Source organism: Parus major, chromosome 6 (genome assembly GCF_001522545.3).
Source record: "Parus major isolate Abel chromosome 6, Parus_major1.1, whole genome shotgun sequence".
In the NCBI taxonomy this organism is placed as follows: Eukaryota; Metazoa; Chordata; class Aves; order Passeriformes; family Paridae; genus Parus; species Parus major.
The window spans coordinates 24,919,514-25,063,692 of record NC_031775.1 but is presented as its reverse complement, the minus strand read 5'-3'; the positions used below and the strand labels follow the sequence as shown (position 1 = coordinate 25,063,692).

General features: G+C 39.7%; 1 long non-coding RNA gene across 1 annotated transcript in view; it reads left to right on the top strand.

Annotated features, from left to right (window-relative positions):
• LOC117244673 overlaps positions 1-5,250 on the top strand; it is a 10,517-nt gene extending 5,267 nt beyond the window's left edge. Inside the window, exons 2-3 of the long non-coding RNA XR_004498180.1 lie at positions 2,553-2,639; positions 4,727-5,250. This is a non-coding gene — a long non-coding RNA (uncharacterized LOC117244673). The remainder of the gene's footprint in view (positions 1-2,552; positions 2,640-4,726) is intronic.
• The last annotated feature ends 138,929 nt before the right edge of the window (positions 5,251-144,179 follow it).

Below are 144,179 nucleotides of genomic sequence, written 5' to 3'. Positions count from 1 at the left end.
CTTCTGTACTTTGACATTTAGCTTTAATCTCTGTGTAACCATAAACATCTCTTTCATGCTTAGATAGGGGTCTGCCCCAGAGCTCTTGAATGAGCTTACAGAGGTGAAGTGTATCACAGGAACATGGCAACCATGTCATAAGAACAGATGATGAAAACCAAACACCATCACAAGTATTTTATTTTATTTTTTTTTAGATATTAAGATCTAACACAAAATCCCCTGAATATGAATCCAAGAGAGATTTAAATGAGAAAGAAATTTAATTTATACAAATATCTTTTCATTGCAATTAGGCAGGGAGAGGCCTACATAAATGTCAAGAGTCTTTTCATTTCTGGGGGGTTTGTGACAAATTATTTTAATTTCATACTGATGAGCTAACTTACATCCTGATCTTTTCTACCAGACAAAATCTGGAAAAGTAGAACTAGAATAGATCTAAAAAGCTCAGCTATTACAAGTTCCCTTGCTGTCAAACAGGAACAGATGTGTCTGTGCAGGACATGGTGTTGGGGTTAAGGGAGTGGGGGTTTTGAGAGGAAAAGGCCATATTCCCATGGAGAGACACTGTGTTCACGTGCAGTGTCAAAAAAACATTTTCCCTCAAAATATCATGTACTTTGTCCCAAGTAATGGGATGTTTCAGAGAGATGTGGCCATTGTGGGGTTTTTAATGCAGCCTTCAGAACATTGTCAACCCCCTTGCAGTCTGTCTGAAAAAACAGCAGGCAAGCCTTTTGCACAGCTGTACTCATCTTTCTCATAATCAAAACTGCTGATGCCTGGGTGATTTTCTGGAGTGTTCCCTCCTGCAGAGATCAGCTATGTACTGCCCAAGGAAAGAGAGAAAAGATGTACTGTTAGGCTGATAAATGTTTTTGTCATATTTAATTGGGATTATCCATTTAGCCCCTCCATTTTCCCTGTGGAGGTTAATCACTAACACACACAAAAAAGGCCTAAGCCTGGACCTGAACAGGAAATGCAAAATATTTCAGAATTACAGCAGCTAATGAGCAGCCTGATTTATCATCCACATTCCCTCCACAGTGCTTAAAGGACTTTGCCTTAAAATTATGTTAAACAAAAGCAGCCAGGGAGCATCTTATTCAACATGTATAATTAAGGCTCTATTCAGGGTTTGTTTTAGTTTTTGTTGTTGGCTTTTTCTTCTTCATTCCTTGGTCTTTTGAATCTATTTTTTCCTTGAAGAATATTTCCTGCTCTGTAAGGCAACTTCTGCTGCACCACAATGTACATGATTAAGAAAACATTTATTTCCCTCCAAAATGGGAAGAACTAGAAATATCCTTTTGATGCCTTTTTATTTCCAAGCTATGCAATGCCCCTACTGTTTTTCCTCCTACTGTCATCTAATACATCATTTGCATCCAGAGATTTTTCTGTTGTTCAGATCTCCATGATGGTATCTAGGTCTTTAATATTTTGCTGGTTTGGGTTTGGTTTTTATTTCTAGGACAAAAGACATAGATAACAGGATTTCTTCAGAGTATGATTGAGTGTTGGCCTATGGTAAGTTTTGGGCAACACAATATGTGAAAGAAACAAAGCTATTAGAAAGCATCCAAAGGAGAGCTGTGAAGGTGATGAAGGATATAGAGAAGAAACCTACAAGGAACCACTGAGGTCACTTGGCTTGTTCAGCCTAAACTTAAGGCTGGGGTGAGACCTCATAACACCCTACAGCTCCTTCATGATGGGGAGTGTCCAACACTGATCACTTGGTGTCTAGTGACAGGACATGAAGCCATGTCAGGGAGGGTATAAGTTGAAAAACAAAGAAAGGGTTTTTCCCCCAGAGGGTGGTTGGGCACAGGAACAGTCTGACAAAGCTCAACAAGTGTTTGGACAATGCTGTCAGGCACATGGTGTGACTCTGGGGGATGTCCTGTGCAGAGCTGGCAGTTGAGCTCTGTGACCCTTGTGGGTCCCTTCCAACTCAGAATATTCTGTGATTTTTAGAATCTTTAAGCACTTTCCCCAGCTAGATCAGATTCAGACTCAATGGTCCTGCATAGTAATTTTTATTCTAATCACATCAGAAGTAACTGTTCAGTCTGCAAATTTTTTTTAAGCCCAGGTAACAAAATATGCTTCTCCACAAGCAAGACCATGTGGTCAACATGTCCTCCTCTCTGCATGTCCCCAGAGACACTCACCTGCCTCTGTTAGCTTTTTTAGCTTAGGGTGAAACAGGGTTTCCCTGTGTTGGAATCCTGTAATTCCTAAGCCTGTGCAAATCTTCCAAGTTGTGCCTGGCCCTGTTTTTAAGCCAGCAGTGGAATGTTTCCACGACATTTTTATGGCAAATGTTGACATGTCTTCATATATAACTGTCTAAAGAGATATGTTTGGATAGCTGTATCTGTGTTTCTGTAGTGGGATGCTTGGGTTAGAACCACTGAAGTCCCTGGTTTTAAGTGTTGTTGTAGCTCAGAATCAATAATTGAAAGAGTCGTGGTCCAGAACCTGTAGCGAGGCTCAGTGCATTGCTTTGGCAGCCATATTCTCTGTGCTTTTGCTTCTAGGAAACCTCAGAGCCTGGTGTCCCTTCCACAACCTCCTCTCCAAACCTTACAGCCCTTTTTGAAATAGTTCTTCTGTCCATGATCAGCGTAAGTTGATAAGCATTGATGCCTTTTATCATTCACTTCCTGTTGCTCCAGAACTTCTCCTGGGGAGATGGCATCTGGATGTCCCTTTGCAGCACAGATGACATCTTCCCTCAACAATTCTGTTATCCTGACTGCTGCTGTGATTTATCACTTATTGCTCTTGCTTCTGATGTAGTCAGATGCTGTTTGTTTGTTGAATAGTAAACAGAAATTTCATAACAAACCAGTGTTTTCAAAGCAGCATGAAAGATATATAACATTCCTGACATGCAGTAAGTTTACTACCAGTGTGCTTTCTGAGTGAAATTCTGGAAATTTCCCCCAAGGCCCAGTGTTGAGCACTGGTGACCTCATGGATCTTTGTACACAGAGCTTGATCTGGACACCTGCCACATCAGGACTGCATTCATTGATCACTTCCATAATTCATTTGCTTTTACGGGTAAGAGATCCCTGCTTTGCTGCCAAAGGAACTGAGTGATGTACCTGGAACTGATGTTTAATACTTTTAAGACCTGAAGTCTTCCTATCCAGCAGATAACTTATTTTCTTTGTTAGCCCTCGCAGCTTTCTAGTAGTAAAATATTGTGTTTCTTCATTTTGATATTAAACAGATTTCTTAAGTTTTATTGTGTTATCAGCTTCATTATGTTATCAGAGCGCTTGTAGTGAATTATCTGAAATGCAGGAGTATTCTCTGCAAAATAAATACTTTCAAAAATGAAGATGAAGCAAATTAGCTAAAGGAAGCTATTGATTATGCACAGATCAGTGTTTGGTAATGCAGTGTGAAGTCAAGAATACAGTGATAAAACTTGTCTGGTTTTTTTTTTTTTTGTAGTAGGTTTTGAGGTTTTTTTAATTGGCAGGGCAGCTTCTATTATAGATGGCAGTTTTTTTTCAGAAAGTTTGTCATCTACTTACTTTGGAGAAAATGAAGCATAATATTGAGTACAAGTACTGATGAATTCAACCTCAAGAGTACAAGTAATTTTCATTTCATGTGGGGAAACTGATCTTTCCCATCTGTTCCACAGTTCAATCATGTTTCAGTTTTCCAGAAGGGCTTGGTGGTTGGTAGTGAGGAGTGCTCTCTAGGCTGGGCTTTCTGTGGACCTGCAGGGTCTGATCTCATACACAGCTGCAACAAATGCTCAACCCTATAACTGATAAAATCCCTTGGAATAATACATCCCATCTGAGTCAACTGCTTCAGCACCAACCTTTGGATCATATCTGTTGCTGAGGACTGGTGTGTCTTCAATTAGTAACTGAAGGAAAATGAGTGTTTCTTCCCAGTCCTCTAGTGAGGTGCTCCCATAATTTAATTTATATTTTTCTTTTTTTCCTTGGCTGTGTTTGCCAATCACTTCATATCTCAATGCACACAGTACTGGGGCTTGCTAAACAAGTAGGAATTCTGTATTGACTTGTGAAGTTTCAGAAATAATACCGCTATCCAGAATTCAAGCTTTAGGATATTTACCATTGTGCTTGAAGTCATAAGTTACTTATCTCCAGGGGACAGAAAATAACATTTTCTTCTGAGCCATTACACTTAATAATTGAAGATCTACATGCTAAGTAAAACTTCTTTCCCTGGAAGCAAAAGCAATTCCTGCAAGCAATATATAAGGATAAATAGGCAATGTGTCTCATTCCCACTTACTCTAATGGTTCTCTGACTGAATTTTCTTAGATTTTGCCATATGCTGAGTGGATTATGAATGTGGTTAAAACAATGGAGTAGAAAATGTTGACCAAAACCAGCAAGTTGATTTTGAAAAAAGAACTTAAAAATAAATCATTGTTGGGAAATGAAGTATGTTTTTCATACAAAATATTTTTTAAAATTTGCACTATACAATTTTGAATATCAAGTAAGAAAAAAGGAGAAATTCCATCTCAGTGTATAGAGGCTGGTTACAATGGGGAATGTGTTTAGTTGGTTATGCTTATTTATATGAGAAGGAAAATATCTTTAGTTTTAACTACAGTTCCTCATGAATGATATCAAAACATGAAATTGTCCTGTATTAGCCCATGTAAGATTAGGACTGATTTTTTAATTTTTTTTTCTGGTTTAGGAAGCTTCTTGCAAGACTTACTATAAAAACTTACAAGATACAAGAAAAGAGGAGAGCTCTTTGTAGACTATGAAGCTTCCTATCCCTTTTTTTCCAAGGCAGAGTCTTCAAGTGAAACAAACTCAAGCCAAAACCAGAATTCAGTAAGATTTTGATTCAATACTCGGTGTTTAAAGATCTAACTTCCCATTAGGGAATAATTCTAAAACAGAAACTAATGAACTGGAGCAAGGGGGTTATGGAAAGAGTTATATAATTCCCAGGACAGTCCAGATAAGTGTGAATGCACCTGTGTGCCATGGAATCAATGTCCACTGAAGCAGGAGATTTTTGCTTAGGAAAAGAAATCATAGCCATCAATAACTATGTGTCAGCCTGGACAGAGTTCCTGACCATATTCTTGTGTCTAAATTGTGATTAAGCCTTTGCAAACTTAGGTCTGTGCCTGTCCTAAGAATGAGCAGCAATGTACATTTGTGAGCAAACCCTCTGCTCTACAGGTGGGGGTTTTTTCCTGTCTTCATAAAAACTGTATTTTCAGAGTCTGAATATTTTTCTTTTTCCCTGAGTGATAGATTCAGACTGTATTCATTCTGGTCTTTCCTTGTGCAGTGCAAATCAAGGTCTGGACGTTCTTGAACAGACTTCAGACCTCAAAGGGGAGGTGGAACAAAAGCAGGCTGCTTTTGCTGGAAGTGTTACTCCTTTATCTAACACCAAGATGTGCCCAAGCACGCAGCAATGAAAAAGTGCAGTTATTCGAACTACAACTCTCCAAACCTGGCTGGTTTACAGCCACAGGACTTGATTTTATTTTCAATGCCACTCCAAGCTGAGTAAGATGCCCCAAGATACAGAATGATAATGTCTAGGACTGGATTACATATCTTGTGCTGAACTCTTGCTTTATCTGAGTGCTGTCATCACCCATGTACCTTCATGTGGCTGGGATAGAAATGGCAGTGCTTGCTCTCCTCAGCAACCCCTGTGAGGTCAGTTTGAGGAATGTGTAATCCAAGCACAAGGCACTGGTCAGTCACTGACCCCTCTCCATGGATTAGCTGAGGTTTGAGTACAGGCTGGCAGAGCTGAACAAGTGTGACTGGTCACACTGGGTCGTGGGAGGGCTGTCTGGGCAGCAGGGATCAGCTTGGTTCCCCTTGGCAGATAAATAAAATGAGAGGATCTCCCAGCCCAGCATTAGCAGGCACTGTTAATATGGTCAGTGCTGCTCTGGAGCAGAGGTTTCCTGCACCATCTGCCAGCTCCTTCCCAAAGCAAAATTATCTCTTTTCTGGCCTGAGTCCTTCTGCCATGCTATTAATCAGTACAGCAAGAGATTCCCTTATGCAAAAGAAACTCTGTTCTTGAAGTTTTTGGAGCTCCCACAATGAGTGGGTGACTGTCCCTCTGCTCTATGCATCATTTTTCCTGTGACAGGGAAATATGGGATGAAGTGCAGCAGCTGGGCCCAACCAGGCAGCTGTTGTGACAACAATCCACCCTTGGGGAAGAGGGATCCCTGGCACTGATGCCTTTCAGCATGTCAGTGTGCAAGAGCATGGGCTGTAGATAAGAAAACATCACGGGAACAGAAAATTCAGCAGAGCTTTAACTGGGAGGAAAAAAAAATCTTTTCTGAGAGGAAGAAATATAAAAGGAAACCAGCCTTCAGGGTGTTTTTCTATTGATAAAAGCACACACAAAAACATTCCAAATCTGGATTTAGGGTGAAATGTCCATTTTACTATAGACTCACAGTAAATCCCTGTGCATGTGATGCTCAGAAGTTGCCTCATTTCCATCTTGCTTTTGATCCATTCATTTCTCTTCCCTGTGTCCTGCAAACAACTCTCCAACAAGCCAGCAGCCAAATACTTGCTTACATAAACTGTGTGGGTTTGAGGCCAGCACCTACCAAAGTCACTTGAGAAAGTCCCCTCCACTTCCATGGTCATTGGATCAGATATTGACAGTGGCATTTAAAAAACAACAAAGGAATTAAGAGCCTCTCAGCTAATTAGACATGCTGGCACATGCACTGTTTCCTCCATCTGCCATCCCTCAGACAGCTATGTGGCTGAGAACAATATTTCTTGACATTCTCATGGCAGATTCCATATGGTTTCAGAAAAATTCTCTGGCCATGACTCCACTGGGCTAAGAGTTTAAACTTGTTCTAATCTTGTTGCTACATCTGACTTCACAGTTTGTCTTACCTGTGATTGCGGTTTCTTTCCAAATTCAGCAGTAGGCTGATTTTCATCAGCTTGTGCATTTCAGAGTAGCCAGACAAAATCTGCAAGTCCAATGTCTGAATGAAATCCCCAGGGAAGGAAGAAAAAGTGGAGAATATGATGGCAAAATAAGTAATGTAACTTATGGCCTGAGCTACTTCAGCTTCTTACCTTCCTTCCTCTTTAAATAACTAGTCCAGTTAAAAAAACACTGGATTTGTTTACTTGGTTTCAGTTTGCATAATTAGAATCAGCTGTATCATAGAATAGTTCATATTAATTATTAATTATGCCCATTTGGAAAACAAGAGTAGCAGGGTCTAAACATGGAAATTTGTTTATTTGGTCAGGGGGTTGCTTTTAAGACTTCTCTTATCAACCTTTTTCTGTAAGCAAGATTTGTAACAGACACAATGCAGGCAATTAACAGAAGAAAAATGCTATACTACAGTATCAAAACTCTTAGCTAAATCACACTGATTAAGTTTATTCATCAGTGCTAAAGAAACAAAATCAGACAGTAGTCTGATTAAATGGGATTCTTACAGTGATGAAAAGCTTTTTAAACTCATTTTTTGGCTCTGATTGACAAAAAAAAAATAAGTAAAATACCTACTTGGAGGAAATCCAACTTTAGTGCAAGTTGACTCAAGGGAGGTTTCTTCTGATAGCTCTGCATGAGCCACCTGCAATTACTACAAATTATCTGACTTGTTCTAAGTTGTGCATCTTTGCTGAGACACTTTGTCAGGTCTCAGTTTCCATACTGAGCTGTGTCTGAGAGGAATGATGCTGGGTTCAAGGCTGTTGTTCTAGAAAAATCTAGAAATATAATTGACCTTGATTTTTCAGTACTGCTCAGGCAGCCCAAAGGGTCTTTCACTGCTTGGGTTGTTTTTTTTTGTCAGTGATTAGCCAGATTGCAGTTCTATAAAATCATTTATCTTCAGATGAGTTATGTCAGGAAATAACGAGGCTTACGGGCATCTTCAAGGGAATCTGCAGCTTCCTAGAAATGCAACTGCAGCCCTGCCATGGAGAGCGGTATTTGAGAAGGAGTTTCATTAGGGTTTTGGGGTGGTTGTTTCTGGCATGCTAGTGGAGGTGTGAAGAGATGCTGGAGGAAGACCAGATGCTTGGGATGGGGAGGGGAAGCCCTCAGCTGTTGTTCCCCCCATGAAGAGGCCAGAAGGAGGGGATGCAGTGATGGGGAATGAGAGGCTTTGTGTGAGCATGTGAAGAGGTGTGGTGAGAGGAGACACAGGCAGGCACCTCAAGGCATGAAATTATGGTTCCTTGCCCTCAGGATGAGATCTTGTTCTCTCAGCACTGCTGTGTCCAAGTGTGACAGATGAGGGAAAAGTGTTTAGCAGCTCTGTGCTGCTCTCACTTGGGAGCAGCAATGTGAGCCTGCTGTTGGCAGCTCCCTCTGTGGGAGGCTGCTGATGGACACAACTTGAGCAACAGCCCCTGCAACCTTCCCAGGCTTCAGGAGCTCTTCTGCTCAAGCTTTATCAGCACTAGGAGCTCAAAAGGAACACAAAATCAAACTTTATTCTGCTGAATTGCAAAGGCAAGGAAGCTGTCCAGGGGCTTAACCTCTCCTGAATATCATTTAAACATCTTCTGCTGTCAGTGGAGAATTCTTCATTGAGACCATGTGTCCCTCACTATGGGATCTATGTCACACCAATTAAATGATTGCTGCTCTCTGTGGAGGTGTTGGAGATGCTGGCTGTGGCTGTTATGGAGGACCATTTTCCAGACAGGAGGAAAAGTCAATCCTTTTTTTCTTGTGCAGGGAGCAGAATGTCATGCAAGCAAGTGCACATGCTGGTCTAGCCCATGCTGGAAGCTTGATCCAGGCAGGGACTGAGTTTTATTTTAATGGGTTATGTTAGCTTGAAAGAGCTAGTAAAAGTTAGAGGCAAACTAGCATGGTGATGATCACCAGCATTCCATGGGGTCCTGCAATGCCTCTCATGACAAAGAGCTTTCATAAAGTAAATTGTGCTGTCAGGGAAAGTTGCATGGGCATGGCCCCACAAAAATAAGAGGTTGTAGTGTGGTGTATCTCAGGTTAAATCTTAATCATGCACTTCTTGACACACATGCTGCTTGAACTAAAGGAGTCAATGCTCTGATTTTATCTCTGCCTCAGCTCTGGATCTCTTTTTATTTTATTCCTTCCCCATTACCCCCCACTCCCACCTCCAATTTTATGAGCAGGGCATTCTAGACAGTAATGTATTTAGCAAGCTGCCTCTCAAAGAGGTAAACAGAAGGAAAAAATTGCCCTTAGGCCAGCTAGCAGAGCTTTTTCTCTCTAAGTCAGAAGGCTTTAGAAGACTATTCCTACTGAGATGATAGGCTTTTAAATGGAAACCAAGGGTCATTTATGGATAGATTTCTCTGGCGATTGCACAGGGAGAAGGGTCTGTCATGTAGAGAGCCTCATTCACCTCACTGTCAGTTTATTGGCTGAAATTTGATCAGAGGAATAACTTCCACCCTCTCCACATCATCCAAAAATAGAAGAAAAATAGCAGAAATGAAGGCAAAATTAAATGCTTCCTCTTGAGTCATGGATGCTATCAGGGATTGTTAATAGATGCAGAGGCTTTTCCCTTAAAAATTATGTTTCTTTTAATCAGGGATTGAAATCTTTCAGTTTTGTTTTACTTGTCAGTAAATCAAGCTTTCTGAAATTCTGTCTCTGAACACTGAAGGTGCCATGTAATATTTATTTCCTATGACTGGTAATTCACATCTTGGAGGCCAGATAATGAATCATAGGAAACTCACTTAAGGAGAGTTTTCTGTTGCTTTGGGATTCTTGGTTTGTTTTGTTTGGTAGCTTGTTTTGGTTTTCTACTCAGGTTTGTTGTTTGTTTTTTTTTACCAAGTGCTTGTTGAAAATACACAATGTATTTTCTATTTGTAAAGTGGACAAGCAAAGGCAAACGTATATGGTAATAATTTGTCCAAAAGGAGTGCAATGAAGACTGGCAAGGTATGGAAATGGAGTCCAGTGGACTGCTAACCTAAACAGCAAAAATGAATTGTATCTCCTTGTGAATAGCCATGGATATTGAAACTTTTGCCACCTTGCTTGCTAAGCTTCCAGTAAAGGCAGAGTGGCCAATGTCTGCTGCAGAAGGATAGATTTAGAAAAGTGACAAAAGAAACAGGGGACTGAGTGAAAGGGTTGCTTTCAAGCAGCTCTGCCTGTGAAGAATCTATGAAGATAACTCCAGAAATCAAATACCTGCTCATGGACCCTAATGAAATCCTTACTAATACCTTTGCAGCTTGTAATCTCTTTCTGCTATAAAGGGAAAAATAAACCCCAAAATCTCTCTTCAGGTTTGTTACCTGAACCAGAGGTAACAGCATAAATCAAAGGACAGAAAGAACCTGCAGAACATGGAGTTTTTGATGCCTAAAAAACAAGGTCCATCAATTATTGTCCTGTTTCTCTTTTATTGAGACAAAGAGATTTAAATTTTGTTTTAATAAAAAACTTGTCATCTTAATCGATATGTAGTCCTCAGAGGAGGATTTCAGAAATAAACAATCAAGACACAGCAGATTTTCTTTATCAGTGTGTTAATCTGATTTTAAGAACATATGTTTCAGATTTTATATTAAGTTTTGTGGAGAATATTCTAGCAGACCAAGGACACGATATTTTATTCAAGGCCAGTTTGCACAACCCAGCCTGCAGCCCCAGAGGCAGTGTCCTTGAAGTCTTCTCAAATAACAAGAATGAGGGAGAACAGTGAAGTTGTAAAGAAGGAAGAGGATGAAAAGCCAGATGCATTAACCACAGAATGGGGAGGAGAGATTGATGTAGGGGAGTGTGCAGATTTGCATGTAACCATTCATGTAAAAGTAGATGTGTGTGGTCAAGTTCGTTTAGCCAACAGTAGTTTTGCTTAACTTGAACCCTGTAAAACCCTGTAAAAAGGTACTGAAAAAGGCAATAAATGAAGATCACTCTTACCTCTATGAGAACGCTGTGAATATTCGGAGTGGTTTTTCTTTAAAGTTTATATTTCAAATTCAAGTATTTCTGATAACTTCTTCTGCATTTCAACTACCGTGTTCAAAATGCTATTGTTTCAGCCAATGTTATATTCAAGTTTCATATCAAAATGTCTAAGGACATCTGAACCTCTGTTTTGTTTTGTTTTTGCAGTTAGTCTTGCAATTATTTTAATTTAATCTCACTAGAAGCGATGCTGAGATTTTTCTCTTCCAGGTGTGGTTTTCACACCTGGTTACATCTTGAATAACAAAACAACACAACCTTTCTGTCAAGGTCTGTATAAAATGATCATGGATCAGGCTAAAATTTTTCTTAAAAGTTCCCCTATGACTATAGCAAAAGATGAATTTTTAATATCTATCTGCCCATCTGAACGTATTATTTTCTTAATTTCTTTTATTGATTTTCTTTTTATTACCAACAAAAAAAAATCACCAACTTTTGCCTTTGGCTTTCAGGAGAATAAATGTTTGCTCTGTACTTCAGGAACAGAAATAATGAACAGAAAAACAAAACAAAGCAAATGTAAATGCTCCTGGCTGGAATTGTCAGGAGAACCAGGTAATGTATATATCCCTTAAGCATGGTTTTATATTAATTTGAGCTCAGAGATACTATAAGCCTTTACTGCATGACGGCTGTTTGGATGTTATGTTTTAAAATACAGCACTGATCTCATTCCATTGTTTGCTATATTGTATGTTACTGGTCTAGGGCAAAAATCACCCTTAATTGACACATATTACATTGTGAACTTAATATTTAGAGGACAGTGCAGAGAGTATTGTTGCTGCTGTCTTGGCTGTATTTGTTCTATTTGAGCCAGATCTTTTTTAAAAAGCCTGTAAGGTTAGTACCACACTTTCTCTGGAGGGTCTCTCAGATAAGACCTATAAAATGAAAAATAGTTGCACAGCCTCAAGGAGAAGTCAAAAATACTTTTAGCCAATTATGTGTTCTAAGGGGAGACTGATCAGGATGCACAAGGGTTTGGTACACTGTCCATTCAATCTGTTTTTTTCCTGAAACTGATTAGTACTTATGTTATCTGGCAACATCTGCAACAACAGTGAAGCATCAATCAGTAGAAACAACCTTGAAAGCCTGATCTACTGAAGCTGATGAATTTTGACACTCATGTAACTGAGACTAGCCTTAGATCAGACTCTCAATCATTTTTCTTCATCAATCCTCTCTTTCCAGGATTGTGATAGAAATTTGATAATTTTTATTGGTTGTTCTTCCATGGTGGGAAATAGAAGACAGGTACTTCTGTTCTCTGTGTCCTGGGCCGAGTCTCAGTCTCTAGCTCTGGATGGTCAGCCTGCCACAAACCCAGACATTAATTTTCTGACTGTTCAGCACAGATAATCCACATCAGTTTCTTTAATGTTACCTTATTTTATCCTATTTTCTCAGAATAAGGATTTCTGTCTGTCCTCTAGGCAATGTACTCCTATTCTGTGCTCTTCCAGTGTACACTTATTTTTAATAGCCTTCTAAAAATCAAATTATTATAAATATTTTAAAGAAATTATTAAATGGTTCCAAACCTTCATCGGTGCTTTAGATAGACAAGATTATATGTAATTTCAGCAGTTGTGTTCTAGCTCAAATTAAATGTGAATGTAAACAACAAAAACTGTTGTGTGAGGAGCTATAAGTCAGGAAATGCAAGAACCAGGAATTTATCTTAAGCCAGACACAATTTCCATCTAATATGTGGGTAAATATGTGTGTGTATATATATTTCTATATATATTTGGCAAAATTCTGTATTTCACTACAGATAGAAAAGTTCTTCCTGAAAAGGCAGACTGGTTCTTGTCTGTCCCCAGCAGAAGTTGATTGTGTTGGAACCCTTACAGGAGCCTTGGCAAAGTGCAGAGGGCAGCTGGAGTTGAGAGCCAAGTTAGGAGTGTTTAACTCCATGAGCTCACACTGGTCAAATGATGATAAAAACACTGCTTAGTGCTGGGAGTTGTGCAGCTTAGCAGGAAGCTGTGAGGTGTCAGAGTTGGGATTGTGCAGAATGAAGGGCAATTTTTCTTAAATTTGAAAGTGTTGCTAAAACATGCCAGGGACAAGAAAAGTGTCTGTGTGTGCATCTCTACCTGTGTTGTTTTGCCTGTGTGTGTGCCACTTCAGAGCCCAGGGGAGGTGCTGATTTGACAGCCACAGTGCCTGAACACACTGATTCACTGATTACCTGCTGAACATGCCCAGAGCTGGCAGAAACAGGACAAGTTTCAATGTGCCTGGAAGGGCCATTCTCCAGCCCAGTCTCTCTACCCAACAGGAGCCAGACTTTCCCAGGCTCTTTGCTCCCTTTCAGGCACTCAACAGCTTTGCATCCAATGTGCCAAATGTTTGAGAATCTGGCTACTGATTTTTGGAAAACTGAAACCTGCCCATGAATCTGGGAGTCCTGTTACTGGATATCTTACTGACATGGTCAGCTAATGCCAGTCTTCATTGTGGTTTCACTGGTGTGAGCATATTCTCACTAAAAGTAAAACTGTGAGGTGTGTTTAATTACAGTGCAGCCAAAATAGCCTCATGAGTGTGGTTGTGTTAAGGCAGAGATGGCTGAAAACTGGACCTCAGTAGCTCTTATCAGAAGATTATCAATTTCAGTTTCCTTATCATGATCCAGTTTCAACTGCAGGGCAAAAAGCTGCTGCTCTTTCATAGAAAGTGTGCACTGGACACCTTGTCACAGACAATATCAACTCCAGCACACACTTCCCCTACCCTCAAGTGATTTCTAGGCTCTATTTCCATATCTTGTTAGTAGAAAAGGACTAAACCAGTGAAAACCAAGCACATCGTGGAAAACATTTCTGGAATTTTTGCTTTTTGTAGATTGTCAGTAACTGGTAGAATGTCCATAAAACTTGTATATAAGAGAAAGCAAGATTTCTTCACAGAGGAACTATGAAGGGCAGTGAAATCTGATAAATGCATGGTTTTCCTCTTTGTGGGTGTGAAAAGAAAAGCTTATTGCACCAATGCAGATTCATTCTCTGAAGTCAGTGGAACATTTTCTTTCATGAGATCAGTTTTAGGTTTGTTTTTTTACAAACCCTAATCACAGACTGAAAACTCTATCTCATAAGAAAATACTAATAGTTTTATTTAAACAACTTGAAAAATGTCTGATCCTGAAGAAAGACACCTTCCCAAAGCTGCACAGAGGAGACTGTAAGAGGGCTGACATTAAACCTTTAATCATCTAACTTGCCTCAGTGCTTATGAGCATTCAACAGAAGGCCCTGCTATCAGCAATATATTTGGATTTAAAAGATTAATTCTTACTTCCTGGGTATTATGTTACCTTCCTAGCCTGCATTTGTTAGGGGACAGACAGAACCTTGTTATCTTGGTGATACAATCACTGCCAAGGTTGTGGCATTACAGTGAGCAATGGATGTGAAGTATATGAAGAAGGGTTGGATTTGGGACAAATCCAGACAGATTGCAATCTAACCCATTTTGCAGAATAGGATCTCATGAAAGTAAAAATTAAGATGAAAGTGAAGCATAAGTGACTGAGCTTGTGCATTATAAATAAGTTCTTCCTTTAAAAAAAAGGCAGTTAATAATATAATTACTTTTATACGTAGTCCATGAAAACACAAATTTTAAAAATAATGCAATTAAAATATCTTAAATGAGAATCAAAAATAACAAACATAAATATTCATAGGCTAGATTCTTAGTTAGAGGGCTGCAGGTTTTTGACACCCCACAGTTTTGTGATACTCTGCTGAGGGCTCCTCAGGGTGGTGGAAAGAACTGCACTGTCCTGACAGAAGCATTCTGTGGCATGAAGGCTGGACCAGGAAAGTCACAGGAAAACTTGTTTTGGTACAGAAATGTGCAAAACAAGCCTTTTGCAGAACATGAAGCTGGATTTTACTGGCCATCTTCACTTTGATGGAATATTTCCCAATACAATTCCACAAATACAATATACTTGTGGCTGGAAATGGTTGGTCCAGAGATTTATTGGTTGTTATTTTCCTGCTTGGAGAGGAGTGACTTTGATTTATTATTTGACATCTCTGGCAGCTACTTGTGGATATTTAAGGAGCTTTTCAGAGGCAGAGATATGTCAACAATATTTACATTTCTCCTCTATAGTTAAATGTCACTAGTTTCAGCAGGAGAAACAAATATTATTTTTGGGGTGGCTTAGGTGACTGTTAATACCTTGCAAATGACTCATGAGAAGTTACAATGTGCTGGGGGCAAGGAAAGCCACTCGCCCTGCAGCCACTCCAGCTGGTTCATCCTTACCATGCTCCACTGTCTGCCCAGGCTTCTGGCACTCAGAATTAAGCACAGATTTTCCATGGAAAGGTTGTCCCAGCAGACAGTTCCTTGTCAAGACTAACCCTCTGAGACACCCTCTGATCTTGCAGGAGTGCTATGCAGGTAATTCCATTAGGATAGCCAGATATGCAAAGGAAAGGGAATTTTTCTGCCTTGAAGTTCAACCCAAGCTGATGGCTGCAATACCCATTCCCTCCCACACTAAATCTTGTTGCTGTGTCTCCAGTAGTGTCAGCAGTTCAAAAATGGCTCAGCTAGGGCTTCCCAAGCTGCAGCCATGCCAGCATAGCCTTTCCTCATCCATTTACCTTTATTTCTGAGGTTCAGGGCAATACAAGGAGCCCACTGAGTTTGCATGGAAATCCAGCTCCTAATCCTCTCGTTCTGAATATCTTCCTTTGAAACAAACAAACAGGAGGGACATATCACTTGTTGGCATACACAGGCTACAAATTTAATTCTTGGAGCTGCACGTTAAAAGAGTCTCATGGAATTCCAGCCATGATGCAAAAACTTCTGAATGTCATTTAGCTCTTCTAAGAGTACTGGTACATAAATGATTCAAGCCATAGTTCAGGCTGAAATTTCAGATATGAAAATTCCCAATCATAATGACAGATATTTTGGGAAGTACTTGGTCTAAGTTTTTCAGCATTTTCATATTGCATTTGTTCAGAAAAGCCTCCAAGAAATACTTCCACTATTAAAGGAGTGGGAAATAAATGGGAGCACCTATAAAGATGATCACAACCTCTTTGGATCCCTCATATCATGACATCACCTGACCAGAAAACCTGCAGTTTAATAGGATTTATCAGTTGCCTAACCACAACTGTATACAGAGAAGTTTATACTCTGCTGATCACAGAAATTTGGGGGGTTTTATAGGTGAAGATAAGGAATTCCCTTATTTATTTTTCCTTTAAACACAAAGCTGACTGAGGAGCCTGGTGAATCTCAAGTCTTTTCCCAAGAACCCATGAATATATTAAGATATTCAGATGTGCTGTGTGAGAACAAATATCAATGTAGATCATCTCCAGCAGTGCCCAAACCTAGCTGCCAAAGGAATAAGGCTAGGGGGAGAACAAAGATTACAGAAGAGACTGTGAAAATATGCTAGGGACTGGAAGAATATTTGAGGGAAACTTGAACTCTGAGCCTTCCTGAGTCACATGTGGTTTTGTTGTTTTCAGTAATCCTCCATGGGTTTCTTTTCCTGTGAACTTGTCCAATCCCCTCCAATCCAACTTTTTATTTTGGAATAAGTTTGAAAAAAATTGGTTGGAGCACCCTAGGCCTTGTGTGCTTTATATGAGGACTGAGCTTATCTGAAGAAACACGCACAAGAAAAAGATAAGTCTGACTGATGGGAAGCTCTGTTGATTCCCAGCAAACCAATTCAATGTTTGTAAGCACTGGTGATATGTAAATCTGCAGAATAACAACATCTGATAGATTTGAGGGGAGCAACCTGTGATCCCTCAAACTCTTGCACACCAAGGGGAGGTCAGAGTCTGTCAGTACTTTACTGCATGGCACCTGCCTGGTTGTGAAGTCTCAGCTGCTTTTGGCCTTCCTCTGCCATCTGTAAGATAAATACAAAATTTTCACTTGACAGAGAATTTTAATGATACATTACAACAGAGAATTACAATAATACATTATATGTCTTTAATATTAATTTATTCAGCTGCCATAAGAGTGCATGGACAAACAGCAAATGTTGACTTTGTTCCAAAGGAAATGGCCATAAAGTTTTCAGCAGTCACACAGAAGTCCAGCTTTATCTACCTGGGAGACAAAAGAGCAGAGAGACAGAAAAAATGTTACCTGTTTTTTGAACTTTTTCTGCCTCTAATGACAGCTGTGACTCTTAATTAATAAAATATTCCTAAGAAATTCCTGCAAAGGCTTGTCTGGGAGGAATCATGCTTGTGGAATTTACATGTTTACAGGCTTGTCCCATAAACATTGGCAGCTCAGCAGGTTCTTTCAACTCTGAGAAATCCTTTTGACTGTGCTGTGAATTACTGGCTAGAAATTATGGTTGCTGGGTTAGTAGTAATAGTAGTATTACTATTGCTATTGTTGTTATTTTTATAATTAATATAATTCCACAGAACTATGAACAGTTTCTCTGCCTTGCTTATTCACTTTATGCCACTCTAATTTCTTTTCTGAAAGAAACCTTGTCTACACAACTGAGAAATATAGAAGAAAGGTTGATTATCTCCTATACAATTAATGACAGTATTTTACAGTAACAATCTTGAAGACATCTCAGTAAAATGATTTTTTTTTGTTAGAGAAGGGTGCAAATTCTGTCCTCTCTAAGATGAGTATTGATCTGACCCATAAATGTGATGTGTGCCCAAACCACAAACACACCATGTACTCAGAAATTACCATCTTCCCATGGAGGGAATTTCTGGGTGTTTCTCAAAATTGCACTTCCATCTTGGAGATAGGCTCCAGAGTATATCAAATATACAATATCAGCCTTTTTATGGCTTTTATGATGATTTCCAAGAGTAATTGGTGCTCATTAACATTAAATTTGCTATAAAAATGTACTTAGAGTGCATCATGAGCTAGGTAGGAGAGTTTGCTGAGTTTTTATTCTTTTATGGTTCTTACATGGCACAAAAAGATAGTGGAAATGAAAATAAAAAAAGGGTCAAGAGGCCTGGGAGTTGTTTTATTTCACAGGCTTGCAGAGCACATCTAAAGAGGAGCTATTGATGGCAGCAGTATGGAATTAAAAAGACAGAAAGCAAAAACTTTTTATGACTCCTTGCACTGTCTCAGGCAAGAAGCCATAAATCAGTAGCAAGGTCATAGCAGTAGATCACAGAACAGGTCACTCCAACACAGCCTGGATTGAATTCTGCTGCCACCAAGGGCAGCGTTTGATTCCGCTGCTCTTCCTCAGTGTGAAGTACTCGGGGTGTCAGTGGCAGAGATGGTAAAGACACAGCAGCAGCAGCAGCAGCCCTGTACCCCTTGAAGGTACAGTTTCTTTCTCTTTTCTTTCCATTCTTGTTTCCTTTCTTCTGGCTGCTTCGTGATCATCCACTATTTACAGGAAAAAAAAAAGGAAGGAATGCATAGGTCTGGCTAGAATGAATCTCATGTTTTACTTATTTCTCTTTTCTCTTTCTTACTTCCCATATATATATATTGTTCTTCCTGTCTTTCTTTTCTTCCCTTCCTTATTTATTTTTCGAACTGAAGGCTAAAATTGCAATAATTGCAACTGCATTTAGCCTAACTGGACCTAACTTCTACATAACAGCCCACCACTTCTCTGCTGAACTTCAGCTGAGTCCCCCAGTACCACCTGACACCTCTGATCTATATTTAAGGTCTCTTTATAGCCTCTGGACTACATAGTGTCTTAAATCTCACCAGACAAAAATGCCACCTCCTCCTTTCCCTTATGAAGTAAGTTAACATGACCTGTATTATCCTATCTCCTTCCTAATGCAGTTTTTATGGGGTACTACTATTATTTTGCTTTCATAATGTCATGTATTTTGACAAGAGTTCTAAGTCTACTTGACCTGTCTAGCCAGCTGTGTGCAACTTACTATGGATTCAAACCCTTTGCTCGACCTTGAGAAAACACTAAACAGTTTAAAAGGGAATGTGCCCTTTTTAAAAGCCATTTTCTTCAAAGGCCTTATAGGGTCTTACTTGCTCTTCTGCATTTCTTAATCTGTATGCCAAGGAGAGAAAAAAAAAAAGTGTATTAAAAATATATATTCCCATTTTTACCACTGAGAAGAAATGTAGTGTTGTCTTAGGACAAAAAAAAAAGAGGTAGAGCTGTGCACAGGCTACCCAGCAGTCTGTGGGAGAGGCATTAGGAGTTCTGATTGCAACCATTACTGCCCCAAACTCCTCAGGGTGTGTCATGCAGAGTCATAAAGGAGAGCTGTCCTTGGCTCCACACCAGTGAGAGGCACAAAGCTCACACTCATCTCTCTAGGCTTGGTTGTTATGTCTAGGGCTTTGTCTGTATCTTACAGGTACTCCATGGTGAGGTTTGTTTGAACCAATTCCTCTATTGAATTACTGAGTGCCATATTCCCTAAGGACTGGAATACAACATGGATTCAACCTGCAGTTCTCTGTAAAAATGACAAAATACTTCTACTAAATTATGTTGGTATCACCCTGAACCCATAAAAGTGTAATTTCCTGATGTGGCCATGTCTGAAATATTTTCATACCTATAACAAATTTCTAGATGTAGAACAGGCAGAACTTCATACCATCCTTCCATAATGCCCAACAAATGTCCTTTTGCATCTTGGCAGGCTGCAGAGAGCAGAGTGTGAGGACAAAATACAGTTGATTTAAACCCTAGTAAAATACATTTCTTTTAACTTGTTTTACTGTTCTCCAAGCCATAATAGAAGTGTTCACCTACTCAGTAAGACCCACAGGTCCCTGGAAAATAATGAACAAATAAATTTTAAAAAAACCCGCAAAAACCAGTGGACCAAAACTAGCCACTCATCTGCTAATTGGCATTCCAGACCAAACATTGATTAATTCAGTCTCAGATCTTTCTGCCTTATGCTAGGGTACTCAGCCTGGGCTAAAACATCCTTAGCATTAAATGAAATTATTTTGTTTGACTTTTCAGTGGAAGCATTTGTGCAGTCAGCCAAATCTGAGAAAGTGCTGAGGAAGTGCCTGCAAGTTGTTCAGGATGAGCTTCTACCCAAATCCTCAGGAACATCTGTGCATCCATCACCATGCTCAGAGCTCAACAATGCCTTGGTGAAAAGGGTTTTAACTCATACATTTGACTTTGTAGTGGAGGGGTCAAGACCTTCACAAACTGTAGGTTGAGGTGTGAGGGGGTTTGAGCTGCCAAGTTTTACCTGCCCTAAACCAAAACTCTGCCTTGAGAGCAAACATAGACTTCACACGTGCTGATGTCTCCACTGAGGCTGCAAATCTGGGGTGATGTCAGGGGTGTCATGAAGAGCACACTCAACCTGGAGTGCCTTAGCAGTGACATGGGCAGGGTGGAACTGGTTCCCAGCCCAGGAGAGACGAACAGAGGGACACTGGGCTGTGCCAGGAGGCATTGCTTGCTGGCTGGGAAGGCACTCAGATACCAGAGAGCTGAAGGGTAAGATGAGAGAATCTGCATGAAAGAGACTACAATATGAGAGAAAAATGAGGCTGTCACATTAAATTGCTATCACTGGGTATCTGAATTAACACATCATTGAAACAAATGATACAGTTCCCTCAAGAGTTCTTGCCCAGCCCTTTGTAGACATACAAAAAACATTACAACTTTTATCTTCAGCTCACACTGAGAGGTTCATCTTCACCATGGTTACCCTCTAGCCAATTTTGTTGTTTTTTTTAATAAAAGAGTGAGTAAAAAATGGAGTTTCAAAAAAGAGTTGTATCAACACTGCCCACCATTGTATGTTCCTCACCCACCCTGCCTTCCTTACACGTGTCAGTGGACAGCAGCAAGCAGAGTTTTTCCTGATAGATGAGAAATCAGGTAAATGCCTGCTCTCGATGTCAGAGTACAATTCCTCATGGCTGCCTAGAACTTCAATAAAAATTTTCACATCCATCCTCAGGGATACAGAGCAATACAATCATGAATGATTGATATTCAGCCTGCTACAATACTCTGGCTCAGTATCAGCCTTTTAAACAGGTTACATAAAATAACCACATTTCAAGAGCAGTCAGGCCAGGGATTTTTTTATTTTTTTATTTTTTTTGCTTGTTGTGGTGTTGTCATTGGTTTTTGATAAAGCAGGTGAGGCACATGGGGAAAGCCAATGCATGTCAGGCACACACCTGAAACTCTGTGTGCTTCAAATTTTAATTTGTCTTGATGATGGTGGAGTGTAATAAATTAGTGTTCTTAAGAAATGGATTCGTATGATCCTATACACAAACATGCTTAATTTCATTACATGGCATCAACAATGCCCTTGCCACTTTCCTGTGCTGTGTCAAAAAGGAAAAAAACCACACATTTGTGGTGATTGTTGAATTGTGATGGGAGGTTTGTTTGACTATCAATTTATTTATATAAATGATCTGGTCTTTTTTGCTGAGAAAGACAGAGGTGGTGTAAGTTATGTTTCCTGTGGCATAAATTCCCCCAAGGAGGATGAAGAGAGACTGATCTATGGGTTTCCAGGTCCCTTGCAAACCACCTTCAAATGCAAGGCAGCATGAGACACAGTCACTGGGGTTCAGAAAGATGAATCCAGGGTAGAAGAGGCAGAGAGAAAATTATTCCTGAAAATAGGAAAACCGAGACTCTGCCTTGGGGATCTGGAAAAGTTTGGCTTGTTTGGTTGAGCAAATGGAGATGGGAGACAATTATGTGGTTTCTGCCAGTAAGTGCATTAGAGATTGAAGAGAATACCAAGGATGTGAGCTATTGAGGTTTAGAAAAACTACCATGCAAGATGAGTGTGTGGGAAGTGATGAGTGGGAGGGAATGTTGTCCATGAATGTACACTGGAAGTTACTCAACTCTGTCCCACTGACCAAAGACCTGATTTTCTGGTGAACCTTCCAACTAGGTCAAACAACTGTACTTCATTCATGAATTTTGGACTGAGCCCCTATGGAACGTTTTCTTGGCATTAGAAGTAGACTGGATTCTTGACAATTCTAGGTAGATGAAAAAAATAGTCATAAATTATCATCAGTCTAGATATTAAGCTCTTTTAATGAACCAAACATTGTACTGCAGTCATTTCAGAATTTGTGATCCAAACCCAGCGTGTTTTGAGCTTTGTACCAAGGCACTGTGTAAATTGCATGTAAAGCTGGGTGTAGACACTTCTGTGTGTTGCAGGGACACTGGGCTTGTATCAGACAAGTATGAAGGAAAGCAGTGGTGTCTGCAACTTTTTGGCTAGATTCTTAGATGTGCTGGAAACTTTGATTGTAGTCAGTGGTATTTTGATTTCAGATGATCTAGTGATTTGTAAAACAGGTTGAAAAATGACTTTTTCTTCTGAAAACATTCTATAATCATAGTTTCTCTGGTAGCTTTTTTGTATTTCTTTCTTTTGCATATTTCCCCTCTAACTTCTCATAAAAAAAACAAGAACAAAGTAGGTAGCATTTGAAATTTTAAACAAAACCAATTCACATTCCATCAAGCAGAGATTTTGTTTATTTTTATGAAAATGTCTATAGTATTTTAAGTCAAATTTCAATGAAAGGGCAGGTTCAAAGGACATTTTTTATCCTTTCCAATCAAGTCATATTTGAGAGAAAGTTGTTGCCAGAGCTTAGCTGTCTGTATCCTGTGAGTTTTCATTATTTAATGTGTAGTGTAGGAGGGACATCTGACCAGTTCAAAACACACAGATGCATTGTGTCTGTGCTGAGAGGTATGAAAAGAAAAACTGAACATATAGATTACACTCAGGCAGCATCTGCTCCATCTATTCACTATTTAACTTGTAAGATACAGCACCTCGACTTGCTTTTAATAAAATGCTGTGCTTACTCGTTTCCTTAAATCAATTGATTACAAAAGCTTCCTCGGTTTTCCTGTTCTTTTTTTCCTCTTCTGCCTGACTCCATCCAAATATTTTCTTCTTGAAATTAACAGTCTAACACATTTCTTACCTCATAAGAGTCAGATATGCCAGACAATGGATTTCTGAGAGGGCACCTAATACAGGAGAGAGTATTCTGACAGCACCCCTCATTTGCAGAGTGCAAACCCTTTTGGGATTGTTTGGTACAGTGTTGTTTTAACAGTAGTTTAAGATTCAAGCAATAATTATATATGAAACCATTCTGAATTCCCTGAATGCATCAAAGGACAAGGTTCAGGGAAATCTGAGATAGTACAGGGAAACAAAGATGAACAATTGGAAGGACAGAGGAATTATCTTTCCTGTTCAGTGCTTCACTAAGCAACTCCTTTTAAACCTCTTTTCAATGAATGAAACCAGGGGGTCACTTGGGTTGTGATTATAAGGATGGTTTATGAAGAGTGTGTGGGAGATGGGTGTTTGGTGTGAATCACTGCAATCTTTTCAGGAAAAGAAGTAGGTCACAGAAAAGGATATTGCTAAAATACTGTTTGTTTTCCTTTTCTTTATATAGAACCAGGAAGGGTCTCAGACACAGCTGGACCTTCATTCTACTGTAGAAAATTGGAAAATATATTATCTATCTATTGGGTTTTTAATTCATTCCTGTCTCTGCTTCAGCCATCACTGAGAATTCAATCAATAGCTAAAAGGCAGAAGTTTTCAGCTGACTTTCAGGAGTGAACTTTAAACAACTAATAATTTTTTTTTTCCTCCCTAGTTGCTCTATGACACTGGTGCATACCTACTTACATGGAAAATCTTTGGGTGTCTATAAAAGGAGGTCTAGAAGCTTACATCTAGGAATAATTTAATCTAATGTACTAGGGTAATGTTTTGGAAACAGTGTCAAATATTATGGGATATTTACTTATGGAAAGAAAGCCAGGAAAGAGGTCAGATGGTTCTTTGTCAGGGCAGTCAGACTGTTCCAGAAATAGGTGAGCAAGTATCCTGTATTATAAATGCATAACTGTGCTCTTTGGAAAAAAAAAATAAAAAATCCAAGAAAGGTTATTTAATCATACCTCCAATTTTTGATAAAATTCCTGCACTGTCTGGCTCTAATACACAAATTCTTTATCATCAAATCCCTTGGGGTGATCAGGTTTTCTGTGGTGAATGTAAAGTAATAGTTTCAGGAGTAAATTAATAAAAGGAAAAGCTTCTTTACTGGTACAGGCTGCTCAGAGAGGCTGTGGAGTCTCCTTCTCTGGAGATATTCAAAATCCCTCCTGGACTTGATCCTGTGCAACCTTCCCTGGGTGAGTCTGCTTTAGCAGTGGGGTTGGACTAAATCATCTCCAGATGTTCAGGCATTCTATAATTGAGTAAATTCTGACTTAGCTTTCCATTTTTTTCCCCAAATCATACAGCAGAAGCTTGACAAGAAACTGAAGGTTCTGTAATACACTTTTTTATTCAGTTGTTTTAAAGGAGTGAGAGTGATATCACATCTTTTTACAGGTGTATTAATATGTCATTAGTTTAATTATTGCTATGATACTAGAACACACCCAGATATGAAGAATAGGTAAATGTGTGTTGTAAGCAAACTACAAAGGAGCTTGAAATGTATCAATGAAGGGGTTCTAGTTCAAACAGAAATAAATTCAGCCTTTTTACACTGTCCTGCTTTAAAGGCAGACTGGATGATCACATCATAGCTGACTTCTTAATGAAAGAATTTGCTATTTAACTCTACTTCATGTAATTATGAATATATCAAATGTTTTAAATTAATTTCAAAATTAGTACAACAGTAATGGCAAGTGATCTGGTCTTTTTTTTTTTTTCCATTTTTCACACAATAAATATGTATTTGTTACAGGTAAGGTTTAAGGGAGAGAGTATGCATAGAAAGCCACATCTTTCCCACCAGTAGTGGGAAATTTCACCATATCTGCATAGGGATCTCCCTCAGCCCTGCTGCCTGTACTGAATAATCATCTTTAGGAGGTGATGTTTTGTTCCCTCACTCATTAAGACCTCCACATCTTTGTCAGGATAACTTGGATGTTGAGAAAACCAGCTGTGGAGACAGTTTTATGTAGGGTTTTCCAAATGTCCTTTGAGAGCTGGGGTGTTTGAAGCACCAGTTGTTGTGAAGCACAGCTACCAGATGTGATTTCATGTCATTGCTGGTCTGGTTCCATCCTCCAGCAGAGCCTTGGTGGTGGAAGTCTGGCTGCTCCCTCAGCTGCTCCGTGCCCTCCCACCTCCCATCTTCCTGTCACAGTTTTCTCTCCAACTGATGGGACTCCTTCCTATTCTCCACATCTAGGCAGTTTACATAACCCTTCCTGTTTTGATCTACCCCTGATGAGTGCTGATTGCCCACAGAAGTGACATCTGATGTCAGCTGCTGATGGGTGGGGGAGGAACTGTGACAATTTGCGTGATTCTCATTTTGGATTATTTGCACAGTGTGCAATCTGAAATATTCAGAATTGAAGGCCAATCTTGCAGTAAGTGCAGCATGTGAGTAGGGTCTTTTTCTCCCATGACAAAGTGCATGACAGGAACAGGAGAAAAAAGTGGCAAAAGAGGGAAAGAGATACAGAATTTTCCTCACAGCAAAGTGAGGATTATTTTTAACGCCTGTGTTAAAATGTTGTTGCATTTGACACTGTTATTTTTGAGAACCTCCTTGTATTTCCAGGAGTTTGCTTGACTCAGAACAGCTGAAAAACTGCTGGCAACACGTAGGTTTTGATCCACTCCTCTCACTGCTGAGGCTGTCCTCTCCCCATGAAATCCTGAATGAATATGCTCTTGCTCATGGTGAATGACTAGCAAGTTGAGTCAAAAAAGAGTGCCTTTACTCCTTTCACTTCCCTTTTATGAAATATTGGCTAAAAAAAATAACTAAAACTATCCATTTTAAAAAATCTTTTTCTTATCAACACTCAGTGTGTGGAGTTTTAAACTGCTGGCTTCCACAGGCCGAGATTGAGCAATGTGAACAGAGTTTAAGGAAAAATATACTGCAGCAAATGCAGATTTCTGTGTTTTCCAATTAACAGAGATAGTATTTACCTTATTTTTGATTTGGAGACAATAACTACAACATTAAAAATCAAGTAATGACTTTCTGCAGGATAGGGGTTGTAAGAGGAAATGTCTGATTTTAGCCACTGCCTTTGTCCTCACCACAAAGCTGCTGATTCTCCCATCCCAGTGCACAAGTTCTGCCAGAAAAATTGCCATCAGCAGAAGCATGCATCTATCAGCAGCAGCAAACCTACCTCACTGTTACTGCAGTCAAGTTCAAAATCAAGCTGATCACCTGTCTTGGTGCCATTTGTTATCTTTTGCCAGTTCACTGCAGTGTATTGACCTGATCACAATTCATACAAATCACATGTGTGAGCAAAGCATCCTGTAGATCACTTTGCAAAAGTGATGAGCTACCAAAATTAGCTCGAGGCAGAAGACAAATCAGGCAACAGTTCTGCCTGTGCTGGCAGATCCAGCTTCTTCAGGAAAAGGAGAGAGACAGAAAGGCAGTGATCTGGCCCAGGACAGAGACAGCTCTCTGGCTTCCCTGCCCCTCCCACACCTGACCTCCACCGAAACCCTTATGGCTCCTCTCAGTTTTTCTCAAGTCTCTGAAATGCCTAGAGCTTGCTCTGAGGGCTCATTTGACAGATAATTATATAAGAACCAAGTGGGCACTTAAGGTACAGTAGACTTGTAAATGCATCTTTGCCCTTGCCAAGTGTTTCATACTGGAATTAATACTACTATTGATTGCATTAATGAATTATTTCTACTTCCTTTTAGGTAACACTTTAGCAAGAATTTGATGTCTCTTTCTTGCATCAGTGTAACAGTCATTAAATAGGACAGTACCTTTTGGTTGCTAAATATTCTGCTTTCAGCTCAGTCATATTTTAGGACATCTGCCAGGACCATTCACAAAGTTAAGCAGGTACTTCAGTGCTTTTCTTGGGTGAGAACCAGTGATTAGACTTTCCTAGGACTGATGCATTAGGATCCTAACACATCATGGGAAAGACTAAATAGAACAATTGCTTTCTAGATAAAATGCCTTGCCATTCATAGTTATTTTTCTCATATTTTAAATATCTTAAATAAGCTTTGTTAGCTCTTTGTTTTCTCTATTTCTGCCTCCCTCACCATCAGGGTAAGTGAAGAAATAGGAATTAGGGGTTGAATCTGAAGATATTAGGTCTAGTCTAAACAACTCTGAATTTGATGGAAAATGTCTTGACTTCAAGGATGATTATATTGGTCTGTACTATATAAATTATTTGTGCTGGATCTGGGTAGTTAACCAACTTCCACATGAAACTCTGTTCCATTTCTTTAGTACTACTGAAAGATTAAGTATTAATTTCTTATAAGTAAAATTAAAACAGTACCACTATTACATGTCTTCATTAAAATGATTGAGAAGAACAACTATTATGGTCATAATTCTCAACAGAGTAAAAGATTTCCTGTCTAAAAATAAAATTCCTTATAAGACAGTTCCTGGATGCTTGCAGTTTTGACTTCCTTGCCTTCAGTCCTTAGGCACTTATTAGCCAAGATCCTCTTTTTCTATGAAGTTTCTTAACTCAGTGTCAGTTTTGTGTAAACAGAACATGCCTTTCATTAGTCCTGCAGTAACAGCTACTGTGCTACCCTGGGTTCTTCAGCAGCACACAAACATTTGACAACAGACTGACTGTGGCAATTAAAACAGCATCCTTCACTGAAAGTGAAATGGCTGCAAAAAGCTGTTTCACTTTAGTGCAGATATCAATCAGGCACAGCTGAATGTGAGCTAATAAACATCTCCCTTTCTTTATGCTGCCTGTGTGGAGGAACAATAGCAGCTGAGAAGGCAGGAATGGAACACCTGGAGCAGATGATTGCATGCTGCTTTCTGGTCTCTCTGGCTCTACTTTGAAGCTTGATACAATAATAAGGAATAATGCAGCAAATGTACAGTCTAGGGGAAAGGAGAATTAGCAGGACAGGTTGTTTTCCCTTCTTCCAAGTCCATCTGTTAAATCTTCATGTTTTGGACTGCACTGTAACATCCCAAGAACCAGAGAAGCAGCAGAAAGCTACAATCAGAATTGTCTTGTCTTACCCTTCATGTCTTAGGATCTGAGATTTTTGTTGGACAAGAACTCCTAGGTCAAGTCTAGCCCTTAAGCCAGCACTGCTGTTTTCACCACTAAACTACAACCCCAAATGTGCCACATCCACACATTTTCTGAAAAATTCCAGGGAAGATTTTCTTTCAATTCCACCACTTTCCTGGGCAGCCTGTTACAATGCCTTGGGAGAGACCTTGAGAGAAGGAAGGATAGTGCAAGGCTGAGATACCAGGGCACACCTGCAATGACTGACACCATACAGAGCCAGCATAGGGACTAGCACACAATCAGCAGTAGCTCAAAATGCAAAAGTGTGAAGGAATAGGGAGCAGAAGACTGCTGGAGTTTGCAGAAAGCTCCATTCAGGGTGGTACATATGGCAATACCCCCACACACAGGGCAAGGGCACAAAACCTTGATGGCTTCCCATCACTCAAGCTTTATCTCCCATTCCTCTGTCCAGCTTTAATGCACCTTTGAGTCCAGACAGAGGTTTAGTTCTTTTCCAGTTCTCTCAATGCAGATTCAATTGTACCCTTCTGACTTGTTCCTGGTGAGGAGGCAGGATCCCAAATATTCCACACCCCCATCATACTCATGCTTCTTCCTTCTTCCCTGACTAAAATTGCCCAAAGACTTTTCAGTCAATTAATGTGTTTATTTGCTATCTATCTCTAGCTTTTCTCTGATGCCTATCAGTGCTGTGATATATAATATACATCTTGGTGTGTCAGGCTGAAACCTGTACCACTCTAAAAAGCCTGGAAATCTTAAAATAAGCTAGTAGAAACACTGCCTTCATTGCAGTAATTGAGATGAAAATGAGATTGTTACAAATTGATCAGCTCTCCAGTAAGTGAGGCAATCATAGAGGAGAAAACTGAAAAAAAGGAAAACAAAAAAAAACAAAAAGCAAAAAAAAAAGCAGATTCACCAGTCTTTCATGAGAGCAAATAGCAAGGTGTTTGGAATGCTGATTGACTCTCTATCAATCTGTTTTCTGTGTGCCTTCCAAATCATTACAAATATTTGCCTCCTGCTAACAGGCAAACAGCAGGTCAATGCTGAAAAACAGATTATGTTTGTTTTGAAGTCAAAATTGAATATCCTTTTTTTTCTGGATGCAAAAACTAGCAAAAGGGTAACAGAGGTCAAACAGCAATTATCACAGTACTTTTGGCAACTGAGATTGGAGGGAAGGTGTGGGGGAGGTAGCTGATACTGGTGCAAGGCCAGGTTGGTTCTGAATGCTAACACCATAAACAAGCACACCTTGATATTGGGGAAATTTGAGTTATGCCAGACTGGCAGTTTCTGTTTCTGGCTCAAGAGCAGCTCAAGACATCTCACTTATTAGCATATCTCACTTATTAGCTAAGTGGGAGGGAGAAGCAGAGGTACAGTGGTTTGTTGAAAAATAAAAATGAGAAGACCTTCACTCACACGGGGAGGAAGCTTGCCAGCTCTTCCCCTCTCTCCCTCCTTCCTTGAGCATATTCATACTTCATCATTTCACTTTTACTGGGTGACCTGGCTCATATGTTTTTGACACATGAGAAATGAGACTTTCCTCTGTGCAAGGGGAGCAGTTTTAGGAGTCTTCTAAGGCCAGGAAAAGAGCTTTACTCTGTGATGGGGGAGGGATGACAGGGGTGAACAAAAACGGTGTGAATAATTCATGCAGCACATTCACATGCCACGTGGATCCTGAACCAGCCTGAACACACTATTTGCTTTGCATTCATAATGTTTCATTAGCTGCTGTAGAGATGAACAAGGCAAAGTTATTAAATTTAGTGTAATGTTGTTGTAATACCACTTGTTGGTTGTATTACTATGCAAAGACAGTGACTGTGAAGGACTTCGGTTTCTTCCCTGAAAGTTTTGTTTCAAAATTATTGAGAGACCCCCGAGCAATTCACCATTCTTCACAGAAGTAATCGTGAACGCCGTCTATCTTTATTTTTAGCACACCTTTTATAGGGTTTTACAGGGTCTGCGGGCAGAGCAAGCTACTATTGCCGAACACACACAGTTTCCATTTTTTCTCCTACACACAAGGATATTGTTTTGCTTTACTCTCTCTTCTGCAGGCAAGTTTCAAGGATTTTAGCCCTTAATATCATGACTTATTTCAAAGGCTGGTTTGTGCATATGGGCCTTTATTAATATATAAAATATATCAACACAAAATCACTCCTGACCTCGAGGAATGGAGCTCTACTGGAGAGCGACTTCAGCCTCCCATCCCTCAGCTCATAAAATGTGATAAAGCCAACTGAGATTTCAGTGCAGGTGAGGATGTGAGTCCCTGCAGAAGAGAGCTCAAGAAAAAGAAATCTTTTTGGTAAATGCTAAACAATTCTCTCTCAATGCATGCCACAATAGTTACATTCTCTAATCAAGTTAGAAAGTTCTGCTCACCGTAAATGATGCCTGAAAAAGGAGTTTTTACTGAACAATGCAATTCAGCCAAGTCCAAGCAGCCAGGCCCCGCTGTACAAGTGTACTGAGCCTGGCCATGAAGAGTTGAGCCTTCTCAGGTCCTAGTGGCTCCTGCTACTCAAAATGAAAACTTGGAAGGCAGATTTTGGCTAAAAAATTTCAGTTGAATTTTGGACAAAAATCTCTCCTCACAGTGTTGATTCACTCATCCTAATTGAGACTACTTGTAATGGTGAACAATTTAATCTGGAATGTTTTGTGACCTCTGCAAGGAATATATTTGTAAATAACTGGGGTTTAAGCATTTCTGCAGAGCTTACCCCATGTCTGTTTAGCTGTTAGCAGATCACTCAGGGTTTATGTGACTGTTTTAATATTCAACTGACACAACACCCTTATCACAGGATCCCTTAGGTCTCCTTCACTGTGAAATGAAAAACATTGGTTTGCCTTGATTTGAAGAGATAAATCGAGCTTACATGAGCTGTAGACTGGGGTGAAGGAAGCTTCTAGAAATCAGGTGCACTTGTTGAAAATGTTCTCTGATTTTTTTGATGCTGACTGTACAGTAAAATGGAAGTTAGGCTTACACATTTGGCAAAACATCCAGGGCTTTTTCTGCCCTGGGTTACACTTGGTCTTTTCTTCTTTCCCATTGGCTGGAATCAGAGGAGATTGATAAGGTTCTTTCTGTCTCTGAGGCAATGAACCTGGTAGTTTAGCTTCAGTCATAGAAAATTATAACTGCAGCTGCAGAGTTCAGGCTCTGTGGATGATTCAGCCCAGAGCAAGTTGTCATGCGAGCCAGCCTTGTAACCTGAGTGGGCTGTAAAAGGGACAGGAACAGGGCCTGGTTATTTACTCTGTGCACAATATGCCATTAAATAGGAAAGTTTCCTGAAATGCCATGCCAGTTGCTGTGACTATTTTAGATTAACTGTATAAAATTCATGGCAATTGTACTCAAAAAATCCAAACATGAAAATCCATGTTTTTCAAGAGGAGAAGTAGACAATTTGTCCAGATCCATGCTCAACTCTGCTTCAACACTAAATAGCACAGCTCAAAGGTAGACCAAGGGTTTAGAGGTCTCTGACCTAATTCAGATTTGATTTTTAAGAGAGGAACTCACTTCACTGAGCACACAAAGGGCAAACAGCTCTGTAGAGAGAAGGTAAGAATGTACAAGACACACAAAGGAAAGGTCCTGGCTTTTACAGAGGTATAGAATGGTTTGGGTTGGAAGGGATCTCAGAGATGACCTTGTTCCAACCCCCCTGCCATGGGCAGGGACACTTCCCACTAGACCAGGATGCCCAAAGCCTCATCCAACCCGGCCTTGAACACTTCCAGGGATGGGACATCCCCAATTTTTCTTTTATGTCATATATTTCATCCCCAGAAATCTCAAATAGCTTAATAAATAATACCATTTGCCACGTTTTACAAGGAGATAAACTGGAGCTATAGTTTCATCCAAGGAAGTACTCCTGGCTGACAGGGGCAGTGCCAGGGTGGTTGCATATTTAGGGTTTACATGCATGATGGAGGAAGGTATATGGCAATGGCACCACCTCAGGGACACGGGAACAGAAATCCAGGTGGTCTGTGAGTCATGACAGGGACAGAGACATGACTTCTGAAGGGAAAGTGTGGCAGAAATGGGGTACTGAATTGACCAAAATTAATTCAGTTCCATATAAACCCATTTCATTTTTCGAATGAGCTTTTGGATGTCTTCTCACTGAACCCTTAGAGTTAAGGGAATAGTTTTGTTGCAAAGGCAGTGTCCAGGCTGTCAGGGGTACTGACAACACCTACACACAAGTTCTGTGGCCCCTACCAACATTTACATCTGCTGACAATCTGCCTCAGAAAACTGTCACTGATTCTACCCCTGAATTTCATTGCATTGATGTTATATTTCAAGGAATTGTTTAGTCAGGAGTCCAGTCTGTCCCACTAACTTCAGGCCCGGCCATGTCCCATCTAAAGTCAATAACAAATTTCTATAAATTTCAAATAGACACCAGAACAATGCTCTATAAATATCAAAATCAGAACTATGCTCAGGTAACAGATATCTGCTTTGGGATTGCAAAAACAGTGTGTTCAGTTCTGTTAGACCTGGTAGAGAAAAAGGAAAATTAAACCAATGTAGGAGGAGGGAGTCATGTTGAATCTGAAGCACTTGATCTGTGTTTCCATGTGCTTGAGTGGCTCATGTGCTGAAGCAAGAGGCAGTGAGATGTTTTGGAAACAGTAGGTTTGTTTTCCCAGTTTTGCATTTGCAATCAGAATAGGAATTTTAATGGAAGCCATGCACCAGGAGTAACCATACTTTATTTACATTTAGAAATTAAGAACAGTGGTGCGTGTCAAGTGTCCCTTCAAACGATCATGCCGGCCAAAATGTGGAATTTATTTTATGTATGGTAGAAGTTCACAGGAAGGATTTATGTGGCATGTGAGAAAATAGAGCAGTGGGCGAATGGAAAAAATGCAAAACATGAACAGTGTAGAAATTTTATGGACAAAGTCTGTTGCCTGCTCTTTGCTATCTGGGGCTTTTTCCAAGAAGATTATTTGACTGTTGGAACATTCTTAATTGTCTGAATTTCTATTCACTCTTATTATCATGAGCACTGCTGAAGGAATAATTCCATTTCATCCCAGATAGCTTAGCTGATATTGGGTTTGTAGGTTTAAAATTTGATCAGGGACTGTGAACTCCATGAAAATTGCAGGAGGGGTCAAATAAAATCATATATATATATAGAGAGAGAGAGAGATAGAAATGTATGTATGTATACATATGTTTATACCGTTCTCAATGTCCTGTAATTCAGTATTTACCTTCCTTCTAGCATATTTACCCATGTGGGTAAAATAAATAACACTAGTTTCCAAATCTGGTCTCTGAAAAGACCTGTGATTGTCCATACAGAAACTTAAATCTCTTGACCATGGACAAATTGTTCATCATGCTCCTGAGAGATGTCTTCCTGCCTCATAGATCTTCCCTATTATTCAACATCTCTTGGAAAACTCTTTATTTCTGGCTGTTTCTGGGATTGCTGCATCAGAGACTAAAAGCCACACCAGTCTCTTTTCCCTTCCCAAAGTGGCAGATTCTGCTTCCTTAACACAGGTGAGCACTGTCTACAGCAATAACTACAGAGAAAATCTGAAAAACAAAAACTGAACTGGCACTAAACTATAGGGATGCACTAACACTGAAGATCCAACAAAATCAGAAAATCTGAGATTGTGTTTCCCATAATTGAGCAATTCAGGGAAGTCTTCAAGTAACAGGAGTGGTGTAATAGAAAACCCCATTTTAATAAGAAGATAGGCAAACCAGTTGTGTGTGAATGAGCTGAATACTAGAATAATTCTAATCACTAATGCTGATAGTTGACAAGTTTATTTAGAACTTTTACTTCAGTAATTATACTTTGCCCTTGTGAAAGTTGGGAGAGAAGCCTTTTCCCAGCAGTGTGCTCAGTAAATGTCTCATCAGCTTCACTGAGTGAAATCAGTAGTTCTGATTTCCATGATGCATCCACCTAGTGCAGCCCGTCCTGCCAAGCAGTGGCCAATAGCAGATGCTTCCTGGAAAACAAAAAACAATATGTATGATGATGCTTTTCCCAAAATGCTCTCATAACCCTCAGGAAATTGTGGTTGAGAGATTTCCTGTGCCAGAGGTATATTTCTGCATTTAATAGCTCTCCATGGGCTTGTCAGCACTGCCAGAGTTTACTCACTGACTCCCAAGAAGACTTAGAATATATTCTCACATGGGTATTTTGAGACATAACCACTCAGTACACTCAATTGACTGTAATAATAAGTTAGTGCCCTCCAGGGACTGTACTTTCTGCTACCAACAAAACAAGAAAAGGAAGGAAATATTGCCTGAGTTTGATAACATCCATCATCCATGGGTACTCTGTGTTGTTCTCAGCAGCAGGGATGGCAGTCAGGTTGTTATCTGGCTGGTTTCCCAGCCTGTCTGCTTGTGCTGTGGTGTCACCTGTCCCTGTCAGGGCTGTGACAAATCACACTTGGTTGTGCTGTGGTGTCACCTGTCCCTGTCAGGGCTGTGACAAATCACACTGCACGAGCACCACGGTGCTTGGCCAAGCAAGGTGTTTCTTAGATGGGGCTGTGGGACAGGTACATGGTCAACCTCACCCAGAGGAAAGCAGTGCAAATGTCCTGGCTTTGTCCTGGGGCCAGTAAGGGCTGGAATGAGGTGAGAGTAACTAGACATTCTGGGAAGGAGCTCTAATCTCTCTGAATCAGAAGTTAACTAATTTAGTAACGAAGTAGGGGCTGAAGTTTAAACAAATCATGCATAAAGTTATTTTTTAAAGTCAGCTACAAGGTCTGGAAGAATGTTGTGTGTTTATGAGGCAACACAAAGTCAGGATTAGCAAACAAGTAATGACAATTAGGAAATGTAGGGGGTAAGTCATGCAAAAGTGAGTCCAAGAGAAATAAGGTAGTGACTATTCTCTGTTGACATTTCCAGCACTTCAGTTTTTCTCTAACATCTGTGTCAGAGTGAGACATCATTTCAAAGCCATTCATTCAGAGTAGATGAAATATTTAGCTACTATAGGACTTGTTTTTCTTGCCCTTCAGTGATAGCTTTCATCCACTGAGATCAGCCTATCTATACTCTTTTTATTCATTAGTGATAGTTGAATTACTGCAAGGATATTCACTGAAGATATAACAAGATAATTTATTTGTGCTACATATTGACTTGACAGTTATTCAAAGAGTCAGACAAGCTCTCTCAGGGATAAGAGCAGCAGACTTTGTCCAGTCTTTCTGTGTCTGCCTTACAACACTCCTTTCAGAAATTTCCACTTATGCCACCAAAGATGCAGATCCTTAGATAATCCTGGTCTTGCAGATAAAGAGATGAAAGAGAGAAGATTCTTGAACTAAGACCAATACAGCCAGGGGGAACCCCATAATTCACCCAGAGCAGCTTTCCTCTTCTTTGATTCCAAGTTAGTTCTGTTATTTTAGGAAGCTGGGGGTGTAAGTCTTTTTTTCTCTGGTATTTTAATATAATTCTGTGATACTTCTTCAACAAAATTATGCCATATACATCTGCTACAGGATTTTCATCCACTTAACTTTCTGTAATTCACATATTTTTTCTCATATTTGAATGATATGTAATATAGAGTTGTATTCATAACTTCCATAAAAATAATGAGCATGTTTTGAATGAAAGAGGGATTGCAAGCATTTTTAAAACACAGATGTAGTCACATGCTTTAGGAAAAACTTGGTTTCTTTAGTCCAACTCAAAATTAGAAACAAAAAAACAGAATATTGTAATTTTTTTAATTTTTTTTTGAGGTTTTGGAGTTTCAGTGAAACAGAAAATTTAGAGTGAAGCACAAAAAATAGGATGAACAGTTCAATAGCAATCTTCAATTTTAATTTTACTTGTGTCTAAATAAATATAAAACAATTTTAATTAGTTTTGATTGAAACGTGCCTCTACAAGAACAATTTTTGCCTTGCAGAGAGATCTATGATCCCATGATTCCTATTTTATATAGCAAATATATCTTCCTTTTTACGCCTGTACTTTAGAGTATGCAAAAAAACTCGAGGGCTGAGGGCTAGCTGTAGACACAACTGAGATATGCACATTTCCAAGTCAGCAGTTTATCAGAATGGTGTTATGGTCACAGCCTCTGTTTTGTGGTTTGCAGTGTGGTGGCAGAGCTACCTGCAGCTCAGGGAGGGATTTGGGTACACAGCGAGCACTGCTCCCTTTTCTGGCTGGCACAGGGACATCAAATCCAGCTTTACTCCTTGCAGCCAGCCCCAAGTGCCCTCCATCTCTTCTGCTTTCTCTGCTTGGCAGCCCTGTCCCAGCCAGGATTTGGATCACCATCCTCAGGGTAGCAAATATCAGCTCTAGAGCCTGAGCAGCCTTGAGCTGATGGTGTTGAACCCTGCCCACTGCAGATCCTGTGCATGAACAGTAGCTTTGACAAACATTTAGATGCTGTTATCTATTTTCATCAGGCTACCAGATGAAATATTTTTCTCTTCCATTTAGCAACCTAAACAAGTGCATTTACCATGAATATCCACATATGCAGCTGCAATTCACCTGCCTGTTAATTGTGAAATGCACACAGCAGGAGCTGCACTGCTGCACACCCAGCTCCCTGGGCAAAGCTTCAAGCTCCTTGTTCTGTGACACAAAGAGAGTGTCATGCTCTTCCACTGAACCCCAGCTAAGAAAATACCAATTTCCCAGGTAGGAAAAACTGCAATTACTAAGCCTACACTCTTCCCAGCCAGCTGAAAAAGCTCTGTTAGAAAAATTATATTGATTTCTTCACAGCCTAAAGTTTAAGGAGCTATGGATGCTACAAGTTATAAACTTGTAGCATTTTTGGCAATTGCCCTTTTCCCTTCATCCCCTCTCCCCTGTATGTTGTCTTCTGCTAACTAATCATACCAAACCAAGCTTAAACAGATTAATTTTCAAATAACAAAGAAAAACATGAAACAAAAATCAAGAGTATAAAAGGAGCTACCAAGAAATCACCCCGTCAAAAAAACATGTTTTTTTTTTCCTTCGAAGATGCTTATTTTGCTTGCTGCTTTTCTATGGCATGTGACACATTGATCTTCAAATCCCCATATGAAAGATAAAAATGGGCAATAATACTTTAGATTTTAGTCACTTTAGGGGCTTGGAGACTAATTTTCTTTTTAACTGCTCGGAAAAAGCTTATCTGATCAAATAGATGAATTTTGGGAGGAAACAAATACACAAAAACATTAGTAAAGGTCTCTAGTTTGCAATATGACATGTTTACAACACAACAAATAATACTGGGGGGTATTTGGCCTTTCCCACAAAGATGTTTTCAGAAAGTTTATTCTGAAGCAATACAAGAAGAGTTTGGAGACTGTCCAGTGCCCTTAGGGTATGTATATCTAAGAAACAAAATTTGCACCATGAAAACAAGATCTGAGGCATACAGTTGTCTCTTAGATCCTTTTTATCTGATGCTTTTTAGTCTGAGGCTTTGGTCTTCTCACCAACAAACTTTTGCTTTCTGCTCTTATCTCTCCCTACAGCAGCCAAGGGTGTTTTGTAGGCTGCTACTGTAAGAGGGAATCTAATTCTCCAACTTTATCTTGGCATTTGAATATGAAAAGACAACTGTTGCCAGCTTTTCCAGGTTTTATTTTGTCTCAATATAATGCAATTTACCCATTTGGAACTTCTCTTCAGGTTTAGCAGCTGACAATTGTTACAACATTTTTAAAATATTGTAGAACTGGTTATTAAATAATTGCAAGTATTCCTCCGGCTTTAATAATCTTTGAATCAAGTTGTAATTGTGGCTAAAGATTAAAAGTCTGATCATATCTAGTTGGTAGTAGATGAAATTTCTTGTAGTGCAGAGTGAAAGTTCTTCATTTTTACTTTTGAAAAGATATTCAAACACAAGTACTTCAAATGAGAAGATATTTTTAAAATGTAATGGCTAAGAAAGAAAAATATGTGCTGTCAATCAACATTGTTCTGTGGACAAGAGGTCTTAAAACACAAAACCTAATTTGTTCTTTGACAAGAATTCACAACTGGATGATAAAGGTGCCTCTCAAGATGTAATATTCTTAGAATGAGGTACTGGTACAGCTGATCTTGTCTGGGGGTGTGGGAAAGAATTGATCATCCCTTTACTTTCCCCCCATTGTACTGTCTGTTAATCCATTGTCTCCATTTGATTAAAAATCAGAAGAAGAATAAAATGTGTGGTCAAAAAGTGACTGAAAAATCCTGAAAGGGATCTATCAAGTGGAAATCAATAGCAAAAAGGGGAGGTTCCTTGACAGTTTGATTCTGCCTGAGGGTTATGCTGTTGTATATGCTTCATCAAAGAGCATCAGGAAGGTAAAAAGTCTTTTTTAAGTATGGACAAAACCTGGTCTTCTCTTAAGTAAACATAATGGTGAGACTATGATGCTCAGGGATATAACATCATTCAGTTATCATCTGGTCTGTTCAAGTTACATCAAAAACTCTTCTGAAAAATGGTATGTTTTGATAACTTGGAAAACATGGATCCCAAAGGATTTAGGAGTTAAAGTAAAGAAAAAAAAATAGTGTAACTGCTCAAGGATATGGGAAGTCTCTTTAAGAATTTTACAAATGCCTTTTGAAAAATGTAGGTTATAGCTGAGAGTGATATAAAGAGAAGAAGAAAATCTTCACTTCTTGAAACCCAGTTCTTACTTTCTATCATTCTTGGTTTACCTAGACAGCACAATAAACAGAGAAGGCAGTGAATTAATTTAGGACATAAAAGCTTAATTTTTGCAGTATGGTGAGTTAAATCCTACAATACAGTTTACACAAAAAGCAGATCTATGCTGTGCAAAGGACAGCCAAATTAAAGTTATCCAGATCACATAGAAAACCACTTTACAGAGATAAAACCTTGATTCTCAGAAGCAACAGAAAGTTCTGCCTAGGGGGGACTGTCTCAGAGCAGTATTTTCTGTAGTCACAGTGTAGAAAACAGTGTGCAGTGCAAGCCTGCTTAATCTGAAAATTATCAAACCAGGGATAGTCTAGTGGTAAATAAGTAAAAATATTTGCTTAAGTGGTGGAGGTCACTAATCACCTAATTAACTGTGTAGAGCCATGGTGTCCTCTTTATCTCTTGAGGACTCCAGGTCAAACTGTGAGCCTGATAGTAATTTCTTGGGGCATGTTAAAACCTCTGACATACCTCTGAGTATGAGGACTTGGCTAGAACACCCTTATCTCTGTAAAAATATGGGATTCAGAATTCTTCTGAGCATCAGTTCCCAGCATGGACACGCTCATATTTCACGATGTGACCCACTCAGGTCAGGAAGGTCAGGGCACGCTGAGCTCAGAGCTCACCATCACCGTGGGTGATAATGGTTTCTAGTCATCAGCTCATGAAGAATTTGATCTCCCTATAAATTTCTGAGAGCAATGCAAAGCACTTAGACACATGTGCAACTGTAGACATGGATGAAAATATGTTGAGGTTTTTTTTAGCTATCAACAAAATTTTTTAAAAATTTTGCAAAGCGAAGAAAATCGAAGTTTGGATTTAAGTAAGGGAGGAGTGAATACCTTTTTCTCCCTCCTGTATAAGAAAAGTAACTGAATTTAAGATAAAGAAACCAAACACCCCCCACAAAAATTGCCAAACAACCTGTTTATCAGTTCTGGACTTGTTTTTAAAGTAAAGTAAGTAATAACTTTCTCATAAAATTAGAGGAACTATGAACAGAATTTTTCAACCATCAGAAGAAAATAGCAATAAAGGCAAACAAATATAAGAGTAGGGTGGTTCTTTTTCTCTCCATCTGTGCTTATGTATGCCCAAAGGCAAGCATACATAGTTTTTTTGCAAGCAATGGGTTCATATTCAAGACAGCTCCTCTCAGGGCCTGAATTTTCCTGTGAAGTTCCAGAGGCTTTAGGATGTGCTCAGGAGGAACTATTCTTCACACATAAAAATTCAGGTGCTATCACTCCTGTGCTTGAGAGCAGTTCAGCCTTTTAGTAGCAGTGTTAAACACAATGCAGAGAGGTACATTGCTGCTGCTATGAAAGAGTTTTATTTAATCTGGAAGCTTTTGGCTGATGGCTACACTCACTGACACTGAATCATCCTTTCACCTCTGAGAGATGTTTACAGCAGGCAGAAGACTTCAGATGGAAGGTATCTCAAGCAAAGGTTGCATGTATTTGGCATCATCTGATGGCCTTAAATATCTGTAAGGCTTTCTCATTCCATCTGCAAATGGCATGGCAAGATAAATCCAGCTATGTTCCTTCCTTTAATGGGAATGGTATTTCACCATGCTGGTGTACCTCCTCTCATGTTGCCTCACATGTGCTGAGAAATCCAACAGATTCCACAGCAGTTTTGTAATTTGTCTCCTGTAAATGTCATCTAGATAGAAATGGTGGGATCAGTCGTGCTTAAAATGAAAAGCACGCTCAACAGCATGGAAAGAGCTAGAAGCTAAAATTTCTTGTTTATGGCTTGACCCTATGAAATCCAAACCTCCTTCGTCTGGCCATTTTTTACTGAAAAATAAGTAGCTAGCTGGGATAAAGCCCAAAGATCTTAATGAACAAATAAGTGTATTGGCAGGAAAATACATGGAAACTACTTTATTTAAGAAAGTATTAAAAAAAAAAGATAAATAAACAATTGTCAGGAGGTAATCTTAAATATATTGTCCTCATAATCTGGATTTTATTCAATCAAATAATGAGTAGATACATACTGTATAACTTAGTACCAGTCAGAGCAATGAAAGTTTTTCCACAGTACTCTAACTGTTGTTTTAAAGGGATATATTGAGCAGAAATTATTTACATGGATAAATCTGAGAAATCAGCAAACATCCTAATGAGGTAAAAAAAAAAAGCTATGAAAAGCACAGATATTTTAGTCATTATTAGAGGTTATTAAGCCCCCAAACAAGTATTTGTTCTTATTGCTCTGGATGATTGCACAAATATTACTTCTGGCAAATTAATTTGTTTCTTAGTCTTCATTTGATAGACTCTGGTAGTACCTGGGACCTTGCAGGTCTGCAAGGAGCTTTTATTGTCACAGTCACAAAATTTGATTTCCTTTGGGTAGGAGAATTAATTCCTGAATTTAGAGAATGCACAGTGAGGGAGGGCTCAAACATAACTGTTGTGGCTATAACATGGACAGATTTGTTATTAGCAGTAGTCTCAAATATGCATTGAAAAATGTCCCCTGTTTTGGTTTAGCAAATGAATGGAACTTGAGGTATAACAAACAAGCTCCTTAACATGTTTGCCACAGTTTCCCATCAGTAATTCTCATATGGCTGAACAGAAGGCAGGAAAATTGCCTCAACCAGGACAAAGACACAACGGGCTGATTTATGCATTGAAAGTGAGGGGAAAACCCAGTTCTGTTGCAGAGCTCTCATGGGTATCAGCACTGCCATACACAGCAGCAGGCTGTGCAGGAGGAATTTTTTTCAAACCTACACTCCAAGTCCCATATATTTTAGGGCTCTGTCAGGAGAGTCTTGCTGTGAACAGCTCCGATTTTTTATCCAGGTGGAGAAAGATGGCTGTTTAGCCTGGGTGGGATGCTCCCACTTTTGACAAACCTGCTATGTCTGCTGGTCAGAGAAGGGAGCCCTGACAAAACCTCATAGCTGCAAAATGGGTCTGGCAGTGATTTGTGATGAATTTGGGCACAATTGAGAACATCACTTGGTCTCCTGTGTGAGCAGCCCACTGATTCTTCAGCTAACTGTGCCTTGGCATCTGGGCTGCTCATCCTCAAGATGTTACTGTAACTCTGAGCATTGTCCCCAGTGAAGGCCTGAGACCAAATGAACTTCAGCTGCAAAATTAAAAGGTGCAGAAACAGTTCCTTGTGCCTCACAGACCTTTTGTTCCTTGTTCTTTCTTTATTCCCACTGGCTCTGATGCTGTTTTTCCTTCCTGTGATGGAAGGAAAGAATTGGCAGCTTTTACCTCCAGCTCTTCTCTTCTGCATGAAAGCCATGCTAGGGCTGTCTAAAAGCCCTGACTTCATCTTGTTAATTTTCCCAGCCTTTTCACATATTGTCTGTAGATTCTTGCATGCACGTGGCATCCCCTGCAAGGGATTCTGCACCACATCACTGAATTGTTCCACACCTGCCAGCTTTCCTCCAGTTTTCACCTTCTCTTCCCACATGTCCTCAGTGGGCCATAACCAACAAATGGTGCTGCTTACCTTGCTGTGACTGCAGCCATCCTTCAGGCTGTGCCTGGTGGTGGAGTACAGCAAAGTCTGCTCTAATTAACAAAGACAAACAAGGAGTGTGTTGCAGTGTGAAGATGTGCAAGACCAAGCTAGATCCAAGAAAACAACCAATTTTTTTTTGCCAAAAACCTTATGGGAAATGCCAAGAACTGTGGAGCGTTGCAACTTTACTGTCTTTCTCCCTTTGAGGAATACTGGAATACTGGCTTTGACCTGCTTTTTTCAATATAAACATGATTCTATGTGTGTATAACTAAAATGCACAACAAAAAGAATTGCTTCACAGCCCGTTGTCCCTTGCTGTGGAGGAACAAATTGAACAATCCAGTGGCATATGTTAGTCACACTGCTTCACACACTGCTGGAATGTTTCCAGACACTCTGGTGCCTTCAATTAGGGTCCCTGTAGAAATTATTTTTTTGGACAGAACTGTGACATCTAAAATTAAGTATGAATTACATCAAGCCAAGCAGATGTGACAGCCATTAGAATAAGCATGTACCAACCTTCCACAAATGTATGTGTTTTGTAGAATGCTTTCATCTAGCTAAGCTGCAGATGACTGGCTAAGGTATGCTTTGATTTTTGATAGGAGTGACATTCATATTGAGTGCCATAATTTTGAAATGGCTTTTTTAAAGATAATGCACCCTTTCCTCTCACACAAATGGCCCATGTAATATTCTTAAGTGGTCTTGCTGAAATTGGGCTGAGTGCTGACAACTGACAAGATTGAATAGAAGTGTCTGAGACTGGTCAAAATCTGCAAGCAGCTTTGTGAGAAAAAAAAAATTTCCAATTTAAAAGTTCTTTCCCTTTTGAAGGATTTGTACCTCTTTCACTTGAAAAATTAACTGTCCATTCTTCTTGCTTTCATGAATGCTTTGCATAATGGTTAAAGGGCATTCTACAACAATGCCAATAGTATCAAATTAATTACTTAATTCAAAAGATTTCTTTTAGTTCTTTCTTGTCAGATGCCATTTCTATATTCTGACAAAAAAAAAAAAAAGAAAAAGAAGAAAATCCATCTTTTCACTTCAAAACTCTCAAATGAGCATTATGACATCTTGAAGATCTCTCATCCATTTCAGGGGAATTAGGACCAGGACCAGCATTTTTACACTTGATTTCCTCAATATGCCACAGTTAAACACTTGTTATCCTTATCAAAACCGGAAGGTGGCAAGCACTCTTAAAGTATGAGCTGGATCGAAACAAGACAGGCTCCCTTCCCAGAAAATCTCAGCCACCATTGTCTTCAACTCAGCCATGAGTTTCCCAGCCAGAAATATGTGTTTTACAGCATTCAGTAAATCACAGCAGGACAAGATTAAAAAGGAAAGTGTAGAAGAGATTTAAACATGTCTTCTATTTTAATTTAAGCAAAGAACTCTGAGAATAAATAGAAAATAATTGCCTAGGAAATAAAGCTGACTGGAAAAAATTATATTTCCACCCCATAGCAGCTCTGGCCAAGTAAGGGCTTCAGAGAGGTTGGGCTGGCTGCCAAGTGTGGCCAAAAAGGAGCCATGGAGCACCTGGAGCTAAACCTGCCCTGCAGCCTGTACACAAATGTAAATTAACATTACAAAATAATAAATAATGCTTTGTGTGGATTGTCCCAGAGAGAAACTAACCCCAAACCTTATTTAATGTTTTTCACTGTTTTTCAGCAAAAGCTTCATGCTTTGTCTGCTAATCTGTCAGACTTAGAAAATGGAGCAATTTGTGTGTGGAAACAATAGTGGTAAGCTAATGTGTTCTGGGGTGCTGAGTTGGAGGCGTTGGTAGGAAATTGCCTCCTCTGCATGTTCTTTTCAAGCATTTTAGTTAAATTTCAGTCTGTAGCTTAGCTGGGGGAAGAGGTCATCCAGGGCATTCTAGAGAGGAGTGACTGGTGAATTAATACACCTAGATAAGTCTGTTATACAAGGAAACCAATATACTCTCCTTTTCAATATTGCTTACGTCATTACTTAATTTTAGCACTTGGCCTGAAGACTTCATGTCAGTTGGATTATTTTCCTGACAGCCTTTTTTTAAAAAACATCATGGTTAATGAATTTGTGGATAAGAAAGCTTTTTAATAAAGGACGTAATTTCTGACTTCTTCCTCAAATCCTGAAGGCCTCAAAGCATGAGGAAGCAGCAAAGCCTCAAGATGCCCATGAGAGCTGACAGGGGCTTGATGACTTGAAAGCAGTGAGGATGCAATCCTCTCTGACATTAATCCTGAGCTGGGAACAAGAGACAGCTCCTGACAATGTTCCTGTCTTTAATTATACATTGCCACAGCACAGGTGGCTGCAGTGCCCAGGAGTAAAATCCATCTATACCAACCTATGACAAGTACTTGGTCTAAAGGTGATGTCTGCCTCTGCCACTTCCCCATGAAAGCATGAGCTAAAAAAGGTGCCAGAGAGCAGGAAGGACACCACCACTATCCTCTATCCACTATCCTAGAGGTAGCCCCTCTGTCCTAAGCTTTCCTTCTCTCCTGACCACATGAAATGCTGGGAGAAAGGTGTTTGGGCTTTTTCAAAGGTAGTACAATAAAGACACAAATTCCATCAGAGCAGATTAAATGGATTCAAGGAAGGACAGTGATTCCTTATGCAGTTCAGTTCATACTCAGAACTCACACAGAATCCCATGTGCTATTTGCCATGTCTAGGGAAGGCCCATCTTGTACCTCTAACCACCAAACATGTCCAGAAATAAATGCTGCCCCATCTCACCTGCACGTTTCTCATGAGGTGCCCCACTCTGCCATGGAGACTGGCTTTTCCCTGGAGCAGAATAATGACAGAGTATTTCATCCCTCATCCCCATTTGCCTTGCCCCAAGCTGCAAGCCCAGTGCTGTTTGCACTTGAGACCCCGAGCTCCACAGGGAAAACCCCTGAGTTTACTGAGCCCCTCAGGCACATCCATGGGCCTGCTGCCCTCTGCAGAATTCACACTGACAATCTGAACTGGCAGCAAATCCACTGGCAGCAGAGGGAATGGGGTGGGATAACATCAGAGATAATGCCAAGGCATAAAGAGCAGTCACACAGGAAAGCTGATGCACAGAGAAGTTTGAGGCAAATAGGTTTTAATTAGAGTAGCATTCAGCCCTTTGGATATTTGCTGAATACTAAGCCAGATATAACAAGGCATTTCCTTGCCAACCATGGCATACATCAAAGACTGTAGAGAATGAAGAAAGATCCTGAAGAAATTCTAAGTAGAAGAGACCTAAATCACAGTTTAAAAGATCAGCTGTATCTTTTACCCTTTTTACAAGTATCCACCAGGGCAGAAGAATGTCATTGCCCAGTCACTGTAGTTTCTGTTCATTTCTGCCAGCTCATCTTGTTTTATTCCAGTTTTAATAGGGACCACTGCAAAACAGCACACCTGAGTAAGTGCTGCCCTGTGAGTTGGACTAAAAGTAAGGGCCAGAAAAGACAAGAAACATCAAGGAGCTATTTAAATTAGACCTGTTGGTGACAGGTCCTGCAAACATGAGGATGAAGCTGAAAAGTGAAATCTGCAATGATTTCCTGATGGCTTTAGGGAAGGATATGTTACTTTTTCCTTCTGGCAGTGGTATCAGTCATGCTCCTTCACACCTACAAAAATGGACTAATACTCAGTTCCTGGTCCCTTTATTTTGGAAGTGTGTGATACACAGATGAGCACCCTGTGGGTACCAGACAAAGCAACATCTGGCCAAGCAAAGGACACTAACTTTTCCTTTGGAGGGGATGGTAAGGCACTGGCAATGCACTGGAGGACTTGTCTATGTTATGGGGAGCTTGCTGTCTAGAAGAACAAAGCAGAACTGTACATCCAATACCAGATTTGGGTGACCTAGGCAAACCCCCTCAGATGAATAGAAATTTTGCCTAAAGATGAATTTCCAGAGCAACTGAAGGTGTTTGACTGAATGTGTCATATGGCATATTTTGGGGGTGAGGAAGAGGCAGGGAAGAATTGGCAGGGACAAGATAACATCTTATGTCAGCTTTCTCAAAATGGAACTTTTCTGGTTCATTTCTTTGCCATCTAAATAGCAATTTTACCCTATGAAAAATTAAGCAAGATTTTGACATTGAAATAACTGCTAAAAATGTGAAAAGAGAATCAGTTTACCTAGATTAAAAATGCATATATGCACTTTTTCCCTATTTTGTGCCATTTCTCTAAATTCTTCCAGATCAGCACAAACAAAATTCTTCCCCACACTCTGCAGTTTGTTCTTTACAAGAGCTCTACTGATTTAGCCCAATGTTCATGTTTAAAGATACATCTGACTTTTTTCCCAACTGTTAGTATTGTGTAATCTTCATACCTTCAGGCATCTTGCACCTTTGATTTTTCAAAGAATAAAGAGATACCTGTTGTTAGACTATGAAGTCAAAACCAGTGTATCTAGACCTCTCTGAAAGCTGACTATATTCTGTCCTGGACTATTGTGTTCTATTGAAAACTGTAAAATTTGTTTTGATATTTTCAAGTAAGAGATTGCAAAGTAAAAGAAAGAGGACAGGAATAAAAACCTTAATGTGCATAAAAATCTGACAGGGGAGGAATAAAAGGGAAATTCATACCCAGGTGGCCCCTCCTCCTCTGTAGCCCAGGCTGAAACCGCCCCTATGACTTCTTTGGCAGCTGTTCAGTGGATCACAGCTGAAGATACTCTTGTGAACCTGTGGGAATCAAACCTGCCAAGTTTCTCATAGCTGTTCTTGATCCACTCTCATCTTTATTTAATGCTCTTTTCCCCCATCTGTGGCTTGGTGTAGCACTCCTCTGTAATTGTCATTAAGATCTGCAGGCAAGAAGCGTCGTGTAGTCAGGAGAAGAGCAAAATCCCACCACCTCCCTGTCACCCTGGTGAGATGTGAGATTTGGGCTGGGAAGGAGGCACAAACAGTCAGAAGCAGCCTGAGATACTGCTGAGAAGGGAAGGACTGCAGCAGAGGAGGCAGTTATTTCTCATTTCTAGTTCTTGCCCCAAGAGAAGGCACAATTCAACCATGGCATTGGGAATCAGTGAGAACTATTGAGTTTCCAAATCCCAACAAAATCCTGAGGTACAAGACAGCAACATTTCTGTCAGGGAATTTTTGAGATCAAAGGGGCCCAAAGCCATGGTCTCTTCAGACCCTGGGTCCAAGCTTTCCCCTCACCAGCCTTTCTCTCTTTGGAAAGCTTGTGCAATCTCTCATTGCAACACCAGCTTTCCACTGGAACTGGTATTCAGGCAGAATCAATATTGCATCGAGTTCTCATTAACTTTTGGGTGAAATGTGCATGCTTCTGGCTCTAGTAAGAAAATGGCTGTTACTTCCCCATTCTACAAATGTCCCTATTTTTCACTACATTCTCAAGTGTGACCCTGGAAGTTGGACTTCATTAGAGCAACAATCCCCAGTCTAGAGGGAAATGAACTAAAAAATTTATTTCCTTTTTCAACAGCAAACAAGAAAACAACAACAAAATGCATCTTGGCAACATAATTGAAAGAAACTCATCACTTTTAATGAAAGTTAAAATGATTGTATTCTAAGCAAGTTAATTATATCGCTGTATTATTGTTGCCTGACAGATTAATTTCATTTGTATTCAGTGGGGAGGTAACCCACACTAGAAGCCCATTGCAAAGCTTCTTATTGATTTTTAATGGGCTTTGACTTGGATCTTTGGCCAATTTTGACATTATGCCTCTATAGTGCTGAGCTATGAAAGAAACACAGGGGTTATTCTAATGCTTGGTGCGCTCTTTTCAGGATAAAAATGATTTGCAGTAGAGGGTATTGATACTGCAAAGTGAATTAATTCCCCTCCTGACAAGTCCAAAGTGCAATTTTAATAATAAGAGGTGTAATAATGACTTGATGAAATAAGTTTTTATAGGAAAAGGTGGTTTTTCTTCTTTCTTAGAGTACTATTGTAATACTCTCATTTGCATAAGGTCATTTTTACACTATTTTTTTTCCACTTAAAAATCATTATGAAATCTTTGACAGAATAGTTGAGTAGGACCTGCTAAGGTAAGTGCTGTTTTTCACTTTAAGAGTAGCATTCCTTCCACTGGTGTTACATAAAAATGATGATGTTACTTTCAAAAGAAAGCATTTACCCCTCAATTTCTCATGATTTTTCAGCTTTTTACTGGTTAGGGAATTGTTCTACAATTAAAAAATGTAGAAAAAATTTCATTTATTCATTTTTTCCTGACAGAAAAAAAAAAAAGGCCCTTCTTTCTACAGAAAAGGTTAGAATGCAGATTTTTTTTCACAAATCTTTTTTGGGAAATATTTTCTTCCATGATGGGTACTAGATGCAAACCTTTTCATCTTCCTCATAAGGTGTTGAATCAAGTATCTTCCCAGTTGAGTGATGTGGGCAATGTGTTTGCTGGCTTCATTTTTCATGGTCTACTTGCTGGCTGTAATCTGGGGTGTAGTCTTGAGTCAGCCAGCTCCATCTGCACTTTCCTGGACATATTTTCAGTTCTTCAGTTGCTCAGCAAGACCTGAGATGTTTTCAGAGTAAATCAGTGCTGTTTAATCTACAGGGTTTTACACAATATTTGCTTTGAGTCATAGCTGGGAGCTGCACACCCAGAGACCACCTCCTATGAAAGTATGTGAAGTAGGAATGAACACCAGAGAGAGAATTACCCATCTACTGAGATGGGATTTGTAGAAGAGCTGCCCTCAGATATTCAAAACTGTAAAAGTGCATTTTAAAATCCATTGTGGGTTTCTTTCAGGCATGGGAATTTTTCTGACCATCTTTCCTTTTCATGGCAAGTGTAAAAAGCAGAAAGTTTCCTGTTTGTGTTCATGTAGCTGCTGAAAGTGTAAAAAAGCAAAATTCTGCAGTTCCTGTAACAATGGGCAATGGCTCATAGAACTGAACCTCTGGTGTAAATCCCTCAGAATTTCAGTCTCCAGCCTCAAAAGCATCTGACTCTGTGTGTTTAGAAAAAGTAATGTCAGATAGCACACAGCTGATGCACAGGCTCAATAAAGTTTAAAGTTCTCTGTGCTGATACAAAAAGTTTTGTCTTATTGTTTCTATTCTAACTTTCTATTCCACCTCTAGCCTGCTCTGGCAGGTTGCTCAGTGGGGCTCACTCCCTGTCCCAGAAGTGGCTGCCAATCAGTGACAGGTATTTAAGTCCAAAATACACAGCTACAAGAGATATCTTCTCACTGGAATTTCAATTCCATTTCAATTCCATCCATTCCACACCTTGGCTTGATATTTTTATCTTATGATGAAGAGAGTCAGAGTTGAATCCACTTATTGTTCCAAAGTGTTAGCTCAGAGACAGAGGAGTATCTGCTTTCTTGTGCTGGATCTGCTGGAAGTGAATAGGTACTTCAGGAGGGTGAGAAACTCAAAGGCAGACTAGTCTGTAGAATGACACCTAACAAAACACCCTGGAGGTGTTAGGAGACAACCGATTCTGGTGCTTTGTGCTGTGGTTTAGGGGTTACAGTGACAGTGCTGGGTTGACAATTGGACTTGATGATCTTAAAAGATCTTTTCCAAGCTTGATGATTCTCTGATTCTGTGGAGAGGTGAAAGTGATGGATTGGAAGGAATGGATTTCTTTCCATTTAAAGAAATTTTTTCCAGCTTCTGATGGGGCCAGGAAGGCTTCTGCAGGCTCTGTGGGAGGACCTGGGAGGACCTCAATCCAAGTCAGCTCCCATAGCTAAGGTCTCTGGAGAAGCAGACAAGTCACTGATGTTGACTGAGAGCCACCAGGTTGTGTGTCTTGCACAAGCTGTGAGCAGAGTCCTCCCCCTGGCTAAAATCATCTCCCCCCAGTTCCCATGGGATCATGATGCTGCCCATGGTTTATTCCCCCAGGCAGGCAGCCACAGTAGCTCTGAGGCAGTCAGATAGCAGAAGACAGTCAGAGTGAACTATGCAGTAGTTCCTGTAGAACATATTCATATTTTTATTCATCTTGCTCATAAGACGTGGCTAATTGTTCACATGGGGGCAAAGAAAATGTGTTAGCTTACAACATTTATCAGGTTTTCTGGATGTGCTCCGTATTCAACACTTTTTATGTCTGTACTCCCCCTCACCTGGGTAATTTCACAGGATTTCAGTGTTTTTATGGTGGTGTAGAGTAGTTTGATATAAAAAAGAATTATATCAGTTTGGTGCTTAGTCTGGAAATGAGATGGATGTGGGGAAGGAGCTGCTGCAGGATAGAGGTCTGTTAAATCTTGTGTGGCATATGAAAGGTTTGCCTTCAGCAAAACACAGACTACGAAGTGTTTATAGCTCTTTTACAGGAAGTTGGTTTAAAACAAAGCAAAATATACTTCACACAATGCAGAGTTATGGATGCTTTGCTGCAGGATAAGCTTTAGTGGGTGTTGAAATTTTATGACTTCAAACTGGAGAAAAGCATAGAAGAAACATCCCTCTGAGGCTATGATCACTCCCTCCCACCCCACAAATATGCATTTAAAACTTCTGAAATTTGGAAAAGCAGTCCCCCCAAAGTTGTGGAAATACACATTTGTCCTTCTATTATACTCTTTCACCAAACCAGGTTTTGGTGGAGGAAAGTTGCCCTTAACTTGTAGGACTTTATGTTCTATATTTATCCAGCATTTCAAGCTTGAAACTTTTAGAGAAATTTACTTCTATAAATCAAGTTGTAAAACTAGGGTCTCAGCAAACATGTGGTGTTCATTGTTAGTTGTGAAGTTAATTTGCCAAAATCCAATAGCTCTCTCTCCAATGCCAACCATTATTTTCAGACAACAAATGTCATATCAGCAATTTTGATGGCCTTTTAATGTGTTTTCTTTTAAGACAATGCTAAGTGGAGAATAGCTTAATGATCCAAATTGTAACAAATTTAACTACCAAAAATTATCTTATAGTGCTTTTTAATGTATTTGATGCATTATCACTTGCCAGAACCATGCCACACAGGCAGAGCAAGCAAGACACCATGTTTCTTTACCCTTTCAACCCAAGGCAAAAGAAAGCAGTATATGAAAATCTGTGATCTTACTTGTTCCTTCCAGTAACTGCTTCATTATGGACACACTTTTGTTTATTGGATCTTCTTGGAAAGTCTCTTTCCCCATTATTTTAAAATGCCCAGAAAGGAAGACTACCTTGACTTTCCATGCATTTCAGTCATTCCCCCTCCTTAGCCTTGAATCAAATGGAGGAACTAGAGTTTACTCCATGCTGCAGTATTCTGAAAGAAAATAAGTAGTTGACCAAAACCATGAAAAAAAGTGCCCCAGGTAACCTGCAGTCAAAATGGGGCATGTATTTCACTTAGACATCTAAAAGTAAGGTGATTCTCTAGCTAGCTGTCTGCAGGTTTGATACCTAGCCTAGTTTTGTCCTTGACTACCTCTATTGTCCACAGACAGAGAAAGCTCTGAAAAGCCAAGAATTGTCCTCTGGAAGTTTTTTCCATTTGATTATGACATATGTGTACAGTATCTTGCCCACCATTCCATGTTGGATTAGATGCCCAGGTTGTAGACAACCAGCAAGAAGCAAGTACCCAAAGGGAGCATTTGGAGATAAAGCACTCTAAGAATAACCAGTGAAAAATCACTGTTTGTCATTCAGGGACTTCACCTTTGTCAGCCACCATCATTTAATGCCTCGCTGTGGTGGTGGTGTTTGACAGCTAGGGCAGCACGGGCTGATCAGGAAGGGATTTCTGTCCCCAGTAAATATTAGCAAGATCTCTGCTGTGCTGAGCAGCACAGGACCAGTGGCACACACTCAGGGCCCTGGTTCAAACCAGAGCAAAGTGGAACACACTGATATCAGCACAGCTGGTACATGCTGTATTACCCGAGGCAGAACCAGTCATGGATGAAGCAGCAATTGGTGAACTCAACAATTCCTAAGAATACTTAATCCACATACTTATTTAAAAGGCTTAAACCCTTAAATTCAGTCTTTTACTATGTTTTGAAAACTCTTCCTTTTTAGATTGTAAAGTCACTGCTGCATAAACTTTGTTTGATGTTTATTATCCACAACTGCTTGAATATTTAGATGCCTGATGTCCAGCCCTGGGAGGCTGAGTTCCCATGTGACCTGCTTCTAATAGTAATGCAATCAAATGAATATTTTAGCCCTGTTTGTGATCTCAAAACTTGACAGGGTGGACTCAGCCCAAAAGAGAAATGAGCTGCTTGTTTTCAAGGCACTTTTCCTTTTGCTGCATACACTTGGAAAATCCTGCGTCACTCAAAACTGTCAGTCCCTATGGACAAGCTCTCCACAGGTATTCACACTCACTAACCTTTCCCTGCACGTGGGAATGATTCCAGCTCTGCTTTATGAGCAGTAGTTTTTCATCCTTGATCTGAGTTGTCTATTTCTGCCTTCATAATCTTCCTCCTGCTCTGTGTTTTTGTGGTAGAAGGGGAGGCAAGGAGGGAACAATGACCGTAGAGCAACAGGCGGAGAGGCAACTAAACCTTTAGGAGCCATTGCACAAAAGAGAAGATACCACTTTTATGTTCAGGAAAAGATAAAAAATTTTGTTACATACTTTCTCTAATAGTGTTTGCATTTTGAGACAGATATTTCTCTATTGTAACCCAGAACTTGACCAGTTTAAAACACAGACAGTTTGCTAAAGGAGTGGGATGTGCTTGTCTCCTTTACCACTTTCTTAAAGGCAAATTGCTCCCCTTTTCAGAATCCAACCTTAAGAGCGAGCCTGGGAAAATGAACCTGGGGTAGAAAAACAGAGCAGCTGGCTAGAAAGATATAAAACTGTTGTAAAAAGTCGTTTCTAGTTAGGAAAAAGTGACTTACAAGAGCAATTTGAGAATATATCTGTCATAAGCCAGATAAGATGAGCCAAGAGTCTTAAATCAGTCCATCCCTCCTTCCTTTGGCTGTTAGTAAAGGAAAAGAAACTCTGTGCACAGCAGGGAGAATATGATGCTGAGCTGATGGAGTGTGCGTGCAGAGGGAGCAGCAGATGACAAGGAAGGGTTGGCAGGATGTCACCAGATTGTTTGATTAGCAATGGGATGGTTCAAAAGCTCCCCATCCTACCAGGGACTTGGCACAGGAGCTGGCACATGACTCAGTCCCCAAGTTGTTCTTCACAGAAATACTGTTTGGGAAATTGTTCTGCTTCTCTGAAAACAGGAAGGGAATTAACAAAAACAAAAACAAAGATGAGAAGGAAAGGCTACAAGGTTTTGTCTATAAAGTTAGACTCTGGCTCTTTCTTCTTGTAATACCATACAAACTTCAAATGAAATGAGATATTTGAGATGGGATAAAAATTGGATAGTTTGAAATTAAATCTAGCAAGAGCAATATGAGGGAGCACTGATGAGTGGGTGCTTTCTTTCCCCTACCATCAATATCCACCTTATTGCATTTCTCCATGTGTTAGTTTAGACCAAACAGCCACAGAAATGAAAAAAGAAAAAAGAAAATGTGGTGATTTTTTTTTAGGTTTTGGGTTGGGGTTTATTTCTGTGGCAGAAATGTTAATGACAGCAACAGCACTATTTTCTGATGAACCAAATTTGCATCTCTGCTCTGGTGGAGCTGAGAAAAAAAAAAAAAAAGCTGATTTTAGCCATGTGTATACAGGGATGAGGAGAAAGTCCCAAACACCAAACCTACCTAGAGAACAAGCTTGAACTACAAAATAACCACCTAGATACCTCAAAAACAAAATATATATTGATCTTAACTTTATACATCTAGTACAACATGAATTTAGATATCTCTGTTAAAGTCAACAGACTAGAATAATTTTTTACCTTGTGACATCTAATCTAGAATGTACATGAGACATATATAACCTATAGGTATATGGAGAAATATTGAGATACAGCCAGAAGTCTATACTGGGATTTCCTACATCAGGATACTTCCTTCCAAACTCTGCATGTAACTACCATTAGTTTTCCAGCATGTTCAGATGCATAGAGTATTTCTCTCTAACATGTCAGTTTTCTGACTAACCTGCTGTAACAACCCATGATACCATTCTCTGACAGCTTATCACTGCTTCACATAAAATATGAGGGCTTTCCTGCAAGCACAAGCTGGATTCATACTCTGCAATAAGAGTGTGTGGGAGGTGCATGCAAGAATAGATAGAAGTGTACATATGTGTACATAGACAGACACAAATCCAAAAGTATCTGCCAGCAAATAGCTAGAATTACAAATAGTAAAAAGTAAGCATTGCCAAGATGGATATTTCTCCTCAGTTGAGCATCCATTGTTTTCTAACTTTGTGGAGAACTTGGTAGTCCATGACTATGTAAGTCTGTGCACCACCAGTGGAGTAACAAGAATTTATTGCTGAGAAATTAACTCCTTGCCTGAAGAAACTTTGCACTTGTCTTGGAAAGAACTGTCTCCAGTTTCAGTCACAGTCATTAATTTACTTTGTGATTTTCAGATGACTCATATTCCTTTCAGTAAAATAGGCTAAAGAACATAATATCAAATCCCCAAATAGTTTCTTTCTCCAAGTCCCTCTGGAAAGTCTGGAAACACAAGAACTGTTCAAGATATTGTCATCTTTTCACAGAAATGAGGGATCTCTGTTCTGCACCACACACTCAGACCTGTCAAATGATTGCTGGATTTTACTGATGGTAGAACTCATTTCTATCATATTTGCATAGTCTAAATTCACAAGACCATGACCTTAGCCTGCAGATACCTACTGGCAATGATGCCTGTTCTCAGGTGTTTCCACTAGAAACATTTTCTATCTAGTTATTTTCACAAGAGGAGTGTGACTGATTTGTCAGAATGGGAAAACTCATGGTGGGGGGGGGGAAGACAAATTAAAATCCAAAAGATAATTTTGAAAGTTAACTTAAAAGGAAAAGTTGTCTGCTTCTTACAAAACATAGCTGTTAACTCTCCTGCTCTTGGTTTTCTCAAAGGGCTGGCAAGAAATTCAGCATAATCTAAACTACACTCTCTGGAGCTCAGCCACCTTCTGGAGCTAAGGACAGTCACAGTGATGTGGTGACTTAGTCTATTAAATGATTAATTAAACTCTCCAATATATCAATTGGCAGCTGCACAGTTACACAACACCCTCATCTGTGAACAGAGACAGAGCCACAGAGACTGAGCCCCCAGCCCATTCCCTGGAACATGAGAAACACTTTTGCTGTCTCCCTGCAGTGTTCCACACACCCACAAAATCAAACCTTATATTTTCCATGGCTTAGACATGCCAAATGCTCCCCAGAAGCCTACAGAGAGTGCAATATCTTCATTTTAGGTGCTCATGGAATCAAAGCTACATCTTCCTGCCTGCAGAAGAAACAGACAGCACCGTCCTTGCAAACAGCAGGGAAAATTTTAATGACTTGGGAGAGAGGACCACATCCCACATACAAAGAAAAACAAACATTCTGCATTTCCCATGGCCCTGTTCCTTTTGCCTTCTTACATTTCCAAATGAAAGCAGTCCCTCCTGTTCTCTGTGGGAGAATCTTTCCTGACAGGCAGATAAACCTTGAGTTGAAAGTGAAAGCAAACAGGTCCCTGAAAAGCTTTTCTGTACAACTGAGAGCATCAATGTCCCCTACTCGTGTCTTACTAGCTGAAGCTAATCTTGGGTGTTCCAGATGGAGAAAAATAGCTGAGAAACTAAGCTGTGTGTAAGATTCATGTAAAATATATTTCTGACTTTTCCATTTATTTAAGGTACCATCTCAAAATCTTTCCTGTGTTTCTGGGCATCCTCTTCAATCCTTGTAATCCCAGCAAATGCCTCTTAAGCAACCTTTCTCCTGCCCTGATCTATTTCTAATAGTGATTGCACTAAAGACTTCACTGTAGGTGTGGCTGTTTAATCACTCATCACCCAGCAGCCTGGAAAATGCCACTGCTCTCTAACTCTGGCCACTACTGACTAAAGTCTGCCTGAAATAAAGAATGGGTCACTGTGAACTGGCTGAGATCCTGCATTTACATCCAACACTGAAACCTCTTTTACTTTGGGTCCCATTGACATTAGTTGAGAGATCTGATCTCAGTGGGTTTTAAATCACACTCTGTAGTTGGGACTTCCAAAGCAGCCTGTGGGATTCAGACACATATCTTTCATTACAGAGTGTGTTAAAACAAATGGAAGATACATGTCTGAAGTCTCCCAGAGTGGTTTGAAAACCAAGCTACTGTGCAAGATGTACAGCTTCCTCCATAAAAATAGCTTCCAGCTCTTGCTTTGGTAAAAGTAATAGAATTGTGTGAAAAGATCCACACTGAGGCCTGGACCTCTCATCCTTCAGTAAAATAGAGAGAAATATGGCTGCAGTGCTTTGTTTACCCTGTAAAACCCTCCTCAGTTCAAAGCCATTTGGAAGAGCAATTGGTTTGATCTGGATCTGCAGGACTGTCCTGACAGATGAGGCTTCAGCCCTGCACAGATAAGGCTTCCATTCCAAGCACAAGTTTATGCTTGTCCCAGGCTCTTTGGGAAGTTAAATCACAGCAGTTATGTCAGGGGGAGGATGATATGGAGCAAGGAGCAGACATGACCAGATGCCATTTTCTGTCATTTAAGAGTCAGCAACAAGGAGCTGTGGTTCTCTTTAAAAATAAAATAAATAAATAAAAAGACAGCTAAGACACAGGCTTTGGCAAGGATGTGGTTTTGTACCGCTCAGAAAAACTGCCTTCGTTTTCTGAGAGATGGTAAGAAACACCTTCCTACAGCCCACAACAACAGTGTGCCTGTTAGTCAGCCTTTCCCAATTGCATTATTACCCTGTAGCTGGCTAGGACAAGGCACCATCATTAAGTGAAGTTTCTCCATTTTAGCAGCCCACTGCCTTCACACCTGATTTAGAAGGCAGTGGGAGAAGAGCACGTTCATTTGCACACTACCCATGCAGCTTAGATCACCATCCACTCACACACCACAGTCATTTTTTGCATTTTAGGAGTTCTGAGAACAGGTGAAGTTCTGCTCCAATGCCAAAGAGTAATTGCATTTTAATTGCTATTTAATGATGGCAGAGATAGTTCAAACCTCAGGTTGATTTCAGGTGTCAAGTATCAGAAAGCTGGAGATGGTCAGCTCAGGGTTCCCAAACTTACTGCAAGACTCCAGCTGGGAAAATGTTAAACCAAGTCCAGGGATCTGCCATAATTAATTTTTTTAGTGCATGATAGAGCGACTCAAATGGAAAACTACTGTAAATGAAAATTTGATCAAGATGATGCCAGAGTAACCCTTGCTCTGCTGAGATGTTACAAACTGTGCAAGGCAATTCCTGAAACAGATAGTGAGTGTTTGAAGAACAGTGGTTAATCACACTTAAGATAACAACCTCAATGAGCCAGCTCTCAGCAAAGTGATGGAATCAGCTTCTATCCTATGTTTACCTCTAGAAATCTCTGCTGAGAACAAGTAGGATACTCACAGCTCTCTCCAGACAGAACACTCATGATAACAGAGGATTTGAATAGACAGAAATTGATTTTCATGAAAAGTGAACTAGTCATACTTTTTATCACATAGCTGAACAGTTTAACTCATGAGGAATGTAAATAAATTAACGTAAAATGTTAAATAAACCTTTTCTGTCTTTTTATCAATTTCTTTTCCTTTCTCTTTTTAATAAATTTTGTTTGGGCTGAGAATATGTTCATAAAGGCCAGAAGTCACAGAGAAAACAGATACTGTAACCTTTGAACAGAAGTGCTGAAAAGGAATGCAAAGAGAGTTTGAAAACCAAAATTACTGCATTTATCAGAGGGATTTAAGGGACATAAGCACCTCACATGAGACTCATGTCTCCCTCTGTATTTATGGTAGAGCTGGCACAGAGGAATGCATACAACCATAATGGAATTAACATTAAATCACTGGCAAAAAAATGCTCCAAGGTGACACCTGAGTGCTCACATGCAGCAATGTAAGGCAAAATGCAAAATGAGAGCTGCATGCGCAGTGCCTGCAATGGCACAGAGGATACAACTGGGCCTGATTTTTCCATCCAAAGGTAAAGAAATTATTAGTATATTTATTAGTAATATATTTTTTTTTCACTATACTGCTTATATCCTTTGACTTGATAAAAGCAGCACTAAGCTGCTATACAGAGATCCATTAAAGAAAAAAGAAAACTACACCCACATTTTTTCTCTCTTGTACCAAGATCAAACTTAGGCCTTCACCTTTCACTAACAAGCCTAGAAACAGAATATTTTGAGATTTGGCATCAATCTCTGTTTTGAAACACTGTGATGCAGAATCCTACACAGCTGATATGGACCTGCTCAGTGGTGTCAGCTATCAGCTGCTCTCTAAACACCCCTCCTATATTGTCCTTCTCATGCCTTCAAAGCCTGTTCAGTGCCTCACAAGTGGATCATAGAGTCATCAAATGGCCTGGGTTGGAAGGGACCTTAAAGATCATTTTATTCTGCCCCCCTGCTGTGGGCAGGAACATCTTCCACTAGACCAGGTTGCTCAGAGCCCCATCCAACTCATGGATGATGACACCTCTATCCTTCTGCTTGCACTTAAGGTTGATTATAGCACTGCTCTGCCAAATATAATCCACATTTCTTTTTCTTCTCCTCACCCAGCAGAGTCACAGTTGCAAAGACTCCCAGTGACAGGGGGAAGAAGCCAGCCCACTCCCGTCACCAGGCCATTATGCGTCACTGCCGTGCATCATCAAGCGCCACTGTCACCCACACACACGGAACAATAACGGCCCAACAGATGTGAGAGTCATTGCGTTCCTCTGTCGTGCTGTTGGAAGACACCCTAACAACACACAGGAGCAGATCTGTAAGGAAATAATTCTGGTAAAGTTTCTTCAGAGAGTTAGATGGGGACCAAAAAGGATTGTGTGGCTTTTTTTAGTTTGATTTCATTTTGTTCGGCTTTTGAAATACTTGTTTTTCTGGTTTTTAGGAGTGTTTGTGACAACATTTATAATTTGCATTTCAGCTACTGTCAATAAACCTGTGCTGGGGTCATAAGTACTTCTATAGACATCACAGATTTCTCATTTAACTCTTCCCCTTCTGTAGAAGGCATTGCATTTACCTCTTCCAGACAGTCCCTCTGCTTTGCTGTTATGATATCTTTGTGCCATGCAACTTTCTTCAGCTAAAAGAAAAACATTCTCTTCATCTTTTTCACTCACAAGAACATGTCCACAGTCAGGAGAAAGTTCATGGATGCTGAAAGACAACAGACAGACCTTGCCACTGTGACTAATAATAAGAGACATTCACTGTTGGCTTAAGGCTATGCTTTATTCAATATTCCCTAAAACACTTTAAGACTGCCCTGGTAACTTCTAATTAGGAGAGTAAGCCTCATAAAAAATGTTCTTTACAGCAACCTGTTCAGAAATTTTTATTTCTCAGAATATTGACATTTTGGGATGACATTTGTCTTTATAGGAGACGTTGGACATTAGAAGAGAGATTTTAATCACGAAACATGAAGCTGTTTAAGTTCACAGTGACACAGTGCCAATCCAGCCCATGATCAGCTCCAGAACTGTACCTTGAACCTATGTGATCCCAAGAAATTCACTTACTGTCTGTGCCTCAAAAATATTGAGGGAGTAGTGCTTGCCCACACAATTTGTTGTCAGGTCATAAGAATAAGAGCATATATTTTTAAGGGATGCTTTCCAATCTATATTCACGTATGTTGTTATCTAAAGATTTTGCACTTTCCTGAGCTCTGCTTTGCTTTGACTGACTCGTGCTGCTCACTCCCACACCACACTTTTGTCAGTACCTCACATCAGGCAGCACCTAAGAGTTAACATTTGACTTAGTGATGGGGTAATAAACCACAGGCTGGTATCTATATGTATGTATATATGTATGCAAGTCAGGGTATGGGTCTCCTGAACCTGTTGCAGCTCTAGGCCAGACTGCTCAAAGCTGCAGTGCAAAGCAGTGGCAGATTGAAATAAAATCCCCAACACTCCTGTCTTCCAGACTACTGCTTATTCTCCTGGGCTGTATTTTAGCCAGTTAAAATTAATTCTGCAGAACACAAACAAAATTTATTGTGAAACAAGGCAAAGGAGTATAAAGAGGCTCTCTCCGAGTTACAGCAGACTCTGTGGACCCTCTCTATTTTGGCAGTCTTTGCTGTCATAGTGACAAGAAGTTACTTGTAGCCCTTGCACAAGGTATTGGAAACACCAAACCCTTCTGTCTCCTGCATTAACAGAGACAAATTAACACTATCTCAGCTCTGCTCATGGTTTCTCTGGGTGAAATGAGTGTGCCAGCAGTAATTCACTCACCATTGCTGAAACAATCACTCACCCTGCCCATCCCAGCAGTGCTCTAAAGACTGACATGGGTGTGCAATCAAAGTGAGACACAGCTGCTGCTCCTCACCCCCATGCAACCATTACATTCCCTGGGCTCTGTGTAATGTTCTTTCTAATGAGGTGGGCTACATCAGCCTTTGCTTGGGGGGTCTGCCTTAAAAAAAAAATAGTACTTCAGGGTTAATAGGCAGAAGCCCAGCCCCTTGAGTTCAACTGATAGCACCTGTGACATCTTTGCCTGTCCTGAGAGGCAGAGCACAGATATTGCCTTCTGCAGAATTATGTGGATCCTTGTGGCCATGGCAATACGTTGGGAAAAAGTCATAAAAAGGACTGCAGGAGCAGTAAATTCAAGTTAGGGCCTTAGCAAATGGTGAGTGTTGCTAATGTGTGGTGCTGCCAAGCATCTCTAGCACCTTGAGACAATCAGGAGCTGTCCACTGAAGCACAGACCTGGTGCCTCATGAAAAGTCCCAGGAGATGCTCTAGGATATTAGCAAACCTTTATTGCAAAAGGCTTGCAAGGTAGGTCATTGTGTATCACATAAAATAGTATCTCTAATAAACCCATGGCAACTTTAATTCTGTCTCCATCTTACAGTATAAGTACCAGCATCTATCAACACCTTCAGAGATGTTTACAGGCACTCTACGAGCTGGAAACCAGCCAGCAGGGCTATTCTGAGATTGGTGATGCCAGAAGGGAAATAAGTCAGATGGGCCTTTCTGAGGAGAGTTTCAGTGTATATTGTGGCCTGGCTCAGATCCAGGGACCACAGTGCTGCACCAAGGCTGAGCAGTGAGACAATTCATCCGTTTGACACTCCAGAGAGATGTGCGTGAGGGTGGAGAACTTCATTTATATTGTAGAGTGAACATGTTTCTCTTTCCTATTACTCAACTATGCAGCAGCAGATACTCTTTAAACTCTGTGTTAGAGAGATTACTCTAAAGTTATGCATTGATTTTGTCTGTAATATCTGCCAACTTAAGTTCCTTGAGGGATGAAATCACTTTAGACATCATGTCTTTCTCTGAGCTAATTTGATCATACAGACTTCCATGTTGCTATGACCAGACAACCACGGCACGTGTGGTACCACAGAGGTGACAGCAAGTGAACTCCTTGAATTTCAGACAGTGTGTTAGGCTCTGAGGCTGGGGATCACATTCTGTGCTGCCAGCTGCCAAGTAGATCTCTGTCTGTAGCACGTCCCATCACCGTCACATATGGAATTTCTGCCTAGGCATGTCTGGTGTCACCTGCTCCACTGAGCCCTGAAGGTCAACTAAAAACACTGAAGAAACTCAGAATCAAGACTCTAGAGCATCCTTACCACATAATACGTGTGTAAGCCCCCAAGGGATGGCATCTTCTGAGAGGAAACCACAGCCTTTTTTCATCCCTGGGGAAGAGCATTAAAGACACAATATTGATGACATATCTCCACTTCTGTAGCACCAAAGGATTCATAAACCCTGAAGTTGCCTCTTTATCTACCAAATTCACACACATGCAGTTCTCATAAGTAGTTCTCTGCAAGATCCCATCTTGCTCCATTAGCTGCATGGAAGCTTATTACTGCTAAAATCTTCATTTAGGTTCCTCATTTCCAGGCTGATATTAGATGGTATGAATTGACTCCCTTACCATTCCTTATCACAGCAAGTGTCAGTGTCCTTTTTCAGGTTAGTCAAAATACAGCCAATAGAACAATTTTCCAGTGGAAATCTTCTTTGAAAGCTCCCAGTACATAAAAAATTTAATGAAAAAAAAAATATTTCCAAGAGCTAATTTGATGAAAAGTGAAACAACTCTTCATAATTTAGTAAAGACAGGAAAGGTAAATTTTAAAGCTCAGGAAGGGCCCAGACTGCTAAAAGCAAGCCTGGAGAGGAATTTCTATGTGTTTTCTTCTTAGAAAAATCTAGATACAAGAACTGGTATCCTTCAAGACTGGAAGGGTTTCCACTCTGTCTATCTGCACTTGGAGCCAAATAGAATGCTGAAAACAGGGCAGAAAAAAAAACATTTTATGCAATCATTAGCAGAAAATATTACTTTCAAGAGACATATTTTTCTTTCACTACCTATTTTCTTAACCCACAGTACATAGAAATCCCTTTTCACTTTGCCCAAAATTCACCAGAAATCTTCCAGTGACCTTCAGCCCACACATTTTGGACCTCACTTCCAGCCTTAACTTTCCCTACATTTGTTCCTTGGCTTCTGAATTTTGGCTGTTAACACATTAAAGAATGGGAATCCCTAAGTACCCAGAAAAAAACTTTTCTCTAACCTGTCTCTTCTGATCCCTTTTATAGGTCATATTATTGACAAGAGCAGGAGTCTGCCCTTCCTGGGGATGTTCCATGATCAAACTGCTTTATTTTAACAGAAAAAATTATCCAGTGAAACTCTTTGCTGACTTGCTGTAGTGTCTGGGAGAGAGCAAAACAATTTTCCAAGCTCATGCCTGCTGGTCCTCTTTTGACCAGCATTGCCTCAGCAGTGTCAGTTATTACTGTTGAAATTAAAAATCTATTCCCACTTCTAAGAAACTGGTATTTCTCTGGAAAACTAAGTGCTTTGGAAAATGTACCAGCATGTTACTTTGCAATATTTCAGACAAGGATGAGGTTTCTTTTAGGCAGTTTTGACAGAGCATCAACATTAAATATGTCACTGGATAAACACACACTTAAAAGTAAACATTCTGCTGTAAATATATACATTAAAAAATAGACCTATATGTATGTACATGCAAAAACCTGAGAGAGATAGATAAAAAATATGAGATTAAAACCTGCAGTTCTGTACTCTGCTCTTGTGGTTTAAGTCATATAAATTTTATGAAATTGGTTAGACCTAGAGAACACTGCTTTCTAAGAGTGATTTGTTTTCAATGCTAATGCAATTATTCCTTTTCCTCTAAGCTAAGTCTTCTTCAGTATTGGAAAAAAAGTAAAATGAAACCTGCAAAATCAGTCCCAGCTGCCTAATCTAACTCATTATTGCAGTGTGTAGATTCCTGTGACAGAGGAGAAAAAAGGAGAACTCCATCAAAAGGAAGCATCTATAGGAAGGAGGGTCAACCTCCACTGACTCATTTTCAGAGTCCTTCTCTTAGCAGAGGTGCTGTTTATAGATTAATGGCAAGTCCCCATCATTCAGCTAAATGCTGCCCCACCCAGAACCCTGCCTGTTTGTCAGCTTGGATTTTAATTAGCATTTCTTGCACTTGGAACTTGTTTTTAAACTTCACCTGTTTAAAAGATGTGCTGTGGAGTCAGCAGAAGGTGGATTCAGGTTCTTCCTCAGCTGTCAATTTACACTTTCTGTGACTCAGTTTGTCACATTTTCTCAATGGCATTTGAGATACTCATTTCAGAGTCAGAACCCACGGTTGCACGGTCCTTTTGGCTACCTCTTCACCAACAGATGGTAAAAAAAGCAACCCCCAAGCCCTCAGGGAAGTCATGAATTACTTCTTGTGAGCAGTGCCATTTGGAAAATGTCACTTTAACAGAGGATAAAGTTCTGCTCTTACATAGCTTATGCCTCTGCATGTGCTTCAGAGCCAACAGCAACATCAAATGTCTACTTCTGAAAGAGCAATTTATTTCCCTAAACACATTTTTCCATAGGCCTAGGCTTTTCATCCATTTTAGGACTAAAAAGCAATATTCAGTAGATGCAAAGTCACTTTTTGTTATGCAAATGACAGTATTGTCATTGTCAGTATTAAAACCTCAGCCAAAAGAAAAGGCCACGGGTCAATGCTTAAACCACAGGAAATGATCGATTTTTTTAATTACGACAGCAATGCAATTATACACTTATCTAAGGCTCTTATTACTAGATACATTCTTGTAAAGGAGACAATTGCCTGCAGGCTGAAATTCACAGCTAAACTCCAGCTACATTCCATCAGATTTGCAAAAGTCTCTGATCTTCACTGAACAGAGTGCAGAGACCTCTTCTGAAAATTTTGCTACTAACAGATTTCTTTCACTAAAGAGGGAATAGTGTGAGATTTTAGAAGAACTTTCTAAGAATGTTCCCTTAAACAACGTTTGGAAGCAGTAACAGGAAATACATTAAACTTGCAGCCAAAGGGCTTTAATGGAGAGCGTTGACAGATGCAGAGGGAAGATGAAAAAGGACACCTGTGAATCTTTACAGCTGATGCTGCTAAAAGAAAAGCTGATTTATGTAAAGGGCAAGGCAAGAGCTGTGCTAGAACAGTAGTTGGGAATAGGAATGTGGAGGAGGGGGTATTGTTTTTCCTCTGTTTTTTTTCCAGTGAATTAGTCACAGTATGAGGATAAATTTTGAGGCAAGAACTCATTTCTGCAATTATAATAGCTATCTTCTAAAAGGGATATTTTTTTTTCTATTTTGAGCTTTTTCTCTTACTGGGAGTAAGAAGCTCAAGGGCAGGAAAGGGAAAGGGGGATTCCAAAGCAGAAGTGATGGAACTGATGCTGTCTCAGGATTTGCTGCTTCAAGAAGGAAGGGAATCCTGAAGATCCAGCAAAGGTAATGTCTACATCTGACCTGTCAGTGTTTTGGTTTTTTATTAGAAGTGAATGAATTAAGATTCTTTCTCGCATCTAAAAGAGGGGACTTACTTTGGTTTGACTCTTCATTAGTAACTTTATACCCTGACTTTCTTGAACCTCCTGCTGGCTTTTGCTAAAGCAGCTCAAAGGAGTTGTCAGATGGTTCTTCTGAGGGTAGCTGCAAACCCTGCTGGTTCCCCCAGCTCCAAATCTCATGATTGTAACTATATCTGAGGTGCTCAGATTCCATTCTGCAAAATTCTGTGTAGATTATGTGTAGTGTTATGCTTTCACATATGGATACCTTCCTGAGGGTTTGGCTAAAGTCCTTGATTTGGCTCTCTTGGATTGACTTTTGTAGGGAAGCACTGGTGCTGCTCAGGCACAGGTGGGTGCAGCAAGCACTGGGGTCAGGATCTGGTTAAGGTTTTGGAGTGTTTGCTGTGTCATCTGCCAGTGTACCTCCTGCAGCAGCCCCTTGGTTTCTGTTGTGCTTGGTGTGATCTGTGTGGATGGCTCTGGGTGTGTCCCTCTGATGGGAGTCACAAGAAGGTCCTAGAGAGGTTTGATGCTATTATGGCTCTAAAACAGCAGGGAACCCTCCAAAACCTTGGGAAAGTTGTGAGAAAATACAGGCAGCACCCAGTTGCTAAAGGTCCCCAAATTTTACCTGCTCAGGCCAGGAAAAAGACTGCTCCAGGCTGGCCATTTTAGCCTCCAAACAGAGATTTATTTACTTATTACTTAAATTCCTTCACAAGAGTGCCACCATGGTGTTGGTTTTATCCTGATTTGCACTGACCTTCTTTCCAGAGCCCCAGGTACATAGCCAAAGTGCCATACACTTTCTAGTTGACCTCAAATCCACTGCATTGACCTGGAGATTCTTAATCTGTGGTACAAAACCTCCCCATAGTCAGGTTCAGCTCCTCAAACAAGTAGTTTTCTCTTCCCCTGTCTTTGTGCCTTCCCTTGATGTATCCAATGTGTGCTACTTGTGATCTATTCGAGGCATCACATAATGTTCTCTTTCATAAAAGACTGTTTTTCACACAGAAGTAGACTGAGTATTTTACTGTAAGCATGAAAGGTGGCATAGCTAGGAGGACACCTTTTTTTTTTTCCCCAAAGTCTTTAGGACAGTGATCTCAGTTTCATGAGTCCCAGGAAAAAAAGTGTAAAATAATCAGTCTATTTCCAGGCATGTTGCACAGTGTACAAGAGGCATTTATTATAAAGATAAGGGTGTTGATTTATTTCTTGTAGCTTTTAGAAGACATAGTGTGAACAGGACAGTGGTTTGCCTATTTAAGTAGTTGCATATGTATAATTTAACACGGGACACTTGACTCCAAGATGTTCTTGGAGATAGCATTCATTCTCTAGCATGTCCTGAGCAATGCCTGGGAGTTAACTTGAGGCTACTGAAGAATTAGCATGTTTGGGCAGAGACTGTTTGCTACAAGATGCTCCAAATTGCATACAGCTAGGATGTACTTTTTTTCTTTTCTCCCCACTGCTCACCTGTCACAGTTTCTAGTAGCCTAAAAGTAAAAAAGTAGAGGGTGTTATCTACATGCCACCAATGCTCTCATGAATTGCTAAGCTTAGCTGTAGGCCACATCTAACTGTTTGACTGGTGCCTCACTAACTCTGGGGTTTTATTTTCATCTCAGTGTGTTTTATTTCACCTATTTCTCCAAGTTGTCTTGCATGTTGCGGTATATAAAAGTAACATTGCTAACAAGGTTACCATCCTTACTCTCAATCAGGGTAGAAACCAGCCCCTCAAGAAGAGAGTCTTGAAACTTCTGTAGTTCACGCCCTTCCACAATAAAGTAAATGTTTCTCTTCAGTTTCTCTTTGTCTCTTTCCCTTGTGCTTATTTCTACAAAACTTTTGTACCTGTCCTTGTCTGCTGTGCTTGGTATGGGTACTATGTTGCAAGGTTCCCAGTGTTTGAAGATTTTTAGCTAATGGTTTTCAAGGTTGAATGCCTAAGGCTTAGTTCTTGAATTCAGCAGAGGCAGGTAAATAATTGAGTTGCCTGAGGTTTTCTTGCTGTTAGTCATTGTCCTCCCTAATGGAGGTGAGAAAATCTGATTCCTCTGAACAAACCAGATTTGCCAAAGTCTTTGACTTCTTCAACATCACTTTAAATCCTAGAGAGATTTGGTGCCTGGAAACATGTCACAGCCTTCAGCACATTCTATCCTGGGCTTCAATAGTTACATTTAGAGAGAAGAACATGCTTGTTAGAGTGTTTTCAAGTGATACAAAAGCACTCTCAAAATCAGCTGCAATCAGTCGGGGCTGCAGGTTATGCAGCACATGTGGATTTTCAGTCTGTTTGAATATTTCAGAATGGTGGGGATCTCAAATCTTAGCTTCAGTCACTAAAAAATAGTCTCTGGGTATCTTAAACTACTTACATGAATGAGTTTGTCAACTTCATGGGTCCCTTGTCCCTGTGATCTGGTGGGACACTGAGGGACAGGCATGATATATGTGTGTGATTTACTTGGATCTGGCTTGGGTGTTCATCATGAGGTGTAAAGATAAAGTCTTGTGAGCTTGGGTAGTGCATTTGTTCTGACTACTGGAAACTGAAGCTGGAAATAGAATGTTAAAAGGGAGAAAAGAGGAGGCATAAATTTGGGCATAATGACATCACAGAAGAATTGCAAACGAGACATTATCTATGAAAATTGTTTGAGCTGACAAAGCAGAAAGCCTCTTGCCAGGCTAGTGAGGAAACATCCAAGCTAATAAAGTAGGACTGTGAGAGTATGAACATGCTGCAGAAAGGCTGCTTAATATGGCTAAGAAAGGAGAACCAGCCTGGTTTTACACTCAATGAACAGAACTTCAGATGTCTCACTGGTAAACAAAGAGAGTGCAAGTGAGGTTTCAGGTCAGCAGAGTCTCTTCAAAATAAATAGAACTCACCAGTTTAAGAACTCTCCTAAAGCCAAATGAGAAGAGGACACTTTCACCTGAAACCACCTTCCTTAGCAGCAATCCAAACTCAAGGTCATTTTGTACCCATTTTATTGCTAGAGACTGATTTTCCTCTTTCAAAGGGAAGCATGGGTTTTTTTATTATTTATTATTTCAGCAAACACACTAGGCTAGCCAAGTAAAGCGAGTTCACTCTGCCTCGGAGGTAGCTCTTGTTGGCTTCTCATGTCCTGTATAACTCCTCCATAAATTCTGCAGTTTCCATAGCAATTGAGGTTTTGTAGGTGAATGACGTGTGGTGTTATTCCTGGGCTCACAGAAACACCCGGTAGCAGCCACTGTGCCTCTAACCTTGACTCCCCCAGTGGAGCTCTACAGTCACTGAAACCTTGTGTCAAAGTGTATCATAAATTCCATGCTCATTTTTTTTCTCTTTGCTAATCTCATCCACTTCTCCCCTTGCTGTGTGCACAGAGCAGAGTGGTCTTTTTCCTAACCCAGACACAATACCAATCTTGGCATGGTTTATTTGCATTTAAGACTTGCAAAAAAATTGTTGAACAGCTATTAATTCACTTGCTTTCATGGTCAACCCACCTCTTTCCTCTTTTTCTGCAAAACCCAGGGTTGAACTCAGGTTACCTTTATCCAGTGTTTTGGCATCCAGTATTACTGTATTTCATCCAGCATGGCCTTTCCTGGAAGCTCCATGTGCATGAAGCAGCGAGGCCTGACCTTGCTGTGCCTGAGATATCTGATGAGATCACAGCTGGAGGTGACATAGCTATGGACATTGTAGTTACGGGAAAGTCTGGGGAGATATTTTTACCAAATAAAAATGGGAAGCTTGCAAAAAGCATGACATGAGCAATGTTTTCAGTACTTTGAGTTCCCTTCTCATAAACATGTGGAAACTCTTTAGGTGTCTGGTATCAAGGTCTTAGTTAATTTATTTTTCCAGACTGTTCATTCAAAGATTTGTTCTATATGAGATGCTAAATGCTGCAGTACAAGGTCATGGAAAGCAATGGCAAAAGATTTTTGTGGATACACTTAAATGTTTCATTTTTAGACTTTGTTTTCTTCTTCTGTAGCCAGAATTCAGTATCAAAGAAGGAGAAAGCTGATACAGGAATTGTGTTGAGTAACAAGCTTTCAGGCTTTTCTCTGTAAAACTTCTGAAATAACCATAAACATATGTTAGTATGTGGTGATCAGAAGAGGGGAAAGAAAAGCTATGGGAACATATCCAGTTGTCAGTATATTTGTCCCTTTGAAAGAATGAAGGCATCCTGCAATTTCCAGAAAAGCAGGAGACTTAGCTTGTGCTTCAGAAACCAGAATGAGTTCAGGGGTCAGTGGGCAAAATTAGAGTGTAACTATGAAGATGGCACATGGACCTTATTAATATCTGCTAGGAGGGGAAGCATTAAAAAAAAAGGGACTTCAGGAACCTCCCTGCCACAGGAAATCCATGGCCAGGTGTCCCTCGCACTGCAGAAAGGAACTCGGTATTCTCTAAACCACATGGAGGTTTAGGGCTTTCCACAGCAATTAAATATGTTACATTTGCTAGTCAGAACAAGGTAGTTCTTGCAATCACTAAAAAACACTCAGAAAAAGCCCTCCAAGAAACCAACTTGTGCTTTGAATTAAAAGTTTACCATGAACAGACTGCCTGTAAGTGGAGTGGGGCTGAGGGGCTGTGGACTCACCCTCTCCTCAGCACTTGGCAGAGCTGCCATGTAACCCAGAGCCCAGTCCAGAACTGGAACACTGTACAAGACAAATTAATTCTCAAAAAAAGGAAAGAAAACTATCCAACTTTTGAAGAAACATCAGCTGAAGTTCGCAGAGCAACTTCTCAGACTGGGAAACTACAAAAAGTAATTGAGGACACAAGAACAGGGTGAACTGAAAATTGTCTTCACACACAGCTTTGGCCCTTACCATCAGCTTGCAAGGGAGAGCTCAGTCCTGGGTGTTCTGTTCTGTCAAGATTTTCTTTAATGAGAACATGATGATGAATAAAACTCTTGGGAAACAAAATTTCATTTACTAGAATTTACATATTGAAAATCGTTAAAATCAAAGATGCAGAAACATGAGGTAATTATCCCACTGGCAGTCAGTGAACGTCAATACCTTCTGTACATGCCAAAAGCCTCAGAACTTCTGAGATATTTTTTCACAAAAATTTGGAGACTAACACAGTTTTGCACATCTGTGCATACTAATTTTATTGTTCTTCTGATCAAAAGCAGCTATTGTATTCTCATTAGATTTTTTCATTTTATCAGCATATAACTGCAAATACTTTTCAGATAAAGAACATCCTCAGTCACAACCTAAGTCACAACCAGAGACCCACCAAACATTGTCCTTTTTTTATGTTATTCCTGAGAAGTAAATAAAAATCTCAGTTTAATGTTACAAAGAAGGACAAAAAAGTGGGGGCTCTTCTGATTCTTGAAATCTTGGTATTCTGAGTCACTGAATGACACTGGTAAATTTAGTAAAAACCAGTGTAGGTCAGACAGAGGCAGCCTGTGATTCAGAAAGGAGCTAGAGTTGTTTGAAATATCCTGCTTGCATGTTGTTCCTGGGTGAAGTTTAAATAGCCACCACAAATATCCTTTATTTAGGGGTAGATTTCTGCTTCTCTTCTTAAATAAGGTAATTAGCCCATATGTCAGCTTTCAGTCTGTCATATGTTTATGGGAGCTGGCTCAGCATTCCTAGTAGAGCTGCAGTTAGTACATAATGCCTACAGATTAACAGAATGCATATTTAAATGTCCAGCTGCCTAACTAAAATCATTATCTCTGAAGAATCTGGGGAAAGCTCAACATTCACATTGAAATTATGGAGCTATATCTTGTTATTACCCACCACTTGCAAAGCCAGCTGTCTCACGGGTCCTTATTGCAAGCACGTTATCCTGTCTCAGTTTGGAGACATCTTGTTTCCAACTGGGAAAGGAGGAAGGAAGTTTGTGGTTCTTCACATCTGTTGTCAGATCTTGTCTGCAGCTTCACCTTTAGGTGCTCCATCCGAGAGACCAGACTGGGAGCTGCTGATGAGGAGCATTTGGGATCAAATTCGATTCTTTTAACTCACCATTAGAATAAAGCACTAGGCAGTAAGGATTTTAGCAAAACCTAGCAATGTTTCATTGCAGTTCTGACTGTGCTTTACAAGTGAAATTAGAGCAGCTTTCCTCATAAGCTACAAAAATAAAACCAGATTTTGTGTTTTTAGGAAGCCTAGTCCTGCTGTTTCAGGAATCTTTCTGGTGTGTGGGGAGCCAGAGTGGGAGAGAAACTGTTTTTATTTGTTTATTTGTATGAACCCAGTTACCATATGGCTCATAGCATGGAAGGAGAATCTTCCTTCTCTCTCAGGAGGGTTTGTTTTTGTTGGCCACAGCTCTACAGGAATGGATCTCTAGCTGCCCCAGCACTGAGCAGATAATTCCCTTCAGCAGATAAATCCCTTGTAACTCTGCCTCCTAAGAGTGTGCTGAAAACACCCTGTCCATGTACAGCCCAGAATATTTCTAAAAACCAAGAGAACCAGGGGGTTTATCATCTATGGTGCACAAAGTCAATAGCATTACTAAGCCTGCTTCCTCTTTTCACATTATTTGAGAATAATTTGTTTTAAGAGACTAGATGTGTTTATTTTCTCATAAATTGTGTTTATCATTGGGAAATATCTATGGACTTAAAAGTTACCATGTGCAACCAACCCACAGCTCAGAATTTGGTTGCTGATTACTTTATCAGCAGATGCTGTTACTTTAGTGCTGCTGATCAGAAGATGCTGATTACTTTAGTGACACTGAAATTAAATATTATTCTTGCAGTGGGCTGCATATTATAAGAGACGGCTCTGGATCCGTCTATTGATGCCAAGCTTGTACTTCCAGTTTTCCCTCTTGGGTACCATGGAGACATAGCATGAGAAAGAAATGGGAACAGTTGGATCCTTCTGGTAATGTTTCTTTAGCAAAATTTTGTCAGGTTATTCTTCTCTTTGGAATATCAAATCACATGTTATCAAATAACTTGGTATTTCCTGAGGCCACACAAGATTCATAGCACCTGGCTGTTGCAGACTTGTATAAAAGAGTTGTTATTTTTCTGAATGTCAGGCGGATTTTTTGACTTTTACATTCAAGAGTTGGGGCACTGGTTGTTACTTTCCTGCTGAATCTCAGAAATCACTATTTCTGTGAGACCTCAAAGCAGTTGTTTTATCACTATCTGTCTCAGTCATATATTTTCACAGTTAGAGAGACCTTACCAACTTTCTCTTGTAAGAATGAACTTCAGTAGTTCTGTGTGAGACTGTTGTTGTCAGACAGACATGAAAAATAGGAGAGCTGGTCCCCAGTTTGTGATTCAAACCACCTGGGTTAGGGATTTTCAGTTTTGCCACTGATTCAAGACCTTGCCTCAGGGCAAAAATCAAAGGTTATTTTCTAGGGCTCAGTTTTATTAAGGTCCTGTCTCATGCTTAGAGAGCTCTTTTGTCTTTGTTCACATTGAGTTTGAGGCTGAAAAACTATCCCCTATGCAGGAAGGAGCTTCACTCATGCCATAGAGATACCACAGGTTTGTTTAAAGAAATGTTCCTTTGTTTGTGGTTGGGTTTGTTGGGTTCTTTTCAGCCTCATCTGTTTCCTCGGGTGGTGGCTGGTGTCTTCCCCTGTGTCTGAACACCAGCAAAGGTGTTTAGTGCTTCCAAAAGCCTGTCCCACGTGTTCATATAATTTTGCACTACCCAGAGTCATAGCCTGACCAACTCAAGTACAGACATATTGAGGTATTTAACTCAAATGAAAATGCCACTTGACAGTGCCCTCTTGTCTGAACGAGACAAGACAAGGAGCCAAGAGCACCTCCAGACAGACAAGAATAAAGGAAGAGAACTTGGGTAGTTTTGTCTGTGCCCTCAAATCCTAATGATTCTGTGCTTGCTGTTACATTTTGTTACCCAAAGCCATCTTGGAAAGTGTTACAATAAAGAGCTGTAATGCCATAGAGTTCATATTTTTATATCACAGGACTATGATGTGGTTCTGCCAGCAGTTCTCTTGGGAACTCTTTGGCTGCTCTCCCAATTTAGCTGTTACATGGATGATTCATTTAAAGAGACACGAGCACCATGTTCTCAGGAGTGCCTGCTGAGACGTTCCCTTGAAGATGTGTCTAATGGCTTCACCACCCTGTGGGTGCATCAGATTGATTTCAGAAAATGAAAAGAATAGAGAAGCAGTGGTGTTTGATCCGCTGTGAGAACACAGAGTGCACCAGAGCTGCAGAGAAAAGGAAAATGTAAAGGATGTTTAAAGTGTTGTCAGATGTGTGTGTGGCTGAAATATCACGGCAGAAAAAGGTTGGGATAGCTTGGTTTTAACCAAAGGAATAATTCTAAATAGCAGAATTTCTAAATAATCTTTTCTTTCAAGGATCTTTGTGGGGGTTTTGTGGGGTTTTGTTTGGGGTCTTTTTCCCCATATGAAACCACCTGTCAGTTACAGCCACTCCCTCTCTTTGGGCACACTGATATCTAACATTACTGATCTGAAGTCTTTGAGAGTCTTTATTGGGCTTTTTCTTCTGTGCTCAGAAAGTATGCAGGAATTCAGGATCTTCAGACCCTCTGCATGCTTGTAAGTCAGATTTCCTTTATCAGCTAATGAGGGAACCAGCAACCTAAATCAGTTCTGCATTTAGGCTAAGCCCTCAAATAGTCACATCTGTGATTTATTTGCACAGTGGTCAGTCTGAACTGCAGTGATAAGCATCCTTCACTACAGACCACAGGCAAAAATCCAGGTAATGAGCTGTCCTCAGGTTACATGATTAAATGCTCTTCACTCCCTTGGGAAAAGATAGTTATGTATGAACAGATTGTTACAGCGAGGCTTCACACACACAAAAAGAGATGATTACCCCACTACTGACATCTGCAATTGGTGAAAAACACTTTCTAAAAATCTGTATGATCATTTTGTTCTCTTCAAAAGATGTTGCAAAGCCATTTTGTCAGATTATGCTCTTAAGACAGTCCAGACAGGGCAGGACTCTCTCCTGACCAAATGGCCACTGCTCAGCAAGATTGTCCCAGGGAGTGTCTGCACAAAGACCTTGGCTCTCAGTGAGGGCTTCACTTGTACCCTCCAGTCTCTCATCTCAGAGGCAATCCTAGCACAAGAGGAACAAGCAGCTGGTTCTGCACTGTCATCCAAGCAACATGGCTGGAAGTAGTGCCGTGCTGGTCTTGCTCAAAATCCCAAAACAGAATGCTAATATATGTGGAGCAGCAGACTATGGAGACAGCTAGAAAATCAGCATGATGTGGGAAAAGGTGGGAAAAGGTGCTTTTGGTGAGAAAAAGCATGCTATGCACCTTTCTATTTTTGTTTTTATTCTCTGAGAACTCTAAAAGCCTCCCAAAATACAAGTATTTTCTTTTCTTGGCCTTTACGTGTGCATAAGCGTACCAACATTCAAGTTGCTGCACTCCTCAGTGGTGTGTTCCCAGATTCCTGCTAAATAGGATCCCCGAATATTTCATGTGGACCCTCATCTCTTGTTCAGAGCTAGAGTTTGGGCTTATGTTGTCATATTATGAGTGTCCAGAGGATCCAACAGGAAACCAGAGTCACAATATCCTGGGTGCGGTGTAGATTCTGGTTTCAGAATTGAAGAAATTGTTCAGCAGGGGTTGCCTTCAACAGGATCCATAGGCTAAAAAGCAACAGTAAACACATCTCCTGTACCTATTCAAGTGATAAAAAAGCAAGCAAAAAGTGTTTATGTTTAACCTTTTCTTAAATGGAGTTTGGATAGGGAGAGACAAGTTTGTAAAGTGCTAAGTGAAACCACTTCAGTGGGGGACTTAACTGAGACAATGTAAGAAGCAGTAATTGAATCAGGACAAGGAGTCTTTCATGCAGTAATTGTTGCCAAGATTTTTCTCACTGTAGTTTTTTTAGTGTCAAGAAGCTGTTTGAAATCTACTGGCTCTCGTAGGTGTTTGTTGTCAGACATAAGTATAAAAGTGTAAACCCATTACTATTAAGTCCTGGAAGCACTTGCACTCATCTCTTTTGTAAGGAGACATTGCAAGATGCAGTCTATTATGTTAGGAAAGCATTAAGGGGTTTTGATTTGTCTCAGTGCCCCCATTCTATATGAAGTGCTTATAGAGTACAGAACATTTGGAACTGAATGAGGAAAGTGTAAAACACAGAATTGTAGATAACTTATGATTCTGAAAAGGATATTAAATTATAGAAATGACTTATTAATATCAAGTCTTTTTAATGACAGTTTAATGAAAATGGGCACGTCTTCAATGTTGCAAAGAGAGGAAAAGCCCTTCAGGCTGTATCTTAATGACTTTCTTAGACTGCGTGTGTTTAAAACTTAAGGTTTCAAATCATTCTATGCCATGAACAGGATTTAGTCTGATTTTGACAGCTTCCTAAATGTTCATGAAGTTGAAGCAAGATCTAAAAATGCTTCAAGCTTAAACAGCATCATCAGACGTTCTCTGCTGCTTACGTGTTGTGCCACGTCTGTTTCTTCTGTTGCATCCCAAATTTTACACAACTTTACATTGCAATTTTTCATATTGAGCCAAAAAAATAAAATTTGACAATGCCAGAACTAAGGATCCTTTCTGTAGTTGCCTTTGTGCAAAGAGCTCCTCTTATAGTTCTCCCTATTGAATAGGAGTTGACCTGAGTGAATGTAAACCAGTTAAATTGAGAGAAATTTTCTTTTAATCCTTTTCCAGCTCTCAGCTTGACTGCTTAAAATGTCCTTGTGGTTCTGCTGCAAAATTCTTTATTCTGCCCTAAAGAAATGTTTATTCTCTAACAGACAAATACTTTTAATAAAATAAAGACATTTAAGACAGATTGTTCTATAGCACTCATATCAGAAAATCTTAACAATAAATGATATGTCATATTTTTTTCCCTGATACACAGATGTTTTTTCAAGCTCTGTAGCAGGAATATAAAGAAAAAAATGTTTTCCCTTTACAGTTAAAGCAGTAGTTCAATTTGGATCAGGAGAAGAAATTAGTCTAGAATCAAATATCCCTGCAGCCATCTGTCTTGTCAAAGAAAGCTTTCATGATCACAACAGAACAATCAGAGGCTTTTTCCTCCAAACCAAATCAATTTCCAAGTAACACTTAAGCTCTAAATTTTTGTGACATGGTTTTTACAGGTTAAAATACCAAAGTTTTTTTGTACTGCAACCTTAACAGTTTTCACTTTTTTCCCCAGTCTTGTGTAGCTTCAGCTGCTTCATATGCCCATGGTAGAGCACAGCCACTCACTAATGCCAGTGGAAAAGCCCTGCAGCTCAAGGCTCAGCCATGGGAAGGGCTCCCTGTGTTAGCTGGAGACACCCCTGGTATTTTGTTTGGGAGCTTCCCTTGTTTTTCCATCAAATTTCTCAATGATCTGTTTCATTCCTGTGCCCCAAAGGAAAAAATTATATGGCTGATATGCCCTTTGTTTCAGAGGGGTTCATCCACTTCTGAACATCTCCCATCGAGCAATCTATAGCCTGTGACTGGTGCTGCCAATCTGCCTCATGCTCCATCTTATCTGTTAATCCACTCTGAGGTTCCTCAGTTTCACTTTGCACATCTTTTCTTTAAGAAAAAGGAAAAATATTAATGTTTTTCAGGTGTACATGTACCCTATGTCCTGTTTGATACTGAGGTCATAAACAGTGAACTAAGACCTAAACATATTCCTTCTCAACTGTGAGAACATCAGCTGTCACTGATTTTGTCACATTCCTTTGTCAGCATCTTTCAGTTCTACCCCCAATCTCTCAGTCCATCTGACACACAGATCACAAGGAACCAGCTTCACTGTGGCAAATGGGATCTTCTTTTGACAGATTATTTCAATAGACCAACAAGGCCCATCATCCATTAACAAGATAAAAATGTCATTTTCAGAGTTACTGTGTAAAAACCATCGGGACATGCCAACATCCATCAAATACAATTCACAAAATATTCTCCTAGCAGATTAATAAATTGCTTTGTAGCCTGTCAACAATGCCAGCTAACAAAATAACATCAAGTGAGCATTCTGTACAATAAATAAAGCTACTTACAAGCATCAGTAGCACTGCAAAAATAATAAGCCTGACTTTCTTCTTTTGCATGTCTTGGAGAGCAAGGTCTCCTGTTGGTCCCTGAATCAGTGAACATCTGGGCTATTCCCTGTACATGAAGTTCAGCAACATCAACTTGCAAACTGGCAAGCCCTTTCACTACACTGCATCTACTGGTAAATTTCCCTTCTGTTTTGTTTCAGGTTTGGTTTTTTTTATATCAAACCTTTGATCACATTATCCAAGGCTATTTTATTCCACATCTTATATTGTTATTTATGATAATTTAAATCAAATATAAAGTGCTGTCACCCTTGATTGATTTGTTTGCTATTTGGCAAAAAAATTGATGCAGCCTTTAACATTACTGGAAATGTTTGTTCTGAGTTTCCAATGGGAAAGTTTTATGTCATTTAGAATGATATCTTTTCTTGTAATATTGATCTGTCAAAACTATCAAAGAGCTTTCAAGTTGTAAACAGATCTGACCTTGAGTGTCTGTAAAAGTCTGTATATGCAACTCCAGCAGTCTCTTGAGAGATGGTGAAATCTCTATCCTGAAAAATTTCAGAATTCAACATTAAAAAGCCTGAACCACCTGGTCTAACTTTGAAAACTCAAAAGCTTTCAAAGCTTTTTTTAAGCTTTGAGCAGGAGGCTGGACTAGTGATCTTCCAAGGTTTCTTCCGACCTCTATTTTTCCCTGTCATTTTAAAATACCTTGTCTTCTTCAGCCTCTCAGATCAGTTCATGTTTGTTTCTACCCCATTTGAACAGGGAGTGTCCTTTAGCAACCTAAGTCATAACTTTTTTTCCATATTCTTTCTATTTACCATGTATGGCTATTTTCATGTCCTACTTTAATCAGTGTATTTCCCTCTGGTTTGCCAGTGTGGTGGCAATAAGAATCTTCAATTAGTTTATCTTAACTCATTCCATTCCTCTATCGGTCTCTCTTTAGTGTTGTTCAGAGCTGTTTTCCTCCATGTTAGCATCTGTTAATATCTGGTTTTCTGTATGCTGATATTCTTCTAACTGTCATTACATTTTTCACTTTTTTTCTCTAAGTTTTGAAGAAAATTCTGAAAGTTTTCTCCTCCAGAGGAAGTGAGTGGGAGCAATCTGTCAACCTCTCCTGGACTCCAGTGGAGTCCACCTACCAGCAGTCCTTCCCCCTTGAAAGTCTTCCAGTGATCAGAAGTCTTAAAACTTGAGAACACAAAATATACAACTGCATACTAATTTTCGTGACCTTGTCATGCCTTTCCTAGGGACCAGAAAAACATCCAGGACCATCCTGTTAGGACTGCAAGTTTGTAGTGAATCAGTATTCCTTTCTATTTGCAGGCTATATTTCCTTTTCCACCATGACTGTTCAATAGACTCTTCTGACTTCTATTAGTCTGCTGGCCCAGCATTATTCTTCATCTCTCACACTTTGTTGTTTGGGGCATTTTTTTTGCCCTCATCTCTCTGTTTCTCTATACCAATTTTTTTGCCCTTTTCTGTTGTCTCTTTCACGAACTGAAAATTCTGTTCATGGCAGCAGCATTTGTTTATATGCAGAAAAGATATTACCAGAAAAAGGATAAAACCAACAAAAGGCCAAAATATTAATTATTTCTGTTTTTTTAATGAAAATCTACACAGTGGTGGTATAGTACACCAAATACAACACAAAACTTAATCCAATTTGAAAACATCGATCTGTACTCCTGACATAACTGGAGCAGAATCTCCTCAGGGATAGCTGTATATATTGATGTTTTTACTGTCTGTGCCCTGAAAAACTCTGGATACTTTTAGTATTTGTAGTTTTCATAGTATGCTCTGACTCCTTCTGTTAGCAAATAAATCAAACTTCACTTAGGTCCTGTCAAAGTTCTGTTGCAAGAAGTAGAACCACAATTCCAGCTTTTGGGGTAGCTACAATCTTGGATTGGATTTCACATTGAAATTTGTACTCTAATTCTAGGGGGGTTGTTCTTTCCCAAATAGTTACGGGATTTATTCTCAGTAGTGAAGCCAAAGCAATCCTTTGCCAGAAAACAGAGTTGTTTATAAGCAGCAAGGCAGGACCAGACAAACTAGGATGGCCACAGAATGTAGCCTGGTGTGATTTCCTGAGAAGGTAAGTGACATCACAGTTTTAATTTTGATATCATGGGAAAATTCCAGATTGGGTGATGAGTGTTGTGTCTATCAAACCCCATAACACAAAGCTTTTACTCCTCTTCCTCCCCAGTGCTGCTCTCATAACATGTCCATCAGCAGCTGAATAGTCTCCACCTCCCTCCTGCACCAGAGAACCCAGCTGTACTTTGATCTTCAATAAAGCAACTCACAAGCTTTTAAATACATGGGTTTAACAGAAATAGCATTTATAACCATACACTGTGGATATGCATGTTATATATGTTATATATAACAGCCTTCCAGTACCTAAAGGGGCTGTCACTGACAGCTGGAGAGAGATTTTGCACAAGGACCTGTAGCGATAGGAAGAGGGGGAATGCCTTTTAGCTGATAGAAGGTAAATTGAGATTAGATATTAGGAGAAAATTCTTCACTATGAGGGTGGTGGGGCACCAGAACATATTTTCCAGAGAAGCTGTGGATGCCCTAACCCTGGAATTGTACAAGGACAGGTTGAGCAACCTGGTCTAGTGGAAGGCATCCCTGCCCCATTAAGAGGGGCTGGAACTAGATATTCCTTCATGTCCTTTCCAACCCAAAAAAGTCTAGAATTCTGGGTCATTGACAGGACAACCTCAACAGATACTTTTGGTGGTTATAGGCAGCCTGTTGATTTCCTGAATTCTGTAACAAAAACTCTTACACAAACCTTCACCCTTTAGAAACATTCTCAAACATCTTGCTGTATAATATGTTCATTTAAAGGACTATGATTTATGTTGATAGATGTACTAGCACTGCAAGAAATTGACAGGAAATCATTGAGAGTTAAACATATTCATACTGGAATTTCCCTCAGGAAATACAATGAAAATCCCCTGGCTGCTGCTTAGGGAAACTAAGACAAATGCGAGAGAGGTGGCCAAGCTGTGGTTATCAAGCCAAATGCAAAAGCTAAATGATTGAATTGCATGAGTTTTAAACTGGCTACAGGGCTGTGCTGCCATAGGAATTGCTGGCTAATTTAAGTGACTGTTTTGAGGGTGAAATAAAGCAGCAGGTAGTACTGAAGCTGACATCTCTGTGCTCCCCAGGGCCAGGCTGCCTATCCAACCTCTGCAGCTCTTGGAACAGTGGGGCAGCAGTGGAGCTGCTACCCTCCAGCTCGCTGATTCTTGGATCTCAGTGTTTAGTTCTTGGCTCCAAGCAGCCTGCTTGCTTTAGCCTCTATGAGGTGGCCAAGGAGCCATGTCTCCCAACACATCCAGTACAATGTATCCTGTGCTGTGACCTCTCTGAGGCATTTCTCCCTTTCCTGAGCTGTGTGCAGCACATAATGAGTGCTGGCGGTTCAGACCAAACAAGCACTTGCAGCCCATCCATCCTCATTTAGGGGCTGACTCTTCTTGTGCAGCTCATCAGAGCAAGCTATCAAACAAAGTTGAGCTTGAGAGAGGCTGGAAGCCCATGTGTGCCTGCCAGCCACCTTCCAGCTGGCAAGAGACCTGAGCAATTCCACAGACTAAATGAGATGGGTTTAGAATATATTTCCTGCTGGGGAAGTAGCTGTTCTCTTACTCCAGTGCTGCGTGCCATTCCAGGGGTGAAGGGTGGCATAAATGTCCAGTTGGAATTGTGTGGGGCTCTGCAAAGGCTTGCACATGCTTGTGTAGCCATGTGCCCTCACGCAAGCAGCCCAGTTGTGGCAAATTAAAGCCAGACAAGCAAGCTGTATCCTAACAGTAACTTAAGGTCCTAGCTGATCTCTCAGGCTTTTACCAACATATGTTGTCAATTTCTGAAGTCCCTAAAGTACAAGATCTATGATATCTGGGCTAATGGGCTCATTCACATTCTTTCCCTCAGATTCATGCTGTCCAAAGACAATGCCAAGTGCTGCTAGGCCAGGAGTTGAATTTCAAGTGGAGCCTAGAAACTTGGCATAAATGCCTCCATCAGCATTTGCAATCTCTTTGTACATCTCAGTTTCCCATCATGCCTCCAAAAGCAGCTTAATGAAATGCAGAAGCTTTTCTTCCTGTGTTTGAAATGCTCTATGTTTTGAACAGTCAAAGAATTAGAATGCTGTCCAAACTAACACCTTCAATCAGAACCAAGAAGAACATTATCAAGTTAATGGCTGTGACAAGCACACCACTGGAGGAGGATGAAGGTCAATTTATTTGCCCTAGGTTTTTATTTTCTCTTTTGCCTCAGGAAAATCGTGTTTTGACCAAGCAGGGAAGGCCTTCCCATATTCCAGCTTTCCTTCCACTGTCTTAGAAAACTAACTAGCTTTTTTTCCCCATGTTTTGGATATGTTCACAGTAATTAGAAAAAATGTACTAAGTCTCATCACCACAAATTTCTTTCTTTTCTTTTCCCTTCTCTTGAAAAGTCTCAGCACTCAGAATAAAAACAATTTAATGCTATAAGCCTTAGAAAATAGCTTATTCTGCATAAACTCCAGTTTTGAGAACTTGCAAATAAAAATGCGAGTTCCTGGAGTTTCAGATCACCAACAGAGGCCAAATAGAGAATGATTCACCTCCTTTATTCCTTAATTAATTATAGAATATATTTTTTTGAAAACTCTTTTAAACACAAGTTACAGGAGACCCTGGATGCTGTTCCTATGGAAAACAAGCAAGGTGATGGAAGCTTTTCTTCTGACCTTTAAAATCTGCTTATTGGCAAGAATCATTGAACATCTTTATAGCTCGCTGTCAGTGTCCTCTGAAGGGACCTTTCTCCCATAGTTTCTGTGAATTTTTCATGTGCCCTGGCCTTATGATGTAGGGTTACTAAATAAGTTGTTTTCTTGGATAAATCAATACTTTAAAAGTATCTTAAAGAGTAACTTCCCTATCAGATGGTTTGCTGGATGCTCTTTTTGCTCCTTCACCCCAGCTGCAGTCTGTATACAACATTTTGTTGGAATGCTTTTCCTGTCCTGAACACAAAAAAATATCCTTCTATATAAACACAATGGGATTCCTGTGATAATATAAGCAAAAACAATAAGCACTATTGCTGCTTTGAATTGCATGAAATCCAACCCACTCTGTTTGGAATGGTGTGAAAATATAAGTGGACTTTGTTTTTTCAACAGAGCACATTGTGCATGAGAGCTGCCATGAATTAGGAAAAATATGTACTTAAACTTCAATAAACATCACAAAGTTCCCACTACAGAAGTTTCCTCTTAGGAGAACTTTCTAATACTAGGGCATCCATCCTACCATGAAGTTCAAACCCCACTCCTGTAATTGTGTGAGTCTATCTTCATTTGTGAAAACATCTTCACTTATGAAAACTGCTGCTGCAGAAAGCCCTGAAATGCTGTCGTAAAATTCACATGCTCAGCTGAAACCACATAACATTTTTTCCTCTGTGTTGTGGGAAGCCATGCCTTACAATGGTTTTTCATATTGTCATACAGGCAGAACCCTTTCCATTTCAATCAGATGGCAATATTCTTAGAGTGTTTTTTTTTTTTTTCATTTGAGTGCAACACTGAGTGTTTAAGAAAGTATCAGCCATACCCACAGAAAGAAACAAAAAAGATGGGTTTATTATTTCTTTCAAAATAGGACACAACTGTGATGCTGGGACTCTAATATTGTAGATGCTGGACAAATATTGGCAAAGCTTGAAAAAAGAGAATTGTTAATGACCAATACCAGCAGTGTGGGAGGTGATGACAAAAACAGGAAAATGGTTAAAGGGAAGCTAAAGAAAATCTTCAAAAATTGTGTAAGACATATGAAATATGAAATACAATCAGGGCATTACAATGGTATGGGGTGCTGAGCTCTCCCTGAAATCTGCATGTTTTTTATACAGGTTGACTGTATTAATGTCATAGGAAGGTCTGTGGTGGGTCAGATGTCTAGTAGGCATGTGACAGAAATATTAAGTAAAAAAATATAGCCTCAGTGAAGAATGAACTTCGATAAATACACATTTCAGGAAATTGTTTTACTTTACAATATTGCTTAAGTGGAAAACCAAGTTAAATTTATTGCTATGGGTAATGACTCATCCTCTTCTGAAAGAATGCAAGCAGACTTGTAATGCACTCAAACATGACACTAAAAATATCCCTTTACCATCCATAGTTTATCTTACTGAAGTATTTCTTGAGAGGTTTTCAAAACCAGGACTTACATATTCCAGTTCATCAAATAAGTAGGCCTTGACAACTTTCCAAACAGCTGCACTGAGGTCTTTAGAATTAATTCTTTAAACCTTCACCAACAAAAATTCCTGCTAATTGGATTTTAATTGTTTTCTGTGCAACATATTTAACCTGCTGCTTTTGCTTATCTATAGAAAAACAGCATGGGGATGGAGCATATTAATTTAGATGTACAGCTGTAGAAGCAAAACACTCAGTGCTTCTTGTAGTGGTAAATACCTGTATTGTAGGATTTGCACCCAAAACTATTTTGATGTAATGATGTGCTTTATGTGCTTCCCTACCCCATTCTGTCTCTTCCCAGTAATTCTGGAATGATGTAGTTGTCTATGGGGTTTGAAGAATTAGAGTTTTCTCCAAGTTACAGAATTTCTACTGGATTTGTGGAAAGAACAGAAGATGAGAATAGAAAAGTTTCAACCACATGCTCACCCCTTACTAAAAACTATTAAGTCCACTAAAGCAGTCCTCTGGGACACAAATCAATAAAAAGCCAGACACTCAATTCTACTGCTCACGGTGCTCTTTTAAACCATGGCAGACACAGGTTTCTTAAGGTCTTGTCTTATGAAAACCTTTTCCCTTCTGGTTTTTGTCAAAGAAATGCCCAGTTAATGAAAACTAAAACATTTTGCTAAAGCCTTCATAGCCCATCTCTCTAAATGTTAGGTGACCCATGGCATTTTCTCTTACCAAGTAGGCACACTTCTGCTGAGAAAGCCTGGATAGTTAAAATCCAGGTCTGTTCTGTTGTATGGATTGCTTTGTGTCTGAGCAGTTCAGGTCCTCTGACATTTCTTCTCTGAGCTAGGATCATTGAAGGAGAAGAAGCCTAAAAGCCTGAACCTAAAAGGAATCAGATGGCCTAGACATTTGGACCTGGGCTTAAGAAATAACTCTGATCTGGATGCTGGATAACAAGATGTTTGGATTATTCTTATTTAAAAGAATGATCATTAATTGGTATTTCAGAGGATTGAAATTTTTTGTTTTACATTCCAGCATTATTTTTTTCCTTCAAAATATTCACCTTCATTGCTCTACAGGGGTTGTAATAAATCAGATTTTTCAGGGAAGTATAAAACATCATTGTGTGATCACTGCTGGGAAATGTGTCCTTAACCCAGATTCTGTTTGCACAAAAACATTAATTTCTGCTCATGGTGTCTTGCAAACAGGAAGTACAGGGCCTGTTTATGGTTTTGCTGTGTATTTTAAAGTCATTATCGCCATTATAGAAGAAGCCAAAGACCTGATAAGGACCCCTTTATGCTACCATGTTTGGTCAAATGATGGTTCTATGTATACTACATGTGAATATTGCAAACTTATTTTTAGATGACCATTGAGACCCATGTAGTTTAAAAATAGCCAGGCATCAGGACTATACTGTATTTTTATAGTACAAAGCACAGCTGCTGCATGAGCAAACACAAACCAGAAAAACCAAATTTTATAACTATGTGATCAAGATAATAAAAACAAATGTACTTGATAAGAAACATTATTCTGATTTAAGTAAGGGTGTCAACAAGTTCACTGCCTGCTCTGTATTCAGATTGGTACTGCTAGGAAAAGAAAGGCATTTGGCAGCAATGTTAGCTGCTTGCAGTTTTGTTTGGCAGAGAGTGGGAAAGCAGGAATAAAGAAAGGAACAGTGGCAAGGACAGGTCCAGAACTTGTAAGAGAGTTGTGCAGTGCTGGAAGGGCCAGCAGAGGAGATGGGTCTGGTTCTGGGTCTCTGATGAATGCACAGCTGAGAACATATTATAGAACCACAGGATCAGTTAGGCTGGAAAAACCTTCAAGATAGAGTCCAACCTATGAGCAAGCATCAATCAGACCATAGTGTTGAGTGCCATACCCAGTCTCCCCTTAAATACTTCCAAGGATGATGACTCCACTGCCTTCTTTGGCAGCCCATTCCAATGTCTAATCATCCTTTTTGAAGAACTCCTTCCTAATGTCCAACCTAAACCTTCCCTGGCAAGACTTAAGACCTTTCCTCTTGTCACTGGCTGTCCAGAAGAAGAGCCTGACCCCACCTTGCTACAGCCTTCTTCCAGAGAGTTGCAGAGTTGCTCCTCACAGGACTTGTGCTCCAGACGTTTCACCAGCTTCTTTGCCCTGTTGGGATTTGCTCCAGCACCATGATGTTCTTCCTAAACTAAGGGCCCCAGAACTGGACCAAAAATTTGAGACATGGCACCTGAGTCACAGAGTCATGAACTAGAGAACAAGAAATTACACGAGTTTTAATTATCTCTTCTGGGATATGGAATAGGCAGAAAGAAATAGGCTTTTAAAAGACATTCCACAAGAGGTCATCTTCATTCTTGCTCCTTGTGAAATGTAAAGGTTGTTAGTTGTGAGTAAGAAAATTTGTTTCTTGATGGAAATTGCTTCTTGAATTTCAGCCCTAAGATTGGTGAAGTTACTCGGGGGGAAAGGGGGGCACATGCAGAGGCACAACTCTAGAGTAATTCACTTTGGGACTTTTCAGAGGAACAAATGAGATCTTACTGAAACATTCACCAGAAACTTAGCTAAGCTACTAAGAAGAATGAAACAGGTGATAATCTGAAAAGTAGTAGAGGAAAGATGTCAAAAGTAATGATGAATAGATGATAATAATAAAATAATAAATAATGAAAAGGATGATGAATAGAATTGAGAAAGGCAGGACTGTTTTCCTGACATAAAGTTATCACTCTCAAAGGTAATTTCTATGATAAACCTGTATCCAACCAAAGGAAATCCATGCCAAAGCAGACCATAGACTGCCAGAATACTGATGCCCCAAAAAAATTACTTATTTTCTCAGAAGCATTGAATGCAGAAATATTTCTATCCACGTTTTTTCTTGTATTAAAACCATGAGTACTGGGTTTTTTAGGTTGTGAGGAGGAATGAAGAGATCTTTAAATAAAAGAGTAAGTGAACTGTTTTTCACTTCCAAACTGCAGCTTCTCATGTCGCTGGCATTGAACAAGTGTCTTCTGACTGATGACCACTCATAGTCAAGTTCATTGTGCTTCTCAACTACAGAAATTCCCTGTGAGATCTACAGTGTTTTAGTGAGAGAATCTAGGCCAAACCAAATTGGAGGAAGGAAACCACAGGCAGGCTTGAGTTGTTTGTAAATGGTTCAGATGGAGGAGATGAGCTCATTTGTACAGCATAAGAGAGTGTGTTGCTCTTCAGGTCTAACAGTGTAGTATTTTTCATAGACTCATTGTGGCTATGAAAGAGTTTTCAATGCTAAGGGATTCTTTTGGTGTTGTCTGAGTGACTTAGTGTCTTTTATCTGTCTCTTGGGAATAATATATTTTTAATAAACAGACTTTCCTGGAAGCAACATCAGTAGTTGCACTTGTAATGCAAAGCAAATACCAATTTTAATTAAAAGCCCAATTCCTCCATGCCTTTATTTGACAGTCCACAGTAGTAGTTGCACTTGCAGTTGTCATGTTCATTACTAATCTGCAAAATGAACACTCACAAGATAAATGAGAGTTAAATACTCATAGGGTACATGTAATTAGCACATGACTATTACAAATTGTGATGATCTCCTTGATAATTAATCTGGCTTGCATTTGATGTTTGGAGGCAGTCTGGATAGAAGATATTTCAATAAGAATAAATTCCTCTGGGGCATGGGAAAACAATGAGAAATGGGGAAGAACAAATTCACAGGTCTGAAAGAAATGCTATTTCATAGTTGCAAACTAAGGCCCTAGCTAAGGCTAGAATTTTTTTCTAAGGGCTGGAATTTTTTTATCTCAGGTTTACACAGAAAGGATAGTAATGAGCATCTTGGCTCATTAAGGATCCAAAAGATGTGCAAAAGAGCAGTTCCGGTGGATTGATTTGCCTTCAGAAGAAAATGGTTGCACAGGGACAGGGGGCACTTGCCATGGGAAGGAATGAAAGTGCCATAGTAAGGGTTTGGGTCCTGTTTCCAAGGCCCACAGTAGGAACAGGACCTAGACCCAGGTGTGTATGGATTTAGTCATGCTATAGAAAGGGGTCTCAGGGAGCCAGGGCCATGGGAGGCCTGGTATCACCTGTCTGTACACAGGCAAAAGAAAGTGTTGAGAGCAAAGCATTATTAACATACCTCCATGACCCTAAGCCTGGACTTTTATAGTAGCCCTGAGTTTCTCCCAAGAAGAAAGAAATCCTCCTTTTTGTTTATTTCCAAATGCCTACCGTGTCTCACTAGCAAATATCCAAACCTTATCCAATACTGCAGTAAAGCACTCAGCATCTCTGTTTTGTGATATTCATCAGTTATTCCTATTCCATTTATTCTGTGCAATGTATTTTTAACGTGTAGTTTGCAGTGCAATGCTGAGATAGGAGAAGCCAGCCTACATTTTTCTTTTCCCTTGGGGAATAGATTAACATTTCTCTCTGTCATGGCTTATTTACTGTAATTGCTGTGTAAACGTGTGGCCAACAATGAAGGGCTTATCTCAGGCTCCCTTGGAGAAAAGTAGACTTCTAATGACCTATTTCTCCCCTTTTACATTCATGGAGACAAAACCTCTCTTCTTCAGTATTTCACTGGTAAATTTGCAGTCTGCCTCAGTTTGTTACTTGCAGTGTATGCTAAAAACACACCGTAATTTCTATAGAAGCTGCACAGAAAAATGAATGCAAGAGGTTGCATATTGTTGCACTAATGAAGCTTTTACACCCGGGGAGAGAAAAATCCTCAAATTTGATTAAAATTCTATTACCTGCTATTGCCACTTCAAACTGTTGAGCACTTCAGACATATCCACAGCACATTAATTTCCCAAAGCTTGGCACAGCCACATTGCTGAAAAAATGCTAATGCTTTGTCTGCACCACATGTGGTGTGAGCCGGGGTGATAGAATAACTCTGCGTACTTGAAATTTTTACTTTACCTCTTTGTAAAGAAGCAGGAAGGACCTTTTGGCTTGATGTCAGACTTGAGGTCATGTCTCTGTATCTGACTGCTGCAAAAGCACCTGATGGATCTGTTGGTCAGCCAATAGATGAATTCAATAAAGCATAAATGAGCTCACCCAACAAAATATTACTGCCTCTTGTCAGAGTTGTTCGTGTGTTTAATGTACTCATATTGGAGTGAATTCTCTTCAGTACTGCTGGGGAAAAACAACTTTTCAGGGCAGCAGAGGTTTGGCAGCAAGTATAGTACTTAAATTATTATGCTCCAGCCCTGAGAGGACGATGGCTTTACACACAAATGAGCCACAGAGAGCCAGGAGGATCCATTTCCCTGCTCTACCACACAATGCCTCTGGTTCCTTGCTTGGGAAAGTCCTTCAGCTCTCCACACTTTGAGTCATTACATGACTGGAGTCCAGAAGCTCAGAGAGACTTGTAGAAGTATCAAATAGGGACCCCATTAACAAGAACCAGTGTTAAGAGGAATTCCTGAAACGAGCCATGAAACAGGCTTGGGGTTTCTTCTCCTGAGCTTGTACCATCAGGCTGGGAACCTGACACTTAATGGTAGAAGTATAGTTTTATTTTTCTTTAAGTTTTTATCAACTATTTCACTCCACAAAGAAAAATCCATTAGAACTGTTGGTGTTACTGATGATCACAGAAAGATGAGAGGTAGATTTCACTTTTTACTAATTAGTTAGCAATTTTTTTCTTTAAAAATTACTATTTATGCTCCACCTTTGGTTGCAGTTGGACATTTCAGTGTTTTGCCTTATTGCTTTCCTTGTTACTTTCCCCAAGCAGTGAAAAAGAGAATTGTAAAGAATGCATGGTTGAGAGAGAATTACCGTTCCTCAGAACAAGTTGTAATTTCAAAAATTTAAGCTAACTTGGAAAATCCAGGTTTCTGGTGCAAGTTAGTAGTTCTGATGTTTGAAAAAGTACAGAGGCTTTGCAAATGTACAGAGAAACAGAATGGTTAAAAACATGAAGGGGGAGAAGTGGAGCAACAGAAAAATAACAGGAAAATTAATTTATTCAATTTTGTCATCTAAAATAATTTTCTTCGTAATATTTTAAATAAAGTGAGCATTTCTTCCATCTCTTCCACCCTGACCCATTCTGTAATTTGGAGTAGAGGAAAGTAAAAATACCACATGGCTGTTATAGAGTCTGACTGCCCCCCAGTAAGAGCCATGCCATGTTACCAGCTTCCACAAATTGGTGCTTTTCCAAGGATCTGGGTTGCACTTTTTCACACCAGTGAAATAGCTGGCATAGTAGTCACTTGTAGTCTCTCTTCTGATGAGTCCACTTTTGTTTTTTAAAGTTGCTTATTGATTATGGATTGAGCTCAACATTACTTCTCAGTATTAATAACTTCCTTTTTTACAAGCTGATAATCCACAAAAAATTCCACTGCCGACATCAAGTATTATATTGAAGAAATTGTTCTCCTTTCCTCTGGGGAGAACTGGTGGAGCTGTGCTCTCACATATTTCTCTTTACAGCTGTAAGGGACATGAAAAGCCAGATTTGATAAAGAGCTTTATTGTATACTCCATGGCAGTTCATCTTGGTAGCTGAAAATGCCAGGACACTGTATAAATCATTTTATGGTACCAGTTGCTTTATAGTTCAAAAGGTACTCACGTCAAATTCTGTCTTGGTTTGTCTAGCACTGCAGCAAACACTTCTCCCCAGGAGAACAGACCAGGTCAATGGCAACGCCACACACGCAGCAAAATAACATTAATTCATTATAGCACACACAGGACATGAGCCTGTGCAGTGAGAGCTGCTGCCTCTTATAAGAACAGAAGGCTCGTGGTTCAGCTGTCAGAGTAGGACAGGAGTGGAAGTTGGGGTTAGACAGCAAGGGGATGGTGTTTCTTTATATGCTCCTCTCCTGCATCTGACCTGCGCTGGACACTGTCACCCTGTCACAGGGGCCATGGCCAACTCATGAGACTTCTGTGGGAGCCCAAATCCTCATACAGCAAACTAGAAACCATGTGCTACAAATTTGCTGTTATTACTACCAATTATCATTACCAGTTACCATAAGGTTTAGAGAATATTATATTAATGATAAGGCAACAAAATAGGGAAAACATTTTGGAAGACTCCTTCCTCTGGCATTTAACCTGCACTCATTCGCATTTGCTTCTGTGCAATTGCTCTAAAATCTTTTGTGAAACTTATTCTCTGAATTTTTTTACATTAGGCAGACTCCTTCCTTACTGAAGTGTCCCCTTGTTAGTGATCTCTTGGGAGAAGATTTAAATTCTGAGTCAGAAATTGAATCATAGGAAAATATTTTTCTCATTCATTGCATGTGATCATCACGTTCATCAGCTTCATATTGTCACATAAAAAGTCATCATGTCTCATCTGTCTTTGTTTACTCATTTTCACTAGGCTTATAAATATGATATTTTAATCCATAATTTCAGGTGCCTACACTCTCTGGCAAAAGTTCCTCAAATTCTCATGATTCCCAAATCATGTTTGGATATCTCAATACAGCAGGTAACTGCAAAACCAAACACCATTTTGCCCCATGCAAGAATATTTAAATCCTTTGCCTTCCCTACACTTCAATTCTTAGCATGGAAATTAGCTCCAGAAAAATTCTGTAAGAAAAACCCTTTTCTTTCTAGTGCTAGGGAAGCTAGTTCACTTCAAAAAAGCTCCTGTAGTATATTCTATGACCTGTCAGATTATTTTCATTACAACACTTCTCACTTAAGAAAAAAATTTTGTTTGTTCATTTCAAGTGGCAAAGCTGATCATGTCCAGTGGCTGTGGAAAACAGTCATGATGGACTAGGACAGCATGTGAGGACTGTGTTCTGTCTTTCAGAACAAATGTTCTCTCTCCATTCCTGTCCTGCTCCTCAGCCAGCCCATTCACCACTCAGCTATCAATGGCTGCTCAAGCCAGAGATTCTCATTTACTGTAGCAAATGAGCCAATAAATCTAACATGTCATAATCCCAAAGCCAAGCAAAAAGCATGCAGCTGAATTTTCCACCAGAGTACATCTGCATAGTCAGGGCAAACCCTCTGTTCAGTTTTAATTAGGATCAACTAAGGACATGACCAGTTTATTCCAGCTTGTAACACCAAATTTGTATTGTGGAATTTCCATGGATTTAATTCATGCAAGTTGATAGATTAGAAGAGTTGGTCATAAAGCATATTGAAACTGGGCTCTCTTTACAATGACATCCTCTTTTCTTCTATCTGTGAATACCAGATGGGAACCTGTGTGTCTCCTGTATTGATGCATCCTGCTCTTGGAGACAAATCTAAGGATCATTTCCAGGCCTGGGACAATCCACTCTTCAGCCTGGACCAGATTTAAGTTAACTGAGGGGGAGAGGGGAAAGAGGAGAGTATCTGTCCTGATAATTAACTTTGTTGCTTTGGGTAAGAGGGAAATATATAATTTCTTCAGATAAGGGTATATCTAACCACCATACACTTGGCCAATATATTGTCCCAGTAATTTGGAAATAGTGTCCCAAGATATTCATCACCCTCTGCTTGTATCTCTGCCTGAGGGCAAGAGAAGCGCAGCACCAGACATCACAGCTGGTCAAAGGACTCCACAGACTCTTTCTGCCTATTTATAATCAAACTCTAATTGATACAGCCAGGAGATTCTTGGACTGAATATGATAAAAATTGTAATACTTACTCAGGGCAGGGGAAATAATTTCCTTCAAAGACTTCCTCCTCTGTTTAAGGTTGCAGAATTGTTATCCTGTCCTTCTTCCTATGATTCAGATACTGAAAGTTTTTTCCATCCTACAGCTACATTGTCAGCATATAGAAATATGCTGGCAATTTCTTCCCAAGACTTTGCTATAGCTGCTTCTTGCCTTCATGCCAGCTACTATATGCAATCAAGCTGCATTGAGAATGAAAGGTATTTTTAAAGATGGAGAACCTAAAAATCTTTTGAAAGTCTCTTCTAATCTCCTCCGTACTTGTGCTACAGCTGTGCAATAATTTTCTGGACTCATGCTTGGGGAAGCATTTTCTGTAATAATTTCCTGGACAATGCTTGTGGAAGCATTTTGTGGCCATATTATGCAGTCCAGTAGTTACAAATCTTGAGTCGTCATTTAGTTGTAAATGACAGATCATCTCCATTTCCTCAGGCCTAAGTGATTCTATTAATACCATTGCACTTTTGATGTTTCTGAAGTAAGGCTGCCTGTCACAGCATCTGCATTTTTTTTTTACTGATGTAATTGTTTTAACCCCATTGATTTTTTAATTTTTTTCTAATTCCCTGAAGGGAGAATTGTGTAGAGGAGAAATGAGAGGATGAGAACTGTAGAAGGTCCAGCACCTCACTAGAGTCAGTCCAGTCAGCATCCTACAGATGGTAGCAGAAATCTAGGGAAGGAGCAGAAAGGATATCCACAGGGATATCTTTCCTCTCTTAAACTGTTTCAGCTTCTGATGGAGACTTTGAGAAGTTGTTTTGGAAGATGTATTTGTCTGGTTGGGTTTGATAGCTGTAGTTAGACTGTTCTTTCTCTGAGCCTGTTCAAAGCCCTTTTGAGCCAGTCTCTCCATCATGGTGCTGATAGCTTGCTTTTTCCATAAACTCTCACTCATTAGCGTTGAATTCAGCTTCTTTTTCAGACCATTTAGAAATAGGTTGACAAGCACAGATGTAGCACGACTCCCCTGATGGCCTTTCCATGAGAAGGCAGCCCATTTATTCCTTCATTTGGTTTCTTATCTTTTGACAGTTAATTCAAGAGAGGACATCCACATTCATTCCATGACAGCTTAGTTACTGTAGAAGTCCTTGGAGATGTCTCATCAAAAAGTTCTGTTAACTGAACTACACTATTTTACCTGGGTCACAGTTACAGCTGTACTCATTGACTCCTCTGTGAGATTTGATTTTCCTCAGAGAAATCTGTTTTAATCCCTTCTCATGTACCTAATTTACCCATGTCTCTATAATTCTATTATTTTTGTAAAATTTCATGCAATTTTCCTGCTACAAACAGTGAATGCCCATTTATAGCTTTCCTACAACAAAAGCACAGTTCTTGATTTTTTTTTCTGACTTAAAAAAAATTATTCTGACTGTATCTTGGGGTGTTTTTTTACAAATTGTCTGAGAAAATAAAAAAAAAAAGTGAAAATTATAAGTTTGAAATTTTTTTTAATATCAAAATATCTAGTTCACTAATAGTAAAGAAGCGGCACACTTGCCACAGTTGGAGAATGGACATAGGGTAGGATTTTGAAAATTAAGTGTATTGATATCTTTAGGTATGACTAACAGTGAGAACCCCACCTTTCCAGCATTCAGTTTCATCAATATTTACTGAGGTTAAAGACAAATAGCTAAGAGAAGGGAAATAAGGAAGAGAACGAAACATCAGCTCTTTGTGTTTTTCTCCTTAGGAGCTTCACTCCTAGCAAATCTTCTGTACAGGAATACAGGAAATTCCCACAGCTTTAGAGAATGGGGGTGGCTATTAGAAACAGAAAAAACATATAGGGTTATAGAAAGAGAAACAGGATGTTGTGATGTCCTTGAAATGTCAAATATTCCAGATTGGAAACTCCAGAAACCATCTCTAGTGGGAAAGCAAACAGAAACTTGACTCCTTTCTGTTAATGCTGTGCTCTGAGCAAGTGGACAAGGAGAGCAGGAGGAGTCCCAAGCCACACTGAGGCACTGCCCGGTGCTGTGTGCCAGATCCTTCCAGGCTGCGGCCGAGTCCCGAGCCTTCCCCACACCGATGCTCTGCAGGGTCACTGTTCTCTGGGCCTGGGGTGGCTCCAAGGCAAACACTTCATTTTCATGATTTGTCTTGTAAATTAAAAAAGAGCAAAACAGGTTTAGGTGAGGGCAATTTGAACTTCAGTATTTCTCTGCTTCAGAACTGCTTTAATTCTTTTTTGTTCCTCTCATTCTTCTAACTGCTGCCATTTTTTCCATCAGCCACAGCCTGAGTATCTCATTTTGACTATTCCCTGAATCTAAAATGCAAGCCATGCTCTCTTGTCCCTGTCCAACTCCCAGCCTTACTGATTTTTTTTTTTTCTCAAACCCCTACAAATAATTGATGCTCCATCCGTGTATTCCTTCAAGTCAATCTCAGTGCCCTTCAATCTCTCCACTCATGAATGCCACAAATGGCTCTTCTTCATTTACTGTCTTTTTGCTGCTTTTAACCCTCAAGGACTCTCTGGTCTCTTCGTCCCTCTTACTCACTGTTGTAATTTTTCTAGTCCATCAATTACACTACTTTCAATGAATTGTTAGTTTACTATACCAGCAAACACCAACTGCTTCTTCCCTGTGTCCTTTATAAATCCTATAAAAGCCACTCAGAACAGACACACAGTAATCCCTGAAAACTGCATAAATCATAAGGTAGGAAGCTTGGAATAGTCAATAATAGTTGAAATTTAAAAATACTCATTAAATTATTCATTATAATGATAGAGTCAGGGGGAATGTGGGTGGCGGAAGACAAACAGTTGAGAATAAAGACAGAGACTGATTTAATAGGGTGTGAAGGAGGTAATGAATGTCAGATTTGACCTCCTTCCCCTAGCAGTCATGCTGTCAGATAACAGCTCCCTGTAATCTACCTAACTCTGGTTTGTGCTCTGTTTGGTTCCATCCCCATATTCGCTGCAGTTCATGCAGGATGCAGACCTTGGTGATCCATGAACACAAATCCAGGGCTGGAGATACCAGGAAAACTTTTCTTGTGTTTGGAAGCTATAGTTTGAAAATTCTTTGTGCAAACATATGTTGTTCAGGTTGTGTCACGGTGGCCAAAATCCCCCTAAACTCTATTCTGTAAGCTTAATTTTTGGTCAACTGAAAGTACTGTGGAGAAGAGAGAAACACAAAGCTTTGCAAGAGGTTTTCATCCACAACTGTAACCATGAGAAAGGAAATCTGGAAGAAGACTGGTCCAAGAGTAATTATGTCTAATGGGCTTTGAGGCAAGCCTTCAGATGTTCACTGTGGTTCCTTTTCTTAGAGCTTAAATTGTTAAGATATTGAATCATGCTGATCATCACTTAGGACTCCATTCAGTCATGAGAGACTTGGACCTTCAGAGACCTTAAATACAGGCAGTACAACTCCCAGAAGATTGCCACACAAAAAGAACATTCTCTTAAATCTGCAAGGACTTTTTTCCTTAGAGGAGGCAACAGTGATAAAATCAATATTAATTTTGCATTGCTCAACTCCATTCTCAGGAGAAATGTCCCAGTGCATTCCAGCATGATGCCAATTTCATTTTATCATGTTTTAATATCTGTCAGAAAGTTGTAAAAAAACTCCTATGTTTCTTTTCTAGTTAAGAAAAGAGAGTTAATAACTCACAGAAAGTTAATGGCAACTATTCCACCTAGCATATTAAATGAAATAAGATGAGGCATTCTAACCATCTCAATATTATCCTGGCTTTACTGCTCTCTGAGAGAAGATGTTTAAAAAATTCCTAAAAATAGTGTCACAGGAACATTTCTGAATCTGTGTATAGAAATTTCAAACACTTGCACCCTTGATCCCACAATAAGACAAGATCTGCCCTGCCCCTTTTCTCCCTCTGAGCTCTGCAAAAAGACATTTGGTTACATGGGCCAGACAGCAGCTCTGCTCTCAAGCCATTCACCCAGTGCAGAGCAGCTCAGGTTTGAGAGGCCTCCTCTCCTCCCCAGCACTGCTCAGTGCAGAGAAAAGCATCTGCCCTGATTCTCTCTGCTGGCCATTGGCAAACACACCCTGGAGCAGTGCAACATCTGCTCTACACTTCTTCACTGTCTCACTGGGAACCAGGACTGACTCAGCAGCAAACTTTATTACTAGCATTATTATGGCTGGGGGTTACCAAGTCTGGCAAAGCCCTAGTAAAAGAGCACACATCTGAGCTGCTTCTGCATATCTGGCAATAAATAAAAATGAGTTGGTTTACCCCTTTTAACTGAATGCCAACCTTCCACAGTAGATACTGCAAACACCTGTATTAACCATTTCCTCTTCTTTAAACTGGCAACAGAACTTTGAGGGACACTGGACAGGCCAGAGCTGAATATGGGGCAGCCTGGAAATAAAATGGGTTTTTCAAGGTGATTTTTCAGAGATCACCATTTCCCTCCCATACCACATGAAGTTCCTAAAGACACTCTGAGCCAAGAAAGAGACATTATTTTATTCAAGTAAAAAAGCACCTATATTTCTCTTCCCACAACATTCTCACCAGTTTCAGGTACATCTGCTAATAATAAATTCTGCAAAGCAAGCATTCAGGTTTGAAAGAGAAATTACAAGAAAGGGAATGAAAGGAATGGAACCTTGGATGGTTACTTGCTCCCCGAGTGATTTGCATTTGTTTTCAGTTCGGAGAATAGTAAGTAGAACCCAGTAAAGTCACCAAATACATTGTAACCCCTGTGTCTAGTTTCCATGGAGAATATTAATGTTTAGCTTTGGGGCTTTTTCAGCTTCCTAGTACTAGATGTTTTCATGGCTGTCTTCTCTTTTTGAGGCTGGATTTTTTGTTTGTTTGTTTGTTTTTTCTAGATGACCTTTAATTTCTAAGCAACTCCTGCAATACCAATGATAACTATTGCAAAATCCTAGTTCCTCATTTGACAGGTAATACAAAACAAAGCAGGACATGTGCAGATCAGCACATTGACCAGCACACTGAACACTATTGAAACTTTAATCTCAGCAACTCTCAAAAGCTTTAGTTAATATACAGTTGCTATGTGACCACAGTTTTCCGACTCCCTGCAGCAAATCCACAGCCCATAGACAAGGAAACACACATCTGTTAAGCAAAATGCAGCCAACTACTTTCACATCTAAAACATGCCTGCAAAAAGGGATTTTAGAAGAGATAAAAACATGTATTTTAGGATAAAAATCTAGTTTGGCTGAAAGGGAATAAAGAACAAAATTTCTCTTGGGAAAGGTACTCTGTGATGTGTCAGCATCCTGCAGTTTGCATGGTTATGGTCCAGTTCTGGATGTTTTGAGGAGAAAGACAGATCCTGATGCTCTGGCTGCTCTAACCTCAGGGTAGGGAGGAAGGGAAGGAATTATTGACAGCAATGAGGGAACAGAAACCCTCCAGTTCTTGCTGCTGGGCACCTTGAAGAGAGTGGGATGAGAAGTATTCTCTGTCCCTTGTGTTCTCCAGGAACAGCCTCCTGACATTTTCCAGATCACTTCAGACTTTTCACATGTGAAAGTGGGACAGCCTTTTTTACCTCTCCATCTGTCAAAGTCTGTTGTGGAAGCTGAAACAGAAAGCTTTTCCCTTTCAGCTTCACGGAGGAATCCCCAGGGAGTCTGCCACATCCTCCCTGCCTCAGCCCTGGGCTCTGTGGCACTCAGAAGGAGCTTTCACAGTCCAAGGTCACTGCTGTGGTGTTTCCTCCCTCACAGCTAAACACGTTTCTACTTAAAGTCATAATATTAATGTTTCTAATCCCCAAAGCTCCTAGCATCCAGAAGTATATTCTCTGCGGGAAGGGCTCTGATTTCAGTAGGGTACAACACTATAGATTCCACCCCAGCTGTGCCATGGACCTCTGTGCCAGGGAACACCACAGCAAACAGCACCTACACTTCAGAGGTATTTGATCCAGCCAGGCAAAACACACTGGCCAAGGGAGAGGGAGGGGAAACCAGAATATAAACACTGTCATTCTGTCTCCTCTGGCTCTTACACTTTTCTAGCCTGATCATCTTTCAGGATGTTGCATTATAAAAGCAAAAATACCTGGAAGCTCATAATGAAACACATCTCCTTTCTGGTGTACGTGACCACTAGCACAGCCCCAGAGCTTACTGCTGAAATAGAAATTTTCTTTCATAGACCTCCTGATCTGTTTTACACACTTCTTTTTTTTATTTCTAAAGAACCATACCCCTATGTTTTAGGTGTTAATTGTCCCCATAAGAACACCACTGTGTTCTGCTCCAAACTTGGTCTTTCTGCTGTCAGGTTTTTAACACTCTTAAGTTTCAAATATGTTCCACTGAGCAATGTGGATGCTATAATAATAATGGACTAGCAGTCTTAGGCTTCATCTAGAGATAAACAAAAATACAAAAAAGGAATGCACTAAAGAGCAACCTTGAATTTTCTGAATCCGCCACAATACCAAAAAGTCATTTTTAGGAAAGTCTATCATTCAAAGTCCAGCTGAGTTCACACACTGCAGTTCACAGAACTACAGTCATTAAGGGAAAGAATTCCTGCTCTGCTCCTCCTCTAGCATGAGGTGGCTCATTGCCATCCCTGTGAGCTCCTAAGGGACATATTGCAGGCAATCACTCTGGGTAGTTTATTGGACTTCTGATCTGAAATAGAATGGCAGTGATAAATAATTTACAGCTATTTGGTGTTGGATTTTTTTCGTCATTGGAACAATTACTTTGCTTGTAGCTTATACAGAATGAAATGCTGTATCTTCTTATCAAGTGCTGAGAGCAAATATGAACTATTTGAAATAGAAACTCCATTATGTGACCCCCCCCAAAAATACTAAATTAAGATTTGTCTTCTAACTTTTACAGTTTCTGTTTGACTTAAATTTCAGGGTGTTCATTTTTAATGCATAAATCTCTCTATGTGATTAGTTTAACTCCACCAAGAGTAATTGCAATTGAAGAGGACATAGACAGAGAAGGAATTCTAAAAATCTTTTCTTTTATTCTATCAAAAATACATACTTCTAAGATGCTGGGTGGTTTTTCTTTTTGTCTTTTTTTTCTTCTTAGCATGGGATTGAGTCATGATTTTTTAAAACTCCAAATTCAAGAGGAAATTCAGGTTGGCTCTTCGAAAATGCGTGACAAGATTGAAAACAACTGCTCACTGAAGCTCACTTTGCTGCCAAAATGCTTTCTTATGATAAATGCATCGTCTTCTAAAACCATTAATCTGGCTTATATAAAAATACTCTGCAACACTCCTTTACAGGCTCAAAAACGAACTACACTGTTTTTTGCAGGGAGAACATTTAGGAACCTACAAGGAAGCCATAAAATAAGGCAATCAAGCCCAAATTTCTTGAAGTTAGAAAAATGACTAAATTGTTTTCGAGAGTTGAAAGCTTCTGAGGTAATGGAGGGAATGCAGTAAAAAATGTTCACAGGGCAAAAAGGCAAAGTACCAGAGAATAAAGGCCTCTTTGACAGCCGCTACTTACCTTCCTTCAGCCTCCTTGAGGGCTGTCACATGTGTGGAGCCAAGAGACAGATTTTATCTGTTCCTGACACAGAGCTGAGCACAGCTGTGTTGTCCCAGAAAACCCAATTTACAATTCATGCTGTTGATGGACCTGAGAGAGGGTGGCCGTAGCTGTGTCCCCACACATCCAAAAACTACTTCAGCCAAACTGGAAACATACTGTGTGAAGAGGGTACACTGAACAGCTTGTCACTCCCTCTAACATCTCCCAAATTTTGTCAGCATTTTGTCAGCACACACTCCAGCACTTCTGTTTGGCTTCCCCCATCCAAGCAGAAAGACTTGCTTCAACTTCCCTCCCTCGCATTTCCACTCCATGTGAAGTCAGCAGCAAGTTCCTGACACACATTCCCTTCCCAAACTAGAAAACAGCTTCCCCCAGTGATGTGAGCACGCTGCTTCCATGTGCAGTTACAATGCAGGATGGTCTTATTCACCCTCCATCCTTTTCCTAAAAAATCTCTTAAAAATTCTAGCAAAGTTCCTATTTCCTTCCGTATCTTCAGGAGTGGCACATCCCTCTTTGTTCTGAGGTTATTTATGGTGAAAGCAGACTCCTGCTTTCCTCTGAGTTCCCTCAATAAACTCCTTCCTTTGGGATCCTGGAAGAAATTTTGCAGCCATCATGATTCCCTGGGGTAGAGTAGGATCCTAGAAAATTCTTGCAGGTGCCTCTGTGGGCTTCAGCATTGAGGTTTCTCAATTTAATAAATCACTGCCTAGCATTTGAGACACTATAAGCATTCTACCTTTCCAAGGACTTTACAAGTAAGGAGTAAATCACAGTATTAAGGAAAGACAGTTAAATTAATATATTTTACTTCATATTTGCTGTGGAAATTTCCTACCTCAGAACTGCTAAAGATAGTAGCTCACCAAACCACAGGCTCAGTCACGCATTTAAGGCTGAAGTGTGGTGGGATTTGATCCTCTCAGTCCATATGAGGATGTTAAACAACACCCACTGAAAACCCACCATCAGCACCGTGGAACAGGTCCTGCAGAGCATCTTGCCTCTCATGTGTGGAAGCAATCCCTCCCATCTAACACATGCTTTGAGGCACATCTGAGGTAGAACTTACTGTTTCACAGAACTATAAAATAATTAAGGTTGGAAAAGACCTCTAAGATCATTGAGTCTAACATAGCACCACCACGTTACCATTAAGCCATGTCTCCAAGGGCCACATCCACACTTCTTTTGGACACTTCCAGGAACAGTGAGTGATTCCACCACTTTGCCTGTTCCTATGTCCAACAACTCTTTCACTGAAGAAATTTTTCTTAATACCTAGTCTAAGACTCCTCTGTTGAAACTTGAGGTTATTTTCTCTTGTTCTGTTAGTTGTTTCCTGAAAGACAAGACCAAACACACTCTGGCTGTGCCTCAAGGCACGTGACCATGAACTGCACCTGCCAGGTAAAACATCGGTGTCTGCTCTGCATCAGACAATCTCCTGTACATCTGTGCCAACAGGGGATTTATTCATTTCATCTTCTGATTTCACCATCACTGATAGCAACAGATCTCAGTAAATTATGTGTGATTCAGACAGCCAGTCCTAGAAACTGTACCTCTTCAACCCTTTCAGCTACTGAGCCTTTTGGAACAGCTCAAGCTGTAATTAACTGTTCAATGCTTTTGCATTTTTTATGATATGTTGATGCTGGTCTTTCATGTCCTCATTAATTTGCTGATGAAACACGACACATAGAATTCATGTGTTTTGCTGAGGACAAACTGGTTAGAAGATATGTCAGGAAACTACAGATCAAAATGTTTCCCACCCGAAAAGCCTAAGAATTTAATGTAAAGAGACTATAATCTGTTGTTCTCAGAGATACTGCTGATAAAAGAGGTTTGATTTAATTTGTGCTGAAGCTAGTTAAAGGAGAAAAGTTTGATATTGTAGAATCTTATGATTAAGGGAAATTTACATATTTGAAGAGGAAACTTTACTCTTCAAAGTTCAGGTTGTTGGAGTAGGCCTTCAGCAACAGAATACCAAATTGGTCATTTCTTCAGGTACATAAAAATCTGTCAGTATAGTGTGATTTTTTTTTTTTAAGAGTTGCTTTTTTTGTTTTGTTTTGTTTTGTTTTTTAATTTCAATCTCCATCTGCTGTTCTTTCCTTAGAATGTCACATCTTCAATCTAAGGGCTTCAAGGCTTGCAAACTGCCTTATTTGCAAAGTCCATGGAGGGGTGTAACAAGCATGGCAAGAGCAGTCAAATCCACCTAGGTCTGCCCTGTATGATTTTTCTGCTAGTTCATTGTTGTTAGTCTTGTCTAAAGGTTCATCTTTTCTTTTTTATCAAATTACAAAGTCTAATACTTGCTTCAAAAACAATTCATCAGTGAAAAATTTTCTTCTTTTCCCAACACAGTAATGTTTTTGTTGAAGTAATCTTACTTTGTGGGGATTTTTCCCCAAAACAGTATTTATAATGTTACCCTGCATTCAGTCAGCTGCCATTGATTCTCCTTAGATATTTCCCAGCAGTCCCATGCCAGACCCCAAAATGGCTCAGGGCTGGAGTTAATATTCTCCCACTTGTTTGACAAAAAGCAGAGGCAAGTCATTGAATGAATATTCCAAAACAGTTGGCCTAACTGAGGAAACAAAACAACCCATTCCTCATCCCCAGAGTCAAGTGTTTTTCCCAGGAGGGTTTTAATTTTGGCTTTAAAAATGTAACAAGAGATATTTTTTATTATTATTTTATTTTAGGGGGTTTTGGGTTTGTTTTTTTTTAGTTTTTTCAGGACAAGAATATTCACTCCAACAAAAACAGAAAAGCAATTAAAATGCTGTCTTACCTCCTTGAGAAGTCAACAACCCCATGAAAATATGCCTTACTCAGCTCTTGGTTACTGCCAAGTGAAGCTCATAGCTCCATAACTAAGAGCTCTGAGCAGAAGCAGGAACCATCTTGCCAGGGGTGTTGTAAATGCTAGGAAAAAAATGCAGCTTCCCCAGAGGAGGCTGCTGCATGTTTTCTGGTCATGGCAGTGGTAACAGTTCAGATCTGATTATTTATGTTTCCCTGTGACTAATTGCATTGAACATACCTTGTGGCGACCAGCCAGAAGCCCCACAGCCTGTCATCTCTCTAGCAAATAACACTAATCAAAACTGAAATGCCCTTTTCTTTCTGTTTCTTTACTTAAATGTTCTTTTTTGAAGTAAGAACAAAATAAAGAAGAAATGGTCTTGAGTCACACACACAGCCAGTTTACAGCAGCACAGGACTGCTGCACAAGCAGAAAATGCCAGTTTGCAAAAGAACCTGGTTCTCCAAGGTCACACAGTTCAGGTGATGCTCCAGTACTGCCAAAAAGCTAATGGCTTTTGGATCAAAGTTCACATTCAAAAATGAGGTTTGGGATGGCCGTTCCATAACTCTCCCCATTGCAATTATTTGACTCATTGAGGTTTTAGTCTCTCTACCTTTACAAAATACTCTCATTTTGGAAAAGATTCAGAAAGACAATGTGTAAAAATGCAAAAGAGCAAAAAAAAGGTAGCTTCTCTTTTTTTCTCAGGCTATTATTTACCTAGCCATTTTCAGCACTGTCTCAGGGCTATGGGGTTCTGTGTGAGGATGACTTTTTTGGGCTTTGTCCTAGAAGCCTCTTCTTTTCTGAAAACAAGCCAGTAGACCTTTTTCAGCACTGCTTAGTACCCCTGGTGCTGTGTTCTTTCACACTGTGGCAGGCAAAGTCTGCCCAGGTGCGATAGGAGGACAGTGGACAAAGAGAGAAGCACAGCAAGGGACATATAAACTCCAAATTCACCGTTTCACTCAAGCAAAACTAGAGCAGGACACCTCCCAGAGCCACCAGCAGTAGAAGTACCCAATTATTTCCTCTGATTCAGAGCCTAATACCTCTGACCCTGTGTTGCAGACAACATGAATGCTCCAGGTAAGTCTTGAAAAAATATTTCAGAGTACTGGGAGAGGCTTCTGTGTTATTTCTCATAGTGAAAACCAGCAGCCAGCTTTGGTGTAAAGAAAAATTGGATACTTTCTGCTTGTGAGCTGTCTCCCAGATGTTCTCACCCTATTTTCCATGTCTGTGGTCTTTTTCCCCCATGGGTATAAAGGGCATTAATTTTTTGCACTAAACATTAATGATTCATATCTGTAAGGGCTGAACTGGAAAATTCCCTAGATTATACACCTGCCTCCTCTAGAAGGACTAAATGTACCAGCAGTGGGTGGACTTACTCAGGCTCCTATTAAGCAACATCTGTGGGTGGTTTTTCAGTCCAGCTGTTTACATGTGACTTATTCTGCACTTGGATCAACTATGTCAATGGAAAGAGTAGGCTTCAAGCCTGCTACTGAATGGAAGGATTATAATAATTATTGTCACTATTAAATATCCTGGAAATGCCAGGGGATAGGCTTAGAGCCCCACATGTCAGCTGAATAAATAAGAGCTTGCTACTCACAAGATGACAGGTCAAATGCTGCAACGTGTTTTAGAGCAGTCATCCATGGACAGGAAATGCCTACTGAGATATCGGCCACAATCGCAACCACCTCCTGGTTTTTTTATGGTTTTCCACCTCTGAAGGAGACCAAGAGCTGCAACTTGTCACACCAGGAACTAGGAAAGTCAAGTTGTAGAGCTGGCAGGTGGACTCTCCTCCATAACAGGGTACAAAACATCTTTGCATTTTGTCATACTAATAGAATGCACAAATTTAAAGAGTCCAGGGTTAATTTGTCCTCAAAAGAAACAGGCTAAGGGGATATAAGGCTGTACTCAATGTCCTGACAAAAGGTAACAGGTTGGCAGCCCAGCCCTCTCAGAGCTGAGTTGCTGATTCAAGCACCCTGGGAGAGAAGGGACAGGTACCCTCTTACACCTTTACACTTGGGGTGCACAGGGTATGGCTGACAGTGCCATTGTACCCACTCAAAACACACACTCCTCTCTAAAGGGAGATGGAAACTGCCTAAATGTGGGCAGTAATTGCTTTAAGCTAAAATTTAGGAAGATTTGCGATTATCAGGCAAAAAAAATTTATTAGCAAACTCACTAGAGACTTAAAATTTTACTCCATTTTAATAAATAGAGGTTACTTCTAATTTATCAATTAATCTAATTATATCAGTGTAGGTTATGTACATGTAACTAATTATCAATCAGTTTATCTTCCATTAACTTGGTTTTAGTTACTTCCTCTTGAATTAATAGATTTTTTCTTTGTTTGCCTATGTCAGTAGTGTACTCCACAATCCAGGAGATCACTCCTTATCTCCATCCTCCAATCTCATTTTTCCTGCTCTGCTTTTCACAGACATTAAACTTGACTTGTGTCCCTCCAGTTCACCAATTCCTCTTCTACTTTGCCCAGCAGCCAAGGGTTTCATACCACAAGTGCTGGGAGAGCCACCACAGGAATATGATAGGTGGAACAGCAGCAGGGAGCAAATGCACTGGCTCAGGCAGAAGGGTGAGGGGCTTTCCATGTTATCCAGGAGCACAGAGCAGGGACAAGGGGGCTGCCAGGAGCTGGGATTGTCTGAGGGGTTGGGATCTCTGTCCTCTCATCTCTCACCCCTCCCAATTCCAGCTGCATGGGAAGATGATCGCCTTCCCTGTTGGAGCACCAAAGAGCTCCCTGGGGGAGGCCCAGAAGAGGACCACAGCCAAAGGGCTCACACCAAGAACGACCAAGAAGGGTGGTTCTGGGGCCCTTTTGTGGGACTTTATGTGCATGCAGGGGAGGGAAACAGGGAGGCAGTGCTGTAAGAATCTCATTTTCTCTGCAAGCTGGGGAGACACTGGGTGGTAACAACACACCAGTCTGGATTAGTGTGCAGGTAGTCAGGGTCAGATTCAGAGCAGAAGTGGAAATGCTCTTCATAGGGGTACTCAGAGTTGATAATTCTCCCTCTCACATCTCTTACACATGGAATATATGAAGCCCAGAGACAAACAACCCACAAAAAGCTCTTCTTCTTTGCACTCTTTTATCTCCCCTAGTGAAGGTACTCTGATTCCCCTGTTGTTCAGGGTTGATGCCATATTAACTGATTTCCTCCTGCTCTGCTCACCAGTCAAAGTGCTTAACTGCTGCTTAGGAAGAAGATTTGGGTTTGGGAACATTTCTTTGTTATGCTCACTTATTTTCTACTTTTTCAAAACAAAGTACTGCATTTGTCCAATAAATCTTTGCTCTGACTAGATATTTCCTTCACTTCCCAGAGCTCTGTGGGCTTACAGAGTGCAACAGAAAGTAGTAATTTGGTAACTCCTCACAGTTTCTGCATTTCTGATGCTGTGTTGAGTCATCTCAGAAGACATAATGATACCAATACTTTGAACACAGAAGTGCCTTCTCAAGAGCCTTGTATTAATCATTTTTGTTGTCAGGAATACCATTTTAATCCTTTCTAACCTTACAGAGATGCCAGACTAGAAAGTCCCTTAAAAAAATAGATAATACCACAGTTTGAACATCTTATTGAAGTTAAATGAAGGGTGATGTGTATAAACAACTCATTTAGTGAAAAGACCAGCATAAAAAGTTGACAAGCTGAAAAAGGAATTGAAAAGATTAATTTGTCAGGATGCAAGTCTGGTGATAAGTCCTTGAGATGCAGCATCTTTTATTCAAGGATGCCTCAAAAAGTGGTTTGGCTCTAGGAATATTATATGTTACTCAAACTGTGCAGGAAAGACTGACACTGTTTAAATTAACACCGTAATACTCTAAGAATCTCTATCTACCTGTTATTTCTTCTATCAGTACTCATACTTCTGCATTCAGTAAAGGACATTGAAATGGAGGGACAACCAGGAGAATCAATTTGAATAAATATTTTAAGTGAAGTTATTGAATTGCTATAAAATCCTGAGTGGATACTCTTGGAAGTAGAGTGTTTGAATTTCACTTTAGGTTTGTTTTTGTTTTTTTAAAGTTAGGTTCTTTTGTGGGGTTTTTTTTGGGTTTTTTTTGAGGAGTTTGGATATTTGGTTAAGAGTTAATCAGAAGACGTCCAAAGGAAACTTCCTAAAGAGAAATCCCTACTTCTCATTGCTAATTTTTCTTTTTTAACGAACTTTATGATTTGGTCTCAGGTTATCTGTCAGAGTTCTGGGGTTTGTTCAGAACAAGTTCACAAACAGAGTTCGTTATTAGTAATACACACTTGTATAATTCATACATCTTTTGAAACTCACCAGTTTCCAGATGGATGGTCAGCACCACCCTGCTCTGAACAAACTGTGCTATTCCATTGCAAGCACTCCTCCGCTGCATTGATTCTCGTTTGATTTGGATTGAGAATTTCCTAATGGAAACTAAACATGTAATAACACAGTCTTGCTATAGTCATTTTTCTGATAAAAATCACTCTTTCCAGAAGCCGCAAAGAAAACTAAGTACCGCAGCAAATGAACCATGCAAAATTATTTCTCCTCCACAGTGGTGACAGGAAGCATTTTAAACAGCTTTAAATTGTTTATTGTATGGGCATAATGGCACATAGGGCAATTACTTCAGTCTGAGATCTCCATTGAGTCTGTATTATTTATTATTATTTAAAGATTTGGGTAACATCTCTTTCCATAGTGGTTAGGTGCTTATTTGCTCATTAAAGTTAATAAATTACATTAATTTAGAAATAACTGCCCGCGATGCTTGCAATTATAGACACAGACATTTCATCAGATTGAATAGAAAAACATATCAAGCCAGTAATCAGGCTAAACCTTAAACTCAGCATCCCATCTACAGGCTAAAGTCTTGATAGATTCAAATGTTGTCAGAAAACTTGAGAACACAGAACGCCAGTTCACTGGCTGCTGTACTCATGCTGGCTGGGATAGCAAGCTTAGAGTTGAACTAACAGGGAAATCTTATTATAAATCATACATATCTCATCATGTGTCTTAAATAACAAGTCTAGGCCCAGTCTAAAAGGCTTTTTTCTTACGTTACAACTTGGCAGGGACCCCCGCTGGGTCTAATGTGGTTCTGTGCAGGAAACCAGATATTCTCTGATCTGAAGCTCTTTGCAGGTTACAGACTTTTACATAAATGGATCAAACCATGGAACACCTTTAACTTCTGCTGTCTAAAACCCTAAAGGCCATGGCAGAGATGTTGAGGCCCCTCTGAGAATCTGAACCAATGTTCCCACCCACCAAAAATGTGGATTTAACAGAAAACTGATGCCAGATCAAGCATGGAAGCCCTGAGGCACTTCTGTGAGACAGGTAAAGGGTCCTTTGATAACACTGTAAAGAATAAGCTAAAATCAAAGTCTTCCTCCTTGGAAATCCAATTGAGAAGACCCAGAACCAACCCAGAAAGCCATGCAGCAGACAAGTGATGGATTTGGCCTCAGGCCACACAACCACTCTTGCATGACAGGCTATGCCGAAATGTTATCTCCTCCTCTCATTTTGAGAAGGAAGGCTCTTAAAAATTCATTAAGCTATAAAGTGAGCAGAAGAGACAGGCTAGTGATCAGGAAACTCACCTGGGAATGAAAAATCCTGGGTAGCACACTGTGCTTTAAGGTCCTTGGAAGAAATAGTGTTTAAGAGAAATCCTTAGACAACTGTATCTAAGGCTATCCAGGGTCTTCGGGTCTATGAAAGATTTATTAATGCAAAGGCTGTCAAAACATCACGATGAAAATGAACACTAACTAAATAATTCAACACATATATTTTCCTGCTAATTAAAGATTATAATCAGAAGTGGTAATGATTTTTGCAATCATGAGTTAAGTGTGTGGAAGGAAAAAAAACTCTCAAAGGGTTTTTATTAGAATCAGATCTAGAGTGTTGAAATAAGGTTGAAAGAAACAGAACATAAACAAGTGTTAATTAATCAGGCATGCTAATAGCTCAGTATCTTCATTTTCATAAAATTCCAGGCATCTCTGTCATTCCCTGTGCAAAAGCTTCTTCATACACCACATGACCCCAGTAAATTTTGTCTTACTTCATGAGTTTCCAAAGCTGGGAAAGAATCTGATCATAAATCAAGACATTCAAGGCTAGTAATTCTTTTTAACAACAATCCAATTTAAAATGAAAATAAATAAAATATTTATTTGATTGTCTGAAGTGGTATCTAGCTACCAAAGAAAAGAGCTCCTCTTTTGATTTAATTAGACCCTACATCACCCTACAAAACAGCCTCCTAAGAGTAGGGCAAGGTCAGAGGATGCCTGAAAAGAAAAGGTATGTCTCTCCTTATCTTTGACAGTGTCTGTATGGGTTAATTGTGTCCAGGGGCCATGAAGGAAACAATAGTGCTGTTAGTAATTGCAGTGATTCAGCCTTGAATTCCTCCTAAGATATAACCTGGCAATAGCACAAAGAAGTATCTGTAGGTACCAGGTATAATCCATGATGAAATCCTGTGTGCTCCACAGAAGGAGGTAGAACATTCTTTCTCCTTTGAATTTATAACCAAAGCTATTGTGAAAGGCCCACTGCAATTCAGCTCACTTAAGAATGTGTCAATTGGATCCTGATGCACTTCATGTGTTATGTTACTTAATGATTTTAGGCTTTAAAAAAGTAGTGAAATGTATTTTATCTGTCTATATGCATCATGTAAGGTAAAGATTTCTGTGCAGGACAGAGAGGTAACATCAGTTTACATTTATAGGGGCAAATCAGGACTCCCCTGAGGGATCCAAACTCATATCCCCTTGCAGTTTCTTAGTCCACCCACGTCCCCATTTGTCCTGGGGTCCTGCCTGGCAATGTACACAACTCCTTGTTTGTGGAGACCCTGTGTCTAAAGGACATCCACACCCTGCATGTAGCAGTTTTCTAAAACTCTTGTACCTACAGCTGAGAAGGAATTGTATGTGTCCAGAGCAGTTACCCAAGCTGTCCTTGGAACATAAACACAAAGAGTGGTTTTAGCCACCCATGCTTGCAAACATCTTCTGGCATCTCCAGACCTAAGAGCACAAGTGCCTATACTGAAGTGTCACACAGAGAAAAACAAAAAAAGAAGCTAGATAACTTGCTTTGTTGTACTGCTTTCTATACTATTTTTCCCTACTGTTTACAAATAGAGACATTTAGAAAAGCACTTAAGGTTAGTTTGTATGTGAATAAAAGGTTACGGAGAACTTGTATACAACAAGATATTTTTCTTTTCTGTTTATGTAAAATCCTAATGAAAGTAAATTCAAAAATTCATCTTGTCAGAAAGAATATGGGGAAAAAATAACAGATATCTTCTCTGGCTTTTTGCTTGATTTGTGTTTGATTAAGAAAAGAAAAATTGTTTAAATGAAGGAAATGATAATTTACTCTTAGACAAAAGTATTTCCTTCTAAGTCACTCAAGATGAACTGCAATTGAAATGCTAAATAAAGTGAAAGAGGAAAGAATTAAAATGGTCAGAATGAAAAAAGTGTTGAGCTACAGGAAGAATATTTTACTGTATGTTTTAAGCTTACTTATCAATTAGCAGTTTGGAACCAGAATATCAAATAGGAAGTTTTTCCTGTTAAAAATCAGCAAAGTAGCATGCATTCTGTCAAAGTAAGATATTTTTTAGGTGTTTGAATATCAATGTCTAAAAGTTAAAAAAGGACCTGATCTGAATGTGTTAGAGATTGACTTCCCTATTTCAGGAAGCTGGTGTACTCATCTCTACCCATGTGAAATGAATACAAATCACTGCTGAGAAAACAGATTTTCAAAATGCTTTAGCAGAAAAACTGGGCAGGGATCTCAAGATGTCACTTGGTTGTTAGGGCAAGATCAACTCCACTTGAATTATGCCTTACTGATATTTGTCCTACTTAAAAATGTTCTCTTTAAAGTTTCAGTGATGGAATTAATCAATAATAATGGCAGAAGGATGGCAAAAGTTTACTAATTTTCATTATGGCTTAATTGTTTTGAAACATTAATAATTTTATTGCCTATAATCTTGATGGAAGGATGCACCCAGGGAATTTCTAGAAGATATTAATTGTGTTTTCATTGCACCATTGCACTGATTTGCAGAGGTGAAACAGTCTCTCAGTTACAATGATGAAAACCTGATTTATTTCCTGATTAGTCCTGATTCCTCTCACTGTGATATTAAAGGCACAGTGTGGTGGTTGGCAGGCCATTCCTTCCCAAGGCACAATTTCTCTTGCATCAGCCTCGAGTCAAAGGATCAGGAAAGGACCCTGCTGACCCACAAAGGTCTGAGTCATGGAATCTTCAACAGTAACACCCCACAAATGCTATAAAAGAGAGTAAAAGCAATTCCTCCCTGCAAAGCCTGAGTTGTCTCTGCATCCCTTGCACACACTGGCAGCCCCATTCATTTGACTGGGGTGCAGAATCAACGCCATAGCAAAAAAAGGCATTTTAAGGCATCTTGTGAGCAAGGAAGCAATTCCACAGGAAAAGGCAGCAAATCTTTTCCTTCATGTGATTCATTAGCAGTGTTCAAGGTGTGACATTTCCTGAGTCAGATTATTTTCTCTTAACTAAGGATCGGTATTTGCAGGTTAAAAGAGGTTTACTGTCACCTAATTAAAACAGAAGGTAGAAGGAAAAAAATCTCAGCATTGAGGCTGATTGCACTGATGCAGTTGATAGTTAGGGTGTGCTCAAGCCCACTACACAGATGTAGTCACATAATTCCATTTAATAGTCTTTAAAAATAATACTGGGAGGTGGGGGGGAAGCACTGATGTCTGCACAGATGTTTTTTCTGCTGCTATTCACTTTGATATTGGTAAATTTATTTAAAGGTGGGTTGTTTTTGGTTGGTTTTTTTGTATTTTTAATGATTGGGTGGGTGTTTTTCCTTGGGAAATAGCTTTTAGGAAGTTGAAAATTGCCCAGTTCCTTGACTGAATAGTGAATGTTTTCCCACTTCAATTCAGAGAACCATTTTCTTCCTGCTCTGCTGCTGCCATTGCAGCACTGTTGTTGACATGGTTGGGACTTATTCCCTGACACCAGCAGTATTTTTTGCTTTCTCAAAAGGAAAGTGCTGATCAAATATCATTGTAAAGACTTTCCCCAGATTATCCCTTTTCACCCTCAGTGCATCCTCACAGCTTCCCACAGATCTTTAACTCAAAGAAATCCACCTCCTTCAGGGAAGACGGTTTCTTTTTTTCTACTGTCTTACCAGATGAAAGATGAGGGCAGGTCTTTGAGGATGACATAGGAGGTTAGGTGAGAGAGGCTGGGAAGCTTGCAGCTTGCAATCAAGGAGTAAAGTTGTTGGAGAGGAGTGAGTTAAGGAAAATTCTAACACTTCCTGGATTTTTCTACATGGTCTAATAAAATACTCTCTCCTCCTTTTCAAACAGAAGCAGGCTGTGGTGGGACCTTCAGAAAGGAGGTCTCATTCTCCCATCTGGAACTGGGTCACTGTAGTGGTGCATGGAAAGACACAGAGCTGGCTTTCATGGTCTGGAAACAGTTTATCTGAAATTATCTTATTCTAATGAATAATGTTTTACTTAAAGCAGTTGTCCACTCTTTTAATTACCTCTTTCATTACTTCCTAGGGAACAAGCTGCAAGCCAAATCACATTCATTGAATTTAAATTGCTTGGATCTGAGATGCTTTTTCTTCTGGGCTTTTCAGAGTTCTGGTACTGGCTGTGGAAGTTATCTGGTAAGAACAAATCGGGTGTTTCCCAGGAACCATACCTTCAGATTACTGTGGCTCTTTTACACTTGATCATTAAATGAATGCAGTAGAATCAAATGTAGAATTCAGCTTGACACTTGTGTGTAAGCAAGGTCTTCAGTACTGAGTCTGCCCATTGTAAACAGAGATTTTTTGTTGTTTTTATGAAATCTCCTGTACCTTCATTGTCTCCTCAACCACAGCCTCCACTCCAAATTGCTGTTGAGCTCAAATCTCATCAGTGTGCGTGATTCCTCCTCCTGAATGGCAAGCGGTTGAACAGTTTATGGATGCTGAGTTTGAACTCAGTGACTGTAAAAAGTAGAGTGAGATCTCCTGTCTGACAACAGAAGTTTGGGGGGCACTGTAGTTGCCCTCAGTCTCTTGTTGCTGAAGTGATGGAATCTGGAGTGTCTAGAAACGCACCAGCTTTTCTACTAATCCAGGTGCCTACATGTCATGCTTGTGTTAAACACAACTGTGCAAGTGGACACCATGTCTCAGGAGGGAGGAACAGCTTCTAATTTCCATCATTCTCCTTGTTTTCCACTGATTTCCTTTTTGGCTCATGCAAGGGAGCAGAAAACAGAGCATAACCAGTGTCTCTTGCTTGACTTACAGGGCAGCTCAGTCTGACCCCAAAGCTGGTCAGTTCAAGCTCTACATTCAGAGCATTATTGATAGAAAAGCATGTTTCTTATGTAGGCAGCTATTACTACCCACTGCTTACTACAGGCAATGCTTAACCCATCAAAAGTCCCAGTGAGAAGATGGTTTAAAAGGGCCAATTCCTTTGCACAGGTATAAATCTCCAGTAATCAGTGGAGACATAAATTCATAAATATACACACACAGACAATTCAAAAATAAAATCTAAAAAAAGGCAAAGAGACTTCACCATTTACCTGCACAAATAGTGAAAAAGGTCCCTGGAGGAAAGGACTTGTACTCCTGTGATGTGACTGCAGAGGAGGAGCAGGAGGGTCAGAGGAGACAGCAGGAGGTATCAACTCCTCCTCCTCAAAAAAGCAGGCAAAGCTTAACTTCTCAGGAACAGTGCAAAGATTCTTGATGATCTTATAAGAAAAGTGGAAGAATAAATAAGTAAAAGTGCTGGTGCCTTGAAAGGTTCTCAGGCAGCAGCCCCTGCTGCTTAGCCTCATGCTATGCCATTAATATAAAAAGCTTGCAACACATCCTGTGGCACTCCACTGACAGAAGGCAACCTCCCAGAAGCCAGCCTCGTGCAGCCAAGGATCAGCTCTGTGATTCTGGTGAGCTGACAAACATGCCCAGCCCAGCAGGAGTCCCTTTCTGAAGGAAGGGAGAGCAGCAGGGAGTCCAGGCTGCAGCAAGGCTGCCATCGGGAAGCACATGCCATCAGCTACTGGCATGTGATGTCTGTGAGTGAGCTGGGATGCTGGCAATGGGCGTTTCTGTATCTCACAGCCAGCAAAATAAGTGGGGTTTGGAGTAGATCTCAACCTCCTTGCATGAGGCATACAGTGATTTAGGGAATTTTGTTAAATTTTTTGAAGTATCCCACTCACAAGCAAAAATTGTGCCCTAAATCCAGTTTGTCTCTCAGCCATATGCAGTTCTTGCAAATTTCAGGACAGCAATTCTGAGTGCTGGTGAAAAAAAACTTGGTTTACAGAACAGTAACACCATCACCATTCAGTGGTAAATCATTGCAAGAGGCTGACGTGACCCTTCACTGAGTCATTAATAAATAAGGCATTAAGCGTTTCTTACTGTTCACTTGAATTAACAAAAGAAAGGGATAATGTAGAAGCTGAGGTTAACAATAGCTGAAATCATTCTTAGTTATATAGACATAGATCCACAATTATGTAGGCACTTGGTTCTGATGAGATCTCTGTGATATAAGTGTGAAGGACCAATCTGTAGAGTTATGCTGCCATGTCTGACACAAATTCTTACGCCTCTCCATGTGCAAACTGAAAGCCAGGCTAGGGAAATAAAAACTTCCCATGTGGACTATAATGATAAAAAAGAAAAGGGATTGGCCCTGAGGCACTTGCCCCTCCAAATGATTGCTCATTTGAAGTACTGTATTGAGAATTCTCTCATTCCCCATGTAGAAATCTCAGGTCAGACCTTATTTTAGAAGGTGAATTGGAGGTTGTTTTAAAAGGTGAGCTCTGATATGACTTTATTTTTGGAAGCCTGAAAAAACACAGGTTTGCAAACACTGTCATAGTGCTTTCTTAAGCAGAGACAGCTCTTTTGTTTCCCAAAAGCATGATGTGCTTGGTGTCCCTGAATGCAAGTTAAAACAGAAATCTAAACCAGCTCTAAGAGAAGAAATTGCATTAGTGTAATTAGAAGTGTTCAGAGATCTTTTTCGGGTACTCTAGGTACATGAGAGGACAGAGTAGAAAACAGAAAACAGAAAACAGAAAACAGAAAGCAGAAAGCAGAAAAATTCCTGTGTGCATGATGCTGCAGACAGGAGAGTGTTCAGCTTCTGGGTAACATGCTCCATTTGTCCCTGAGTAAGACAAAGGTGGAAGATGCTGTTCCTTTGCAAGGCAGCAGAGGAAAGCTGTGTCAAGAATTTCCCTCCCCCAGATATTTAATTGCACAACAGCAAGAACGAACTCAGTCAGATAGTTCTCAAAACAGTGCAACTCCAAGGACTTATCTACAGAGGGCATCTATCTCCTTAATATCACACCCTTGGAGATGGAAATGATTTGATTCTTTTTTCATTTAAATTCCTTTCAAGGGGAATGTTGCCAACTCCCATAGACCTAGTGTTTACTGGGAAATTAAAGTTGTCATTTTTAGCCTCTCAAATGTCAGTGAGAGTTAAGGAAAAAGCTATTTTGTTTACAGACATTTTTAGCAAGATGTTGGAGAATCGCCAGCATAAAAAAGTTCATTTTTCCTATTCATTCTCACATCCCATGATGAAAATTGAAATTAAATAGATTTATCTCCAGGAAGATATGTAAAATTTTGTCAAATGAGCAAAGTATCTTTATCATTAAGATGCCCTCAATAACTGCTGGTGACAGCAAAATTTCATGAAGAATGCATGTGCTTTGAGCACATCCAGAGAGATGTGAGTCCCTCAGTTTAGTTCCCGTGCTTTACAGCCTGCTGGAGCATGAGCTGCCCTTTGCAGTGTCACAGTGACAAATCCACTGCATAACCCCCACTGGGTTATGCCAAGACATCTGAACATTGGAAATCCCAGCACAGATTATCAGCTTTCCATGACTGGCATAAGGTAAGGTCTCTCTGAGCCACAAAGACTGGCTAAATGCAGCCCTGCAACCCAAAGAAGCACCTGCCCATCCTTTTTGAAATCTGTGTTATCTGCATTCTGGGCTCCAGCTTAGATAATTTAACTGAATAAATATTTCATCAGCCATTTCTCTTAGAGGAGGGATGACCTGTCCCAGCTCACAGGGAGGGCACTGAAAGATGACACTAATATAATCAATGCAATTCTCTAAAAGTTGGGGTGAGAGGGGGCACTAGAAGTTGGATTAAGAACCTCATTAAGTCCTTATGCAGAATTTTACTCCCTTTAAAAAAAAATACCCTCAGAAGCTGCTTTTTAAGTCACTTAAAGGAAGAAACCGCAAGAGAAAAGCAGGACTGAAAGTGTTGTATTATTCTGAAGGAATATTGTTTAACTTTGGTTCATGCCTTTTATTTTGAAGGATTGCTATGTCTTTAAGAGTTGAGATACAGCCTGTGCACCAGAATCCTCTCAACACAATGCAACAGTTTGACTGAATTCATCTACTACAAATGAGGCTTTAGGCTTAAAAGTAAGGAACATTATTCATGATGGAAATTCCCATGTCCTTGGACACAGACACAATCCCCCACATTGATGGCTCTTATAGCAATCCAAAGATTGCTGTTGCAGGTGCGAGACATTACTGTTCTATGTCCAGAAATTATTAAGAAACTATAGGATCCACCAGAAAAAAAAAGAGATGTTCCTTGCTGAACTGTAACAATTCAGGGTGTTTAACTTTCATCCTGAATCCTTCTTGGAGACCTGCCAGAATCTCTTGATCGCACAGTTACTCAAAATGTTTGTGTAGAGGAAAAGATACTGGAGTATGATACACATAGTCCTTGCTTGCAATACAAACAATATATGTTTTGTAAGCATGGTTTCGTCATGATGACTGAATGATTAAACTAAGAGAAGAAGCAGATACAACAGATATAAGTGTTATATATTTTAGAGGCTGAGACATTCTGCATTCACCCTGCCTTGTGCAATGATGTCATTATGATGAGATTGAAGGGTTTTCTTTTGCAAAGATCCTGATCCCAGCAATGAGGAAGTTGAAGGCTAAAGCAGCAATTATATTCAGGGGTAGTAGGTTAATAGTTGCCTGGCAGATTGCAGCATCCTTCCATCAAAGTGCACCCAAAGGGAGAGATTTTCATGCAGTGCTTTCACATTCTACCTGCATTGTCCCTGTCAGGCTTTGCCAATAACTCTTGAATTAGCCATTTTTAGGGAACTCAGAGAAATTCCACTTAAAATGGGACTCTGATGCTGTCTTTGTTCCACCCTCCTGCTGTGCTTCTGGATTCTGGGATGTTTTAGTCATCTTGATACCAATAAACAGTTCTGGATGCAACATGTTTCTCATTTTCATAGATAAGGATTTCACAGATCTGAAAAGAGTTACCTAATCAAATTCCTTATCAGGCATACTTGCTCGGTTGAACTGTATGTTGGGTATTTAATTATATACCTTGCATACATATATGTATATATATATATACACCTTTGCAGTCTTGGTCCAATAATGATCCTCCCCAGTTCTCGTGGTTGAGCCCATTGTGAAGGAGAGAAAAAATGTGGCAGAAGGAAATCTCTGCTCTGCACTGAGAACAGCACAGAAAAATAGAGAAGGTTACAGCTGCATCAACAAAACTGACTAGTAAACTTTCAGAACTTTTCACTATGGCAATTTACACAGGACTGACTCCTGGGGGTTTTTGCATACAACATGAAGCTATCTTTGCAACAGACTTTTGTCATAACATGGATACAGAAAAAAACAAGCTTATCTCCTTGATCACTAGCAGAGTTAACTTTCAGCACAAAGACTAAAAGAATGCAGATCTCTTCACTGGGGACAAGGGATTTTTTTTTTTTTTGATCAGTGATTTGGTTGTATTAACAATAAGTTTAAAATATTATTTTTATAATTTATTTTCTAAAATTATAATTTCATATATTTATAATTTATTTTTATAATTTATAAGAAACATTTATTATTTTATATTCTATATAATATATATATAAAATATATATAACAATATATAGACCATATCAATGATATGTAATAATATGTATTTTAATGTATTGTACTATATATTGTTTATGGTGTTAATATAACATAACATAAAACATAACATAACGTAACGTAACGTAACGTCATATGATATTTATTGTATTTATTATATCATGTTTATTATATCAATTATATGCAACATATTTGTTGTTGTTGTTACTATTATTAGTGGTGGCGGTGGTGGTGGTTGCTTGGTTTCTTTTCTCCTTTTTAAGTGAAAATGCATCAAGAAAAAGCAAAGGTATGGAAAGACACAAAATAAAGGCTTGGTGGATGTTCTGCTTTCTTCCATCCGCAATAAACAGGCAAGTTTACTGGGCAGGGCTTTGCTGAGTGAGAACCAACTTTGGAATCTTGGGTCATGTGTGCAGTTAAGTGTTTCATCCAGAATGTGGTGATCTCTACAGGCTCATGTTGCCTTGTCGATTTTGGGATTTGTACTTGACACCCACAGTGTTACATCAAGACTCTTTGGCAACTCTGCCTATATGAGGAATGCAGAGCAACAGTCCCTGTCCCTGGTTCTAGATCCTCTGGGAGGACTTTGGGAACATCGTTGTTGATGTTTGTGGGAGCAGGATCATGTCCTGTAACCTTACCAAGTTTCCTATGCTGCTCATTCTCCCCTCATTTAAAAGCCACTTATGAGACTTTACTCAAACTTTCCAAATAATTTTGCTTTTAAATATAACCAAGCCTGGGAAAATTTCTTTTCATAATGGGAAATTTGGGGAAGTTTTATCTCTGTGGAAAAAATTACCAAAACAAGATGGTATAATGCAAGCTGTTATAAACCTTCACTCTGGTGTTTCTGTAAGCAGCTGTTGTAATGACAAAAACAAAACCAAGGAATTATTGGAAAGGGATTTTTCCAGATATGAAGGAGGACATCACAAGGAAATAATTTCTATTTTTCATGGGTTGGGATTTGTGAAGCAAGAATATACATTTGTTAGACTGGTGGGGAAAGCATTTTGACTGGCTGTGACGAGATGTACACACAACACACGGGTACCTCGGAACAAGAGGAACTGGAGGCAGTGACATGAGGGGTTTTTCCCACTGCTATGCATCTTGCTTGAATGGACACCTGTCAGCATGCAGGGTAATTTCTAGGGCCATTGGTTGGGAACAAGGTAAAATTAAAGCCCCATTTTTAATCTCCAAACATGGAGATGTTCAGGTTCTTAGGGCACAACATTTTGACTAATATAAATAGCCTTGGAGATAACAGTGTTTCATCTCCATCTGGGGAAATTCAATGGTTATTTGAAGAGCTTTTTCTTTCATTTTATTTTGTTCTACTTTCAAGAGAAGGACCTAATCCTGCTGTACCATTTATTTAATGTAACTCTTTAAAAGTGACTTCTTGCAGATTTCATGTTTGTTTGATATTTTAAAATGTTGAAGAAAACAGTAGAGCCTTTTATTCTCTTTGTCAGCATGCGAAAAAAAAAATCATTACATTTAGAATTCTAAATGAGAAGATATATCAAGGAGAAAATAGGCCACCAGTCTAAAGAAAAAAGATGTGATACTTACGCTCTTGGAAGGACTGAGGAAAAACAAAAAACATTCCTCATACACAAACCCTTTAAGGCATTATGAATAGATCTTTAAAAATTCATCTGAATTGAATTCAGACTTTCAAATTCCAGCCTGAGGTGACTTGGATTTCTTTGTTAAGTACATTTAAACAAAACTCTTTTTGTGCTCTCCTAAACTAACAATAATGAGAAAAAAAAATTAAGCAATGTGCAATTGCAAATTCTTTTGACACTAAAGGTCTTTAACTCTGTTTTTAAAGAAAATCTAGATATTGTTCTTCTCCAAAATTGAAGATTGAGAGAATGACAGGAGCTTCAAGAACAGTGGCTTTGTATAAATGGATGACCTTTTCATCATACTTTTTTCTTGCTAACTTGGACTTTCTTTTCCTCCAGGACCAAATAGAGTGAAAGGAACTGAAGCTGTTATTCTGGCCCTGTGAGTTCTCTTTCCCTGGGTTCCCACGGTGACTGGAGGGAATTGTGCACACTGGCTGCAGGCCACTGCAAAGCCCTGGGCCCCCAGGCAGTCAGGGTACCCCTCCTGCTCCACCCAGCTGTGGTGGGATGGGGAGTGGGGTGACAATCACAAACTCCTGCTCTCACATTTCCATGCTACCAGTGCAGGCACTGAGTACTGCTCCATTTGTCCCATCAAAGCTGCAAGCCTTCCCCTCTCCAAATAACCAGCAGAACACCTTGACATGCTGCAGCAATGTGTGAAAAGCAAGTCCTCCAAAGGACTCAAAGGGCCTGTTCATCATCTCAACGTGATTTCTGCAGTCTAATCTCAGCCTGTGCTCTTATGTCCAGGGGGAAAGCTTTATGATGGGATTTTCTGACCAGAGAAGTTATGTCACCTAATTTTGAATGTCAAAGATTGTTTGTTGCTGCAGTCCTGTACTTCATTGTAATGCCATAGCCAAAATCAAGAGCTCAGAGATAAAGAAAGAAGACACAGTGTGTGAAGAAGGTGGATTTCTCTAATCTTGCTCTGCCTGCATCTTTCCATTAGCTACTGGATCATACACATCTGATGGACAAACCCACAACAGACCTGATCTGGTTCAGAATTAGAAGCCAATGGTTCAGGGGTCTCCACAAAGCACATTCCCAGAGGGAACTGGAAATTTAGCAGCAATTAGCCTTCAGGTTCAAATCAAGAGGGAATGGTGACTTTGATGGGATTACAGCTGGATTCAACTACATTGTTTTCTCTGTTATCTAAATCTGATATTGTCCCTGCCTTTCCTACATACCCAAATGTCCACTGAATCCCACTAGCCCTGGGTCCTTTCTGGACAGTTTCCTCAGCTGGAGCCAAAGCCTGGCAATAGAAATGCAAGAGAATTTGTTTAATTACCTTTGCCAGTATGTTGCAACACATTAACTCAAGTGACAAAAACATTTTAAAAACCTTCTTGGAATTTAAAGTGATATCTCCCAACATTTTTCCTTTGATTTCAACTAATGTATACCATTAGTTGAATTGATGGTTATTATTGTAGGACTTGCTGTTATTTGCTGAAAGTATTTGACTTGTGATCCTAGAATATTGTTTAGGGGCTTTTTATCAGTCCTTTTGTATCATAGATCTTAAAAGCTTTCAAATAATTTTGCTTATCAGACGACTCCCAAAAAATTCACTTTCTCCTACTAGATGTATGAAAAAAGCTTCTTATGTAGTATTTTTTCTGTGTTTAACTGTATTATTTTTATTTATTTTATTAATATTAAAATTAAGAGTGTTTTTAAAATATATATTAATATGTGTCTTTAGTTGCATGGAGGTAGACCCTAAAAACTAAATAAGCTTTAGCAACCCAAAACTTATTTTTCCCGTTATTTTGTATGTGACAGTTGTAACTCCTTGATAAAAGAGCATAAGAAACTAGAAATAGAGACATTGAGAGTCCCCCTGGCATCTCATCCCCAGAGTTTGTGTTACAGCTTTCTGTGGGAATATATACCAGAGAGATGAACAAATCTGTGCTTTATTCTGCCACCATCCATTGGGAAACCTCTTCATTAATTTAAGAGCCTCAGAGAGGTTCAGAGGACTGGAAGGAAATCTTTGGAGGGATTTTCTCAGATGCGCAGCAAAGCTATTTTATCATACCAAGAACTTCATGCTGCCTCAAATTTGATGTATTGAATATTAAATATACACACATTACAGGCATTTTGTTCATAGTGTAACAGTGTGACCACACAGATACATTTTTTCCTGCTTGAGCAGAAAACTTTTTTTCTATTGAATGTATTTGGATTACAATCAGAATTTATTTTCTCTTAATCATAAAGCACAAATTGAAGTTGAAAAGTTTCAAAAGTACTAATGAAGAAACTGAGGCAAAAAAATGAAATTAGTAATTATTTAACCGTATATTGCACAAAAGTTCTAAGCTAAACTTTAATGAACAAAGAATTAATTCAAAATGAAGAAAAGGCTGCTCTTAAGGTGAAAGTTAATATAATAAGGATTACTGTGATATTACTTCAATATATAATAACCAATCTATATTTATGGATGGACTAATTAAGACACTGAAAGAAGATGTCTGCTATTAAATGGAAAATAGAAAAATAGATCAAGGAAAGAGTCTGAGGAAAGATTTCTGAATAATTAACTGATTTGAGATTGACCTAAAATCCCTCTCATTTTGTTAGTATTGTTGTCTGTTGTTGCTATATTTTATTTTTTTTTATTTATTTTTTTTAGTGCTTTCCACTCAATTTGTGCTAAACCCACACTTCTGAGTATGGGTTATTCCCAGTCTTCTGAGAGGAAATGCTACTTGCCCATTTTAGAATGGGATGAATAAATCATGGATCTGCCATGGGGATCCTAACAGACTGGTAGTCATTTCTCCCTAAATGCTGATGGGATTTTAGGCCTCCCTCTCCTTTGTGTGCCACCTCAGGAAGAACAGCATTCCCATCATGTGCACAAAGCCTGCACACACAGGTGACTGTGAGCAAAGCAGCATCTGCCAGCTCCAAATGGTTTGCAAGTGTGAGGATGTTATTTGTCTGGTTAAGTGCAATTGAAGGAGTGCAGGTGTACTTTATGTTTATTTATATTCATAAAGTACATTTACACAACACTAGGGACCCTGTCTCATTACAGTAGTGAAGTTATTACATTTGAGAACAGTTGTTGAACAAAGATGCGACCTTAGACCAGATGTACAGAAAAATGTAAGTACCCAGGTCCCCCAAGATGTGTCTGAGGTGCTGCCTAACACAGAGATTTCTCATTCCTGTTCAAAAATCTTCAGAAATGAAGCTCTGAAGCTTCCCTAAATTCTGATTCAGGGCATGTGAGCTGCTGAATACATGAGCAGAACCAGCACATTCCTGCTCAACCTAGGGGACTATCTCAGAGCAGGACTCCCATCTGGGACACCTCACCCAAGCTTTCCCACTTCTCACTGTTCTCATCAAGAGTCAGGCTCAAACCCTGGCTGCATTCAGAGCAGGCAGGGTGAGATGTTGGATCTGGGCCTGGGTGATTTTGTATTCCTGGACAAGGCTACAGGATGAGAACAGCTGTCCTCTTTTCTCTCATTTCACCTATGAGAAGAGATGCCATTCAGCCAATTCACTCCTGTGAGCAACACATGCTAAATATGATGTGAGCTCCTTCTTAACCACACATCTGACATCTGAGCTGCTGGCCAATAAAATTAAGTCCACACTTACCTACTCAGTGTTTCTACCAGTTGCCTAATGGGGTGTAGGTTTGTAACTCATTTTTTCCTTACAGATTTTACAGACAATTTGGTGCCCAATTCAGGAAACTAGAAGCACACAAATAAGGTTAAACAAATTAATTTATGGGGTGCTACTTACAGATCATTCACTGCTTTCCTAATGTTCTAAAAGCACCACAATTGCTCTGTCTACATTGATTTTAGGGCAGGAGCTCTGGAGTTCAACTACAAAACCTGCCTGTAATCACAGCACTTTGCTGTGCTCATCATACACTCATTACTAGAGCCAAAAAGTCTGCACTTGACAAGGCCCATCAGATGGCCCTGTTAAGCCAAGATCCCTGCAGAAGACCTGTTCAGAGTGAGGTCAAGTAGCGGCCTCAGACAGAACCACAATATTCTGAGTTCTTTAATTCCTACCCCATAAAACATCATTGTGCAAGAGAACTGCATGTCCAAGATAGCTCTCAGCCTTCTGAAGAAAGGTCTTAATGAGAAAACCAAGAGTCCCTTCAGTGGAATTACATTTGAAAATGGAAGCACAGCAAGGCAATTTGCCTCAGTAACTAATTTCTGATGTCTGTAACTAGAAGCATCAATACTTTAGCAGTCACTGCTTTAGATAATTGGAAATTAGGATGATTCTTTCACAGAAACTGGTGTAAAGGCTGACTCAGCCTGGATTTCCACACTGTAGGTTCCTTTTTAGTGTCAAACTGAAAAGACTTGTGGAAAGATTTTCTACCCATGAATCAGAAGAAATAATTCATTATTGAGTTCAACCCAGAAAAAAAAAATCTATTGCAAAAGCAGGAAGAGGTAGGGGACTGTGTTTAATCTGAGCAAAGGTTGCTCAAAGTTTGTTTAAAAAAGCTTAAACTCTTCTGGCCCTTTCAACATTAAAAGTTCATTAGTGTTTCCAAGGTAGCCTGAAAACTTCAGGGTTTATTTGGTTATGTCTGCACACTTTTGGCAAGCTATGTTATCTCTTAGCAACTTGTTCTGTTATCATTTATTATCATTTCACAGAGTGGAAAACACTGCACACACTGGCGATGTGTGAAGCAGTGTGAACTCTAGAGTGATATTTTTCAGAGCATTTATGAACTTTTCCATCAGATTTTAGTACATGGAAGTTCAAATCCTTTTGCTTCCCTAGGACTTTGATAGAGAGGCTGAGAAAGCTTGCAAACCACAGACTTTCTTTCTTAAAGCACAGAAAATTCCCCTAGCAGAATAAATCATTATTATTAAAATGCAGGTAATCAGCAACATAGCCACTAAGGAAACCACAATGTCAGACAATATGTTCAAAGTGCTATAAAACTGGCACATTTACTGCTCTTACATTCCTGCCTTTCTGAAGCAGCAGAGCAGAAGCACAGACATTAGGTTGACTGCTAGGTAGCAGTTTCTCTTCTTAGAATTCAGGGCTGCAAAGGAGTAAGTTTTTCTTCTTTGTGCAGCTTTACTCCTGCAATCTGTGGCTGTGACAATGCCAGAACAACTCCTGCACAGAGGGAGGCCTGGAGAAGCTGGGTCCAGAGTGTTCCCACTCACCCAAAACCAAGGCTGTGTTCCTGGGTATTTCAGTGGACACAGAGCAGCCTCAGCAAGGAGTGATGGGAGCCATCAGTACTGTTCCCTCTGTTCTCTTTTTCTACTACTTTATTATTCACCTCTACCTTACACCATGATTTGCAGATTTGCAGCTTGGCCTGGGGGACTGTGTCTTGCTGCCTTTCAAGTTAATGAAATTTTGCACATTTTTCCTCTTCGGGCCGCTGAGATCTGTAATACACAAACACGGATTTACCCAGAGGGAGGAGGCAGCCAGAGGTCAGTGCCCTCCACACTCACTCTTCTTCCAGAGGTCAGTGCCCTCCACACTCACTCTTCTTGCAGCACCATCTGCTTAAAGTCACATCACAAGGAAGGGGCTGTGCAGATGCACAGTGGCTTTTGTCAATAATGAAGGGACTCCACTCTAGCACAGGTGTCCCCACGAGAATTGAGGGGCTAGAGCAAATCATACCCTTCCAACATGAATCTGAATCGTCCAGTTTAGGATCAGGGGTCTTTTCTTATGATCCCAATAGCTCCCTGGATTTTGTTTTGCTGGCATTTCTCAAAAGACACCTTGATCATCATTGGCATTTCAAATGTAAAACAAATAGTGTTGCAAAAACCTCAAGAATAAATCACTCTCCACATACAAGTGACATAAAATTGAACAAGTTGCAACTGAAAAACAATTTGCACTAAAAAGAATTCTCTACTCTTTTTATAAGCATTATCTGTATGACTGTCTGTAGATGCATACTTAAAGTAAATATTATTAAATGATTTCTCATTTCTTTATACATAATTATCTTTTCTATCTGCAATGAAGTCACTGTGCTTCCCCGTTATAATTTCCCCATCCTCTCATGTTCAAGAGAGATCTGAGAGCATATAAGAGAATTTGCTTAATTATAGATTTAACTCCAGCAATTTTTCAATCTGTCTGCCTCCATCTTAGTATTTATAAAATGTTATAAATGTTAGGTACACTGTAGATTCAGTTCATGCATTTTTGGGCCCTACTTTTTTCAAATTAAGGAATAAAATAAACAAAAATACTATTTCTTTAACAGTTTCTTGTTCCTATAATCCCTATGATTTTGCTAGCTGTCACAAAAGCAATACTCCCACAGAAGCTGAGGTAAGAGAAATAAGACATAAAATTCCACCAAGCATAACCCAAGGCTAGTGGATGTTACCACTGCCAAACAGAGCAGATACTCTTTGCAGAGAAATGTAGTGTCACAGATGCTTCAGGCCCATGATGTTGTGGTGATGAGAGCAGACCTTGCTGTAGTAATGCTGATAAAATATACTGAGAACTTCAGGATTTTTTTTTTTTAATACAGGGTGATCTCCAGTACATCAGTGCAGAGTTTTAAAGCTCACTGAGAAGCTCTGAAATCAATGACCACTGCATCAAGCTGAGGACTGGCCATTGCCAGGGCTATTGCAGAGAAATTTCAGTCCAACCTGGCTGATGGTTCCCATGTAGTTTTTTGTAAGTTGTCTCCAATGGGTCCTGGCTGATTTTGCCAGCCTGGTCTCAGGAGCAGTCCTGTCTTCACGAACTGCTGCCTGCATTGTCCTCCTGAAACCCAGCTTTCTGGACCATTTTGGCAATGCTCTTTAGTATGTTATTATTTTCCCAAAACTAAGAAAGGAGATGAGCAAATCCTACAGACTTATCAGTGCTAGAACCCTGTATTTTCCTCCTAAACCTTAAGAAGGAAGGATTTCTTTATGGTAAGTGTTGTAACACCCTGGCACATGTTGCTCAGATACATGGTAAATGCCCCATCCATGGAAACATTCCAGGTCAGGATGGACAGGGCTGTGAGCAATATGATCTGGCTGAAAATGCTCCTGATCACTGCAGGGTGGTTGGACTGGATGGCCTTCAAAGGTCCCTTCCAACCCAAAGTATTCTATGATTCTCTGGCATGCTCCTTTGAGTGTCCCAAGGGCTACATCCTCCCATCTAAATGAGCACATTCCATGTGCACTGCAGCGTTACATTAATCCAGCAGGGATGGAGGACGGGCCAAGTTCCATGTGGGAGTTACAAAGTTATGCTCGAGGGAATATGGCAAGATCCAGATTTACATCAATGTTCTCAGTGTTATTCAAGCTTTGCAAAAGCAGGATTCATGATTTTATTTTCCAAGGAGATGCTTAACAAAATCAGGCTTTTAGCTGAAATTTTGTATTGAAGCATCATTATTGCATCTCTAAAGAACAGTTCTCATTAAGTGAGTGAACGGACAGATGCCCTAATAATAGCTTGATTTGAAGTGCAAAGTGGGTTGAAGTACTCAGCATGCCATCTTCTAATCAGGAATGAAAGTTTTAATGCAAGGCTTCCTGACAATCACAATTTTGTAATGCTTACATAAATGGCTCTGTAGATGTGTGTATGTTTTTTTAATTTACTGCGTGGGTAAAGGAATGTATTTCCTGGTGATGCAAAATAGAGTCTGACTACAAATGCAGCAAGGGCTCTCTGCACCTGTGAAAAAATTTAGATGATCACATCACAAAGCCCCCTCATTTACAGAAATATCTTGTAGTCTGGAGCACTCCAGCACTCCAACTGCCTGCACCCTGAAATAACCTCCTTGCACCTTGAACTCTTAGGGGACAGCTCATGTAAAAGATCCCAAGAGTTCAAGTTATCTTTGATTTTGTGTCCTCAGGAGACAGTCAGAGGCACAGAAAAGAAACACAGACTAGGCAGATGTTCTTCATCTCACTTACCTTTAAAAACACCTTTCTCTTCTCCGCCCCTCTCCAGGTAACTGAAAGTTGTTGCAAAGACCATAGCCAAAACAAGAAATGGTTCTTCCCTCAACCACATTTAGCTGCACTGTCAGGCCTCTCAAACTCCTGAAAAATTAGAAAAAAGAAAAAAATTGCTCTTCATTACATTGTGCCAGTAGAACAACAAATAACAATGGGGAAAATAGGATAGATACTGCATCCCAAAGTATTTTCAAGCTCCATTTCTTCTAGGTTGATCAAAGATCATTCCAGAAGCCCTGTCCATCTTAATTCACTAATATTCTAGAAGTCCTCTAAGGATGAAAGGAGCAAGATTCATGCCAGATGGTCTCACCACTAAAGTAGCTCAAGAAAAATCTGAATCAGCTCCACAATACTTCTTCTTGTTAATGATTAGTCAGGAGGAAAAGTCTGGCTGCAGGATCTTTGATCCATGAACATATTTGTAGTAATTGGGGTCATGACAATTCCTGTAGCTAATGCATTTTAAAAGGCCAAAGTCAGTAACCTCTGAGTAAACAGGGCTGTTACTGGGCAAATAACACACTTTGGAGCAATGACATTATATCAATTATGTGGGGTGAAATCTAGAGGTGAATGTAGGAACAAATAAGAGCTCAATCAAAACTTGGGATGAACCATTACAATTTTAGTCCAAAATCCCAGATCTGGTCAGTTTATTGCTCACCAGTAACTTGAGTTCAGGGAGGACCCTCTGGAGAAGTCATATCTGAAGTCACTCCAAGCCATGAAGTGAAGCCATAAGGCAGCAGTGGCACCTGCCATTATAAGAGGGGAAGAGACTGCTGCTAACCCAAACCTCTCCTCAAGGGGTGAAAGGCCGGTTTTGATGAAATCTGGAAGGAGAAGGAAAGAAGGAAGCACCACATTTGGTCCCAAACACCAGTGGTCCATTTGGTCCACCATTTGGTCCAAAGCACCAGTTCAGGATGTCCTCCTGGACACAGAGTTGCACTTCAACATCTCCAAAAGAGTAATTTCAAGAGTTACCAGGACAATGTGTATAGCACCAATGGCTTACCTTCAACTCTGCTGAAAGAGATGCTGCACAGAAGAGAAAGGATATAATCCACAATCCTGCCAAAGAACAATTATTTCACAAAAAAAAACATGGTTCTACAAAGAAAATAATCATGCTCTCATTAAGAGATTAAATCAATCCAGCCCAGTAAAACTCTAACAATATGAAACAGCATTACCATCATTCCCATTCACAGACTCTGTTTTCCTAAATATTTGCAGAGAGATGAAATGGTGCCAGAGCCCCTTTCATAGATTACCAAAAAAGTCACCTTTTCTTCAAGGATTAATTACTAACTATACTAAGGAGAAATTGCTGCAGCCAACGATTATCTCATTCTCCCAAGTCCTATTCACTGTAAAGTTGATATTGTATGGAAATCTAACTTGTATAATTATCACCAAATGCTGTCTCAAAGGGTTCCAAAGCACTTTAGAAATAGTACAATATTGGCTCAGGTATGAGCCAAACCATGCCCCCTCTGCATCTGCACAGAAATCAGCATGGCTTTTCCTCACTGCTCAGATACAGCCCTGGCTGGAAGTGGTCTGTAGCACTGGCAAGGAGACAGGGCCGTGTTTCCTGCAGAGGACCATTGCTCCAGGGCCCTGATGCACTTGGACCCTGCAGTACTCTCTGCTTGCTGTGCCACAGCAGGTGAGCACACACTTCAACAAGCCATTCCCATCTCTCACCACATGACAACTAACTAGTGCTCTGTGGGTAGCCACTCCACTACCTAGGATTTAAGGTACATGATTTAAGCAGCTCAACATTTCTTTTTTTCAGACCCTGCAGCAGGTTTCTATTTCTTCATCTCACATATTTCTCACTATTCTGGAAATTTTCAGGTAGAAGGCAGATGCCTGAGGAAATATCACTGCATGATATGCAGTAAAGAGAAGAGGGGATACTATATACATAAATACTTAGAAACATAAACACATAATGTAGATGTTTCATTCCTTGTGTATATCTCATTGACTGACAATGAGTTATTGATCTATCATACTCTGAAAGCATCTTTTTACTTACATAAATTGTCCCCTTCTGACTGGGACTGAACACAACATCTATTATCCCCAGTGAATACAGACTGTGGGTTAAAGCAGAGTGGATCATCCCGGGCCCATCCCTGCCCTGCTCTTTTGCAGGGGTTGTGTTTTGCTGTGCACTTTGCCTCAGAAAACTGGTGCCCTAATGGGGTTGGTTCAGAGCAGCCCATATTTTTCTCTCCCCTCCTCTTTGCTGGTAGATTGATCTGCTGACATTCACCTATGAAGGAGTCAGATAAAGACCCCTCAGGTTACAAATGACCCCCACAACTTTCATTTCCATCTTCCTGGGTTTTGGCATCAGAGCTGAAAGAACAATGGTGAGATCTGACTTTACACACAGAAGGACAGACCAAAGTAAGGTCATTTATTCCTCATTTTCCTTAATAGAACTAGGTTGAACGTAGTAAAAAAATCTTACATCTGAATATTAATATTCATAAGAAGTTTAGTCTTATTTCAACAACCTTGAATAAATGATAGAGAATGTGATAGCACTGTGGTCACAGCTTATTCTAATGATCAAAGCACTTCATCATTGGGGAATAAATGTTCTACCTAAGAAAGGAAAAAAAAAAAAAGTTAATCCCCAAACAAATTTATTACTTAGAAGAAAAATTCACTTAAAATTGTCCCATTAACTCTGTATAAAGAAAATAGGTGGTTTATATTGTGCCATAGATTTTCAAACTATCCTGCAGTATATTTGGCTGAAACAGCTTGAGTGAAAACTGGGAATAAACATTAGTTTCTGCAGTTTGAATATCATTGTGGAATTTTCCCAGCTGTACAGTGCAGTACACAGTACACCCTGTTCACAGTAGTTTGCAAGCTTCTTCCCTCTGAAATGACACATAAGCTGGGAAAAGAACTGACCTTCGGTTTAATTTACGACTCAGATTGATCTGTCTTCTCCATGTCAAAACCTTTGGTTTTTTGACCTACCAATACAAACAGATCCTTTTTACATTACTCAGCCCTGGTATCTGCAGCTCTCAAGTCACTACTCCTCTACCTGAAAACAGCATGCTTGGCAGATTTTTCACATCTTGGCAGGTCCTTTAGGCTCTATTCCCACCTTAACAAGTATTTTAAAGCTCCAGAGAATCCCCTTGCCAGTGAATCACGAGTGATGTTCAAAAAGCATGCACTGTTCTCAGCCTTCCAAGATCTTCAAATCTCCTCCTAGGAGCATGCATCTTGCAGAGTTCCAGTCACAGAGCCTTGGAGATTAGATTTGCTTTTCTACTTCTGTTTATACAGGGGTGGCATTTCCAAAGGAGATGCCCCCATTCCTCTATTTGTGAACGAGCCTGCAGCACCTGGCTCTGGGCGGGGGTTCCCTCATATCTCACCTGGATTTCTGTTTTCCATAGTGAGACAGTACACTGGATTTTTATTTTTAATTTAATAGATCATGTTTTGTAAAGGGGAGAGCTTTGCTACTGAAAAAGAATGGCAGGAGGATAATGTCTGAGATGACTAGTAAAAATTCCTAATCACTTGCAAAATCAAAAAGTAAAGGTATAATTCTGAATTTTAATCCCTCTTATGTATTGGGGCTAAACTGATCCCATTTTCTATATAAAATGAGAAAAAAAAACCAAAACCTACAGATAAGAAATGCTTACAACTCTATGGATATAGTTCTAGCCAGGATATTTTTAATTAACAAGAGGGTGGAGGCATGGATTTTACTTGAGATTTTTGCTGCAGGAAAGATAGAATAGAAAGCTATCAAGGCAGGACTTTCATTCTTGGTACATAGAGCACATATAACATGACCAAGAACTCAATAGCAATATTATATGCTAGTGAAACATTTTGGAATTGAGGACAAAATGTAATTATTCGCTGTTGAGATGTACAGAATTTCCATAGTGCAGAAGACACAATGCACAGTTCTTTACCACTCTTTTTCTAATCTAAACAAGCAGCTGCCATACTATTAATTTGAACTTACATCATATATTCCAGTTGATTTTATTGTTTCTGTTGTTACTGATGATGATCTTACCTCCACTGTGTTTCTCTAGGATGAAGATATGGAAAGAGAGGAGCTGATACCCAGGAGAAAAAAGATAAATTAGTGGAAATAAATTATCCAGTTTCATGTATCAAATTTTATTAGAAATAAAAGGGAGAACATTTATCAAAAGGTCTGGAGAACATGTGATCACTGACTGTCAGCCTGTATTCATTTACAGAAGATTTATCATTCTCAGGGGCTTAATACATTTTTACAGTCACTCGACTAGATAGTCATTAATCATTTTTCATTTTCAAGATCCTAAATAAACTACAAATTCAAAAAGTAATAATTAAACTCTTCTAAATTGTGTCCTTATGAGTCTCGATTCATAGGGGCACTTGGGGACATGCCATAGTTGTTAACAGGTTTGCTTATCTACCTGATTGGAGTTAATTATCTTTCTGAAAATCATCTGTACCTTTCAATTTCATTACATAAAAGCAAGCTCGATCAAAAGACTGAATGAATTCACAACTTCCTTTTCACTGATTTTAATTGACTCTCTGGTGCTTTCAGTAAGAGCAAGTAGTGTGACCACCCAACTCACGGACTGAGAAGCAGGCCTAGAAAATTAACAGCAAAAGGGGATGATTTCTGTACACAGAGAAAGTGAACAACTCGAGCTCTTTCTAACTTGGAAAAGAAGTAAGAATATACCTAGAGCTGCACCACACGTTATGGGCACTGTTGTTAAAATGCTTCCAAAGCATCCTTCCCTGGCTGTGATCAGAGATAAGATACAGAGCTCTGGGGACCTCACTGACTTATTTGTCTGTCTGTAACCATCAGTTCTGTTTCTGTACTGACCCAGGAATTAATCAAGAAATGTTCTTCTCCACAGTAAGCTTCTTAATTGATTTGTAATAAATTTTGAAGAAAAATGGGAAAAGTTTCTGTGCTGATATTGTTATTTTTTAAAAACAATTTTCTGTATTCTTTCTCTATCTTTGCATGTTTTCAAAGTGTGAAACCATCCTACCAACATCTGACTTCTTTCAGCATTATCTTTCCTGATTCTCACTCCAAGCAAACAGGAAAAAATATGACGTTATAAACATGACACAAATTTTAATCATTGCTGAAATTTAAAAAGAAAAAAGATGTTCTGTGCTATACATGAATAAAAGGCCTTTACTATAATTAGCTTGCAGTGTAGAGAAGAAGCAAAAAATAGTAAAAAAAAAATACAACACAGGAGCTCAGAAATTAACAAGACACACCATGTAATGGTATTTAGAGGCCAAAATATTTGCAAAAGGTTTTTCTGGGAAGAAAGGATTGGTGCATTCCTGAGTTTTGTGTTAGGATGCCAGCTAAAAACCAATCTATCTGTTCTTTTTCACTCTTACTGGTACCTGAGGAGAACAGCATAGGCTTCACTAGAGTCCTCTGTGTTGGAAGATGCATCTAAGGACCTGGGAACCCAAAAATAACTAAACCTGAAGCAAACCTTAGGCTTTCCAGAAGCAAATATCTCATGTCAAAGACAATCCTGGATGAATCAACTACTAGTTCTCAAATGTTCATTGGAAGTTCATGCCTGTGCTTGCTAGGCCAAGGCAAATTAGAAGCACTTCAAGCAATTTGGAAAAGCCACTTTCCAGAAAAGTTCTGATTGCCCTATTTGCCACACCACACCTGGAAGTGATGCACTCCTGAGCCAAAGGGCAACAATATGAAAGGAATTCCTTTCCTTTTTGAGAGTTTTTAATTACCTAATCCCCATGGACAGAATTCTCTGCACCCAAACTCTTCTGAACCCTGTATGAAGGAACATAGAGCGGAAACTCAATGGATTTCGACTTTGTATGTGTAATTTCCCTATTTTCCAGTTTCATTGCTCTGCTTGATTGCAATTACAACACAAACACCACATAGCTGCCTTTCTGGCATTACAAAGAGCCAACTTTTGGACTGATTTTTTGATTAATCACATTTGTATGCTGAAGCCTAAAATTAGTTAAAGATTTTCAAAAATGTATCTTTCTGTCAGAAAATGTGCCAGATTAAATTTCTTTCATGGGAACACATTGATTTCAGGAAAACTGAGATTCAAAAATGGAAACAGAGCATGGGACTTCTTGTACAATAATAACTCAAATTATGCAAATATAAATTCAGAGATAATACTGGAAAATATGAGATACAAAGTAATGGAATTTCAAAAATGCTATTCTTGGTGATTTAAGGTTAAAAGTGACTTTTTTTTTCTCAGGAAAGTAGACGTATAGTCCCTTTCAGCTCTCTTGAATGAAGTTTATCAAGACTCAATGACATTAAAGTTCCTACATTCATTACCATTCTCACCCTACCTGGAATTGTTTGGAAAGCAAAACAAACTGCAAATAACACACTGGTACCCTAGAGTGAGACATATATGCACCAGACTCTTAGAAATCATTTAGCCTCAAGTGAGAAAAAAGGGAATAGCTCGAATACCTTAAAAGATCTCACCAATATCTCTCCAGTTATCCCTCCTTTGGTCCATTTTGAAATGTATATCCATGTTTAATAAATATTCAAGTATGTACTTTGCTTTGTGCACAAGTAATTGTGTGGAAATCTACCCATGGAGTCAGAATGATGTGTAAAATTATACCTTAGGCATTGAGAAATTTATTCTAGAAGATCTTAACAAAGACAGTGTTTAGAAATGTATTTCTAAAAATCTGATGCATCCAAGTCCCCGCCTCAGTGGAAGGAAGAAGGAACTACAGGTGACAAATCCATTCTGCTTTAAAAATGTTGCTTTAAACCTGCAATTTGTGAGGATGCAGATGGTAATTTCTGTGTTCAGGATTTGTGCTTTCCTTTTAGATTCTGTATTTGTCACTGACCTTGGGTTCAAAAAGAATTATTCCTGTAGAATCTCTCTATGCTAAGCTGCTGACAGATACAAGGACCAAAAAAACCACAGATTTGCAAAAGTCAATTATTTTAAATTCTTTAGATTCTCTTTTGCATAACCCTGCTGCACTGCTGTCAGTTTCTTACCAGCCCTTACTATATTTTCCTTCCAAGCAAATGTAATTTTCAAGGAATACATCCAGCTGACAAATGTGGAAAATGAAACACACTGTCCAAAGAACAAGGTTAGCAGTGTTATGAGCTTCATATATTTTGCCTCAAATAGCAAAGCACCACCAGCCACCATGACCTCCTGGGCTCTCAAGGAACCCTAGGAACTCTTCCATTCCTGAAACATTTTTCACTTGTGTTGGGTCCTTTTGTCATCTGGGCAGAATTTTCTTCACAATTAACCAGAACAGAGATTCCCACAGAACACTCATCAGACAGGCACTGATATCTGGTGGTCTAATCCTTCTAGACTGAACTGAGAAGGATTTATGCCACTAAAGGCAGTCTCTGGAGAGACCACTCAGTATCTTTTACAATCCATTCATACCATTGCACGACTGTACTGGAACTGAATTCACATACTAGGACCACTCAAAATATTTGGCAATTCTCCCCAGCAGGAACCTTAACAACTAGGCTGTGATGGTGCTTAATCACTCTGAATCTAGTTTGGCCACAAAGCATCTCTGCTTCCAGCTCAGAAAGGAAATTTAAAAAGTAATTTTAAAAAGTGTTTGTACTTGAGGAGAAACAAAACTGCAACTGTGCTGCTGCCTTTCCTGTTTAGTTCATAATGAGAGGTATGGAGCTTAAACAGAATGAAATTTGAGAACCCAAATAGTTTGCCAAGATCTCTCTGCAAACACATTCTTCCTCATAGCAATGACAATACAGCACACAAACACCTTGAGGAAATGCAGGAGCATCAGCTGTCACAATGCATAGAATCACAGAATTTTTTAGGTTGGAAAAAACTTTAAAGACCATTAAGTCCAATTGTTTATCCAGCACTACCAAGTCCAACACTAAGCCATGTCCCTCAGTGCCACATTTACACACCTTATAGGTACCTCCACCACTACCACTTCCCTGGGCAGCCTCTTCCAGGGACTGACAACCCTTTCAAAGAAATTCTTCCTAATAGCCAGTCTAAAGAGCCCCTGATGCATCTTGGAGCCATTTCCTTTTTTCCTACCACTTGTTATTTGGGAGAAATGAACAATCCCCATCTCATTGCAACCTCTTTTCAAGGCAGTACATGAGACACCACAAAAAAACTAGTTATCAAAAAATTCAGGAGAAGAAAATATTCCTGCCAACACAGCAGAGAAACAGTTAAGGTGCGAGAAGGTTCCTTTGCAGATGGAGCCCTGGACACAAACTAAAATTCACATTATCTGTTGGCCTTGCCAGTATCCTTCTTGTGTTATCAGAATCTTTGTGGACCAGACCATTCTGTGTAGAAACATTTGGACATTACATCAAATATTCCAATATTACATCAAATAGGGAAAATGTCATTCTGTGCCCTCTCTACTGAACCTGTTCAATCATTTACACACAACAGCCCTGGTTCCAAAGCAGGATCTGAGACAATGCTTAGCCACCAGAGACAGTTGGGGTTTTTTTTATTTTCAGTTTATTTTGGCCACAGTTTATGTGTGCTTTTTTGCATTGTAAATTACAATCCTTGGACAAGCCATTTCACCAAATACATTAAGGATCTGACCCATCCCTTACTGAATGGTGGCAGAACTCCCACTGACACCATGAAAACAGGATTAAGCACTAATCTTTTATGCAAACCATGAATGCATTTTTTTTCAGCTCCTAAACTGCAAACACCACTGAGATCACTGCATTTTTCAGCTGTATCTTGTTTAAAATGTGTGTACTGTTGAGTTTGCTATAGCTTTTATTAGGGGAGGAGATGGAAGTGCAGTATTGATGGCTTTTTTCATTCTGAGAAAAATCGTAAATTCATCCTGACGCTAATAGCAATTACTGCAGAAGTTATGACCAAAGAGGTTGCAGACAAAACCCCATTTTTTTGCAAAGAAATTTAGAGACCAGCATAAGGACCAGCATATTTTCCAGTAACGAAAAATAAAGCAGGATAGTATAGTGCTGAAAGGAAAATTGGGCTGGATTGTACCTAAAGGAAATAAGCCCAAGTTCATTTTACATCAGTGAATTTAATGCACTTTACCTTCAGCCCATCTACTAATTGCTCAACTTATGAGTAGCAAGGAGATTTGAACATTTTATCTTTAAGTGTTGTTTACAAAAAATACTGGCTGGATTTTGAAAGTCCGTAACAATTTGAATTCATACCTATCTTATCCAAACTGCAGGTAATTTAGCATAAATACTAAATTCTGTCTGGAAAAGGAAGAAAAGGGATTAAAAGATTTAAATCTCTTTCCAAAGTCTCTTGAAATGATAGATACACCTTAAAAGGAAATAGGACTTGAGGTAAGACTCTGAACTCAGCTATAAATCTGGAATGACTTTTGTGAAATTATTACAAATGTTCAGCTTGATGTCTTTCCCTGGACTTTTCAATGCATTAAAAGCAAAGGTGAGTTTTTCTGTTTTCTGCAACTATGAAAACTTGAGAAATTGAGACTGATAGCAGAGATGAAAGAAGATGATTTTTCATTTTAAAACTAGTCTATTTAATTACAGCTGATGTTCAAGTTATTAATCGAGTAGTGTTCTATTTCATTTGCTGAAATTTATTTTTGATTTTTACTTTATTTAATAAAGCATCAACTGACTTTTCCTGGCAAAAGACAGGAACCCTCATAGCATATAAGCAACCCATCCCAGCTGCCTGGGAGCACTACCTGCTGTATGGCATATGGGCACACCCTACAGCAGCCTTCTCATATTTATAACTTTGGAGATGGTGAGAAACACCCAAGGAAGCAGAATTTGCCAAGTGGTGTGATGATACTTAGAAGAGTAAAATAGTCAAAAATAGGAAAATGTGTTGCACTAAGAAAATATCTGCCAGATGTCTGAGCTGACAGTGTCCTGAGATTGCCTTACTATAACTTACACCAGACTTCTGTATCTCTGCACAGAGCAGGAGCTTGACAGTCAGGTTATGGGGTTTTATTCCTGTCCTCTGATAGATTTTCCTATCTCCATCCCACCCTGCCTCATGGTTCTGATTTGCAGCTGAGTGACCTCTGATAGCCCAGTTACATCCATGGCTCTCTGAGGAAGGATGGAAGGCACTGAGTACCATGTCAAAAGTGCTCATGTCAAAAGGCACTGAGTACCTCTGTGCAACTGCTCCTAGGTTCTCAAAAGACCAGAAATGGACACAGAGTGAGTGCTGTGGTACTGCCACCCTTCTCATCTTTCCCAATAACCTCAGAGAAGCCATCACACCAGAATGTTTCCTTGGCATAAAGGAAAAATGAAGTCACTTGCTCATGACATTTCTCTTTCACTGTAATTTTTTGAGAAGTCAAGGCCCTTCTGGAGCTTTTGAAAAGCCTTTTTCTGGGCCTTTAATTAAGCACCTGGGTCTTTCAAAAAGAAAATCATAAAAACAGTTCTTGAGCACCTTTCATGCCTATGAGTGCTCTTCCATAACTTTTTGCATTTAGACAGAAGGGAGCTTCCCTGGACAGGCTATAAATGCACAGTGAAACTCAAAGCATGTTTATGTAAAGTCAGGTCACCAATGTTAACACTTTGTCAACTCATTTCTGAAAAGAAAGAGAAAAGACAAAACCAGTCCTAACATTTTCAGCATTAACCCCTGATTCTGGTATGAAACCAGGAAATTCACTGGTATTCCCTTGAACAGAATCAGCAGGGAGAATGAAAAAGCCTGCAGTGTGGTTCAAAAAAGGAAAGCACAGCTTTGTTTTTATTTGAGCCAGTACAGTAATGAATCCCAGCTCAGAAAACACCCCACACCCTTATTTAGACAAAAACAGAGAAGGTCCAACCTGTGTAGGAACTGCATTTGTTCAGCTGTGGACACAGCAGACTGAGAGGCCCTCGTCCACCTGGGCAAGACCAAGAGCAAGTACACTAGCTCTCCTTCTCCTGGTGAGTCCCTGAAATGTCACAGGAGCATGGATCTTCCTGTTGGCCCCAGGGCTTCCTCCAAGGATGAAGGCAACAGAAGTACGTGGCACGTGACCTTGGCAGCATTGTTTGCCTTATGCATCCTGTTTCTAAAGGCTTGGATTCAGTGCTGAGATCCAATGTCCTTAGGGTATTTTCTTACTGGAAGGGAAAGTTTATGCATATTTTAGGAAAATATGTTTTTGATTGGTTTGCTTGTTGCTCCTCTTTCAGGGTCTGTTTTTTCCAAGTGTAAGAAAAATATGATGCTAGGTTTCAAAGGGTCCTACAACTGCACCAAGCATGATCCAGAAATCAGAGAGAAGAAAAAAGTGTATCCTCAGCAGCCTTCCCCATACTACATAGCTCACTATGTCCTCTGCAGGAGGTGAATAAAAGGCTGTGGGAAATGACTTGCTGGTAAGACAATAGCATTTCTTTTCCTTCCAAAATGTGCTTGCCAACACAGGAAGACACTTTGACCATTTCACTCAGGTTAACAAAACAAAACAGGAAGGAGTGGAAACCTTTAAGGAAAAGGAGACACAGCTGAGCAGGGAGCACCCCAAGCTGAAGCAGTTGTAACCACAGAGTGAATTCCAAGAGCCATTACCCTGGGAGCTGCCTGGCACACTTCTGAGGGCCCTGCTCCAATGTTCCTCTGCACAGAATTAAAGAGAGGCAAGTGGGAATTAATAGCTTTGACCGCCCTTAGACACAACCATGTGCAGCATGTGACAAACAGAATGCTTGGGAAAGAGGGAGATTGAGCCACATTCATGTGCCAGGAGTTCAGCAGCTGCTTCTGTATTCATCTGAAAAAGTCCCAAGGTTGTTTCATTTCATCCCAAACTCCTGAAAGCCTGGAGTCCTGATATCATGCACCCTGATCACTTTACAGTGTTGGATGAGAAGTGAAGTTCACTGTGTACAACTTTCCCTGCCTGGCTCTGCAGCTCTCCAGCTGCAAGCTCAGCAACACTAAGTATTCAAGCACAGCAAAGCACTTTGCTGCAGCTGTGCCCAGCAACATAGGAAAGCACTTCCACTAACTTTTCCTGTCAGTCTCAGCACTTGTGCCACTGTTGCTCACCTCCCCAGGAGAGCAGAGCTCCCACTCAACTTCCAAGAGCCACCTGCTCCCCCCTCTGCAAGCCTCCCATCCTCTATCATGCATCTTCCTTATAGGCAAGGTTTGGTCCCCCAGCCCCTGCTCACCCAGGTCGGTTTGCATTGTTGGAATAATGAGCCCCATTTCAGGAGGATCATTCCTCCAGATGGATCCAAAGCAAACTCTTACCTAAGCAAGCCAAACTCTGCAGAGGAAGCTCTTCTTAGAACTGCACAACAAATCTCTTTTGAATGTTAGAAAGCAGATGTCTTACCACCAGCCCAACACAAATAATGAGAGTTATTTGTAAGGAAACTCAGCCTGGGAAGGAAATATATGAATGTATCAGAGGTATTAGGTCAGATAATGGATGTTTTCCTCTAAAGAGGCACCAGAGAAGGGAGGCTGATTTTTTTCCTTCACTGCTCCCAGGGAGGGGCTGCACCAGATCCTCACTGAGCTCCTGGAGATGCATGTCCAGATTCCTGCCTCCATGTTCTGAAGCAGACTAGTCAATGGGGAATAAATTTTTAAAAGTTTAAAAGGTTTAAAGTTTTTTCTTGCTTTTCAATTTTTAATGTTCCTTATGGAGTGACTGTCTTTTCCCCAGAGGTTAAAGCCTGGTTCCTAACAGCCCCTAGATTTTACAATGGTGATGGGGGTCAAATCCCCCGAATTCTTCATAAGATTTTTGAGACTGCTAGAAGTGGTAGTGCTGGAAGAAAGAAATTATCAGCAGAAAAAATAAATCTCTGCAGATGTAAAATCCCCTCACTCTGTTTGCTTTGTCATGGCATGTGAGCTACACAAGCAAAGGATGTTTCCTCAGAGTCTCTTCTGGCTCATTCTTTGACTTTGCTGGTGGTGAATAAGTGCTTACCTCATGTAACCACCAGACAAAGCATGCCTGCATGCTCATCTGCATCCAAGAAAGCCACAGAATCCACCAGGTGGGAAAAATTGACACCATGGGCCAAAAATTACACCTACCACTCACATGGCTGTACCTCCCACTGCTCAATGTGGGTCTCTCACACTGGAGATGTTGGCCAGGAAGACTGGACTGAGGTCCCTCTTAAACATCAAATGCCAGGAAGGAAGCAAGAATACTGTAAGGCAGAGTAGAGAGATTAGCTACCATTATAACCCTGGCCCAAATTTGTCCCTGCCGCAGAAACCCAGTGTGATGGTAGGTCAGGAAGTATGGGATGGCCACCAGAGGCCAGACATGGAGACAATCAAGGATATTTTATCCATGCCATGAAGTCAAGGACAAGTGGAGGTTGCTGCAATATCCCTGTCAGGGAGGAGTTATAGAAGTAGCTGTGCCAAACTGAGACAAAACTTATTTTATGCCAGGATGGGGCTTTACTAATCATGCTTGCATCTGATTGTGTTCCACTTCACATCTTCGAGGCACACTAAAAAGCTGTGACTAAATAGGTAACTTCAATGTGGAAATTTCCATTTTAAACTAGCATCCTTCCAAAACAGAAAAAAAATTTGGAATATAGACAGCTGACCAAAGGCTATCTTATTTGCATAATGAGTGCTCCCCATCAAACAGAAAAATTAAAGCCCTTTGAGTTCAGATTTAACGTTAGGTACATTCTTGAAAATTGCCCCAGGGTGCAGAAATATGCATAAGTGTTTCTACTCTGGTTCCAGAAGTGATTGTACCTTCAGGAAATGCTTTTCAAACCAGTTACTGAGTCTCACTCAAACTGCTTAAATACTTTCTTGCAGTTTGCATGCTGAGTTTTGTTACAGATTCCATTATAAATGCTGAATCCCAAGCACCTCTCAAACTACTCCCTTTTGAAAAGCATAGGAAATCACATAGGGATAAAGGATACTCATTTCCAATAAGGTCTGCAACAAACCATAGGCTCCTGCCTATATGTGATAGCTTTCTGAAGTCCTCTCCTTCATGTAATAACAGCATTGATCTGCAAAACTCGTTGATCCCTGGGAGGTTTGAAGAATGGTTAGAAGTGTTGTTTGGGAAGTTTTCTAAAGTTTCCCATTTTTCCACTGTTAAGGTTTGTATAAATGCAAGGTAAGAAAATTGTTCTTCATGTTTCATTATTGAGAAAGCAGCCACCACTGAGAAGCCACAATGAGACTCTTTCTCTCTCTTCAGGCAACAGCCCACTAGACAAATTGAAGTCTGTTATTTCTGCAGAGTTCCCATTCATTTGGAATATTTTGAAATGGTCTCATAAACAGCAAATTTTAGAACACAACATTACAAAATATGGGAAAAAAAGAAAAATGTAACTCCAGTCTAATTTCCCTGCAGCATTGAATTTGGTTGTAAAGAAAAGGAAACTGAACACAGACAATGACATAGCTCTATTTTCGCAAGGATGAAAAACAAAACATAAAAACTTGTCATTTGACTTGCTATTTACCCAGAAATTTTTAATTCTTTGTATAAATTCAAAGCATATCAAGTAAGAAGAAAAATATACAAAGTTTTTCTATTAAACTTTTTGATGAAAAGCACATAATATTCTTCATTTTACATTGTAGCTCTTTCTGAAATGCCACAGAGAAGTCTCAACACACAGTGATTACCTTTGTCATTGTTAGCTACAAGAAAATCCAGCCAGAAAGAGGGCTTTGATTAGAAATACTTCTCATTTTCCTACAAAACATCTGATGATGTAGAAACCAGCATCTTTTCCTTGGTAGAAAGGAGGGGGTTGCTTTTTACAGGCTACAAATATGGATCAGATGTTGTTGTGTTTTCTAGTGATTCTCCATTGACTCACTACACAATTATGTAACAATAAGGGTGACCTGGGATAAGGACCATCAGCAAAGGGAAACATTGGGATCTCCTGCCTTCTGGTTAAGACAGGAGCAGCACTAGAAGCTCTGCTTTGATGAAGACAGGACCTGCTGGACTCCAGACAGGAGTAATCAGAGCAAATTCTGTGTTTAATGTTATAAATACCTCAAAGATCCATTTTGATTTTAAAATCTCAGTTGACACCCTATGTGTTACTTGCAGCTTGAACTCATGTTCAAGCTCAAACCTGTGGTCTGAAATAGACCAAGTGTCTCAGCCAAAACTCACAGCAGCTGATGAAAGGAATTGGTTTGAACTGATTTTGACCCATAACCAGGGTACACAGACAGTAAAGCAAAATTGTTCATCATCTTGAAGATCATAGCTTAAGAAACACAACAGACAGGAGTTCAGTTTACAAAGAATCTCAGTGTCTGCACTTCATGATCAGCTCTACTAAATAAACAGATCAGCTCTGAATAAATGCTAGTGCTAATTGCTACACCTTATCTCCATATTAAACATTTATTTCACTTGATTGAGGAGCAGACTTGCTGTCCTGTGGATAAGCCACTAATAACAGGAGTAATACCTGAGAAATGGAACAATATAAGACGTAGCCAGTGCTCCTCATATATTTCTACATTAATGGATAATTACGTGCAGTGGATAGACATGGAAAATAATCCTAGCCTTGGCATGGAGAATTTCTGTACAGACATAGCATTTACAAAGTATATTATTACTGACACCTAATTTAGTCTGTCAGAGCAGCACTATGAGGGACTAATTAAAGTCAAAGTAGAACAAATGCTTGCACTCAAGAAAAACACCAGGGAAAACACAGACAGATTTTACCAATCTGCACACAGCTCATGCCTGTCAGTGTGAGGTGTGTCTGAGGTGGTACATTTTATACATTTTACCTGATTCAAAGCAGAGTCTGTTCCACTAAGATAGCTCTCCATTTCAAAAGAGCAGATCACTGGCATTCACCATTTGCCCAGACTTGCTTACTTAACCAAGCTTAAGATTTTGAATTTTAAGGCCCCAAAAACACTGTTAAAGTTTTCTCAAGCTTTTCATGGCCCCAGGAATCTATATCCCAAATATGATAAATCTCCCATGCCAAGAAAGAAAAACAAAAGCAAGCAAGCAAACAAAAATGACAGGCAGGAGGAAGAGAAGGAGGAGGCAAAGAGATAGCATGCTATTTCCAGCACAACTGTTGGACCAATTCACTGTTAGTGTTTGTATGAAGCAAGACACTACAGCTACCAGGGCATTAAATTCATTCAATGTAAGTCTGGGGCAAAGGGAGAAAGGGTCCTGAGGCTGTTATATGCCAAGCTTTGATTATTTCAGCAAATTATGATCTTTCTTGCCAGAGGTCAGTATTTTGAAGATCCCCTGGAAAGCCCTGTTTTAAAATTCACTGAAGCTACAGGACTTCAAGTCAACTAGTCCAAGAGCCAGATACTCCTGACCAGCTGTTTACTGTTAGCCATACATATGCAGAGAATGAGAATTTGCAATTACTCA